This window comes from Salmo salar, chromosome 05 (assembly GCF_965601325.2).
Source record: "Salmo salar chromosome 05, fSalSal1, whole genome shotgun sequence".
In the NCBI taxonomy this organism is placed as follows: domain Eukaryota; kingdom Metazoa; phylum Chordata; class Actinopteri; order Salmoniformes; family Salmonidae; genus Salmo; species Salmo salar.
The window spans coordinates 75999522-76143700 of record NC_138295.1 but is presented as its reverse complement, the minus strand read 5'-3'; the positions used below and the strand labels follow the sequence as shown (position 1 = coordinate 76143700).

At 41.7% G+C, this 144179-nt stretch overlaps 4 protein-coding genes across 9 annotated transcripts; 2 read left to right on the top strand and 2 right to left on the bottom strand.

The window, feature by feature from the left end:
* The first annotated feature begins 24513 nt into the window (after positions 1-24513).
* On the top strand, positions 24514-39169 carry gba1 (glucosylceramidase beta 1). 2 transcript variants are annotated; one of them, XM_045718885.2, is made up of 12 exons: positions 24516-24883; positions 25076-25144; positions 25411-25602; positions 25731-25877; positions 26037-26170; positions 27202-27374; positions 29815-29904; positions 30197-30344; positions 30567-30791; positions 31477-31640; positions 38211-38327; positions 38411-39169. In XM_045718885.2, the coding sequence occupies exons 2-12, from the start codon at positions 25081-25083 to the stop codon at positions 38514-38516; spliced, it is 1560 nt and encodes a 519-aa protein (XP_045574841.1). In that variant the 5' UTR covers positions 24516-24883; positions 25076-25080; the 3' UTR covers positions 38517-39169. The 2 variants fall into 2 exon arrangements, with proteins under 2 accessions (XP_045574842.1, XP_045574841.1); XM_045718886.2 differs by lacking the exon at positions 38211-38327 and having other exon boundaries at positions 24514-24883.
* A 40-nt stretch (positions 39170-39209) lies between these two features.
* On the bottom strand, positions 39210-47156 carry LOC106605795 (E3 ubiquitin-protein ligase RNF115). 2 transcript variants are annotated; one of them, XM_014201739.3, is made up of 9 exons: positions 47023-47156; positions 44949-45007; positions 44742-44796; positions 44247-44545; positions 44064-44132; positions 43702-43774; positions 43312-43405; positions 40331-40446; positions 39210-40244 (listed from the first exon to the last, which is right to left on the bottom strand). In XM_014201739.3, the coding sequence occupies exons 1-9, from the start codon at positions 47098-47100 to the stop codon at positions 40125-40127; spliced, it is 963 nt and encodes a 320-aa protein (XP_014057214.1). In that variant the 5' UTR covers positions 47101-47156; the 3' UTR covers positions 39210-40124. The 2 variants fall into 2 exon arrangements, with proteins under 2 accessions (XP_014057214.1, XP_014057215.1); XM_014201740.3 differs by having other exon boundaries at positions 44247-44542.
* Positions 47157-47175: 19 nt separating this feature from the next.
* Positions 47176-54297, top strand: LOC106605790 (DNA-directed RNA polymerase III subunit RPC3). Of its 4 annotated transcripts, none has more exons than XM_014201732.3 (14): positions 47176-47330; positions 47507-47653; positions 47760-47994; positions 48076-48294; positions 48421-48497; positions 48649-48753; positions 49118-49291; positions 49428-49479; positions 49603-49663; positions 49779-49929; positions 50004-50105; positions 51738-51787; positions 51983-52132; positions 53858-54297. In XM_014201732.3, the coding sequence occupies exons 2-14, from the start codon at positions 47507-47509 to the stop codon at positions 53934-53936; spliced, it is 1602 nt and encodes a 533-aa protein (XP_014057207.2). In that variant the 5' UTR covers positions 47176-47330; the 3' UTR covers positions 53937-54297. The 4 variants fall into 4 exon arrangements, with proteins under 4 accessions (XP_014057207.2, XP_014057205.2, XP_045574840.1 ...); XM_014201730.3 differs by having other exon boundaries at positions 47730-47994; XM_045718884.2 differs by having other exon boundaries at positions 47197-47330; positions 47504-47653.
* On the bottom strand, positions 54278-101639 carry LOC106605814 (integrin alpha-10). Its single transcript, XM_045718883.2, has 30 exons — positions 100627-101639; positions 86952-87063; positions 86476-86585; positions 86279-86367; positions 83612-83726; positions 83225-83352; positions 82030-82178; positions 72448-72598; positions 67155-67320; positions 66026-66099; positions 65768-65912; positions 64539-64687; positions 64159-64302; positions 63693-63899; positions 62426-62556; positions 62121-62287; positions 61786-61928; positions 61266-61376; positions 61034-61119; positions 60393-60534; positions 60091-60183; positions 58659-58735; positions 58380-58469; positions 58215-58299; positions 57887-58000; positions 57691-57798; positions 57467-57580; positions 57252-57347; positions 55835-55948; positions 54278-55700 (listed from the first exon to the last, which is right to left on the bottom strand). The coding sequence occupies exons 1-30, from the start codon at positions 100676-100678 to the stop codon at positions 55650-55652; spliced, it is 3513 nt and encodes a 1170-aa protein (XP_045574839.1). The 5' UTR covers positions 100679-101639; the 3' UTR covers positions 54278-55649.
* Between the last annotated feature and the right edge of the window lie 42540 nt (positions 101640-144179).

Sequence of the window (144179 nt, the reverse complement as noted above, 5' to 3'; positions counted from 1 at the left end):
TCTCTCCACTGGGATTCTTTGCCTCTAACCCTATTACAGGGGCTGAGTCACTGGCTTACTGGTGCTCTTCCATGCCGTCCCTAGGAGGGGTGCGTCACTTGAGTGGGTTGAGTCACTGACGTGGTCTTCCTGTCTGGGTTGGCGACCCCCCTTGGGTTGTGCCATGGCGGAGATCTTTGTGGGCTATACTCGGCCTTGTCTCAGGATGGTAAGTTGGTGGTTGAAGATATATCCCTCTAGTGGTGTGGGGGCTGTGCTTTGGCAAAGTGGGTGGGGTTATATCCTGCCTGTTTGGCCCTGTCCGGGGGTATCATCGGATGGGGCCACAGTGTCTCCTGACCCCTCCTGTCTCAGCCTCCAGTATTTATGCTGCAGTAGTTTATGTGTCGGGGGGCTAGGGTCAGTCTGTTATATCTGCAGTATTTCTCCTGTCTTACCTGGTGTCCTGTATAAATGTAGGTATGCTGTCTCTAATTCTCTTTCTTTCTTTCTCTCTCTCGGAGGACCTGAGCCTTAGGACCATGCCTCAGGACTACCTGGCATGATAACTCCTTGCTGTCCCCAGTCCACCTGGAAGTGCTGCTGCTTCAGTTTCAACTGTTCTGCCTGTCTGGGATAGGTAGCACGTCCGGTGAACAGGTCAGGATTCCTGTCCCAGACCTGCTGTTTTCAACTCTCTAGAGACAGCAGGAGCGGTAGAGGTGGTGACCTGTTGCACCCTCGACAACTACTGTGATTATTATTATTTGACCATGCTGGTCATTTATGAACATTTGAACATCTTGGCCATGTTCTGTTATAATCTCCACCCGGCACAGCCAGAAGAGGACTGGCCACCCCTCATAGCCTGGTTCCTCTCTAGGTTTCTTCCTATGTTTTGGACTTTCTAAGGAGTTTTTCCTAGCCACCGTGCTTCTACACCTGCATTGCTTGCTGTTTGGGGTTTTAGGCTGGGTTTCTGTACAGCACTTTGATATATCAGCTGATGTAAGAAGGGCTATATAAATAAATTTGATTTGATTTGAGATACGTATGAGATCACGTTTCCTCCAACTTATTAAATGGCCAGATAGTTTGCCAAATGAATTGATTAAGTCTTGTAGATTAGGAACAGAGGCTACTGGGTCCGAGAGGTATAGAAGCACATCGTCTGCATATTACAAAATGCAGCTTTCTTTGTTTCCTACTTTAAGACCTTGGAAATTAGGATGATCCCTTATTTGTATCGCTAGTGGTTCAAGGGAAACAGCGAAGAGCAGAGGACTGAGTGGCCAGCCCTGCTGAACAGATCTATGTAGTTCAGAAGGACTGGATTTGTCACTGGAGGTCAGAATAAAGGATGTTGTGTAGGCATAGAGCATTTTGACCCAGGTGATTAATAAGTGACCAAATGCAAGCCTAGTGAGTGTTTTGAACATGTATGACGATGCTATTTGGTCAAATGCTTTTTGAGCATCTAGCGATATAATAGAGCCTTTCCCATGATTTGGAGCCTTTCCCATGATTTGCATATAAAATGTTAAGCAGCCTGCGCACATTATAAAAAGAGAACCTTCCGGAGATGAACACTGTCTGATCCGGATGAATAATGTTTTTTACATGTTGTTCAAGCACATTAGAGCTATCAAGTTTTGGCAGTTACTTTTTGGCGCTATCATCAAGCACGCTGATGGAATATAAGAAGGCTGATACATCAGAACTAGAAGCATCGGATCTGGAAGAATATAAGGTGCATTCAGAAAGTATTCAGACCCCTTGACCTTTTCCACATTCAGTTATGTTATAGCCTTATTCTAAAATAGATTAAATACTTTTTTCCCTCATGAATCTACACACAATACCGCATAATGACAAAGTTAAAACAGGTTTTTCATTTTTTTTAGCAAATTTATCAGATAAAAAAAAACAGATACCGTATTCAGAACCTTTGCATATGACACTCGATATTGAGCTCAGGTGCATCATGTTTCCATTGATCATCCTTGAGATGATTCGACAACTTGATTGGAGTCCATCTGTGGCAAATTCAATTGATTGGACATTATTTGGAAAGGAACACACCTGTCTATATAAGGTCCCACAGTTGACAGTGCATGTCAGAGCAATAACCAAGCCATGAGGTCGAAGGAATTGTCCGTAGAGATCCGAGATAAAATTGTGTCGAGGCACAGATGTAGGGAAGGGTACCAAAACATTCATGCAGTATTGAAGGTCCCCAAGAACACAGTGGCCTCCATCATTCTTAAATTGAAGAAGTTTGGAACCACCAAGACTCTTCCTCTTTGGCCGCCCGGCCAAACTGAGCAATCAGGGGAGAAGGCCCTTGGTCAGGGAGGTGACCAAGAACCTGATGGTCACTCTGACAGAACTCCAGAGTTCCTCTGTGGAGATGGGAGAATCTTCCAGAAGGACAACCATCTCTGCAGCACTACACCAATCAGGCCTTTATGGTAGAGTGGCCAGACGGAAGCCACTCCTCAGTAAAAGGCATATGACAGCCATTTGGAGTTGGCCAAAAGGCACCTAAAGGACTGAAAAGATTGAACTCTTTGGCCTGAATGCCAAGCGTCACGTCTGGCACCATCCCTACGGTGAAGCATGGTGGTGGCAGAATCATGCTGTGGGGATGTTTTTCAGCGGCAGGGACTGGGAGACTAGTCAGGATCGAGGGAAAGATGAACAGAGCAAAGTACAGAGTGATTCTTGATAAAAACCTGCTCCAGAGCGCTCAGGACCACAGACTGGGGAGAAGGTTCACCTTCCAACAGGACAACGACTCTAAGCATATAGCCAAGACAACACAGGAATGGCTTCGGGACAAGTCTCTGAATGTCCTTGAGTGGCCCAGCCATAGCCCGGACTTGATCTTGGCTGTCATGCTGTCAATTAATTAATGGTCTGTGAGCAAGGAGGGGTTAAAACGCCAACTGTAATTCTGTTTTGGTAAAGCAAGATTGAGGGACAAGATAAATGGACTGTGGTCACTTATTAAGATGCTATGTCATTTCAAATTGAGCACATTGGGTATCAATTTGGAATCTATTAGGAAGTAGTCGATTGTAGAATAATACTTGGGAACATGAGAGTAGAATGAGTAGTCTGTCTGTGGGATGTTGCAGTCTCCAGATGTCCACTAGATTGCGATTTGATTAGATTATTTAGAACCTGGACAGAGGTGATATTTGGTGGAGTACTTGTAGACAGTCTGTCAAGATACAGATCAATGTAACAATTAAAATCACCTTCGATTATTAGATTAGTGGTACTAAGATCTGGGAGTAAATCAAAAACATTACGAAAGAAATGTGGGTCATCAATGTTTGGGCCATAAACGTTCAATAGGGTGACAGGTAAATAGTTAATTTTCCCTGATACTATGATATACTTACCGTGTGGGTCTGTAGACAAGGACGAGAGTTGAAAAGGGATGTTTTTACAGAAGTGAATAGCAACACCTCAAGCCTTGGAAGAGAAGGGTGAGAAATCCAGTTGGATCTCAGATGCCGCTGCACCGTGGCTTTTATGTGCATTTCTTGCAGGAAAATGATGTCAGCACCAAGTGATTTCAATTGCTTAAATACCATACCCTTTTTGCGCGTGTGCCCGAGACCATGCACATTCCAGGAGACTAGACCCCAGAGAAACCCGGCCTCCCGACTGCTTCCCCAAATTAAGCACTGTTTTCCCCATCTCACGTAAATTAAGACCGCTGGTCATGATGGCTAGAACAGACAAATACTACGCTAGCAAGCTAACAACAGTTAGACTTAACTAACAGCCCTCTCCGCAGTTGTTGGAAAACAAATGAATATGTTACCGAATAAACATAAAATCCACTGTTTGCTCAGTCAATATCCCAGAATTTTGTGGCGAGTGATTTCACTCTTTCAGGCGGTTTGCTGTAGTTTTGATTTGAAGCTTGCAGCCTCTTTGGGCTTGGTGAAGACTCTTGGCATGCCGTTGTGATGAACATGTAGCTTGGCTGGGAAACGCAAGCTCTATTTCACCTCTGCCTCTCTCATGGTCTGCATCACATCTTGGAATGTGCACTGTTGCTCCATCACCTCCATGGTGTAGTCTGAGAAGATGAGAACCTTTTGGCCTTTGTATTCCATAGCTCGCTGTCATCCAAGTCATAGAATGAGTTCCTTTTCCTGAAAGTGAGGTACCCTTGCGATTATGATGCGCGGCTTGGCACCTGGTGAGGGCTTCACCTGTAGAGAGCGGTATGGATAGTCAATTATGAGGGGCTTTGGGAAGTTGTTGTCGCCCAGCAGCTTGGGAATGAGCTTAGACACAAACTCTGTGGGTTTCCCTTGTTCTTCGTCCTCCAAAATCCCCACGAGTTTGATGTTCAGCCTGCGACTCCTGCCCTCTAAATTGAGAACCTTTGCTCGTTCTTCACTCAGATGTTTTCCAGGCCTCCGATCCGGGTGTCATGATTAGACAGAACCTCATCGGCTGTGTCCATGCAGCCCTTCAGTTTGCCCTGTGCTGTCTTGAGACTTAAACATTGTCTCAAGCCTGTTCAACGATCGTTGATAGTTTATTACAGCCTCTTTCACTTGTTGACACATGGCCGTGGCAGAATTTTGTTGCTGGGTAGCTGGAGAGTTGTAGTCATCAGTACTGAAAATGGTGCTAGCTGCTGCTTGTTGGGCCTGGGCCTTTGTAAACTTTGTATGAGATGTTCTGTTGGTTTTCGTCGCCATATTTCTCTTTTTCACTATTAGTTAGTGCCTGTGGTATATACTAAATAAAATCGTAAGATTTCCAAAGTCTTGGAGTGGAGATCTGAAGATTCTACTCCATACTCATGTGCACCAGCACCCTCAGTGAGAAGGAGGTGAGAGCTGTTACCTCTACTACCTGGACCGCCACTGGCTACAACACCCACACAGTAAGAGATTTTCACTTTCACCACTGGCACTGTTTGTGATGGTTTAGATTATGACATGTTGAACTGATTTCTGAGAGATTTCTCTCCCCATCCATCTCTTTCTCTCCCTCTCTCTCTCCATCAGGCTGGACAGAAGAAGAAAAAACTGACCTTCCTCAGCAACAGAATCCCTTCTGTACTGGAGAGGGTGTGTGTCCATCACACATGGACACACACCCTCCCACTCACACACCCACAATCAATACACACACTGATACAGACACCCACTAACTGACAAACACAGACACAACCTCACACATACAGTGAGGGAATAAAGTATTTGATCCCCTGCTGATTTTGTACGTTTGTGTCATGGTTGTCGTTGGTAAAGGAGGACCAAAACGCAGCAGGAATGTGGATGCTCATCTTGTGTATTTATTTACAAACTAAGTGAACACCAAAACAACAAAATGAAACGAACTCACGAACAACGAAACAGTCTTGAAAGGCTCACTCAGCAAAACAAGAAACAATCTCCCACAAATGACAAACACAAACACACCCTAATATATGGGACTCTCAATCAAAGGCAAATAGACAACACCTGCCTTCAATTGAGAGTCCCAACCCCAATTAACCAAACATAGAAACAGACTCACTAGACTAAACATAGAATTACATGAATATCAAACAGTGCCCAAAAACCCCGGAATACTTAAATCAAATGCCCTTCTAGAAAAACACCACCCCGAACCACATAAAACAAATACCCTCTGCCACGTCCTGACCAAACTAATGACAATTAACCCTTATACTGGCCAGGACGAGACAGTTTGACCACTGACAAAGAAATTATCAGTCTATAATTTTAATGGTAGGTTTATTTGAACAGTGAGAGACAAAATAACAACAACAAAAAATCCAGAAAAACGCATGTCAAAAATTGTATAAATTGATTTGCATTTTAATGAGGGAAATAAGTATTTGACCCCCTCTCAATCAGAAATATTTCTGGCTCCCAGGTGTCTTTTATACAGGTAACGAGCTGAGATTAGGAGCACACTCTTAAAGGGAGTGCTCCTAATCTCAGTTTGTTACCTGTATAAAAGACACCTGTCCACAGAAGCAATCAATCAATCAGATTCCAAACTCTCCACCATGGCCAAGACCAAAGAGCTCTCCAAGGATGTCAGGGACAAGATTGTAGACCTACACAAGGCTGGAATGGGCTACAAGACCATCGCCAAGCAGCTTGGTGAGAAGGTGACAACAGTTGGTGCGATTATTCGCAAATGGAAGAAACACAAAAGAACTGTCAAAATATCCCTCGGCCTGGGGCTCCATGCAAGATCTCACCTCGTGGAGTTGCAATGATCATGAGAACGGTGAGAAATCAGCCCAGAACTACATGGGAGGATCTTGTCAATGATCTCAAGGCAGCTGGGACCATAGTCACCAAGAAAACAATTGGTAACACACTACGCCGTGAAGGACTGAAATCCTGCAGCGCCCGCAAGGTCCCCCTGCTCAAGAATACATATACATGCCCGTCTGAAGTTTGCAATGAACATCTGAATGATTCAGAGGACAACTGGGTGAAAGTGTTGTGGTCAGATGAGACCAAAATGGAGCTCTTTGGCATCAACTCAACTCGCCGTGTTTGGAGGAGGAGGATGCTGCCTATGACCCCAAGAACACCATCCCCACCGTCAAACATGGAGGTGGAAACATTATGCTTTGGGGGTGTTTTTCTGCTAAGGGAACAGGACAACTTCACCGCATCAAAGGGACGATGGACGGGGGCCATGTACCGTCAAATCTTGGGTGAGAACCTCCTTCCCTCAGCCAGGGCATTGAAAATGGGTCGTGGATGGGTATTCCAGCATGACAATGACCCAAAACACACGGCCAAGTCAACAAAGGAGTGGCTCAAGAAGAAGCACATTAAGGTCCTGGAGTGGCCTAGCCAGTCTCCAGACCTTAATACCATAGAAAATCTGTGGAGGGAGCTGAAGGTTCGAGTTGCCAAACGTCAGCCTCGAAACCTTAATGACTTGGAGAAGATCTGCAAAGAGGAGTGGGACAAAATCCCTCCTGAGATGTGTGCAAACCTGGTGGCCAACTACAAAAAACGTGTGACCTCTGTGATTGCCAACAAGGGTTTTGCCAACAAGTACTAAGTCATGTTTTGCAGAGGGGTCAAAAACGTATTTCCCTCATTAAAACGCTAATAATTTTATAACATTTTTGACATGCGTTTTTCTGGATTATTTTGTTGTTATTCTGTCTCTCACTGTTCACATAAACCTACCATTAAAATTATAGACTGATCATTTCTTTGTCAGTGGGCAAATGTACAAAATCAGTAGGGGATCAAATACTTTTCTCCCTCACTCTAGCTGTAACGTTATAATCCATGTATATGTGTGTATCCCCCCATGATTTATTCTGTTGTGATGCACAATACAGTATTTCTGAGGTGTCATATATTATTTTATGTGAGCCAATAAAGCTATAATCTTCATGATGAAAAGTTAGTAGTGATGTTTATTGTCTACAGAAAACATTGAGAATCAGCACAGTCACAATGCACAGAATTACAACACAAACCACCACTTTAAAAGTCAATATATTCTTTATTTTACCAAATCAAAGGGTTACAAACGAAGGTTCTCAATTTAGAGGGCAGGAGTCGTAGGCTGAATATCAAACTCGTGGGGATTTTGGAGGAGGTCCTGCCATCCAGGACCTCTATACCAGGCAATGTCAGAGGAAGGCCCTAGTAATTGTCAAAGACTCCAGCCACCCTAGTCATAGACTGTTCTCTCTGCTACCGCATGGCAATCTAGGTCCAAGAGGCTTCTAAACAGCTTCTACCCCCAAGCCATAAGACTCCTGAACACCTAATCAAATGGCTACCCAGACTATTTGCATTGCCCCCCCTTTTACACCGCTGCTACTCTCTGTTGTTATCATCTATGCATAGTCACTTTAATAACTACCTACATTTACATATTACCTCAACTAACCGGTGCCCCCACACATTGACTCTGTACCGGCACCCCCTTGTATATACACTGCTCAAAAAAATAAAGGGAACACTAAAATAACACATCCTAGATCTGAATGAATGAAATAATCTTATTAAATACTTTTATCTTTACATAGTTGAATGCGCTGACAACAAAATCACACAAAAATAATCAATGGAAATCCAATTTATCAACCCATGGAGGTCTGGATTTGGAGTCACACTCAAAATTAAAGTGGAAAACCACACTACAGGCTGATCCAACTTTGATGTAATGTCCTTAAAACAAGTCAAATGAGGCTTAGTAGTGTGTGTGGCCTCCACGTGCCTGTATGACCTCCCTACAACGCCTGGGCATGCTCCTGATGAGGAGGCGGATGGTCTCCTGAGGGATCTCCTCCCAGACCTGGACTAAAGCATCCGCCAACTCCTGGACAGTCTGTGGCGCAAAGTGGCGTTGGTGGATGGAGCGAGACATGATGTCCCAGATGTGCTCAATTGGATTCAGGTCTGGGGAACGGGCAAGCCAGTCCATAGCATCAATGCCGTCCTCTTGCAGGAACTGCTGACACACTCCAGCCACATGAGGTCTAGCATTGTCTTGCATTAGGAGGAACCCAGGGCCAACCGCACCAGCATATGGTCTCACAAGGGGTCTGAGGATCTCATCTCGGTACCTAATGGCAGTCAGGCTACCTCTGGCGAGCACATGGAGGGCTGTGCGGCCCCCCAAAGAAATGCCACCCCACACCATGACTGACCCACCGCCAAACCGGTCATGCTGGAGGATGTTGCAGGCAGCAGAACGTTCTCCACGGCGTCTCCAGACTGTCACGTCTGTCACATGTGCTCAGTGTGAACCTGCTTTCATCTGTGAAGAGCACAGGGTGCCAGTGGCGAATTTGCCAAACTTGGTGTTCTCTGGCAAATGCCAAATGACCTGCACGGTGTTGGGCTGTAAGCACAACCCCCACCTGTGGACGTCGGGCCCTCATACCACCCTCATGGAGTCTGTTTCTGACCATTTGAGCAGACACATGCACATTTGTGGCCTGCTGGAGGTCATTTTGCAGGGCTCTGGCAGTGCTCCTCCTGCTCCTCCTTGCACAAAGGCGGAGGTAGCGGTCCTGCTGCTGGGTTGTGCCCTCCTACGGACTCCTCCACGTCTCCTGATGTACTGGCCTGTCTCCTGGTAGTGCCTCCATGCTCTGGACACTACGCTGACAGACACAGTAAACCATCTTGCCACAGCTTGATGTGCCATTCTGGATGAGCTGCACTACCTGAGCCACTTGTGTGGGTTGTAGACTCCGTCTCATGCTACCACTAGAGTGAAAGCACCGCCAGCATTCAAAAGTGACCAAAACATCAGCCAGGAAGCATAGGAACTGAGAAGTGGTCTGTGGTTACCACCTGCAGAACCACTCCTTTATTGGGGTGTCTTGCTAATTGCCTATAATTTCCACCTGTTGTCTATTCCATTTGCACAACAGCATGTGAAATGTATTGTCAATCAGTGTTGCTTCCTAAGTGGACAGTTTGATTTCACAGAAGTGTGATTGACTTGGAGTTACATTGTGTTGTTTAAGTGTTCCCTTTATTTTTTTGAGCAGTATAGTTTCGCTATTGTTATTTTACTGCTGCTCTTTAATTACTTGTTACTTTTATTTCTTATTCTTATCCGTATTTTTTTAAACTGTATTGTTGGTTAGGGGCTCGTAACTACACCTGTTGTATTCGGCGCATGTGACTAATAACATTTGATTTGATTTGAAAATCGAAATGTATGATGGGCATCCACAAATGAATACACACATTGGGAAACGTAACATATCAGTGGCGACCCGTCATTGAGAGCAGGTGGGGCAGAGCCTGTTTTGCATGTTATTTTGGCATTAATACGTGTCACATATCAGTTTGCAAACAATGTAAAAAATTTAGTTAATAAATCCGCATAGGAAACATGGTCTCTTTTTTGCTTTCTTGAGTAAGGCAGCTCCAAAATGCAGGTGTTTCAGCCTAGCTCAGTGCTTTCTGTGGTGGTGAGGCAGCCATCGGAAAATACGGAGCTTAGGGGTTGGTAATGTTCTCTAGTTGTGCCGTGATTGGCACAGTGTTCTGTCACTCATGGGGACACTACATCACTGCAAAATCTACAGGGAGACCTCAAATTCAAGCCCCATGGGTGCTGCCATAGAGTAACATTAGAAGTGCCCATCCAAGAAGGCTCAAGGTCATTGGCCAAAGATAAATTGTCAAAACACGTTATATCTACCGTAGCTTTGATTGGACTGATCATGTCAACATCATACTTTAAACATTTTTGCTAGCAAGCTAGACAAACAGTCATCATCATGAATCACAGTGACAATCTGGTAGAAAATCCTTGTTATATGAAGAGAAATTATAGATAAAATGTATTGGTGCTCATTTGCCATTTGACATAAACATTACACAACAAGTTGGAAATTGCAAATTCACCAATGAGTGGTTTGGAAGGAATCAGTGGCTAAATGCAAGCATTGCAAAGCAATCCCTAGCCTGCTATTTAGCGGAGAGGGTGTGTGGTCCAAGTCTCGGTTTAAGGGTCTCTATTCCAAGCTTAAAAGGATAAACATTCAACACCATGGGCCAGAAAAGTTTGGATACATTGGCCATGCTGTCAATCCAACATGACTTCTGCCGCGTTCAAAACAACTGGAAACTTGGAACTTGAAAATCTCAGACTTTAGTGAGTTCAAGACAACTGGGAACTGAAAAAAACAAGCTCAGACTGGGAAAATATGTTTTGAACGGTCGTTCAACTCGGAATTCTAAGTTCTGAACTTGGGCCTCTATCTAGAGCTCCGACCTGAAGATCACTGACGTCATGATTCAACCTTGTTTTTTTCCGAGTTCCCAATTGTCTTGAAAGCACCATAAATCCAGAAAATGCCAGACTTTGATGACAAAGTTTTATGAAAAATTTGCCCACAAGCATCGCCGCGCCACCTTCCTGTTCAAGTGAGCACAGCACAACAAGGGGAGTCCATAAATGTCTTGTTTGCTGCTGCATAAATGATGTAATATGCCAGTGAGATATGTATACTGTAGCTAAGAAAGTACTACTAGGTGTATGTTGTGTAGTAAGCTGTTAGTAGCCCATGTGCCTCACCCTAATCATTTGGTCCCTTTCCCCCCTACTGTTCTGACTTGGTGGTTCACATGTAGCCTATAGCCTGTTTTAGAGAAATGTAATCATTGAATAATGCAAGAGCTTTCATTGTCTGCTTATATGCCCCCTTTATCCTACGGTACTGACTTGGTGTACAGGGAGAATACTGTAAGAACGGCCCATGTTCTGAATTCTGTCGCTGTACATTTCAAAAGTGCTGAACAAATAGCTATATTGACTGTGTCAGTCCTAGATCACTCATTAATGTTGTAATCGAAATTACGGATTGCCTCTTATCCGCTCGTTGTCCCCTTATGCCATAGTTTGTACATCTCATTTGTCAGTAGAAACCACATTTGTTTAAGCAAGTCAGCCATATCAGCTATGTTTTTTTAAAGGGCAGTAAATGAGGATGAATTAACTGTTTCGCTGCCAGACAAGGCTCCACTGATAGCCAGGTGTAGCAGTGGTAATGATTTAGTACATTGTGCTGAAAAGAAATCTCTGCTGCTGGGATAGCTTTATGTAGGCCCTAACAGTTTGTGGGCATCGTTTGTCACCGTTATAATGCAATTCGTGTATTGCTTAGTGTTGTGTAGTGGCTTTGCTGTCATGCATCTAAAACATTTTTTGTTGGTTCACCCACCAAGATTTACATGCTAAAATCGCCTCTGCATATCCATACTAAATGCAGTGTCTCGGATTTACTTACAGAATAATAGGAAATGCTCGGAGACCACATTGAGTGGGGTGGTAGATGCCTAGTCTCCATTATTGCTAAACGAATTGCTCAGCTCAGGTGCCAATATAGACATACATCATTTACACGCACACACGCAGACACACAGATCCAGCTCAGAGAGGCCTAGCCCATGAGCTCCATCAGCAGCAGGTATTCATTTAGAATGGGAAATCAATGTGTTATGCAACAAATGTTAGAGCATCGAATCATATCGCATCAAACTGAATCTCATCAATTGGTTCTCTAATCAAACCATATCGTTTAAAACTAAAACATATAATTTATGTGTCATATTGTAAGTCCATTCAGCAGGTAATTCTATGAGAAAGCTGTCCATTCCTGGTGCTTTTCTCCACGCTAATGTTTTAAAGCATCTAATATTTATTTTTGGTGGTCTCTGCTTTTAGTGATTTATTTTTCATCTGCTGATAATTGCTTCAGGGTTGTTGAGTCTAAGAAGGCTACAGGATTCATCCAACTGTTTAATTCTGATTCATATCAATTTCCATTGAAGCTTTTAAAATTGTCATTATCTGCGTTGTTGTTTCTAATTAACATGAATTTGAATCTTTATCTTTTACAATTATAACTGGTTTAGCGTGTATTCCTTTTGTGAGATATTTACCAGGGTTATTTTCCATTAAGTAGTATTCTTTATTTGAGTTGTTGGCTCTCTTCAAAAGTAAAAGAATGTATTCCTGCTTAAAATCAGAAATGTTATTTTCTTCCTTATCTTCTAAAGATTTTTTATGGGATTTTTCTAAGATTGAGATAATAAGTATGAGATAATCATTCCCCTTCAGTTTTTTTTACATTTTATTTAACTAGGCAAGTCAGTTAAGAACACATTCTTATTTACAATGATGGCCTAGTTGGTTAACCGCCTTGTTCAGGGGCAGAACAACAGATTTTTACCTTGTCAGCTCAGGGATTTGATCTAGCAACCTTTCGGTTACTTGCCCAACGCTCTAACCACTAGACTACCTTCCAACCCAATGTACACCTTAGGGCTAGGCCCCTATTTTCTCCACTTCCTGTCAGACTGACGTGGCCAAAGTAAACTGCCAGTTACTCAGACCCAGAAGCCAGGATATGCATATAATTGGTAGCATTGGATAGAAAACACTTTTAAGTTTGTAGAAATTTTAAAATAATGCATGAGACTATAGCACAATATGGTAGGAGAAAAACTAACCGGAATAAAAACATTTTTTGATCCCATGCTCTTCAATTACAATGTATAGGGACAATGTTAAATCCGGCTCCCAGATTGCAATTCCTATGGCTTCCACTAGATGTCAACAGTCTTTGTTCAAAGTTTCAGGCTTGTTTCTTCCCAAACAGGAAGAATTTGGAGTTTTGGCACCGGGAGTCACAGTTAAAAATCAGTCTGTGGGCGCGTGACGAAGAGGACGCGCTAATTTTACTTTTCTATTGAACATACTTCTTTTCGTATTAAATATTATAGTTGAATTACATTTTAGGGTACCTGAGGATTGAATAGAAACATAGTTTGACTTGTTTTAACAAGGTTTAGCAGTAGCTTTTTTGATTCCTTTGTCTGCATGTTGAACGAGTGGATTACTCAAAATCAATGGCGCCATCTACACAGACCTTTTGGGATATAAAGAAGGATTTTATCTCACAAAACAACCATGCATGTTGTAGCTGGGACCGTTTGGATTGCAAACAGAGGAAGATTTTCAAAAAGTAAGTGATTATTTAATCGCTATTCGTGATGTTATGAAGCCTGTGCTGGTTGAAAAAATATGTTGATGTGGGGTGCCGTCCTCAAACAATCGCATGGTATGCTTTCGCTGTAAAGCCTATTGTAAATCGGACAATGCAGTTAGATTAACAAGAATTTAAGCTTTTAACCGATATAAGATACTTGTATGTACCAAAATGTTTAATATCCATCATTTTTATGATTATTTATTTGAATTGCGCGCCCTCCAATTTCACCGGAAGTTGTCGACTGGTGTCCCGCTAGCAGGATGCCGATCCCAGAGAAGGCATACCAAATTATATCGGCGGTTGGCTTTTCTCTGTCCTCAATGTCTACATTTGTAATGGTAAGGTTTTAATTTACGTATTTAATACATTTCGGATCCAGAAGATGCCCGCTGATGATTCTCCAACTACTGTTCCTAAGTGTATTTTTCTGTTGGTGTAATTAAGCAGAATGATCAATATCACTACAGTTGAAGTCGGAAGTTTACATACACCTTAGCCAAATACATTTAAACTCAGTTTCACAATTCCTGACATTTAATCCTAGTAAACATTCCCTGTCTTAGGTAAGTTAGGATCACCACTTTATTTTAAGAATGTGAAATGTCAGAATAATAGTAGAGCGTGATTTATTTCAGATTTTATTTCTTCCATCACATTCCCAGTGGGTCAGAAGTTTACATACACTCAATTACTATTTGGTAGCATTGCCTTTAAATTGTTTAACTTGAGTCAAACGTTTCGGGTAGCCTTCCACAAGCTTCCCACAATAAGTTGGGTGAAATTTGGTCCATTCCTCCTGACAGAGCTGGTGTAACTGAGTCAGGTTTGTAGGCCTCCTTGCTCGCACACACTTTTTCAGTTCTGCCCACAAATCTTCTATGGGATTGAGGTCAGGGCTTTGTGGCCACTCCAATATCTTGACTTTGTTGTCCTTAAGCCATTTTGCCACAACTTTGGAAGAATGCTTGGGGTCATTGTCCATTTGGAAGACCCATTTGCGACCAAGCTTTAACTTCCTGACTGATGTCTTGAGATTTTGCTTCAATATATTCACATACATTTCCCTCCTCATGATGCCATCTATTTTGTGAAGTGCACCAGTCCCTCCTGCAGCAAAGCACACCCACAACATGATGCTGCCACCCCCGTGCTTCACGGGTGGGATGGTGTTCTTCGGCTTGCAAGCCTCCCCCTTTTTCCTCCAAACATAACGATGGTCATTATGGCCAAATAGTTATATTTTTGTTTCATCAGACCAGATGATTTCTCCAAAAAGTACGATCTTTGTCCCCATGTGCAGTTGCAAACCGTAGTCTGGCTTATTTATGGCGGTTTTGGAGCAGTGGCTTCTTCCTTGCTGAGCGGCCTTTCAGATTATGTCGATATAGGACTCGTTTTACTGTGGATATAGATACTTTTATACCTGTTTCCTCCAGCATCTTCACAAGGTCCTTTACTGTTGTTCTGGGATTGATTTGCACTTTTCGCACCAAAATACATTTATCTCTAGGAGACAGAACGTGTCGCCTTCCTGAGCAGTATGACAGCTGCGTGGTCCCATGGTGTTTATACTTGCGTACTATTGTTTCTACAGATGTACGTGGTACCTTCAGGCGTTTGGAAATTGCTCCCAAGGATGAAACAGACTTGTGGAGGTCTACCATTTTTTTCTGAGGTCTTGGCTGATTTCTTTTGATTTTCCCATGATGTCAAGCAAAGAGGCACTGAGTTTGAAGGTAGGCCTTGAAATACATCCACAGTTACACCTCCAATTGACTCAAAGGACGTCAATTAGCTTATCAGAAGCTTCTAAAGCCATGACATAATTTTCTGGAATTTTCCAAGCTGTTTAAAGGCACTGTCAACAAAGTGTATGTAAACTTCTGACCCACTGGAATTGTGATAAAGTGAATTATAAGGGAAATAATCTGTCTGTAAAGAATTGTTGGAAAAGTTACTTTTATCATGCACAAAGTAGATGTCCTCACTGACTTGCCAAAATTATAGTTTGTTAACAAGAAATTTGTGGAGTGGTTGAAAAATGAATTTTAATGACTCCAACCTAAGTGGATGTAAACTTCCGACTTCAACTGTACATCACCATTTTTTTTATCCAGTAAATTGTTGAATGCATTTTTGGAGAGAAAGAAATGTAGTAAATTCTTGAGTAGTTTTTCTTACTTAGAGAAAAAAAGGAATAATCATTTGTAGTTGGGAATAGTAATCTCCAGGTGTCCTGTACATTATTTGTAGAGATTACATTTTTTAGCCTCTTTAGAGGCTCCCTAAATGTGACTTTTTTATTACTAAGTCAATCTTAGTAAAATCTTATCGAATGTAGGATTTAGGTCACCTGCTAAAATAATAGTTCCTATCTGGATTTGATCTAATATAGCTTGAATTCAATCTAAAAACACCAGATTTGCCTCTGGCGTGATATACAATTAAATCAATGTGTATTTTTCACCATGTAGGGTACAATTCAACATTAGAAAAAAGGCCTTCTTGGTCCATGTGCTAGGATATAAGGGAAAATTGTGTATTCTTATTTATCAGTATGCCTACACCTCTGCTGTTACTACAGTAGGTGGCAGCATAGGCCTCTCCATCCCAGCTCCTCTTTAAATATGACAATTCTCCTTTTCTTAAATGGAACACTTGCAACCACATTTGCTGACAATCTCTTTAAGTGTTCGAGAACCATATGCCCCCCCCCCCCCCATCATGTTGCCAGTGCACATTCCATGTGACCAGTTGGATTTTGTTGGTATTTACTTGTATTGAATAAAAGTGAACCTAATCTATCACTGAAGAACCAAATAAAACATTTTAGCAGACATTACATAATGGGGCGGTGGGCATTCACACACACAACTGGCCGTGATTGGGAGTACCATAGGGCAGCGCACAATTGGCCCAGAGCTGGCCCAGGGTTTGGCCGGTGTAGGCCGTCAAAGTAAATAAGAATTTGTTCTTAACTGACTTGTCTAGTTAAAAAAAAGGTTACTTTTTTTTTTTTTAAATACTTTAAAATTAGCTACTTTTTCCACATTGGAAATCTGTAAGTCTCTTTGCTATAAACAATGAGGGACAGTGCAGGAACTGACCAATGGCAGGTATCAATGGACTGACCAATGACAGGCACCAATGGGTATTTCCTAATATGATGGGCTGATCAATGGCAGATACCGACAGGGGTTTCCTGATAACAAGGAACGCCCGAATTGTGGTCTGCAATTACACCATATTGCACAGAAGTGCAAGATCAAATGACTCGATCACACCAACAGTGTTATTCCATTTTGGTACACCAGAAGTACATTCATTTACAATGGAATGCTGCCTTTGCCTTGCAGCATGGAGTTACAGAGGCTGTCGCAGTGCGTTCTGTGTGGTGTATATGTGTATGCGTCAAACTGTTTGCGAAGATGGCTTGACAGAAATGGTACCAGAAGATGTATGTTGAACTTTTGTTGCAAACATCTAAATGATGCTGCGTACCATTTTGCGCAAAACACTGTCCGTGTGATCAAGGCTTTTAAGAACAGGCCACCTACCTTGCTTTGGCAGCGTGCGAACCTGTTCACAGTGCGAAGCTGGGAAGTTTTCAAAGCTGGGCACATTGCGCAGTTTGAGTAGGTTACTGATATTCCCTGGGGGATTTTCAGCATGCAAATGGATTTGTAGATCGATGACTACTAAATTACATGCTGGGTACCTCACTGAGGAGTGGACGCACCAGTTGTTGCATAAGATGAGGTGCTTTCGGAAGGTAGAAAGAAAGTAATATGAGCAGAAATTGTCGGTGAAGCAGCTATTCGTAAAGGTTTGAATCGATTTTCTGACCAATGCATGCTACATTTGGATCGGTTTTGTGTCCGCGGACCGCTGCAGTTATATCTTAATAAATATTTCAATTGGGACCAATGCATAGGCCTATCGGTCACGTCTTGATCAGACAAACAGGAGTACACCTCTTTCACACCTACAGCACTATTGCGCAAAATGGTACGCAGCGTCATCTAGATATGTGTGCTACAAAAGTTCAACATTCACCTTCTGCTACCATTAATGTCAAGCCGTCTATGCATCATTTCGATAAATCCAACATATGCACCACACAGAACGCACTGCAACTGCCTCTGCAACGCAACGCAATGCTGCAAGGCAAACGCAGCATTCCATTGGAAATGAATGTACTTCTGGTGTATAAAAATGTAATGAAGCTGTCGGTATGATCGAGGCATTATTGCATTTAGGTACACCAAAAGTACGTTCATTTCCAATGGAACGCTGTGTTTTCCTTTTCAGCATTGCGTTCTGTGTGGTGCATATGTTGGATTTATCGAACCCACCAACCCCACTTTTACGCTACTACTACTCACTGTTTATCATATATGCATAGTCACTTTAACCATATATAGCCTCGCTACTGGTCCCGTGGGGCTCAGTTGGTAGAGCATGGTATTTGCAACGCCAGGGTTGTGGGTTCGATTCCTACTGGGGGAAAAAAATAAAATATGTATGAAAATGTATGCATTCACTACTGTAAGTCGCTCTGGATAAGAGCGTCTGCAAATAACAAAAATGTACTGTTATTTTACACTGTCTTTTTATTGTTGTTTTTATTTCTTTACTTATTGTTCACCTAATACCTATTTTTTACTTAAAAATTGCACTGTTGGTTAGGGCCTATAAGTAAACATTTCACTGTAAGGTCTACCTACACCTGTTGTATTCGGCGCACGTGATAAATAAACTTTGATTTGATTTGACTGGGACCTTACTCATACTGTAACTATCCATGGGCTGGAGAATTATATATTTTTTGTGAAACTGATTTGCAGTATATATTCAGGAACAAATTAACCAAATCAGGGCCAGGTTTTTTGATCCACAAGGAAACAGGTGCAGTTAAACCTAAACTTATCAAAGAGAAACGACACCCCTGAACCATATGTCCACCTGGACCTAACAAAAAGCCAAAGGTCAGTTTGTGCACCACTCAGATCCAGAACCCTCCCTCTGGCTATAGAGACAGGTAGGTTTAACAGAGTGCCTGAAGAGGAGAGAATGTAAATAAAACGAGTTGGTCCCATGTTTCATGAGCTGAAATAAAAGATCCCAGAAATGTTCCATATGCACAAAAAGCTTATTTTTCTCAAATTTTGTGCAGAAATATGTTTACATCCCTGTTAGTGAGCATTTCTCCTTTGCCAAGATAATCCATCTAACTAACAGGTGTGTGATATCAAGAAGCTGATTAAACAGCATTACCACTACGCCTTGTGCTGGGGACAATAAATGGCCACTCTAAAATGTGCAATTTTGTCAAACAACACAATATCAAATATGTCTAAAGTTTTGAGGGAGTGTGCAATTGCCAAGCTGACTGCAGGAATGTCCACCAGAGCTGTTGCCAGAGAATGTAATGTTAACGTTGTTTTAGAGAATTTGGTAATACGTCCAACCGGCCTTACATCCACAGAACACGTGTAACAACGCCAGCCCAGGACCTCCACATCTGGATTCTTCACCTGCGGTATCGTCTGAGACCAGCCACCCAGACAGCTGATGAAACTGAGGAGTATTTCTGTCTGTAATAAAGCCCTTTTGTGGGGAAAAACTCAAATCTTATTGTCTGGGCTTGGCTCCCCAGTGGGCAGGCATGTATTGTTGTCTCTACCTTCTTGCCCTTTGTGCTGTTGTTTGTGCCAAATAATGTTTGTACCATGTTTTGTGCTGCTACCATGCCGTGTTGTCATGTGTTGCTGCCTTGCTATGCTGTTGTCTTAGGTCTCTCTTGTCGTGATGTGTGTTTTGTCCTATATTTATATTTTATTTTTAAATGTTTCATCCCAGCCCCCATCCCCGATGGAGGATTTTTGCCTTTTGGTAGGCCGTCATTGTAAAATAAGAATTTGTTCTTAAATGACTTGCCTAGTTAAATAAAGGTTAAATAAAATAAAACATAAATAAAATGGCAACCAATGGGGTGAGTCTATGCCCTCCCAGGCCAACCCATGGCTGCGCCCCTGCCCAGTCATGTGAAATCCATAGATTTCAGGACAGGAAGGAAGCCATTTAATGGTTGAAAAAGTAACTTGTAAAATAAGAGCAATATTTTATTGGCCAGGCTAGCGGAAAGCCATAAAGCAGTGGTGTAAGGGCTGCGTGGCATGCGATGCACACAAGTTATAGGGACCAGCGCCCAGAGCATCCATGACAAAATCTATCACAGGTTGCCATTTTGAAAGAATAGCTGTAGAATTAATGGGTCCTTTACAGAGACTGGATGAGGACACAAACATTATAGTTACTGTACTAGGTGGTGCACTCTCAGAAAAAAAAGAGTGCTACATAAAACCCTTTATCCTGTAGGAGAACCCTCTGAAAAAAGGTTCCAGATAGAAACCTTTCAGGTAAGATGAACCCCTTTTTGTCTACAAATAGCACCGTTTCCGATCAATATGATGTCATTTTTTGTTGTTGACAATGAAAAAAAGTTTGGATGAGATTCGCCATAAAATATGATGGCATACAGGAGTACTACTCAATTTTCCACTGGGTTCACACCATACAATTTGTTATTTTATTGAACCTTTATTTAACCAGGTTAGTCTTGTTTTAAGGGGAGACCTGGACTCAAGAGAGTGTGGTGAAATATTCTAATCAAGTGAGAGAGACTGTCATTTCTTCAAACAATAATCTTTATTCAATATCGATTAATTATTGCAATAATGAAACTACTCAACCCAACAGCCTAACTGAAAATGATCAAACAGATTATATAGGACCTAAAAATGCTTAGTCAGGCTGGTTCCAGTCAGGCTTGTCCGTCTCCTGGTTGTCTGCATGGGATGTTGTTTTACCCCAACCCGGCTTAGTTTCCCAGATGCCAGGAAGATGAGACAATGAGGCAGTGTTCTAAACTCTTCCAGGCTATCTCTATCTCAGGTCACACACACCACAGCTTGTCTATGGAATGATAGCTTTAGGTTTTAAATCACCAAGTCATTGTCAGCTCAATCTATCTCTAGCTAAATCTAATTTCCTTGAACATACGCCCAGACAAACTGCAGGAAGCTAGAGTGGAAACCATCTCTTTTCAGAAACACATAATTAAACAGAACATAAATGTCCTACTTTTTGTTAAGTATATAACCGTTAACTATTAATACCAAACAAATCAGGTAAATATGTAATTTTTCTATCACAAGAGACATGGACTCAAGTAAGACCTAGACACAAGGCTCAACAGAGACCTGGACACAAGGCTCAAGAGAGACCTGGACACAAGGCTCAAGAGAGACCTGGACACAAGGCTCAAGAGAGACCTGGACACAAGGCCCAAGAGAGACCTGGATACAAGACTCAAGAGAGACCTGAACACAAGACTCAAGAGAGACCTGGACACAAGGCTCAAGAGAGACCTGGACACAAGGCCCAAGAGAGACCTGGACACAAGGCTCAAGAGAGACCTGGACACAAGGCTCAAGAGAGACCTGGACACAAGGCTCAAGAGAGACCTGGACACAAGGCTCAAGAGACCTAGACACAAGGCTCAAGAGAGACCAGGACACAAGACTCAAGAGAGACCTGGACACAAGACTCAAGAGAGGCCTGGACACAAGTCATCTTAAATGTATGTACCCACAACACTTCCTGTTGTTGGTCCAATCCCAGATCCCCCTGCTGCAGCGAAGCCAGGCCCTGTCGCCCCACCCATTGTCTCTGCTGGCAAATTCCTGGAGTGCCCCCGCATGGTTGCAGACCAACAGTGCTCTCACTGGCAAGGGCTCTCTGAAGGGCCAGCCTGGGGGCAAGGAGCACAAGACCTGGGCTAAATACTATGTCAGGTATCATACAGTATACACACCTAAACCTGGGCTAAATACTATGTCAGGTATCATACAGTATACACACCTAAACCTGGGTTAAATGCTATGTCAGATAACATACAGTATATACACATCTAAACCTAGACTAAATACTATGTCAGGTACAGTTGAAGTCGGAAGTTTACATACACTTAGGTTGGAGTCATTAAAATTCGTTTTTCAACCACTCCACAAATTTCTTGTTAACAAACTATAGTTTTGGCATGTCGGTTAGGACATCTGCTTTGTGCATGACACAAGTAATTTTTCCAATAATTGTTTACAGACAGATTATTTCACTTATATTTCACTGTATCACAATTCCAGTGGGTCAGAAGTTTACATACACTAAGTTGACTGTGCCTTTAAACAACTTGGAAAATTCCAGAAAATGTCATGGCTTTAGAAGCTTCTGATAGGCTAATTGACATAATTTAGGCCAATTGGAGGTGTACCTGTGGATGTATTTCAAGGCCTACCTTCAAACTCAGTGCCTCTTTGCTTGACATCATGGAAAAATCAAAAGAAATCAGCCAAGACCTCAGAAAAAAATGGTAGACCTCTGTTTCATCCTTGGGAGCAATTTCCAAACGCCTGAAGGTACCACGTTCATCTGTACAAACAATAGTATGCAAGTATAAAAACCATGGGACCACGCAGCCATCATACCACCCAGAAAGGAGACGCGTTCTATCTCCTAGAGATGAACATACTTTGGTGCGAAAAGTGCAAATCAGTCCCAGAACAACAGCAAAGGACCTTGTGAAGATGCTGGAGGAAACAGGTACAAAAGTATCTATATCCACAGTAAAACGAGTCCTATACTGAAATAACCTGAACGGCCGCTCAGCAAGGAAGAAGCCACTGCTCCAAAACCGACATAAATAAGCCAGACCAGAGGCTTGCAAGTCGAAGAACACCATCCCAACCGTGAAGCACGTGGGTGGCATCATCATGTTGTGGGGGTGCTTTGCTGCAGGATGGACTGGTGCACTTCACAAAATAGATGGCATCATGAGGGAAGAAAATGATGTGGATATATTGAAACAACATCTCAAGACATCAGTCAGGAAGTTAAAGCTTGGTCACAAATAGGTCTTCCAAATGGACAATGACCCCAAGCATACCTCCAAAGTTGTGGCAAAATGGCTTAAGGACAACAAAGTCAAGATATTGCAATTTGTAAGTCGCTCTGGATAAGAGCGTCTGCTAAATGACGTAAATGTAAATGTACAAATATTGGAGTGACCATCACAAATCCCTGACCTCAATCCTATAGAACATTTGTGGGCAGAACTGAAAAAAGTGCGTGTGAGCAAGGAGGCCTACAAACCTGACTCAATTACACCAGCTCTGTCAGGAGGAATGGGCCAAAATTCACCGAACTTATTGTGGGAAGCTTGTGGAAGGCTATCCAAAACGTTTGACCTAAGTTAAACAATTTAAAGGCAATGCTAACAATTACTAATTGAGTGTATGTAAACTTCTGACCTGCTGGGAATGTGATGGAAGAAATAAAAGCTGAATTAAATCATTCTCTCAACTATTATTCTGACATTTCACATTCTTATAATAAAGTGGTGATCCTAAATGACCTAAGACAGGGAAGTTTGTCAGCTTACTTTTAAAGAGGTTGTCAGCTTACTTTTAAATTGCAGAAACAACGGTCAGATGTGCTGTATGAAGTTCTGTAGTACAGTGGAATGGACCTTATTCCATCGTACACTATAACCTTACTTATACTCAAAACTTACTTTGGGGTTGTTTCAGAGCACAATAAACCAGTGTTGCCTAGGTTACCCTTCAGGAGAAGGGTGGAGGAAAATGGTAAACTGTGGGCTCCAAGGGATGTTGATGTGTCAGCTGAAAGGGAACTGGACACTGTCAGGACTGAAAGCTAGTCAAAGACACAGAGACATATACAACACAAACGGGCGTAAACACTGAGATGCCCTGTGCACCTACAAGAGAAAGTGTCAAGCACCTGAGTCAATTGCAGCAGGTCAGGGGGTGGACCCCAAAGAACTGTTAGGAGCACTGAACTATATATTAACGGTTTGGAAGCCCGCTTGGCAAGAGGGTTTGGTTTTTAACACTGGTAACCATATACATTCAGAAAGCATTGACAAAGATTTTCATAATGCAGTCTATCACAGTGCCATCCATTTTGTTACCAAAGCCCCTTATACCACCCACCACTGTGACCTGTATGCTCTTGTTGGCTGGCCCTCGCTACATATTCGTTGCCAGACCCACTGGCTCCAGGTCATCTATAAATCTATGCTAGGTAAAGCTCCGCCTTATCTCAGCTCACTGGTCACGATAACAACACCCACCCGTAGCACGTGCTCCAGCAGGTATATCTCACTGGTCATCCCCAAAGCCAACACCCCCTTTGGCCGCCTTTCCTTCCAGTTCTCTGCTGCCAGTGACTGGAACAAATTGCAAAACTTGCTGAAGCTGGAGACTTACATTTCCCTCACTAACTTTAAACATCAGCTATCTGAGCAGCTAACCGATAGCTGCAGCTGTACATAGTCAATCTGTAAATAGCCCACCCAATCTACCTACCTAACCACCATATTGTTTTTATTTACTTTTCTGCTCTTTTGCACACCAGTATCACTACTTGCACATCATCATCTGCTCATCTATCACTCCAGTGTGTTATTGACTGTACGCTTGTTTATTCCATGTGTAACTCTGCGTTTATTCCATGTGTAACTCTGCGTTGTTTTTGTCGCACTGCTTTGCTTTATCTTGGCCAGGTCGCAGTTGTAAATGAGAACTTGTTCTCAACTAACCCACACTAGGTTATTGTTCTATCTGTGTGGTCACTGTACAATGTCTCAGTGGATTACATATATATTGTTTTATGTTTAGTCAGTTAAATTATGTGTTTCAGTCTAAGGTAATGTCATAGAAATAGAATCCATGGATTCTATTTACTTGGGTAACGTAAACTAACGTGTGTATACGTTTGAATATCTCTCAGCCTATCACACAGTGTTATGCAAATGAGTTTCTGTATGTAACGACGCTTTCTGGGTCGCGCTGGGCCAGTCACTTTGAGTAGCGCCTGTGTGCGTTGGGTACGGGTTGGTGGCTACTATATTCATCCAAATAAACCACAACTTGATTATTTCATGGACAATGATCGTCCCGAACTGTTTATGCTAGTTAACTAGCTACGTGAGTTTCAGGCATTGCAGGCTTGTTACACATTGGTTACAATACTATGGTGGGCAATGTTCCCAACCTTGTATTTGTCACTGGTGACCTCTAGCGGTAAACTACAATTTACATCGAAGTGACGTACCACAGTGTGCTTGTCATATGACTATCGAGGTCCATACAATTTTGGACAATCCGGATATAGCAGAGAAAATCGATCAGTTGGACATACGACTCAATACTTGACGTGCACTTATGACATGTCAAAGATCCTGATAAAAACTAGGTAAGAACGAACCTCTGATGCGCACTGGTGACAGTGAATGTTACAGTTGCGGATTAAAATGACACTAGCTAGTGGACTAAAGGAGCCTAACGTTACTCCGGATGTATGTAATGGAACTGAGAGTCATGACCAGGGGCTAGTAGGCTACAGCACCTGTCAGCATGCTGCTGTTATTCTCTGCTCTCTCTACAGATATAATGCCATTGTCAACAGCACTCATCCATCTCGCTTTGTTCATTGGAGTAGCAACACGATCCAGAGGTACAGTATGTTATGTATGGCCACTTTCACATGGGAACTAACTAATCGAATTATATGTAGAACTATCCCTGACCATGTTTATAACTACTTAACACATACATAAAGCTTTATGACACATGTTTCTGAACTGCATTGTTTAAATCAGCATATTTACCACTGTCAGTCGTTATTTATTGACGCTGATGACCCAAGACCCATAGCTTCCCTTCTCCTCATTTCCCTTATAAACGACCCTCTATAACCCTGTGTGTGTGTTTTCTCCCCAGGCAGTGATGAGTGTGTGGCCCGTAACTTTGGCCATGGCTCGGTGGTGTGTGAGTGTAACTCCACCCACTGTGACAGTATTGGGTCAGACACACTACCTGCACTGGGGCAGTTCCTGTCCTTCACCAGCAGTAAGGCTGGCAGCAGGCTGCAGAGAGGACAGGGACAGGTACAGAACAGCAGCACTGGAGCAGGTGAGAATAGCCTGGGCTGAAGACAACAACCCCCACTAGCCCAAGGGTGAGAAACCAAAAAGACAAAAGCCTGCACACACTGTTACCCTTCAGGACCGGTACTGACCACCCCCTTCTCTCCCTCCCAGTTCTCAGGCTGACTGTGGTTCCCTACCAGAAGTACCAGAGGATCAGAGGGTTTGGAGGAGCCATGACAGACTCAGCTGCCATCAACATCCTGTCTCTGTCCCCCAGAACACAGGACCAGCTACTACGACAGTACTTCTCTGCTCAGGGTGAGAGGTCAGGGTGTCAGTAAGGGCCATAGCTATAATCATAATTACTAGAATAGTCCTGCCTATTTTATTTCAGTAAGACATTTTATGTCAATGGGACAAACCTGGTCAAATAAAGGCTAGGTTAAGTGTGTATACTGCTGTTGCTTTGTGTTCCAGGTATTGGGTACAGTGTGGTGCGGGTGCCCATTGCCAGCTGTGACTTCTCAACCCATCTGTACACCTACGCCGACTCACCTGGAGATTACAACCTGGACAACTTTACCTTAACACCAGAAGACACTAACATGAAGGTGGTTTAGATAGTCTCTCTGTTTCCAGCTCTTTCTGTTCTTTGACTTGTTAGATCGTAAACATATCAAATTAAAGTTTATTGGTCGCGTAAACAGTTTAGCAGGCGTTACAGCGGTGCAGCGAAATGCTTATGTTACTGGCTCCAAACACTGCAGTCAGATGTCAAACAATTCAAAGAAAAAGAAAAAAGCAAGAAATGAAGAACGTCCGAATCCAATGAACACCCTAAACAGCACTGTAGCAGTATCCAAATGAAATCCATACAGTATGTACACCACAAGCTAAACTAAGAATGGGATTTACAGCAGTGGTACACTACATGGCCAGAAGTATGTGGACACCACTTGAAATGAGTGGATTTGGCTATTTCAGCCACACCCATTGTTGACAGGTGTATAAAATCGAGCACACAGCCATGCCGTCTCCATAGACAAACATTGGCAAAGAATGGCCCATACTGAAGAGCTCAGTAACTTTAACGTGGCACAGTCATAGGATACCACCTTTCCAACAAGTCAGTTTGTCACATTTCTGCCCTGCTAGAGCTGTTCTGGTCAACTGTAAGTGCTGTTATTGTGAAGTGGAGTTTGGCCGGGCGGCCAGCTCTAGGAAGAGTCTTGGTGGTTCCAAACGTCTTTCATTTAAGAATGATGGAGGCCACTGTGTTCTTGGGGACCTACAATACTGCAGAATAATTTATCTATGTCGGGGATACAGTATTTAAATACACAGTGTGAAACAGGAAGTGACTAGTGGTTCAATGTCTCTATAACATGGGACAGTATGCGGTGTCAGTGAGTGTGCATCACCTTGTAGACAGCTAGTGATGGCTGTTCAACAGTCTGATGGCCTGGTATTAGAAGCAGTTTTCTTGTCTCTCTGTCTTGGCATGTCAGACGGTAGCCGGGTAACAGGCCTACCACTGTCGTCAGCAAACTTGATGGAGTTGGAGTCGTGCATGGCCATGCAGTCATGGATGAATAGGGATGTATGTACTCACAACACCACTTCCCTGTTGTTCCAATCCCAGATCCCCCTGCTGCAGCGAGCCCAGGCCCTGTCGCCCCGCCCCCTGTCTCTGCTGGCCAGTGCCTGGAGTGCCCCCGCATGGTTGAAGACCAACGGTGCTCTCACTGGCAAGGGCTCTCTGAAGGGCCAGCCTGGGGGCAAGGAGCACAAGACCTGGGCTAAATACTATGTCAGGTATCATACAGTATACACACAAAGACCTGGGCTAAATACTATGTCAGGTATCATGCAGTATACACACCTTAACCTGGGCTAAATACTATGTCAGGTATCATACAGTATACACACAAAGACCTGGGCTAAATACTATGTCAGGTATCATACAGTATACACACAAAGACCTGGGCTAAATACTACGTCAGGTATCATGCAGTATACACACCTTAACCTGGGCTAAATACTATGTCAGGTATCATACAGTATACACACCTTAACCTGGGCTAAATACTATGTCAGGTATCATACAGTATACACACCTAAACCTGGACTAAATACTATGTCAGGTATCATACAGTATACACACAAAGACCTGGGCTAAATACTATGTCAGGTATCATGCAGTATACACACCTTAACCTGGGCTAAATACTATGTCAGGTATCATACAGTATACACACCTTAACCTGGGCTAAATACTATGTCAGGTATCATACAGTAAACACACAAAGACCTGGGCTAAATACTATGTCAGGTATCATACAGTATACACACAAAGACCTGGGCTAAATACTATGTCAGGTATCATGCAGTATACACACCTTAACCTGGGCTAAATACTATGTCAGGTATCATACAGTATACACACCTTAACCTGGGCTAAATACTATGTCAGGTATCATACAGTAAACACACAAAGACCTGGGCTAAATACTATGTCAGGTATCATACAGTATACACACAAAGACCTGGGCTAAATACTATGTCAGGTATCATACAGTATACACACCTAAACCTGGACTAAATACTTTGTCAGGTATCATACAGTATACACACAAAGACCTGGGCTAAATACTATGTCAGTTATCATACAGTATACACACAAAGACCTGGGCTAAATACTATGTCAGTTATCATACAGTATACACACAAAGACCTGGGCTAAATACTATGTCAGTTATCATACAGTATACACACAAAGACCTGGGCTAAATACTATGTCAGTTATCATACAGTATACACACCTAAACCTGGACTAAATACTATGTCAGTTATCATACAGTATACACACAAAGACCTGGGCTAAATACTATGTCAGGTATCATACAGTATACACACCTAAACCTGGACTAAATACTATGTCAGGTATCATACAGTATACACACAAAGACCTGGGCTAAATACTATGTCAGGTATCATACAGTATACACACAAAGACCTGGGCTAAATACTATGTCAGGTATCATACAGTATACACACAAAGACCTGGGCTAAATACTATGTCAGTTATCATACAGTATACACACCTAAACCTGGACTAAATACTATGTCAGTTATCATACAGTATACACACCTAAACCTGGACTAAATACTATGTCAGTTATCATACAGTATACACACAAAGACCTGGGCTAAATACTATGTCAGGTATCATACAGTATACACACCTAAACCTGGACTAAATACTATGTCAGGTATCATACAGTATACACACAAAGACCTGGGCTAAATACTATGTCAGGTATCATACAGTATACACACAAAGACCTGGGCTAAATACTATGTCAGTTATCATACAGTATACACACAAAGACCTGGGCTAAATACTATGTCAGTTATCATACAGTATACACACAAAGACCTGGGCTAAATACTATGTCAGTTATCATACAGTATACACACCTAAACCTGGACTAATACTATGTCAGGTATCATACAGTATACACACAAAGACCTGGGCTAAATACTATGTCAGGTATCATACAGTATACACACAAAGACCTGGGCTAAATACTATGTCAGTTATCATACAGTATACACACCTAAACCTGGACTAAATACTATGTCAGTTATCATACAGTATACACACAAAGACCTGGGCTAAATACTATGTCAGGTATCATACAGTATACACACCTAAACCTGGACTAAATACTTTGTCAGGTATCATACAGTATACACACAAAGACCTGGGCTAAATACTATGTCAGTTATCATACAGTATACACACAAAGACCTGGGCTAAATACTATGTCAGTTATCATACAGTATACACACAAAGACCTGGGCTAAATACTATGTCAGTTATCATACAGTATACACACCTAAACCTGGACTAATACTATGTCAGGTATCATACAGTATACACACAAAGACCTGGGCTAAATACTATGTCAGGTATCATACAGTATACAGACAAAGACCTGGGCTAATACTATGTCAGGTATCATACAGTATACACACCTTAACCTGGGCTAAATACTATGTCAGGTATCATACAGTATACACACCTTAACCTGGGCTAATACTATGTCAGGTATCATACAGTATACACACAAAGACCTGGGCTAAATACTATGTCAGGTATCATACAGTATACACACAAAGAACTGGGGACATGGAGCCTTACAGAGGAGTTGGACTTTTCCCCCTCTGAGTATTCATTCTACTTCCTCAGGTTCCTGGAGGAGTATGCCAAATACAACCTGTCATTCTGGGCCATGACCACAGGCAACGAGCCCTCTGCTGGACAGATGACCAACTACAGGTCACATCTCACTTTATATTACATGTGTATCTAAGGCAGGTACATAATTGACAACAGGAAAAAGTGATATTTAGTTAGTAATTACATTCTGGTAATGAAGTTAGTTATAGAGGAAGTACATGTTACAGGTTCTTTTAGCTCAGTTGGTAGAGTATGGAGCTTGTAAAGCCAGGGTAGTGGGTGCGATTCCCGGAACCACCAAAATACGTCAAATCTATGCACGCTTTGGATAAAAGCGTCTGCTAAATGGCATATATTATATTATAACAGTAATCTGTTTTCTCTGCTCCAGTTTCCAGGCTCTGGGCTTCACAGCAGAGGAGCAGAGGGATTGGGTGGGCCTGGACCTTGGCCCCGCCCTGCACACCTCCACACACCCCCACACACACCTCCTCATCCTGGACGACAACAGACTGCTACTGCCACACTGGGCTAAAGTGGTGAGAGAGAGGGACTCTGAAAGAAGAAAAGAACAGGGGTAGGCTTTGAGAGGGAGGAAAGGAATGAGAGATGAAGGGATGGGGTAAGGTAGGGTCAAGGACAGAGAGTAGAGAGAGTCAACAAAAGAAGGAGGAATGGGAAAAGGGGAGAAGTCCATAAAGAAATAGTGAGATGTTGAAAGTGTACATTTGGACAATATTGAAGTATGCTCCTCCCCCCAGGTCCTCAGTGATGTGCGTGCTGGCAGGTATATCCATGGTGTTGGAGTCCACTGGTACCTGGACACCCTGGTGCCGGCAGAGCTCTCCCTGGGCACTACCCACCACCTGTACCCAGAATACTACCTGTTTGGAACGGAGGCCTGTGCTGGCTGGAGCCCCACAGACAGAGGAGTACGGCTGGGCAGCTGGGAGAGGGCTGAGCAGTACGCACACAGCATCATACAGGTTAGATAGCCATATGACCTAGAATGAGGATCGTCAATGCGTACTCTTTCTTAGTCGTATGGCTCACGGGTGAGAATGACATCGTACAGGTGTGCATGTGCAAGTGAAGGTGTTACTGTAGCAGGTAATTGAACAGGTCAGCATGACGTCAGACAAAAACAAGTTGAGTGTGACCTCAATGTTTTGTCAGATTCCTGTGTATGATCTAGTTAGTAGCTTAGGTGCTGGTTGTGAAATGTTACAGGGGCTAACTGATGAATTGAAGGTGTGTCTGTGAGTTCTGTCTGATTTTGTCTCCTTGTTCTTTGTTCGTCCCTCGAAGTCAGTTCTGTGTCATATCCTGCAGCGCGAGTTAAACACATTCATACTGTACTGAACTCTACAGCTCAAAGTGCTGGTCTGTTATGTTGCCCTAGGGAACAAGCTAGAATGGTGCTCTCGGTTTATCCATGCCTCCCGCTCTTTCTCCCTCTTGTTTTTCACCCTCGCTTTCTCTGAATACTCTGCAGGACTGAAACAGGACTCTTACCTGTTCCCTCTCCATTCATTTTGCATTGGAACAGTCACTCTCCTGAGAACCACAGGATTGTTTATGCTGATGCAATGCCAGGTAACACAACAACACAAACTAGACAGTGACTTTCTTCCTCTCTCTACTCTCCCTCTCTTCTCTTGTCTGCTGTAGGACCTGAACCACTATGTGGTGGGCTGGACAGACTGGAACCTGGCTCTGGACCAAGGAGGAGGGCCCAACTGGGTGAAGAACTTCGTGGACAGCCCCATCATTGTGGACCACAGTCGAGACATCTTTTACAAACAGCCCACCTTCTATAGCATGGCCCACTTCAGGTACTGTCCCACCTTCTATAGCATGGCCCACTTCAGGTACTGTCCCACCTTCTATAGCATGGCCCACTTCAGGTACTGTACTACCTTCTATAGCATGGCCCACTTCAGGTACTGTCCCACCTTCTATAGCATGGCCCACTTCAGGTACTGTCCCACCTATTGCATGGCCCACTTCAGGTACTGTACTGTCCCACCTTCTATAGCATGGCCCACTTCAGGTACTGTCCCACCTTCTATAGCATGGCCCACTTCAGGTACTGTCCCACCTTCTATAGCATGGCCCACTTCAGGTACTGTACTGTCCCACCTTCTATAGCATGGCCCACTTCAGGTACTGTACTGTCCCACCTTCTATAGCATGGCCCACTTCAGGTAGTGTCCCACCTTCTATAGCATGGCCCACTTCAGGTACTGTCCCACCTTCTATTGCATGGCCCACTTCAGGTACTGTCCCACCTTCTATAGCATGGCCCACTTCAGGTACTGTACCACCTTCTATAGCTTGGCCCACTTCAGGTACTGTCCCACCTTCTATAGCATGGCCCACTTCAGGTACTGTACTGTCTCACCTTCTATAGCATGGCCCACTTCAGGTACTGTACTGTCCCACCTTCTATAGCATGGCCCACTTCAGGTACTGTCCCACCTTCTATTGCATGGCCCACTTCAGGTACTGTCCCACCTTCTATAGCATGGCCCACTTCAGGTACTGTACCACCTTCTATAGCATGGCCCACTTCAGGTACTGTCCCACCTTCTATTGCATGGCCCACTTCAGGTACTGTCCCACCTTCTATAGCATGGCCCACTTCAGGTACTGTACCACCTTCTATAGCATGGCCCACTTCAGTTACTGTACCACCTTCTATAGCATGGCCCACTTCAGGTACTGTCCCACCTTCTATAGCATGGCCCACTTCAGGTACTGTCCCACCTTCTATAGCATGGCCCACTTCAGGTACTGTCCCACCTTCTATAGCATGGCCCACTTCAGGTACTGTACCACCTTCTATAGCATGGCCCACTTCAGGTACTGTCCCACCTTCTATAGCATGGCCCACTTCAGGTACTGTCCCACCTTCTATAGCATGGCCCACTTCAGGTACTGTACTGTCCCACCTTCTATAGCATGGCCCACTTCAGGTACTGTCCCACCTTCTATAGCATGGCCCACTTCAGGTACTGTACTACCTTCTATAGCATGGCCCACTTCAGGTACTGTACTGTCCCACCTTCTATAGCATGGCCCACTTCAGGTAGTGTCCCACCTTCTATAGCATGGCCCACTTCAGGTACTGTACCACCTTCTATAGCATGGCCCACTTCAGGTACTGTACCACCTTCTATAGCTTGGCCCACTTCAGGTACTGTCCCACCTTCTATAGCATGGCCCACTTCAGGTACTGTCCCACCTTCTATAGCATGGCCCACTTCAGGTACTGTACTGTCTCACCTTCTATAGCATGGCCCACTTCAGGTACTGTCCCACCTTCTATTGCATGGCCCACTTCAGGTACTGTCCCACCTTCTATAGCATGGCCCACTTCAGGTACTGTACCACCTTCTATAGCATGGCCCACTTCAGTTACTGTACCACCTTCTATAGCATGGCCCACTTCAGGTACTGTCCCACCTTCTATAGCATGGCCCACTTCAGGTACTGTACCACCTTCTATAGCATGGCCCACTTCAGGTACTGTACCACCTTCTATAGCATGGCCCACTTCAGGTACTGTACCACCTTTTATAGCATGGCCCACTTCAGGTACTGTCCCACCTTCTATAGCATGGCCCACTTCAGGTACTGTCCCACCTTCTATAGCATGGCCCACTTCAGGTACTGTCCCACCTTCTATAGCATGGCCCACTTCAGGTACTGTACCACCTTCTATAGCATGGCCCACTTCAGGTACTGTACCACCTTCTATAGCATGGCCCACTCCAGGTACTGTCCCACCTTCTATAGCATGGCCCACTTCAGGTACTGTCCCACCTTATATAGCATGGCCCACTTCAGGTACTGTCCCACCTTCTATAGCATGGCCCACTTCAGGTACTGTCCCACCTTCTATAGCATGGCCCACTTCAGGTACTGTACTGTACCACCTTCTATAGCATAGCCCACTTCAGGTACTGTACTGTCCCACCTTCTATAGCATGGCCCACTTCAGGTACTGTACCACCTTCTATAGCATAGCCCACTTCAGGTACTGTACCACCTTCTATAGCATAGCCCACTTCAGGTACTGTACTGTCCCACCTTCTATAGCATGGCCCACTTCAGGTACTGTCCCACCTTCTATAGCATGGCCCACTTCAGGTACTGTCCCACCTTCTATAGCATGGCCCACTTCAGGTACTGTCCCACCTTCTATAGCATGGCCCACTTCAGGTACTGTCCCACCTTCTATAGCATGGCCCACTTCAGGTACTGTCCCACCTTCTATAGCATGGCCCACTTCAGGTACTGTCCCACCTTCTATAGCATGGCCCACTTCAGGTACTGTCCCACCTTCTATAGCATGGCCCACTTCAGGTACTGTCCCACCTTCTATAGCATGGCCCACTTCAGGTACTGTCCCACCTTCTATAGCATGGCCCACTTCAGGTACTGTACTGTACCACCTTCTATAGCATAGCCCACTTCAGGTACTGTACTGTCCCACCTTCTATAGCATGGCCCACTTCAGGTACTGTACCACCTTCTATAGCATAGCCCACTTCAGGTACTGTACCACCTTCTATAGCATAGCCCACTTCAGGTACTGTACTGTCCCACCTTCTATAGCATGGCCCACTTCAGGTACTGTCCCACCTTCTATAGCATGGCCCATTTCAGGTACTGTCCCACCTTCTATAGCATGGCCCACTTCAGGTACTGTCCCACCTTCTATAGCATGGCCCACTTCAGGTACTGTCCCACCTTCTATAGCATGGCCCACTTCAGGTACTGTCCCACCTTCTATAGCATGGCCCACTTCAGGTACTGTCCCACCTTCTATAGCATGGCCCACTTCAGGTACTGTCCCACCTTCTATAGCATGGCCCACTTCAGGTACTGTCCCACCTTCTATAGCATGGCCCACTTCAGGTACTGTCCCACCTTCTATAGCATGGCCCACTTCAGGTACTGTACTGTCCCACCTTCTATAGCATGGCCCACTTCAGGTACTGTACTGTCCCACCTTCTATAGCATGGCCCACTTCAGGTACTGTCCCACCTTCTATAGCATGGCCCACTTCAGGTACTGTCCCACCTTCTATAGCATGGCCCACTTCAGGTACTGTCCCACCTTCTATAGCATGGCCCACTTCAGGTACTGTACTGTCCCACCTTCTATAGCATGGCCCACTTCAGGTACTGTCCCACCTTCTATAGCATGGCCCACTTCAGGTACTGTACTGTCTCACCTTCTATAGCATGGCCCACTTCAGGTACTGTCCCACCTTCTATAGCATGGCCCACTTCAGGTACTGTACTGTCCCACCTTCTATAGCATGGCCCACTTCAGGTACTGTACCACCTTCTATAGCATAGCCCACTTCAGGTACTGTACTGTCCCACCTTCTATAGCATGGCCCACTTCAGGTACTGTCCCACCTTCTGAAGCATAGCCCACTTCAGGTACTGTCCCACCTTCTATAGCATGGCCCACTTCAGGTACTGTCCCACCTTCTATAGCATGGCCCACTTCAGGTACTGTCCCACCTTCTATAGCATGGCCCACTTCAGGTACTGTACTGTCCCACCTTCTATAGCATGGCCCACTTCAGGTACTGTCCCACCTTCTATTGCATGGCCCACTTCAGGTACTGTCCCACCTTCTATAGCATGGCCCACTTCAGGTACTGTACCACCTTCTATAGCATGGCCCACTTCAGTTACTGTACCACCTTCTATAGCATGGCCCACTTCAGGTACTGTCCCACCTTCTATAGCATGGCCCACTTCAGGTACTGTCCCACCTTCTATAGCATGGCCCACTTCAGGTACTGTACCACCTTCTATAGCATGGCCCACTTCAGGTACTGTCCCACCTTCTATAGCATGGCCCACTTCAGGTACTGTCCCACCTTCTATAGCATGGCCCACTTCAGGTACTGTCCCACCTTCTATAGCATGGCCCACTTCAGGTACTGTCCCACCTTCTATAGCATGGCCCACTTCAGGTACTGTACCACCTTCTATAGCATGGCCCACTTCAGGTACTGTACCACCTTCTATAGCATGGCCCACTCCAGGTACTGTCCCACCTTCTATAGCATGGCCCACTTCAGGTACTGTACCACCTTCTATAGCATGGCCCACTCCAGGTACTGTCCCACCTTCTATAGCATGGCCCACTTCAGGTACTGTCCCACCTTCTATAGCATGGCCCACTTCAGGTACTGTCCCACCTTCTATAGCATGGCCCACTTCAGGTACTGTACTGTACCACCTTCTATAGCATAGCCCACTTCAGGTACTGTACTGTCCCACCTTCTATAGCATGGCCCACTTCAGGTACTGTACCACCTTCTATAGCATAGCCCACTTCAGGTACTGTACCACCTTCTATAGCATAGCCCACTTCAGGTACTGTACTGTCCCACCTTCTATAGCATGGCCCACTTCAGGTACTGTCCCACCTTCTATAGCATGGCCCACTTCAGGTACTGTCCCACCTTCTATAGCATGGCCCACTTCAGGTACTGTCCCACCTTCTATAGCATGGCCCACTTCAGGTACTGTCCCACCTTCTATAGCATGGCCCACTTCAGGTACTGTCCCACCTTCTATAGCATGGCCCACTTCAGGTACTGTCCCACCTTCTATAGCATGGCCCACTTCAGGTACTGTCCCACCTTCTATAGCATGGCCCACTTCAGGTACTGTCCCACCTTCTATAGCATGGCCCACTTCAGGTACTGTCCCACCTTCTATAGCATGGCCCACTTCAGGTACTGTCCCACCTTCTATAGCATGGCCCACTTCAGGTACGGTACTGTCCCACCTTCTATAGCATGGCCCACTTCAGGTACTGTACTGTCCCACCTTCTATAGCATGGCCCACTTCAGGTACTGTCCCACCTTCTATAGCATGGCCCACTTCAGGTACTGTCCCACCTTCTATAGCATGGCCCACTTCAGGTACTGTCCCACCTTCTATAGCATGGCCCACTTCAGGTACTGTCCCACCTATAGCATGGCCCACTTCAGGTACTGTACTGTCCCACCTTCTATAGCATGGCCCACTTCAGGTACTGTACTGTCCCACCTTCTATAGCATGGCCCACTTCAGGTACTGTACCACCTTCTATAGTATGGCCCACTTCAGGTACTGTACCACCTTCTATAGCATAGCCCACTTCAGGTACTGTCCCACCTTCTATAGCATGGCCCACTTCAGGTACTGTCCCACCTTCTATAGCATGGCCCACTTCAGGTACTGTCCCACCTTCTATAGCATGGCCCACTTCAGTTACTGTCCCACCTTCTATAGCATGGCCCACTTCAGGTACTGTCCCACCTTCTATAGCATGGCCCACTTCAGGTACTGTCCCACCTTCTATAGCATGGCCCACTTCAGGTACTGTCCCACCTTCTATAGCATGGCCCACTTCAGGTACTGTCCCACCTTCTATAGCATGGCCCACTTCAGGTACTGTCCCACCTTCTATAGCATGGCCCACTTCAGGTACTGTCCCACCTTCTATAGCATGGCCCACTTCAGGTACTGTACCACCTTCTATAGCCTGGCCCACTTCAGGTACTGTCCCACCTTCTATAGCATGGCCCACTTCAGGTACTGTCCCACCTTCTATAGCATGGCCCACTTCAGGTACTGTACCACCTTCTATAGCATGGCCCACTTCAGGTACTGTCCCACCTTCTATAGCATGGCCCACTTCAGGTACTGTACTGTCCCACCTTCTATAGCATGGCCCACTTCAGGTACTGTACTGTCCCACCTTCTATAGCATGGCCCACTTCAGGTACTGTACTGTCCCACCTTCTATAGCATGGCCCACTTCAGGTACTGTCCCACCTTCTATAGCATGGCCCACTTCAGGTACTGTACTGTCCCACCTTCTATAGCATAGCCCACTTCAGGTACTGTCCCACCTTCTATTGCATGGCCCACTTCAGGTACTGTCCCACCTTCTATAGCATGGCCCACTTCAGGTACTGTCCCACCTTCTATAGCATGGCCCACTTCAGGTACTGTACCACCTTCTATAGCATGGCCCACTTCAGGTACTGTACCACCTTCTATAGCATGGCCCACTTCAGGTACTGTCTCACCTTCTATAGCATGGCCCACTTCAGGTACTGTCCCACCTTCTATAGCATGGCCCACTTCAGGTACGGTACTGTCCCACCTTCTAGAGCATGGCCCACTTCAGGTACTGTACCACCTTCTATAGCATGGCCCACTTCAGGTACTGTACTGTCCCACCTGGGAAGGTCTGACACCCTGCACCAATACTTTATCAAATGAACCCCTCTTTCCTAACTTACTTGGTGATCACTGATCTGTATGTGTTTTGAAGTACATATAACACAAGTACATTAACTCTGCTACACAGTAAGTTCCTGTGGGAGGGGTCTCAGAGAGTGGGTGTGTCCTTCAGTCAGGAAACAAAACTGGAAAGCTCTGCCTTCATCAGGCCAGACGGGTCAGTGGTTCTTACCATCCTCAACAGGTGGGTGAAAGTGTGTGTGTTAACACTTGATATGTGTGTGTTTGCATGTGTTACCTTGATGTGAGAGTGTGTGTGTGTTGCAGGTCGTCGTCAGAGGTCCAGTTTGAGGTGTATGATCCTGCTGTGGGTTTCATCTCCTCCAGTGCTCCAGCCCACGCCCTGCTCACACTTGCTTGGAACACACTCTGACCTCACTGGGATGGAACACACGGATCACTCACCTTTACTGCCAGGGCCAAAGCATTGTCACAGTCGGCATTACCCCTGTGCTACACTTCCAAAAAACGACCAAACGTTTGTCATCTGTCAGCAACATTATTCCTCACCACCAGGTCCGCTACATTTCCACCACTACACTCAACTTCCATCACCACCTAAAGCCCAATGTGCTCCCTCCTCATAGCAGGCTGACTGTTCACAGCATATCTAATAGATAACCCTGCAGCATCGTGGGCATCCGGCATTTCTTTGATCAGAGCTTGAAGTGTGTGTGGTTTAGCCAATAGAGCCAAGTATGTTGTGTTCCTATGTATGATGTGACTATCTGCACTGATCTTTATCACGCTGGGAAAAGCTCTGGAATGTGTGAATATAGCATGTGATCAAACCAGGGCCAGGTACACTACTATGATCAGACACTGCTGCTGCTTGAGACGGTATGACCATCACACCACTCTGCTAACAACCGTTTCCTAACTGAAATCTGGTTAATAACATGATCTCTTTTATAAACCATGTTAATGCGATAATGTAAATTAATCATGTACAGAATGTATTAATGCCGTTTAAACATTTGCCTTTTGAATTTGAATAAATGATTTCTCTATTACGTCTTCACACAAGTATCGGGAGGTTTTAATGGACAGACAGACCCGATAAAAATCAATGTTACTGGTTTTTAATATTTTTTTGAATTATTAATACATCATACATGTTATCATATATATAATATACAGACTAATACCCGGGGATTCACATTTGTCTCCATTCTCAATATGCTTTGTTGTTCTCTTTTCAAACCAGAAGTTGTTGGACTAAAAGTATTTACATTAAAAAAATAGAGTGATAGAAATGTGAAACAAAAGACATCAATGGAGGAGTAAAATGACAGAGCGATGCAATCTGTTTGTAATATATACACCAGAATGACAGCGAAAGACTGTAGATTGTGGAGGGGCCCGTCTCAATAGTCAAAATGATGTCTCCTTTCTGCACTGATGTGACAGAGCTAGAAAGGAAAAACCAAATACCTGGTGAGCATCCACCATGTTCAGTGCAGATGATGAGGAGAGGAAGCCACTCTAGACTATTGAGATGCATCCCAGGAGTAGAGAGGTAGGGAGAGACAACATTGTTTTACAGCAGTGCTTTTCAGAAGGATGGAAAAAGAGGAATATGGAGAAAAGAGTAGAAAAAAGGAGATGGGGTTGATGTTTGAAGCGAGGTAAAGGCAAGTGCTTGGTCATGATGAGGCAGAGGACAGCTAATGGATCATGGTGTGTGTGAACATGGTTCCAGGGGCATTGAGACAGGAACAGCCATGCTGAGATGACCATCCTATGACTGTAGATGAAGAGATGATTCAGAAAGGAGGAGTGAGATGAAGGGATGACACGGAGGAATGAGGCAGAGATGGAGGTAGATCCTTCAGAAAGTCCTCATCTCCTGTGTGCAGTAGTTCGTAGAGAGAAGGGGTGAGGGTCAAAAAAGTGGAATGAAGGACGGATGAGATGGAGAGATTAAAAGGTCAGAGGAGAGGTGCGATAAGGGGATGGAGGGATGAGGGGGAGGTGTATTTCAGAAGGACCATCTCTCCTGTGTGCGGGGGTCCGTGTTTAGAGAGGGGGATTCTGGGGGGTTCTGGGTGTTGCTGTCTTCTCCATTCAACCCCTTCCTACACACAGGACACGTATCATGCTGCAGAAAGAGAGAGAGGAGAAAATCAGTTCCAAATGTCTTCAAAACATTCCTCCTACTAAATATTACCCCACCGTCCTCCTCACCATTTCCAGCCAGGGTACTATACAGTCTGAGTGGAAGAAGTGGTTGCAGGGCAGCTGTCTGACGGGCTCTCCCACTGCAAAGTCCTCCTTGCACACCGGACACTCCATACTGCAGTCTGGAGAGACACACACCCCTTTTTCTTATCTAGTATTACATTCCTGTTATAAATGATCATACATAACTATCTTACACGCAGGAAAAATACTCCATATTACAGTATACAGAGAACAGGAGAGAGAAAGAGCTAGAAAGAAGAAGAGATGGGAAGACTGAAGGGATGATGAAGCAGGGGTTACATTAGATGTTTTTATTTAACTAGGCAAGTCAGTTAAGAACAAATTCTTATTTACAATGACGGACTAACAGACATTAAAATAACTGAAGCCTAGCATCTGATGCCTAATTACTGAGTGGCTGGTTGAGATGATTTAAGAGGAATAAGTACCACTCTTAATGACAAGAGACAGTGAGACAACAGCTATGTGGGCCCTGAGCCAGGGGGGGACAGAGAGCGACAGAGAGGGAGAGAGAGACAACAGCTATGTGGGCCATGAGCCAGGGGGGACAGAGAGAGACAGAGAGGGAGAGAGAGACAACAGCTATGTGGGCCCTGAGCCAGGGGGGACAGAGAGAGAGACAGAGAGGGAGAGTAAGACAACAGCTATGTGGGCCCTGGGCCAGAGAGAGAGAGAGACAACAGCTATGTGGGCCTTGGGCCGGGGGAGACAGACAAAGAGAGAGACAGAGTGAGACCGAGAGAGAGGAAGAGAGAGTGAGACAGAGGACAGATGTGTGTATGTGTGAGAAAGACAAGAACAGAGAGGACAGGAGACAAGAACAGAGAGGACAGGAGACGAGAGAGAGAGAGAGAGAGAGGGGAGTCCTCATTTACCCCAATGAGTCAGCTGTCAGCAGCACAGCTATACTAGCTTATTTACAGTACCAGTCAAAAGTTTGGACACACCTACTCATTCAAGGGTTTTTCTTTATCTTTACAATTGTCTACATTGTAGAATAACAGTGAAGAAATCAAAACTATGAAATAACACATATGGAATCATGTAGTAACCAAAAAAAGTGTTAAACAAATCAAAATGTATTTTATATGAGATTCTTCAAAGTAGCTTTGCACACTCTTGGCATTCTCTCAACCAGCTTCATTAGGTAGTCACCTGGAATGCATTTCAATTAACCGTTGTGCCTTGTTAAAAGTTAATTTGTGGAATTTATTTCCTTCTTAATGCTTTGAGCCAATTGGTTGTGCTGTGACAAGGTAGCGGTGGTATACAGAAGATAGCCCTATTTGGTAAAAGAACAAGTCCATATTATGGCAAGAACAGCTCAAATAAGCAAAGAGAAATGACAGTCCATTACTTTAAGACATGAAGTTCAGTCAATCCGGAACATTAAGAACTTTGAAAGTTTCTTCAAGTGCAGTCGCAAAAACCATCAAGCGCTGTGATGAAACTGGCTCTGAGGACTGCCATAATGCCACTTTAATAATGTTTACATATCTTGCCTCACTCATCTCATATGTATATACTGTATTTTATATCATCTATTGCATCTTGCCTATGCCGCTCTGTCGTTGCTCTTCCATATATTGATATGTATATATTCTTATTCCATTCCTTTACTTAGATTTGTGTGTATTAGGTAGTAGTTGTGGAATTGTTAGATTACGTGTTAGATATTACTGCACTGTCAGAACTAGAAGCACAAGCATTTCGCTACACTCATAATAACATCTGCTAACCATGTGTATGTGACCAATAAAATGTAATTTGATAGGAAAGGAAGACCCAGAGTTACCTCTGCTGCAGAGGATAAGTTCATTAGAGTTAACTGCACCTCAGATTGCAGCCCAAATAAATGCTTCAGAGTTCAAGTAACAGACATCTCAACATCAACTGTTCAGAGGAGACTGTGTGAATCAGGCCTTCATGGTCACATTGCTGAAAATAAACTACTACTAAAGGACACCTATAAGAAGAAGAGACTTGCTTGGGCCAAGAAACATGAGCAATGGACAAATTAGATTTTTTGTATCCAACTGCCGTGTCTTTGTGAGACGTAGGTGAACGGATAATCTCAGCATGTGTGGTTCCCGCCATGAAGCATGGAGGAGGAGGTGTTTTGGTGCTTTGCTGGTGACAGTCTGTGATTTATTTAGAATTCAAGGCACACTTAACCAGCATGGCTACCACCGTATTCTGCAGCAATATACCATCCCATCTGGTTTGGGCTTAGTGGGTCTATCATTTGTTTTTTAACAGGACAATGACCCAACACACCTCCAGGCTGTGTAAGGGCTATTTGACCAAGAAGGAGTGATGGAGGGCTGCATCAGATGACCTGGCCTCCACAATTATTTTATTTATTTAACTAGGCAAGTCAGTTAAGAACAAATTCTTATTTTACAATGACGACCTACCCCGGGTGACGCAGGGCCAATTGTGCACCGCCCTATGGGAATCCCGATCACGGCCGGATGTGATTCAGCCTGGATTCGAACCAGGGACTGTAGTGACGCCTCTTGCACTGAGATGCAGTGCCTTAGACCGTTGCGCCACAATCACCCGACCTCAACCCAATTGAGATGGTTTGGGATGAGTTGGACCGCAGAGCGAAGGAAAATCAGCCAACAAGTGCTCAGCATATGTGGGAACTCAAGATTGTTGGAAAAGCTTTCCAGGTAAAGCTGGTTGAGAGAATGCCAAGAGTGTGCAAAGCTGTCAAGGCAAAGGGCGGCTACTTTGAAGAATCTAAAACTTAAAATATGTTTTGATTTGTTTAACACTTTTTTGGTTGTAACCAAAAAAGTGTTATTTCATAGTTTTGATGTTTTCACTATTTTTCTACAATGTATAAAATAGTAAAAATAAAGAAAAACCCTTGAATGAATAAGCATGTCCACTTCTGACTGGTGTGTATTGGCCACGGCACTATGGAGAGACTGGAGAGGAGGTAAAGGACTGACCTGCTTGATCCTGAGACACGTTGACTGTAGGGATGGAGGAGATCTTCTCTTTCTCTGCAGGAGGAGGGCCCGTGTTCTCAAACTGACCTAACAACTACACACAGGTAGACAGAGAAGATACATCACAATGGTTGCTGCAGGAACTATAAGAACAGCTTTACAATTCACCTTTGTGCTGTAAACTGTGTGCTAACCTAGCCTGATACAATAAGAGTAAAACCATCAGAAACACCATGGAAAAGATAGAGAGAAAATAACAAGAGAACTGCTAAACCTTCATTAGCATTCTGGGTCTACCAACATCCACAGAGCATACTACATAGTATGAAGTAATAGTTGGTTAGTGGCCATACATACCAAATGATGTGAATGGGGTTTGTGCGTGCGTACCTGTGTGATGACTGCGTCCAGTCCCCCCTGTCCCCAAGCATAGTCCCCTGGGTTAGAGTGTAGCATCCCCGTCCTAACACACAGAGGTCAATTACAGTTAAAGATGAAACATTCAGGAAATATCCTATGTTTCACACATGAGGAACAGCAACAATGTGTGTTGTGATTTAGGCTAGGTTTAAATGACAGGGTTCCCAGGGGTGCTGGCTGAGGCACACCCATAACAAGTCAGGGAACATTCAAATATGCATGTTGATCCACCTCACTATTTGTAAGGAATCCACAAGAGAAAGTGTGTAAGTCAAACTGTGGACTAACATAATGTATAACCACTGCTTACATGGCAGTAAGAAGGTTCTTACCAAGAGAGGGGAGTTGAGCCAGGAACTCCAGAGTTGGCAAATAGACCAGCCAGAAACTGTTGTACTATCCTACAGAGAGAGAAGGCACACACATCAGTCAGGAATGAGATCAGCAAAACATTGAAAACTGACCAAAACAGCCATATGAATATCAACATGGCATCGTAAGGAGAGGAGTCTCACCCCTCTACGGCAGGCGAGCGGTCAGGTCTGCTGCTCCCTCTGGAGCGGTACCTCCGCTGACTGTGCAGGCGAGGGGGGCGACCGGGCCCCCAGTGTTCCCCCCCTCCCAGAGGACCCCCCAGGGGTCCTCCTAGCCCAGCAGGGACTGACCCTCCGATAGGACCTCCTCCCAGGCCTGCTAGCCCTCCCAGCCCCCCCAGACCTAACCCAACCCTTCCACCAGAGACCCGGGGCTCTGAGTCTGGACTGTCACCATCCACTGTGAAAGGCCTCTCTACAAACAACAGGTGCCACAGCTGCTGAGAGAGAAATGAGGGGTGATGGTGAAAACAGGGAGGGTGGGAGAAGGGGGAATGGAGAGAGAGAGACAGTGGAAGGGAGAGCGAGATAGAGAAAGCATGTGAAAGAAAGATGGGATCACAAAGGTACATTTAGTACAGATGAGATCACAGTAGACATTTGCATCCCCCCACCAGGTCACAGTGCATATCATACCTCTGCAAACTGTGTGGCTGTGTCATCTGTCCCATTAGCGCCACCCTCTAGCAGACTGAGGGAAACAGCACACAGGAGGCAGAACAAAGCATTAGTAACATCCAACATCTATACACAGTCATTCTCCACCACCTTCCATTCACTCTGCCTAGCCTATATCTGGTAGATTCATTAAAGCTACAGACATAAGAAACAAGATATTCTCACCTGGAATCTTCTGTTACCTCCTCTATAAAGCCAGACTCACACCTGGGACAGATGTACTCCTGCAAAAACACACAACACCACACACTCAGTGAGTACACGAGTTACACCGTGTTCTATACACCATGTTCTATACAGGCTGCTGAGGTCTGTAGAATGAGGAAGTGTCTAGTAGAGATCTGTGGCAGAGTCAGGATATAGCCTATTTGAACATAGCATTAAGCAGGAACATACAACATGTCAAGTGGAAGTTGTCATCGAGAAGTATTCTTCCCTGGCACCAGTGTCGAGTTCACTCACAATGGGATTAGGCCTATGACACAGACATGTTCTTTATTCGACAAAACAAAAGGACACTTGAAGTGAACCTCATTCCAAAATTGTTCAAAACCTGTATTGCTGTATGCAATATTGTGTGTAGGCTTAGGCTATGCCTCAGCCATTGTCATCTGGTGAAAACATACAGATACTATGCCTGAAATAAGGCTTCAGACGGACAAGCACAGGGTTCTGCCATGTATGTTTGAGGCATGCTCCCTGTCTCTTTCAGTGGATGCCTTGGGGAGGTGAGACAGATGAACTGCTGATATGCAGTCAGTGAGTGGGCATGGCTGAAACATGCCTCAGCAGCACAGACAGAGTGTGACAGTGAGACCAGCAGGTTAGCCTGTGGGTAGGCTAGATCAGGGTTTCCAAAATTCACCCCCAACCTCAGTACAAGTTTAGTTTCTTGCCCAAGCGCTTCACAGCTGATTCAAATAATCAAAGCTTTTATTTAACTAGGCAAGTCAGTTAACAACAAATTCTTATTTACAATGATGGCCTACCCCGGCCAAACCTTAACCCGTACTACACTGGCCCAATGGGCCTCCCAATCATGGCCGCTTGTAATACAGCCTGGAATCGAACCAGGGTCTGTGGTGACGCCTCTAGCACTAAGATGCAGTGCCTTAGACCGCTGCGCCACTCTGGAGCCCAAGCTTGATGATGGGGGGGGCAGGACCGAGTTTGGGAAACCCTGGGCTAGATGAATCAGAACCATAGGCACAGATCTAGTTCCCAATAAGAGGGAAATCACAAAACTGTCCTTAGGTCCGTGTCTAGGCCTACTTCAGCCTCCTCCCAGATTTAGCTTCAATGGCAGGAAGGGAATAAACAGGGGATTACCAGCCTGCCTCTCACTGACCAGCCTAACATACACAAATGTATCCTTGCTAACGTTGGTTTAGACAAGCAGACTGACTATCTGACACATTGACTGACTGCCAGAGACTGCGAGTCAATAACACGACTAGTTAGCTAAATGCAAAACGTTAACGTTAAGTGTCATAACGTCTCTTCTAGAATGAACGCAGTCGATACGGAATAATGTAGTTAAATAATTAGGGTCAAGCAGTCAATATTGTGCAATGTCTTTCTACATTTTACTTTCAGTTTGATTGTGAAACTGAACTGTGCCACATTCAGTTGCCAAAAGTTGACGAACGTTGCAGATAGAATGCGTAAATAGACCCTACATGATATATTGATCTACATAATATGTTCTATCTGAACGTGCCAAACCGTCGTGTCCTGCTGAACGCGCCCCAGGCCAAGGAAACCCCCTTATTCCCTCTGCTTTAGTAGGCCAAGGAGTAGCCAGACTGACCGAGTTACGTTGAAATATCCATCACATTTCCATATAGTTACCTCCTCGAGGAACTCAGGAAAAGCACACAAAACCACCTCGAATAAGGTTAACATTACATCAAATAACACCAGTTACTCAGTAACTACAGGTACGGTTATTCAACCATGCCAGTATAATCTTTAACAATTACTGCACATAATGTCTTTGTTAAAGAAATGAGTTGACAAATCCTATTGTTAAAGCGAGCAACAACAAACATCAACATTGTTTGTTTGCTAGCTAGAGCCAGTGCCGAGGGCCCTACTGGCTAGCCGTCTACAGTTAGCAGCTAGTTAGTTAAACAACTACTGCTATTTGCTGGACTCAGATTCGGTTGTCAACCGACGGAAAAGAACAAGACCTGCATTGAACAGCCATGATCGGGACACGGTGAAACGACTGACTTACCGGGAGCTTGGGGCTTACTTCTCCCTTACAACAATGACAGAAGAACCGATGCGGGGGAATCGCCGCAGCTTCCGCCATCTTCCCCAGAATAGCACAAACAGTGACGTCGGTCCTCCTGCATACCAAAGAGGGTGGTCCGCCAACATCCCTTCATGCAATGCGCAACTCTCTGGGAAAATAAACTTACTTGTGAGGGCGGAAATTCGTTGTGTTGAAGCGCTGGCAATCACGTGTTTGGGATTCTGAAGTTGTTTTGCGAGGATTCTCCCGAAACTCATTCCATGATCTGAAAAGGGTGTTTTGCAAAGGTTTGTGAGCATGGCAGTTAAGTTATAAAAATTAAAGTTGTTAGTAAACGTTGTTGAAAAGCCGTGATTTGGTTACCGGTTGTTAGTGTCATCATACTTCTCAGCATAAGTATATTTCGATGAACAGTCCAAAAACGTGTTGTTGACCTGTTCCCCGGTTCCTCCTGTCTCAGCAGATGACTGCCCAGGAGGTGCGGCTGTGTGGCTTGCTGCTACAGGAGCACTTTGGAGAGGTGGTGGAGAGGATAGGCACTCACCTGCTCAGAGGAGGGGCACAGAACCTCAGGACCATCGCCAATGAGACCAACACACCACTGGACCTGGTACTACACAAACAAACAAACACACACACATAAAACATATTGTTCAACCTAGGTGGTGACCCTGTCTCTTCTGCAGGTGAAGAAGTCTCTGTGTGTGTTGGTACAGCACGGTGCTTGTGAGTTCGGGTCGGGCCGGCGAGGCCCCGGGAGCCCAGTGGAGTACCGGGCCAGCTGTGAGCGGGTTCTAAGGGTTCTGCGGTACCCGCGGTACATCTACACAGCTAAGACCCTGTATGGAGACACAGGAGAACTCATTGTGGAGGAGGTCCTACAACGAGGCCATATGACCATGAGCAACACGGTCAAGACTGTAGCTGACCGACTCACTCATAACATGGAGGGTGTGTGAGAGAGCGATTACAAGATGTATGATTATTCTATATCTTCTTCTCCTTCTGTCCTCATGATTTTTCTCTCTGTAGAGGGTCGTAGTATGGAGTACAGTGAGGTGGTCTCAGCCTTCTCTAAGCTGGTGGAGACTCACTTCCTGCAGCGCTGTCCTCCGGTGGCCGAGATGGGAACTGCAGCCACCTCCTCTACCCCGGCGACCCCCGGCACCCCTGCCGCCCCCGCCTCCACTGCCCCCCCAACAGCAGAGAGCAACCCTGACTGCTACAAGCTGCCCCATGTCACACTCACAGGTACCGCAAACACTCCTATAACACGTAGTATCATTTCACCTGTGTGCATACCCACATGTAAACCTCCTACTATATGTAATTCAGTAAATATTTGCTATACACTTGCTTGTTGTGTTTATGGGACAGGTTGTGGGAAGCGCAGACGCTCCAGTGACGACAGTGAGGAGCAGAGAGGAGGGAAGAAAGCCAAGATGGACTCAGAGGTCAGACCCTCTGCTCTTGACACTCAGAGATAATGGGCTGCTATAGAGAATCAGAGAACCTTGTTCTGTTTTTCTTTTACTGTCAATAAGGAATGGAACTGTTTTGAATGACTTGTGCCTCTTTCTATCCCCTCCCTCCCTCTCTTTCCAGTCGTGTGGTGATGAGGGGATCTACTGGCAGGTGAACTTTGAGAGGTTCCATCAGCACTTCAGAGACCAGGCCATCGTTAGTGCTGTGGCCAGCAAACTGGACCAGGTCAGTGACACAGACCCCTACAGACTACCTCCGTATGCTTGTAGACCAGGAGAGATTTAATGGGGTGGTCTAAGTCAGTGATTCCCAAACTGAGGGGTAAGCAGGGAGGGTGTGGCATGGCCTAGTTAAATAAAAAATAAATGGCCAAATTTTCTCTGCATTTCAAGACAAAATGTGTAGAATTGCAGGAAAGCTTTAAACCTACAATATGTTTTCTCCACCAACAAGATGGGTGTGAACAGTTTGTATCATGAACAGTGCTTGTACCCATATAAATAGATGTCATATGAGATGTTCCCCAATGCTGGAAGGGGGGCCTGAGTGAAAAAGACCTCTCTCTCTCTCTCTCTCTCTCCCCCCACAGACCAGTAGTGAGATTGTGAGGACTATGTTGAGGATGAGTGAGGTCACCACCACACAGACCGCCGCCTACACTCAGCCCCTCTCAGCCAATGAGATCTTCCGCTCCCTCCCGCCCAACTACAGCATCAGCAGACCAATCCTGGACCAGTACCTTTCCCTTCTGGTGGATGACCCGGTAAGAGCAGATCTAGGATCAGATTCCCCTCCCCATATCCCAACCTTAACCATTGGAAGATCAATTGCAGAACTGACCTTGGATCAGTGCCTAGGAGGCTGGTAAACTGATGTTTCTCCCTCCCTCTGTTCCTCAGATGGAGTTTGTGGGGAAATCAGGTGACAGTGGAGGAGGAATGTACGTGGTCAGTATCCTTTTACAACCCTGATGAAACCTGTTTGAGTTTCTCATCCACACACTATTGTATAATAGGTAATTTCCAGTATTTCATGATACAGTTGTAAGTGGTCGTTTCTTGACTGACCACTCAGATCTCCAAAGAGCCCTGGCCAACCTGGCGAGAGCTACACTGGAGTCTGTGGTACAGGAGAGGTCGGTGTGTCTGTGTTTGTCAGTTGGTCTGTGTCCATTTACTCTGTTTGTGTGTCTGCCCACGGTGGCTACATAGCTTGTAGGGTGTCATTCATTCAACCTTTCCCATTGTCAGGTTTGGCTCGCGGTCGGCTAGGATCTTCCGTCTGTTGCTAAGGAAACGTCACCTGGAGCAGAAGCAGGTGGAGGACTTTGCTATGATCCCTGCCAAGGAGGCCAAAGACATGCTGTACACACTGCTGTCAGAGAACCTGGTACAGCTACAGGTAACACACAAATACACACACACACACTATACAAACCATACATTATCATGCTCAACTGTGTTTTTCCACCCTAGGAAATCCCTAAGACTCCTGACCACGCCCCTTCACGTACCTTCTACCTGTACACTGTCAACCAGCTGCCTACTGCCCGCCTACTGCTACAGCACTGCTACAAGGTACATATTCAAACTAAGCTGTACTATGAGCAGCAGGATGAAACGATGATATTGCAGATGAGCGTGATGCCTCTTTCTGACTTTCTCTCTTCTACAACTGTACCTTTACATCTACATTTTAAACTGTCTAAATAAAGAGGAAATACGGAAGGAGAACGAGTCAAAAATATACTTTCAGTTTATTAGGTACACCTATCTAGTACCAGGTCGGACCCCCCCCTTTGCATCCAGAACAGCCTGAATTCTTTGCGGCATGGACTCTAAAAGTCGGAAACGTTCCACAGGGATGTTAGTTCATGCTGATGCGATGGCATCACACGGTTGCTGCAGATTGGACAGCGGTACACCACCGCCACCAGCCTGTACCGTTGACACCAGGCAGGATGGGTCCACGGACTCATGCTGCTTACGGCAAATCCTGACTCTTCCATCAGCATGACGCAACAGAAACCGGGTTCGTTGGATGTTTTTCCACTCATCAATTGTCCAGTGTTGGTGATCTCGTGCCCACTGGAGCCACTTCTTGTTGTGTTTAGCTGATAGGAGTGGAACCCGGTGTGGTCGCCTGCTGCTATAGCCCATCCGTGACAAGGACCGACGAGTTGTGCGTTCTGAGATGCCGTTCTGCACACCATTGTTGTACTGTGCCGTTATTTGCCTGTTTGTGGCCCGTCTGTTAGCTTGCACGATTCTTGCCAATCTCCTTTGACCTCTCATCAACAAGCTGTTTTGGCCCACAGGACTGCCGCTGACTGGATGTTTTTTGTTTGTCCGTTCTCGGGAAACCGTAGACACTGCTGTGCGTGAAAAGGACAGTGGCCGTTTCTGAGATGCGGCACGCCTGACACCGACGATCATATCACTCTCAAAGTCGCTTAGGTCACTGGCTTTTCTCATTCTAACATTCAATCAAACAGTAACTGAATGTCTCAATGCCTGTCTGCCTGCTTTATATAGCAAGCCACAGTCATGTGACTCAGTCTGTAGGAGCGATATATTTCCGTGAATGTGGTGGTGTACCTAAACCTGGCCGATGAGTGTATATATCTGCATGTGTACTTTACGGTGCTGCAACTTGATAGCTTCAGGACCACAACAGCAGAGACATTTAGTGTCGCAATTCACACTCCATTGTTGCGGAAGCCTGTCTGATATTGCTTCTACATCTGCATTGCTTGCTGTTTGGGGTTTTAGGCTGCGTTTCTGTAGAAGCGCTCTTGTGACATCTGCTGATGTAAAAAGGGCTTTATAAATACATTTGATTTGATTGCTATTTACTTCGTGCATCGCTGACTTGACAATTAATGGTGGACGTCTGACTTGCAGATAGGGCTGGGAATTGCCAAGCACCTCATGATATTATCACAATACTTAGAAGCTGATACGATATGTATTGCGATTCTCACGTTTTTATATGCAATGTGATATTGCGATTTGATGTTCCAAACATATTGCTCGCGTTATGTCTGCTGCAGAGAGACGAGAGCGCATGAGAACGTTTGTTTTGATCAGTCATGGAAATAAAAGTGCAGAAAATCTGTTGGCTTACTATTATAAAAAGAAGATGGAGAACAGGTCCAAAACAATATTGCGATGTGTAACTGTATACATTTCCCCCATCACTACTTGCAGACAGTGGCTAATCTGATTGAGAGGCGCCTCTTTGAGACCAAGGAGAACAAGTGAGTTTATTGATTGATTCCTAAGTGGATGGATGGATGGATAGATTTGTTTTTTCACTAAGTTTCCTGCTACGGTCTCTTTAGGTCTGCATATTGATTTTTAGAGGACAACAATGGAAACAAGTCTGACTTTTTGTGTATATAATCCTCAGCAATTTTGGTACATGTACAAGACTTCCTATGTTTGATTGACAGGCGTCTGCTGGAGAAGTCCCAGCGAATCGAGGCGATCCTGGCGTCGCTGCAGGCCAGTGGGGCGGAGCCTGAACAGTTGACAGAGGTGGAGGAGATGATCACTGCCCCCGAGAGACAGCAGCTAGAGGCGCTGCGACATCACATCAACAAGTACTGCATTACTACTGCACCTTAATTACCACTACATCCATACTATAGATCTATAGCGACAGCAGCTAGAGGCCCTGCGACATCACATCAACAAGTACTGCATTACTACTGCACCTTAATTACCACTACATCCATACTATAGATCTATAGAGACAGCAGCTAGAGGCCCTGCGACATCACATCAACAAGTACTGCATTACTACTACACCTTAATTACCACTACATCCATACTATAGATCTATAGAGACAGCAGCTAGAGGCCCTGCGACATCACATCAACAAGTACTGCATTACTACTACTACACACGTACTATAGATCAGGGATGGGCAACTTTGATGGGGATGGGGGCCACAAAAAATATGAACATCGCGGGTCTGCGCAACCACATCCATACCTACTCATGCAGTCAGAGCCGACCCTAGCCTTTTAGGGGCCCTAAGCTAGGAGAGAATAAATGTACTTTTTAGAGTACATTTCCTGCAATTCTACAATTCTAGTGACATTTTGCCATAAGGTGGAGAGAAATGTTTTCCATTTTTAATATGCTATCTGAGTGAGAGTGATTTAATTCGACCATGATTAATGCTAGTTTAGATAAGACTAACAATCTAGAAAATGTTAGCTGACATGGGTGAGTGACTGTCAGTGACTGACATAACAAGAGAAACTGCTGATTCACAACAAATGTCAAAATTGCAACTTGTGTATTCTACTATTCTAACTCTCAACAGTAAGTTGATTCCTCCAACTAGAAGACCTACGACGTCACATCAACAAGTACTGCTACAATACTACTACTAAATCAAATCAAAGTTTATTTATCACGTGTGCCGAATACAACAGGTGTAGACCTTAGAGTGAAATGCTTACTTACCAATGGTGCGATTTTTAGGTAAACAATAGATAAGTAAAAAAATTGTGAAAAATAGCAGTAGTGAGGCTATTAAAGTAGCGAGGCTATATACAGACACCGGTTAGTCGGGCAAATCGAGGTAGTATGTATATGTGGGTATGGTTAAAGTGACTATGCATATATGATAAGCAGAGAGTAGCAGTAGCGTAAAAGAGGGGTTGGCGGGTGGCGGGACACAATGCAGATTGGCTACCCAGACTATGTTCGGGGGCACCGGTTAGTCGGGCTAATTGAGGTAGTATGTACATGAATGTATAGTTTAAAGTGACTATGCATAGATAATAAAAAGAGTAGCAGCAGTGTAAAAGAGGGGTTGGGGGGTGGGACAATGCAAATATTCCGGGTAGCCATTTGATTAGCTGTTCAGGAGTCTTATGGCTTGGGGGTAAAAGCTGTTGAGAAGCCTTTTTGTCCTAGACTTGGCGCTCCGGTACCACTTGCCATGTGGTAGTAGAGAGAACAGTCTATGACTGGGGTGGCTGGGGTCTTTGACAATTTTTAGGGCCTTCCTCTGACACCGCCTGGTATAGAGGTCCTGGATGGCAGGCAGCTTGGCCCCAGTGATGTACTGGGCCGTATGCACTACCCTCTGTAGTGCCTTGCGGTCGGAGGCCGAGCAGTTGCCGTACCAGGCAGTGATGCAACCAGTCAGGATGCTACTGCTACGACACCCATACTATATATCTATAGACAACAGCTAGAGGCCTACGACCTCACATCAACAAGTACTACTACATACTTGTTACTAATACTGCTACATTACTGTAGCTTTATTACCTCTTTCTTTTACTTGTTTCTTTTCTCCCTGAAGGTTGGACTCTACAGAGAACCAGGTGGATGAGACTGTCTTTCTACTGGAGTCCTACATCTTCTCTACCAAGACCAAGTGAGAGGGAGGGAGGGAGGGAGGGAGGGAGGGAGGGGAGAAACACAATGGACATAAAGTTGCATCAATAAAATATGTTTAGGTTTTGATATACTTGACTCACTTGGTGCTTTTTTTGCCTGACGTACAGACGTCATTATTTCAGTTATATGTTCAACAATGTCTGCTAGTGTGAAAGGGTTTTTTTCTTTTATAGAATGAAGTAGTCTTAAATGCCTGATTTAAAAAAATATATATATATATATTTTTTAAAATGTTATGTAATGAAATATTTGGTTTAAGTGTATTTAGTTAATGTGTATGAATGATCCTATGTATGTATAAATGAACATGAAAGAAATTAAAAACATTTACAAAAACTTTAATTATCAACAGTTTTAATTTGACTCAAAAAATAAACTGTACTGTAGAGAAAATGGGTGAAAAATCTAAAGTCATGATGACTTCTGAATATTAAATAGACCGTTTGGTTTGTAACAGTGTTTCATAGAAATACAAATATATTCACATGATTATAAGTGGCCCCCATTATCAGATAGTGCATTTTCATTCAAGCTTCCTTGAAGGATGGAACTGCTTTCCATATAGCACAACATGGTACTAATTACAGGTTGATACCTGTACGATATCTACTTATACAACATGGTACTAATTACAGGTTGATACCTGTACGGTATCTACTTATACAACATGGTACTAATTACAGGTTGATACCTGTACGATATCTACTTATACAACATGGTACTAATTACAGGTTGATACCTGTACGGTATCTACTTATACAACATGGTACTAATTACAGGTTGATACCTGTACGATATCTACTTATACAACATGGTACTAATTACAGGTTGATACCTGTACGTTATCTACTTATACAACATGGTACTAATTACAGGTTGATACCTGTACGATATCTACTTATACAACATGGTACTAATTACAGGTTGATACCTGTACGGTATCTACTTATACAACATGGTACTAATTACAGGTTGATACCTGTACGATATCTACTTATACAACATGGTACTAATTACAGGTTGATACCTGTACGGTATCTACTCTGTTTGAAGTCTGCAGTCATTGAACATCATACCAAGTCACATTGCACCGGGAGTATCAAACTCATTCCACGGAGGGCTGTGTGTCTGTAGGTTTTTGTTTTGTTCATTCAATTAAGACCTAGATAACCAGTTGAGAGGAGTCCCTCACTAATTCATGACCTTAATTCATCCATCAAGTACAAGGGTGGAGTGAAAACCTGCAGACACTTGGCCCTCTGTGGAATGAGTTTGACACGTGGTGAACAGCATTATTTCCTGTCTGGGACATCTCTGAAGAAAACTCCTGTACACGTCCTTCCTGCTGTACGTTTCTAAACAGGTGTGTAACTAGAGCCCTACAGCCATGGGTTCACCGGTAGAAACAGACAAGATGTTGGGGAGTCTGATGATAGATGCAGTCTGTGCCATTAGGTGTTTTGACAGTTCACACATTCACTGGGCGACACTCATCTGTACTGGCTGTGCGTTCTTTATGGGGGGGGGGCCATGATTTAGAAGAGAGGGAAAGCATCTGTTTTTATTGCTGGGTGGGAAGAACAGTCTCTGTACAGGTCGTTGCCATGGGGATGGGCACGAAGTGGACTCTGTGGTTCTCTGGTTGTCACACATACTGTATCCATTGACTGACATCATGGCGACGAGGGGCGGGGTCAGTCCTCGAGTTCCTCGTCCTTTATCTGTTTACGAGTGAAGAACCCCAGCTGGAGAAAGGAGGGATGAGAAGGAAGGAGTGAAACCCAAAGTGTTGATCTTTACCACAAAGGCAGAGGAGAAAGAAGTTATTGCAGAGTGTGAGGTACAGAGGGTACTGTATGGTGAGGTGTGATTGGTGTACCTTCCACATTGCAAAGATGATGAGGGCCAATAGCAGAAGCCCTCCAATGATGCTACCTATCAGAATCCAGAGAGAAATAGGGATGGCCCGCCCCTTTAGAACCTCCAACACCGTCTGACGGAAAGAGACAAAAAGGCTGATAGTAGAGACAGTCAGACAGATATTCATCACCCTGTACCAGCTTCCTACTCTATCTGGATGTAAACAACAGACAGTCTGACAGATATTCATCACCCTATACCAGCTTCCTACTCTATCTGGATGTAAACAACAGACAGTCTGACAGATATTCATCACCCTGTACCAGCTTCCTACTCTATCTGGATGTAAACAACAGACAGTCTGACAGATATTCATCACCCTGTACCAGCTTCCTACTCTATCTGGATGTAAACAACAATCTGACAGATATTCATCACCCTATACCTGCTTCCTACTCTATCTGGATGTAAACAACAGACAGACAGATATTCATCACCCTATACCAGCTTCCTACTCTATCTGGATGTAAACAACAGACAGTCTGACAGATATTCATCACCCTGTACCAGCTTCCTACTCTATCTGATGTAAACAACAATCTGACAGATATTCATCACCCTATACCAGCTTCCTACTCTATCTGGATGTAAACAACAGACAGTCTGACAGATATTCATCACCCTGTACCAGCTTCCTACTCTATCTGGATGTAAACAGCAGACAGTCTGACAGATATTCATCACCCTGTACCAGCTTCCTACTCTATCTGGATGTAAACAACAGACAGTCTGACAGATATTCATCACCCTGTACCAGCTTTCTACTCTATCTGGCTGTAAACAACAGTCAGACAGATATTCATCACCCTATACCAGCTTTCTACTCTATCTGGCTGTAAACAACAGTCAGACAGATATTCATCACCCTGTACCAGCTTCCTACTCTATCTGGATGTAAACAACAGTCAGACAGATATTCATCATCCAATACCAGCTTCCTACTCTATCTGGATGTAAACAACAGTCAGACAGATATTTATCACCCTGTACCAGCTTCCTACTCTATCTGGATGTAAACAACAGACAGTCTGACAGATATTCATCACCCTATACCAGCTTCCTCTATCTGGATGTAAACAACAATCTGACAGATATTTATCACCCTATACCAGCTTCCTACTCTATCTGGATGTAAACAACAATCTGACAGATATTTATCACCCTATACCAGCTTCCTACTCTATCTGGATGTAAACAACAATCTGACAGATATTTATCACCCTATACCAGCTTCCTACTCTATCTGGATGTAAACAACAATCTGACAGATATTTATCACCCTATACCAGCTTCCTCTATCTGGGTGTAAACGAGTCAGGCACAGACGATGCTAAACCAGTCCTCCACTATTAGTGTTAATCCTGCTATTCTCTCACCTCCCTCCAGATGGCGCCACTCCCCAGAGTGACCAGGTTAGATTCCTGAGCAGCCAGACGATAGGCACTCACTATCCTCACCACCTTAAACTTAGCCTGGTGACAGAGACACAAAGTCAGAGTGAGTGTTTTTATAGTTAGAGGTGTGTGTGTGTCTGTGTGTGTGTGTGTGTGTGTGTGTGTGTGTGTGTGTGTGTGTGTGAGAAACTTCGTACCTGTCTGAAGAAGTTGTCGTGGACCCTACGGCTGACTCGTATGAGAGCGGTTTGTCCTCGATGCAGCTGCTGTACCTCACACACCACCTCCACACACCACGACCTGCTGCAGTTCTACACACCACACACACAAACATGTTACATCTGAAAATATACTATATAGCTAGTTAGGATTGTGAATGTGATCATCTTGTGTGTGGGTATTTGTGTGTGTCTGTTCTCACCAGTAGGTCAGTCTGTTGCATGTCTTCAGGATGTAGTGGTCGTACATCTCTCTGTCTGTCCTTCAGCTGGGACACATCACTGTCTACACTGCAGTTCACCCCTGTCACCTGACAACACAAAGGTCACAGTTCAGAACCAGAGAGAAATGACAATAACTGTTTATTCCAACAGTAGTGAAAGAGGGTTAGTACTCACGTTGTAAGAGAAGACCTCAGTAACAGCCATGAAGACTCTGTCTCCAGCTGCTACAGAGGGCAGGCTCAGCCTCAACTCCAGGTTACTGACACTGTAACAGCCCAGGTTCTGCAGCTACACACAGAACACATTAGTCTGACGTGTGTGTGTGTGTGTGTGTGTGTGTGTGTGTGTGTGTGTGTGTGTGTGTGTGTGTGTGTGTGTGTGTGTGTGTGTGTGTGTGTGTGTGTGTGTGTGTGTGTGTGTGAAAGACAGTATGTATGGTTATGTGTGTGATTATGCAGTAAGGATATTAGGGAAACGGATATATTGTGTGTGCACTGCTTACCCTGAAGTGTGTGTAGAACTCTGGTCCTATTGCCTCTGATATGGTTCTGGTTGGGTGGACCTCATAACGGTTCAGATTGGAGTCACTACAAATAAAGGTAGAGATACAGGGAATGAGAGAGAGACAGAGAGTTACAGAGAGACAGAGAGACAGAAAGAGACTAACCTGGTGATGAAGAGGTCAGGTTCGTACTGAACCACAGTCTGGAGCTGAACACTGTTGTCTCCCAACGTAGCCTCTCTCTCCACACTGTCACTATGGGAACCAGGAACACAGAGATGTATGTGACAGACACATGACAAGACAAACACACAATACTTCTGTCTCTACTGTAGGATTATGACTAGGGTTAGATGGAATCAGTGGAGGCTGAATTTCAGGTTCATTTCTAGAAGCTCCCAATAGGATCCCTTTACATTCCTCCATAGGATTATAGTGAGTTACCTGGCAACTGTGAGTTTCATCTGGACTTTACTGAGCAGAGACGTACAGCTGAACTCAAACTCTAACATGAAGTTAACCTAACAGAGAGAAGATAAGAGATGGGGGGGGGGGGGGGGGGGATTGAGTTTGTGGTATCAGAACAACACTGAACAAAAATATAAACGCATCATGAAACAATTTCTAAGATTTTCCATTTGCTTCATGTAGTGTGACACATCTCCTTCGCATAGAGATGATCAGGCTGTTGATTAGAGATTAGAGATGATCAGGCTATGGAATGTTGTCCTACTCCTCTTCAATGGCTGTGCAAAGTTGCTGGATATTATTGGGAACTGGAACACGCTGTCATACACGTCGATCCAGAGCATCCCAAACATACTCAATGGGTAACATGTCTGGTGAGTATGCGGGCCATGGAAAAACTGGGACATGTTCAGCTTCCAAGAATTGTGTACAGATCCTTGCGACATGGGGCCGTGCATTATCATGCTGAAACATGAGGTGATGGCAGCAGATGAATGGCACGACAGTGGGCCTCAGGACCTCGTCACAGTATCTCTGTGCATTCAAATTATCATCCATAAAATCAATTATGTTTGTTGTCCGTAGCTTATGCCTGCCCATACCATAACCCCACCACCACCATGGGGCACTCTGTTCACAACGTTGACATTAGCAAACCTCTCGCCCACACAACGCCATATGTCTGCAATCTGCCCGTAAGAGCACACTTCTCCAGCGTGCCAGTGGGCATCGAAGGTGTGCATTTTCCCACTGAAGTCGATTACAACGCCGAACTGCAGTCAAGTCAAGACCCTGGTGAGGACGGCGAGCACACAGCTTCCCTGAGATGGTTTCTGACAGTTTGTGCAAACACACAGTTTCATCAGCTGTCTGAGTAGCTGGTCTCAGACGAACCCGCAGGTGAAGAGGCCGGATGTGGAGGTCCTGAGCTGGTGTGGTTACACGTGGTCTGCGGTTGTGAGGCCGGTTGGACGTATTACCAAATTCTCTAAAACGACGTTGGAGGCAGCTTATGGCAGAGAAATGATCTGGTAACAGCACTGGTGGACATTCCTGCAGTCAGCATGTCAATTGCACACTCCCTCAAAACTTGAGACATCTGTGGCATCGTGTTGTTTGACAAAACTGCACATTTTAGTGGCCTTTTATTGTCCCCAGCATCGTCCCCAGTCCCCAGCATCTTTTTGATATGTCACACCTGTCAGGTGGATGGATTATCTTGGCAAAGGAGAAATGCTCACTAACAGGGATGTAAACAAATTTGTGCACAACATTTGAGAAAAATACGCTTTTTGTGTGTGTGGAACATTTCTGGGATCTTTTATTTCAGCTCATGAAACATGAGACCAACACATTACATGTTGTGTTTATATTTGTGTTCAGTGTATTTGATGCCAGACAGACAGACCTTGGAGTGGGAGCGGAACACAGGATAGCTGACATTACAGGAATGACTGTTGGAACTGAGAGATGTACACTCAATTTTCAACTGGGTATCCTCCTAGAGAGAGAGAGGGAGAGAGAGAGAAAGATAGGGATGGAGACATCGAAAGGGATGGAGGAAGAGAGAGAAGGGGGAGGAGACAGAATACAACTGTCAGGTTCATTTTGTTTGTTTGTGTGTGTGTGTGTGTGTGTGTGTGTGTGTGTGTGTGTGTGTGTGTGTGTGTGTGTGTGTGCTGTGTGTGTGTCTGTGTGTGTGTTTCGTACCCGTATGCTGAGACTAGAGAAGTGGAGGTTGTGTGAGTAGTACAGTGTTAGGCTGGTGTTATAGGCGTTCTCCAGTCTGTTCTGCAGCTGGACTTCTACAGCCAGACGTCTGCGAGGGCTACGGATCACATAGGGCTGCTGTCTGTAGAGAGGAGTTACATTCAGACATTCATACAACTACTACACAACATGAATACAACAACTACACAACATGAATACAACAAGTACACAACATGAATACAACAACTACACAACATTAATACAACAACTACACAACATGAATACAACAACTACACAACATGAATACAACAACTACACAACATGTATACAACAACTACACAACATGAATACAACAACTACACAACATGAATACAACAACTACACAACATGAATACAACAACTACACAACATTAATACAACAACTACACAACATTAATACAACAACTACACAACATTAATACAACAACTACACAACATTAATACATGAATACAACAGGAACGCTTGACTTAGTAATTGTTTGGCTGATTGTGTGTTGACTGGACACAAAAAAGAGATTAACATTTTTGATCAGGTGTGTGTGTGTCTATACGTGTGTGTCCATGTGTGTGTGCACATGTGTTCATGTGTGTGTGAGATGTACCTTGTCCCAGAGATGTCCATGTGAGCCTGCAGCACCAGATCAGTGACACACACATCATCCTCACCACAGTCTTTGAAGAACGCAATCTGGAGACATCAATGTACAGTATTTGAAATGGAGGTGCCAGAGTAATACTGTAAATAACGTACAGTAACAGTACATTACATCATACAATTTGGCCAGGATGCTATGAGCACCCCACCCACACCCCACACACACCCCACACACTGACCGATCTCTTGTAGGTGGTGGGCCAGCCTTCGTCCAGCACTGGGCCACTCTCTGTGTCGTTGATCTTAAAGCGCAGGGAGAAGCTGATTGGACGGATGTAGTCAGCTGTGTCCTATCACAGACAGAGACAAAGGGTTAGAGGTCAATATCAACAGAATGTAGTGTTTCAGCATGTAGATTGTGTGTGTCGGTCGGGGTGAAGGATGTGTGCAAATGTGTGTTTTGGCATTGTGTGTGACATATGGAAGGGCAGGTTGTGGCAGTAGCGTGTACATGTTGGTTGTGTGTTTGTGTCAGGGCGTGTGTGTGTGTGTGTGTGTGTGTGTGTGTGTGTGTGTGTGTGTGTGTGTGTGTGTGTGTATATATGCCATTTAGCAGAGGTTTTTATCCAAAGCGGCTTACAAATCGTGCATACAAAAAAGTATGTATGGTCACTGTTTGGTCCTGGGAATTGAACCCACTATCCTGGCGTTGCAAGCACCATGCTCTACCAGCTGAGCTCTGGTGTGTGTCATACTCACAAACACATGGAAGGGCAGGTTGTGGCAGACGTTCTCTCCTGTGTGAACTCTGACCCCCAGCTGTGTCTGTCTCTGGTTGCTGTCGTCAAACAACGCCCTCGCTGTCAACTTTCTCTCATCCAACATGGCCACCACCGACAGCTCTGAGGAGGAGGGAGAAGAGGATGTTAGTGTTGATAACAAATCTATCAAATCTAACAGGCAGATTCCCTCCCTCCTATCTCCTTCCCCCTCTCTCCCCCTCGTCTCTCCCTCCCCATTACTCTCTCCAGTTCCCTCCCCTCCCTGCCCCTCCCTCTCTCCCCTCCTTCACCCACTCCCTCCCCCTCCCTTACCGAAGCTGTTGCTGTGAGTTCCAGGGGAGCGGGACAGAGCCAGGAAGCAGGCTGTAGCGTTGAGACAGGCAGACTCCCTCCCTCCTCTCTGACACGTCTTCTGGATGACGTTGATGGAGTGGGGCTGGAAGGACAGACTCATGTTGATCTGGACTATACTACGAGAACTGGAGAGAGGGGAGGGAGAATTGATCATTCAATGATGACGATCATCATCACATTTAAAAGAAATACTCCACAGCCAAGTCAATTTATCCCTCCCCTCCTCTTCATTCCTCCACCTCCCCTCATCCCTCCTTTCTTACCTGAGTAGTACAGCACTGCCCTGGGCCCCCACAGCCAGGTCTAACAGACCATCTCCATCCAGGTCCAATCTGGCACTCACACTGCGCCCAAAATACTGCAGAGAGGGGGACAGGGACGACCCTGCGATACGCTACAGGGAGAAGGAGAGGTGAGCAAGAAGGTGGAGAGAAGAGGGTGGAGAAGTGGTGGAGAGAGACGTAGAATGAGGTCAATGGAAAAACTATAGCTAAGAATGATATCACTTTAAAAACAAATCTTCACTTTTCTTTTCACAGGGATGGACTCCACCTATACTTCTGGTGACACTTATTTCTCTACCTGTTTGTAGTTGTGGATGATGTGTATGTCTACCTGTTTGTAGTTGTGGATGATGTGTATGTCTACCTGTTTGTAGTTGTGGATGATGTGTATGTCTACCTGTTTGTAGTTGTGGATGATGTGTATGTCTACCTGTTTGTAGTTGTGGATGATGTGTATGTCTACCTGTTTGTAGTTGTGGATGATGTGTATGTCTACCTGTTTGTAGTTGTGGATGATGTGTATGTCTACCTGTTTGTAGTTGTGGATGATGTGTATGTCTACCTGTTTGTAGTTGTGGATGATGTGTATGTCTACCTGTTTGTAGTTGTGGATGATGTGTATGTCTACCTGTTTGTAGTTGTGGATGATGTGTATGTCTACCTGTTTGTAGTTGTGGATGATGTGTATGTCTACCTGTTTGTAGTTGTGGATGATGTGTATGTCTACCTGTTTGTAGTTGTGGATGATGTGTATGTCTACCTGTTTGTAGTTGTGTATGTCTACCTGTTTGTAGTTGTGGATAATGTGCATGTCTACCTGTTTGTAGTTGTGGATAATGTGTATGTCTACCTGTTTGTAGTTGTGGATGATGTGTATGTCTACCTGTTTGTAGTTGTGGATAATGTGTATGTCTACCTGTTTGTAGTTGTGGATAATGTGTATGTCTACCTGTTTGTAGTTGTGGATAATGTGTATGTCTACCTGTTTGTAGTTGTGGATAATGTGTATGTCTACCTGTTTGTAGTTGTGGATAATGTGTATGTCTACCTGTTTGTAGTTGTGGATAATGTGTATGTCTACCTGTTTGTAGTTGTGGATAATGTGTATGTCTACCTGTTTGTAGTTGTGGATAATGTGTATGTCTACCTGTTTGTAGTTGTGGATAATGTGTATGTCTACCTGTTTGTAGTTGTGGATAATGTGTATGTCTACCTGTTTGTAGTTGTGGATAATGTGTATGTCTACCTGTTTGTAGTTGTGGATAATGTGTATGCCCTGGCCGTGGTAGACGTATATGGCCCCATTGTGTCCGTCCTCTAGGGGTGCCCCCACCAGCAGGTCAGTGTACCCGTCATGGTTGAGGTCTGGGGCGGAGGCCAGGGCGTAGCCAAACCTAGCATCCTGGGACCTATCCTCTGCCTTCAGAGTACCGTTAGACACAAACACCTCCTCCTGAGAGAGAGAGAGAGAGAGAGAGAGAGAGAGAAAAAGAGAGAGAGAGAGAAAGAAATGGAGAGAGAGAAAGACAGGCAGAGTAGAGAGAGAGAGAGACAGAGTCAGCAGCTCCCAGACATTCCTCTTCTTATACGTTAATATCCTCAACCCCTTTCCCCTCCCTTAACTCTATCTCCCCCCTTCACCCATCTCTCACCCAACTCCCCCTCTTCCTGACACCAGCCCAGTCCTCCCCCACTACTCCCCCCTGTCTCACCCCACTGAGGGAGTAGATGTAGACTCTGCCTGCCTCCTTGTTGCCAGGGCCCAGGTACATGGGTGCTGCCACCAGCAGAACATCAGTAATGCCATCCTGGTCCACGTCCAACCCACACACCTCACTGCCATAGTACGACCCAATCTACAGAGAGTGAGAGAGAGAAAGAGAGAGAGAGAAAGAGAGAGAGAGAGAGAGAGAGAGGGGTATGGTGGCGGTGAGGAGAAGGGGAGAGGGGGGTGAGTGAGAGTTTGATTGATAGATACATCCAATGAGGCACACACACACACACACACACACACACCACACACACACACACACACACACACACACACACACACACACACACACACACACACACACACACACACACACATTACCTGTTCTCCATTGAGGGCCTGTGCAATGTTGACATCTCCATTGTTGCTCAGTTCAAACAGAATGACCTTTCCTTTGTGTTTGAACCTGGGAGCTCCAGCCACATACAGCCTCCTCCAGTCTCCCACGATCACTGACGACACTGTGTAGCCTAAACACACACACACACACAAATACTTTAATTAGATCCACAAATTACATAATATTTGCATAGGATTCAAATATCTCACAGGTCATACAGATTCCTGGAGACACATTAGGTATGGAAACAAAAATGATTGTGTAAATCCGTGATATGTTTAGTAGTATTACGTGTAAAACAGTGATACGTTTAGTACTATTATGTGTAAAACAGTGATACGTTTAGTACTATTATGTGTAAAACAGTGATACGTTTAGTAGTATTATGTGTAAAACAGTGATACGTTTAGTAGTATTATGTGTAAAAAGTGATACGTTTAGTACTATTACGTGTAAAACAGTGATACGTTTAGTAGTATTATGTGTAAAAAGTGATACGTTTAGTACTATTACGTGTAAAACAGTGATACGTTTAGTAGTATTACGTGTAAAACAGTGATACGTTTAGTACTATTATGTGTAAAACAGTGATACGTTTAGTAGTATTATGTGTAAAACAGTGATACGTTTAGTAGTATTATGTGTAAAACAGTGATACGTTTAGTACTATTACGTGTAAAACAATGATATGTTTAGTAGTATTATGTGTAAAAACAGTGATAAGTTTAGTAGTTATTATGTGTAAAAAGTGATACGTTTAGTACTATTACGTGTAAAACAGTGATACGTTTAGTACTATTACGTGTAAAACAGTGATACGTTTAGTAGTATTACGTGTAAAACAGTGATACGTTTAGTACTATTACGTGTAAAACAGTGATATGTTTAGTAGTATTATGTGTAAAACAGTGATAAGTTTAGTAGTATTATGTGTAAAACAGTGATAAGTTTAGTAGTATTACGTGTAAAACAGTGATATGTTTAGTAGTATTATGTGTAAAACAGTGATAAGTTTAGTAGTATTATGTGTAAAACAGTGATACGTTTAGTACTATTACGTGTAAAACAGTGATATGTTTAGTAGTATTATGTGTAAAACAGTGATAAGTTTAGTAGTATTATGTGTAAAACAGTGATAAGTTTAGTAGTATTATGTGTAAAACGGTGTAATGTAAAGTGTACATAGCGTAACGTAAGTAAGTTAAGTCACCCAGATAGGCAGCGTGGTTCTTGAGCTCCTGGGGGAACTCAGACTCAAAGGCCTCTCTGGTGGGCATGATGCGGCCCTCAGCGCCCTCCTTCAGCACCCCTCCATCCCAGTCATACGCCCCCACCATCCCAAACAGGATCCCATCCTGGAACACACGCATGGGAGAGGGGGGAGGGGGGATAAACATACAGTACAATGAAAGATCAGAAATTCAAGTCAATGACATGACACGCACACACACACACATGGTGGACTCACATCGAGAACGTGTGTGGAGAAGCCGATCTGGGACATCTCAAACTTGAAGGAGCTCTCGTTGTACCCCAGCGTCCCTGTGATGAAACAGAAACATCAAAACAACGTTTAACAAACCTTTCTAGCACATTTTCAGTAGTATCCAACACAAAAATCTAGTTGAGCAGATCTCTTTGTCTCCAAGCTATTATTTCATGTTATTTCATTTTATTAAAGCCATGAGTCTCACCCTCTCATGTTTCTGTGCCCAACCACATATCTGTGTGGTGTGGGTGTTCAGTGACTGAGTGAGGGGCTAATGGGACCTCTGCTGAGGTGAAAGCGGAACAGGGTTACCCTAACCCTAACTCTCAAAGGAAGTTTAGTTGAATGTTTGATTAATGTTTGTTCTGCCAGTGCCAGGTGGCTGACACATGAATACCGTGATGGGACTAGATGTGGCATCCTGTGCTGCCCACTATGACATATGAACACTCACTCTCAATTCAAATACTGTTCTTTTTTATTTTTATCCCCCTTTCACATTTTCTCCATAAATTCCCTCTCTTCCTTCCCCTCCCCTATCTGCCACTATCTAGATGCCACAGGTTAGTGCCCTCTTTCTCCCTCCTCACTCAAGAACCCAGGTGGTATACAGAATCTACATCCCTCATCCTCCTCTCATTTCCTCCTCTCCCTTCCTCCCTTGCTCCCTACAGACTTCAGGGTGGCATCATTTCTCAGTCTTCCTCCCTTGTTCCTGTAAGTGTTGTGATAGCTGCTCCCGCCCTTCTTTCCTTTTCAAGGTAGTGGCATCTATCCATCCCTTCCTCTTTCATTCCATCTAGGATTAAATGTGGCACTGTTCCCACTTTTTTGCCTCTTTCTCAATTGAAAGAGAGTAACATCCCTCTCTCTACTAACTTTCTCCCTGGCTAAATAAGAAAGCAGTCCCTCCCTGTCTCCAGAACACAGACACCCTTTCCCCTCCTTTCTCTTTCCCGCACTTTCACCTCCCTCCCTCCCTCCCTCCCTCCCTCCCTCCCTCCCTCCCTCCCTCCCTCCCTCCCTCCCTCCCTCCCTCCCTCCCTCCCTCCCTCCCTCCCTCCCACCTCTCCTCTCCTCCCCCTTACTCTCCCTCTCTCCGTCTCACCCTCTAGAGTGAAGATGCGGTCTCCTAGTGCATCTACGATGTCGTTGAGCGCCGCCTCATCAGTCACGTTGAAGAAGTATTTGTCGTCAGGGTCGCTGGCGATGTACTTGATCTCACTGATAAATGTCTCTGGGTCCTGCTGCCTGCGGATGTAGTGACCCAATACCTGGAGGGAGAGAGAAAGGGATGAGAAAAGAGAAAGGGATGAGAAAAGAGAGGGGGGAGAGATAAAGGGGGAGGGAGAGAGAAATGGATGAGGAAAGAGAGGGGGAGAGATAAAGGGGAGGGAGAGAGAAAGGGATGAGGAAAGAGGGGGGAGAGAAAGGGGGAGGGAGAGAAAGGGATGAGGAAAGAGAGGGGAGAGAGATAAAGGGGGAGGGAGAGAGAAAGGGATGAGAAAAGAGAAAGGGATGAGGAAAGAGAGGGGAGAGAGATAAAGGGGGAGGGAGAGAGAAAGGGATGAGAAAAGAGAGGGGGGAGAGATAAAGGGGAGGAAGAGAGAAAGGGATGAGGAAAGAGAGGGGGGAGAGATAAAGGGGAGGGAGAGAGAAAGGGATGAGGAAAGAGGGGGAGAGATAAAGGGGAGGAAGAGAGAAATGGATGAGGAAAGAGAGGGGGGAGATAAAGGGGAGGGAGAGAGAAAGGGATGAGGAAAGAGAGGGGGGAGAGATAAGGGGGAGGGAGAAAGGGAAAGAGAGAGGAAGAGAGAGGGGGAAGAGAGAAAGAAGAGGGGTAAAGGGAAGGGTAGAAATACAAAAGGGAGAGAAAGAAGGGGTTAAATGTAAGGAACAGAAAAAGTGAAAGGTAGAGCGAGAGATAACATTAACAGACATTTCTCTACGTCTTCCGCCAATAACTCCTCCATGTTTCACAGGGACAGAGAACATTTATATAGAGGGAGAGCTATTACTGAGTCAGGACAATCTGAGAGGACAGAGAGAGAGCTGCCAACACCAACCCCATACAGTACAGTAGAGGACATAACCTGAATCAAGGACAACCACAGAGAGACAGCCAGATGTGCAGAGTGTAAGCCCTTAAAAGAGAAAAACAACAGATAATGTACGTAGGATTCTAACTAAGGGGGTGTCTTAAAACAGATACTGTCCGTAGGGTTCTAACTAAGGGGGTGTCTTAAAACAGATACTGTCCGTAGGGTTCTAACTAAGGGGGTATCTTAAAACAGATACTGTCCGTAGGGTTCTAACTAAGGGGGTGTCTTAAAACAGATACTGTCCGTAGGGTTCTAACTAAGGGGGTGTCTTAAAACAGATACTGTCCGTAGGGTTCTAACTAAGGGGGTGTCTTAAAACAGATACTGTCCGTAGGGTTCTAACTAAGGGGGTGTCTTAAAACAGATACTGTCCATAGGGTTCTAACTAAGGGGGTGTCTTAAAACAGATACTGTCCATAGGGTTCTAACTAAGGGGGTGTCTTAAAACAGATACTGTCCGTAGGGTTCTAACTAAGGGGGTGTCTTAAAACAGATACTGTCCATAGGGTTCTAACTAAGGAAGTTTCTAAAAATGGAGTCAGCTAAAATGTTTGGGAAATACTGCTCTAGCAAACCGTGAAATGAAAGAATTGGTCCAGACAGGGGGGAGAGAGATGACTGGTGTGGTAGGGCTCTCTAGTGTGAGGAGGCTATAGTAACAGCTACAGTTAGTAATCTGTAATACAGAATAACCTAAACACTGCAGTAAGGAGCACATTCCTCCCCAGAAACCCAATCCCAACAATCCTTCCCTGTCACTGGCTGCCAACTTAACTAAGGAAATTCTCTGTTTTCAAAGGGGACAGAGGGAGGGAGGGAAGGAGGGAGGGAGGGAGGGAGGGACGGATGGAGGGATGGAAGAAGGGAGGGAGGGATGGAGGGAAGGAGAGAGGGAAGGAGGAAGGGAGAGACGGAGGAAGGGAGGGAGGGTTTAATGTGAAGGAATCCTATACTATAAATGAATACATGAAGCAGAGAAATTCCGTTGGTCTTGCCAGCTGCTGCTGGTTTGTCCTCAGAGTCACGAACGGAGCGAGAGGACAGAAATACAGACAGCGGGAGGTAGCTTGTTAAGTATTCAAAATATACAGTATAGCTACTGCACATATATACACACACATGCACAGGCACATGCACACAAACAAACTCGCAAACAGACAAACACACACCCTTTAACCCCTCCCCTTGTTGACTGTAAATTCTGTGTCGGCAGGCAGGCTGATGTATAAAACACGACAGGCTGTTATTTTAGAGAGCTTGTTGCTCTGCTCTCCCCAAAGGGCTGTTTTCTGTCCTACACACACTGGCAGCAGGACAGAGAGCAACAACATCAAAACATTGCAGCCGTCACAGTGAAACCACGTTTCAGCACCAAGACTCCCTGGAGATTCTCTCTCTCTCTCTCTCACTTCAATTCAATTTAAGGGGTTTTATTGGCGGGAAACATGTTTACAGGGAAAATAAACATAAATATTGGTTGTATTTACAATGGTGTTTGTTCTTCACTGGTTGCCCTTTTTTTGTGGCAACAGGTCAAAAATCTTGCTGCTGTGATTGCACACTGTGCTATTTCACCAAACATATATGGGAGTTTGTCTAAATGCTATGCTCACTGAGTCTGGACATAGTCAAAGCTTTCCTTAGGTCTAGGTCAGTCACTGTGGTCAGGTATTCTGCCACTGTGTACTCTCTGTTTAGGACCAAATAGCATTCTAGTTTGCTCTGTTTTTTTGTTAATTCTTTCCAATGTGGCAAGTAATAATTGTTTTGTTTTCTCATGATTTGGTTCGGTCTAATTGTGTTGCTGTCCTGGGGCTCTGTGGGGTCTGTTTGTATTTGTGAACAGAGCCCCAGGACCAGCTTGCTTAGTGGACTCTTCTCCAGGTTCATTTCTCTGTAGGTGATGGCTTTGTTAACGAAGGTTTGGGAATCGCTTCCTTTTAGGTGGTTGTAGAATTTAACGGCTCTTTTCTGGATTTTGATAATTATCGGTTACCGGCCTAATTCTGCTCTGCATGCATTATTTGGTGTTTTATGTTGTACACAAAATATATTTTTGCAGAATTCTGCATGCAGAGTCTCAATTTGGTGTTTGTCCCATTTTGTGAATTCTTGGTTGGTGAGCGGACCCCAGACCTCACAACCATAAAGGGCAATGGGTCCTATAACTGATTTAAGTATTTTTTGCCAGATCCTAATTAGTATGTTACATTTTATGTTCCTTTTGATGACATAGAAGGCCCTTCTTGCCTTGTCTCTCAGATCGTTCACAGCTTTGTGGAAGTTACCTGTGGCGCTGGTGTTTAGGCTGAGGTATGTATAGTTTTTTGTGTGCTCTAGGGCAACGGTGTCTAGATGGAATTTGCATTCGTGGTCCTGGCAACTGGACCTTTTTTAGAACACCATTATTTTTTGTCTTACTAAGATGTACTGTCAGGGCCCAGGTCTGACAGAATCTGTGCAGAAGATCTAGGTGCTGCTGTAGGCCCATCTCTCTCTCTCTCTCTCTCTCTCTCTCTCTCTCTCAGTCCCCCCGTCTCTCTCTCTCTCTCCCTCTCTCAGTCCCCCCGTTTCTCTCTCTCTCTCAGTCCCCCCGTTTCTCTCTCTCTCTCAGTCCCCCCGTTTCTCTCTCTCTCTCAGTCCCCCCGTCTCTCTCTCAGTCCCCCCGTCTCTCTCTCAGTCCCCCCGTTTCTCTCTCTCTCAGTCCCCCCGTCTCTCTCTCTCTCTCTCAGTCCCCCCATTTCTCTCTCTCTCTCAGTCCCCCTGTTTCTCTCTCTCTCAGTCCCCCCGTTTCTCTCTCTCTCAGTCCCCCCGTCTCTCTCTCTGTCCCCCGTCTCTCTCTCTCTTTCGCAGTACCCCGTCTTTCCCTCTCTCAGTCCCCCCGTTTCTCTCTCTCTCAGTCACCCCATTTCTCTCTCTCTCAGTCTCCCGTCTTTCCCTCTCTCAGTCCCCCCTCTTTCCCTCTCTCAGTCCCCCCGTCTCTCTCCTTCACATGTTGTCTGTATAGGCTACAGTATAAGGTGATCTGACCACTTCATAAATATCTGTGTCTGGCTACCTACAACGCAAAACACTACTTAACCCCACAAGGATCTAGACTCTTCAGTCTTGTTAGAAAATGAGTCATTATCATTAATGGAACAGGCTTTAATGGGTGAAAATGAAAACGCAAGAACCCTTGCTTTCCCCTGTCCAGTTATGCCAGATCAAACAAACCACTCAAGTGTCCCAGTGTTTATATTGTGGATCCTCTGGTCCCAGTGTTTATATTGTGGTTCCTCTGGTGACAGTGGCTCTGCAGGTCCCAGTGTTTAAATTGTGGTTCCTCTGGTGACAGTGGCTCTGCAGGTCCCAGTGTTTATATTGTGGTTCCTCTGGTGACAGTGGTTCTGCAGGTCCCAGTGTTTATATTGTGGTTCCTCTGGTGACAGTGGTTCTGCAGGTCCCCGTGTTTATATTGTGGTTCCTCTGGTGACAGTGGCTCTGCAGGTCCCCGTGTTTAAATTGTGGTTCCTCTGGTGACAGTGGCACTGCAGGTCCCAGTGTTTAAATTGTGGTTCCTCTGGTGACAGTGGCTCTGCAGGTCCCAGTGTTTATATTGTGGTTCCTCTGGTGACAGTGGCACTGCAGGTCCCAGTGTTTATATTGTGGATCCTCTGGTGACAGTGGCACTGCAGGTCCCAGTGTTTAAATTGTGGTTCCTCTGGTGACAGTGGCTCTGCAGGTCCCAGTGTTTATATTGTGGTTCCTCTGGTGACAGTGGCACTGCAGGTCCCAGTGTTTATATTGTGGATCCTATGGTCCCAGTGTTTATATTGTGGGCTGGGGAGGAGTCTCAGACTACCCAGCCACTGGAGTCTGTTCTACCACACCACCAAAACCACATCACTCGAGACATTGATGGTGTGTGTACGTGTGTGTGTTAGGGGGGTTGGGGTGGGGCAGGAAGACATAGCTGTTGTTACCCACTGGGTTATTTTAAGGAGCCAGAGGGGTTCAGTTAGTGACCACAGGCATTATTTCAGGCCAGTTTGAGGCTGAATGGGCAGGATGGCTAGCTCTCACGTTATGCAGGGTATGTGAGGTGGTATGGTGGAAAAGCTGTTTCAATACAGCTATTTCAGGAGTGGGGTTGGTTGGTGAGACTGTTGGTTAGCGGGTTTGTGGGGTAGCAGGCATGCTGCATTCATGTGCTCTATGAAACAGTGTGCGTGTGCGTGCATGCGTCTCTGTGTGTGTGTGTGTGTGTGTGCGTCTCTGTGTGTGTGTGTGCGCGTCTGTGTGTGTGTGTGTACTCACAGCGATGGCATATCTGGTGATGTTTCTCTTCTCACACTCCTCCAGAGCGTCCGGTAGCTCCTCCCCATCATGTGACTCTCCGTCCGTCACCACGATCATGACCTTGGTGGCCCCCTCCCTCGCCCCCCGCTCAGGGCTGAATGCCTCCGTACTGGAGAAAGACAGATATAAAGAACTTTATTAGGTAAATATCATAGTGCTGTTGTCAGCATGTTAAAACAGCACATACTGGTTCAAGACCCAAACTGCTTACATGTACATTCTCTTTCCGTTGCCCTGAACCAAACCACAATAAAACACAAATATTGTTCTAGAGTTGGATCTGAAACACTATTGCCTGATGTAGAGTATCTCATGACAAGCTGTAGACCACACTATTTGCCAAGAGAGTTTTCATCTATTTTTTTCATGGCTGTTTATCTACCACCACAGACGGATGCTGGCACTAAGACCTCATTCAGTCAGATGTATAAGGAAATAAGCAAACAGGGAACCGCTCACCCAGAGGCGGCGTTCCTAGTGGCCGGGGACTTTAATGCAGAGAAACTTAAATCTGTTTTACCTAATTTCTATCAGCATGTTAAATGCGCCAACAGAGGGAAATAAATTCTAGATCACCTTTACTCCACACACAGAGACACGTACAAAGCCCTTCATTTGGCAAATCTGACCATAATTCTATCCTCCTGATTCCTGCTTACAGGCAAAAATGAAAGCTGGAAGCATCAGTGACTCTGTCTATAAAAAAGTGGTCAGATGAAGCAGATGCTAAACTACAGGACTGTTTTGCTAGCACAGACTGGAATATGTTCTGGGATTCTTCCGATGGCCTTGAGGAGCACACAACATCAGTCACTGGCTTTATCAATAAGTACATCGAGGACGTCGTCCCCACAGTGACTGTACGTACATACCCCAACCAGAAGCCATGGATTACAGGCAACATTCACACTGAGCTAAAAGTTAGAGCTGCCGCCACCAAGGTGCGGGACTCTAACCCGGAAGCTTATAAGAAATCCTGCTATACCCTCAGACGAACCATCAAAAAAGCAAAGTGAGAATACAGGACTAAGATTGAATCGATTGAATCGACGCTCGTCGGATGTGGCAGGGCCTGCAAACTATTACAGACTACAAACGGAAGCACAGCCGCGAGCTGCCCAGTGACACGAGCCTACCAGACGAGCTAAATCACTAAAATGCTCGCCTCGAGGCAAGCAACACTGAGGCATGCATGAGAGCATCAGCTGTTCCGGATGACTGTGTGATCACTCTCTCGGTAGCCGACGTGAGTAAGACCTTTAAACAGGTCAACATTCACAAGGCCGCTGGGCCAGACGGATTACCAGGAAGTGTGCTCCGGGAATGTGCTAACCAACTGGCAGGTGTCTCACTGACATTTTCAACATGTCCCTGATTGAGTCTGTAATACCAACATGCTTCAAGCAGATCACCATAGTCTCTGTGCCCAAGAGCACTAAGGTAACCTGCCTAAATGACTAGAGACCCGTAGCACTCACGTCTGTAGCCATGAAGTGCTTTGAAAGGCTGGTAATGTCTTACATTAACACCATTATCCCAGAAACCCTAGACCCACTTCAATTTGCATACCGCTCAAACAGATCTACAGATGATGCAATCTCTATTGCACTCCACACTGCCCTATCCCACCTGGACAAAAGGAACACATACGTGAGAATGCTATTCATCGACTACAGCTCAGCGTTCAACACCATAGTGCCCTCAAAGCTCATCACTAAGCTAAGGACCCTGGGACTAAACACCTCCCTCTGCAACTGGATCCTGGACTTCCTGACGGGCCGCCCCCAGGTGGTGAGGGTAGGTAGCAACACATCTGCCACGCTGATCCTCAACACAGGGGAGCCTCAGTGGTGCGTGCTCAGTCCCCTCCTGTACTCCCTGTTCACCCACGACTGCATGGCTAGGCACAACTCCAACACCATCATTCAGTTTGCAGACGACACAACAGTGGTAGGCCTGATCACCGACAATGACGAGACAGCCGATAGGGAGGAGGTCAGAGACCTGGCCGGGTGGTGCCAGAATAACAACCTATCTCTCAACGTAATCAAGACAAAGGAGATGATTGTGGACTACAGGAAAAGGAGGATAGAGCACGCCCCCATTCTCATCGACGGGGCTGTAAATCAAAATCAAATCACATTTTATTAGTCACATGCGCCAAATACAACAGGTGTAGACCTTACAGTAAAATGCTTACTTACGAGCCCCAAACCAACAATGCAGTTTCAAAAAGATACGGATAAGAAAGTGGACCAGGTGGAGAGCTTCAAGTGGGTAGTGTACAGAGGGTAGTACGTATGGTCCAGTACATCATTGGGGCCAAGCTTCCTGCCATCCAGGACCTATATACCAGGCGGTGTCAAAGGAAGGCCCTAAAAATTGTCAAAGACCCCAGCCACCCCAGTCATAGATTGTTCTCTCTACTACCACTTGGCAAGCGGTACCGGAGCACCAAGTATAGGACCAAAAGGCTTCTCAACAGCTTTTACCCCCAAGCCATAAGACTCCTGAACAGGTAATCAAATGGCTACCCGGAATATTTGCATTGTCCCCCCCATGCTGTTACTACTCTCTGTTTATTATCTATGCATAGTCACTTTAACTATACATTCACGTACATATTACCTCAATTAGCCCAACTAACCGGTGCCCCCACACATTGATTCTGTACCGGTACCACCTGTAAATAGCCTCGCTACTGTTATTTTCACTAACATTTTACTGTTTTATTTTTATTTTGTATTTCTTTACTTATCTATTGTTTACCTAATACCTATTTTGTACTTAAAAATTGCACTGTTGGTTAGGGCTTGTAATTAAGCATTTCACTGTAAGGTCTACACCTGTTGTATTCGGCGCACATGACAAAGAGACGTTGATTTGATTTGACTCATCGTCCACCCTACGTAAAGCGCTTCACAGACCTCGACTACTACAGAGAGAGCGGGAGAGAGGAGGAAGAAAGAGAGAGGGGAGAGAAATGTGGGAGAAGGAGAGGAGAGGGAAGAGAAAGAGAAAAAGAGGTATGTGTCACGCCCTGATCTGTTTCACCTGTCTTTGTGCTTGTCTCCACCCCCTCCAGATGTCGCCCATCTTTCCCATTATCCCCTGGGTACTTATACCTGTGTTTTCTGTCTGTCTGTGCCAGTTCGTTTTGTTTGTTTAAACCTACCAGCGTTTTCCCTTGCTCCTGTCTTTGCTATAGCCCCTGTTTTCTAGTTTCCCGGTTTCGACCTTTCCTGCCTGACCTGACCATGAGCCCGCCCTTACACCCTCTCTGGATTATTGACCCCTGCCTGCCTTGACCTGTCGTTTGCCTGCCCCTGTTGAAAGAATAAACTTTTGTTTCTTCAACACTGTCTGCACCTGGGTAATACCTTGAAACGTGATAAGATGAGAGAACAAGTGAGTGAGCAGGAAAGACAGAACAGAGAAAGAGAGGAGCAAAGGAATGTGGGTACAAAAGGAAGACAGAAAGGTAGAGAAGAAAAAGAGAGAGGGAGAGGGAGGATAGAGGAGAGAAAGAGAGAGAGGTAAGATTAGGGTAGAGTTGTTAGTATACACAGAGTTTCCCTACAACTAAAATGAACAGCTGCTAGAAGAAGATAATATATCATGTAGTGCTCCTCAGAGTTAAATAACACAGTTGGGAAAAACAGAAATTGGGTGTGAGAGGAAGAGTGACAAAGACGTGTGTGTGTGTGATCGCTTCCAAGAACTGTTTATGAAACAGATTGGGTGCGATACGGATAGTGACACAGACCCTGAAAATTCCCCTAAAATGACAAATAACCATAGGCGTAATCAGGCCAGACTTGACCATATATGAGTCAGACAGACAGTCAGTCAGTCAGACAGAAAGTCCGACAGGCAGTCAAACAGTCAGACAGTCAGTCAGATAGGCAGTCCGATAATCAGTCAGACAGGTAGTCCGACAGTCAGTCAGACAGTCAGTCCGACAGGCAGTCAGTCAGTCAGTCAGTCAATCAGACAGTCAGACAGTCAGTCAGAGTCAGTCAGCCAGTTTAGTCATTAAATACAGTTGGTAATTTCCTTTTAAAGTACAGCTCTACCACATCACTGGTGTTACCATGACACACAATCTAACCTAAACACGAATGGATGTGCAGCGACAACACATATACACACACACACACATATAACCACACCCTGTTTGTCTGGTGGTGACCTGTTTTGACCACTGGACACTTAGTGGGTAGAGTCTGCTAGCACACACACACACACACACACACACACACACACACACACACACACACACACACACACACACACACACACACACACACACACACACACACACACACACACACACACACACACACACACACACACACACACACACACACACACACACACACACACACAATGCTAGTGCAGCCAGTGTTAGTGAACTCAGTCATTTTCAGGCGTAACTCTGGCCCAAGCTAAATATAAAGTATGTGGTGAACCCGCAAGAAACGGTCTGGTTAAAAAAAACGTTTCCCCTGCACAGCCTGCTAATTATACAGCCAGCCAGAGACGAGAGGAGAGAGGGAGGAGAGAGAGAGGAGAGGAGAGGGAGAGAGAAAAAGGGTGGAGATGAGAGAGGAGAAGAGAGGGAGGAGAGGGATAAGAGAGGGAGGAGAGAGATGAGAAGAGAGGGAGGAGAGAGAGATGAGAGGGGAGAGGAGAAGAGAGGGAGGAGAGAGAGATGAGAAGAGAGGGAGGAGAGAGAGATGAGAGGGGAGAGGAGAAGAGAGGGAGGAGAGAGAGATGAGAAAAGAGGGAGGAGAGAGAGAGGAGAGGGGAGAGAGGAGAAGAGAGGGAGGAGATAGAGAAGAACGCACAAGAGGATAGATGGAGGAAAGGAGGATGTAGTAGAAGAAAGGAAAAAGAGAAGGAAGGAAAAGTAACATAAGGAGAGGTTGTGAAGAGGAGAGATGACTGAAGATAAACGTTCTAGAACACTAGTGGAGCAAGAGAGAAAAACACTTTTAAAAACAGTTTATTACAAACACGAATAAACCAGGAATAAACCAGCAATTACTGTGCAGCAGAGTCACTTGACCAATTAAAGAGAGCAGAGAGACCAGGGCCTATGGAACATACTGCGAGAAAGAGACACAGAGAAAGTAATAAATAAAAGAATAGTGTGAAATCCACTAGTAAAAAGAGGTGGGTAAGAGCCCAGCTCTGATGTGGCTGAGAGACTGTGTGAAATACAGGGGGAAAAGAGAAAGTGAAGGAGGGGGAGAAATGAGAGAAAGAGAGGGACATATGTGAAGAACAGAATGTGGAAGGGGAGAAGAGAGAATGAGAGAAAGAGATGAAGGGAAGAGAAAGGAGGGGGAGGAGCTAGATGAGAGAGTGGTGTTAATTGGGAGGTCTGGTTGTACTTACACTTTTATAGTCTGGAGTGTGGTCATGACACAACGTGTGTGTGTGTGTGGTCATGACACAGCATGTGTGTGTGTGTGTGTGTGTGTGTGTGGCCATGACAGGGTAAAACAGGGTATGACAGGGTAAAATGTGTATGACACAGTGAGAGGCAGTAGCTGATACCCTTTAAAAAGACTGCTTTACTCTATATCACTCATTTAGCCTCTGTGTCTTATACTGCTTCCTGTGTGTGTGTGTGTGTGTGTGTGTGTGTGTGTGTGTGTGTGTGTGTGTGTGTGTGTGTGTGTGTGTGTGTGTCACGCCTCTTTAGCGCTCGAGGGCGCCAGGCGGCCCATCATTACGCACACCTGTCACCATCGTTACGCGCCTCATGGGACTCACCTGGACCCTCCCCTATATCTGTCACTTCCTCAGTTTCTTCCCCGTGTCTGCATTAATGTTGTTTTGCTCCCCTTGTCCAGACGCTGTCCTTGTTTTGTTTCATGTCCGTTTGTCCATGAAATCTTCACTCCCTGTACTTTCTTCTTGTCTCCCAGCGTCTGTCCTCAGAGTGTGTGTGTGTGTGTGTGTGTGTGTGTGTGTGTGTGTGTGTGTGTGTGTGTGTGTGTGTGTGTGTGTGTGTGTGTGTGTGTGTGTGTGTGTGTGTGTGTGTGTGTGCGTCTGTATGTGTACTCTGCGATGGCGTATCCGGTGATGTTTCTCTTCTCACACTCCTCCAGAGTGTGTGTGCGTGTGTGTGTTTGTACAGCTGCAGTGGCTGTAGGAGTTAACCAGGCTGTACTACAGTGGCCACACCTGCAGCTCTGCTGACCAAGCAACAACCAACCCCGTCAGTCTTCCTACCAATGCCAGCTCTGGTATCTTTTCATCTGTGTGTGTTTGATTCGTACTAGAAGTCCAAGAAACAAAACAGCACAGACAGACAGACAGACAGACAGACAGACAGACAGACAGACAGACAGACAGACAGACAGACAGACAGACAGACAGACAGACAGACAGACAGACAGACAGACAGACAGACAGACAGACAGACAGACAGACAGACAGACAGACATGTTCTATGACCGTTTCGACCCAACACTCATAAACAAGGGTTAATACCAATGTCCCCTCTAAACTGCGTGCAGCGCGGGTGCGCAGCTCCCCCTGGACTGCCGTGCAGAATAAATATCAGCGCACGCAGAGAAGCACGAGATTGGACTTCAATCAACTTTCTAGAGTTTTCGTTAGTTAACACTATCAACGTTTCCCTTTACTGTGGAAATTGTGTTCGAATCAACGCAATATTAGCCACTTTCAATGCAACATACCAAAACAAAACGAACTATGCAAGAGATGTTGTTGTATTCAGAATGCATCGGAGTAGGATTCTATTGCATTGACAGGCACGACTCAGGCCCATACTCTACACAGACCGGTGCACTATAACCAATCAGAGCTGCAGTAGGCCTATATGCAAATAGACCATTGCCATATTGTCACGAGAATTTTCAATCCCAATGATAATAACTAACAATTATTAAAGCTTTGACTAATTCCCGAGGTTTGTAAGACCCTGGGTTTAATAATAATTAGGCAAAGACTCAGCTTATGCAAAAGTTCGTACAGTTTATTCACGAGAACGTTCTAAAGTCCACAATACAAAGACATGCCATTTTAAAACTCACTCCCTACTTACGCACATACATACACACAAACAGTAGGTAGAATGTATCCTTCCCCATGGTTCTCACCACTGTTCATCATTACCAAACTGGCAGTTCCATCCCCCCGAGATTAGAGGAACCTTGAAAGGACTCCCTGTCCTATCGTAAGTTTCTCAGAGTTCTAGCCAGGTCAAGTCATACACAGTTTAATTGTTCTCGGTATCTTTTTAGTCACACACACACACACACACACACACACACACACACACACACACACACACACACACACACACACACACACACACACACACACACACACACACACACACACACACACACACACACACACACATTTCTCTCCCTCACATATCTCTACCGAACCTTATTGGACTTACATTTAGTACTTTACGTTCATTATACATGCTACATAAACTAATAATCTGTCACGTCTTGACCATCGAGAGCACTTATTTTCTATGGTAGAGTAGGTCAGGGCGTGACTGGGGGGGTTTAATTCTAGTTTTATTTTTCTATGTTGTTTGGTTCTAGTTTCTGTTTTTCTATGTTGGTTTTTTTGGATGATCCCCAATTAGAGACAGCTGGTCATCGTTGTCTCTAATTGGGGATCATATTTAAGTAGATGTTTTTCCCACCTTTGTTTGTGGGAGATTATTTTGAGTTAGTGCATGTTGCACCTCTGTCGTCACGGTGTGTTGTTTTGTTTATTGTTTATTGTATGTCTTGCATAGTTTCACATTATAATAAAATATGTGGAACGATATTCACGCTGCGCCTTGGTCCGTTCCTACACACAATCGTGACATCACTAATAGTTACGTTTCAGGGTGGAATTCTTTAATCATTACCTTTAAGCATATAAATTGCCTTATCACATATATGGGTCTGTGCCATTTACTTTGATCTGGACTGTTTGTACAGCGTGAGCAGTCGTCAATAGATGTTCTTGTTTTGAGATCAAAGTGAGAGCTACATGTAGCAACGTGTGCACATTTCTACATTTGTTCATATCCTTCGCTAGTTAGTGAGTTATTAGCCCAGTTATATAGAATCTGTAGTCAGCAATAGGGGAGTGGTTGCTTCCTACAAGAGCACAAAACGTGTGCATTTCTAGACATCTTTGAAAATCTGTGTATTTTTAAATAGGCTTGAATAAGCAAAGTAGCCAATAGGCAGAGGGTAGCATAATTTGTCTGATTCTCTGTAATAATGGTGTGGGAATAATAATGCATTTTATTTTGTAAAGTGGTTTCTTGCATAAAACAACACAACAACATTTTCAGTCACCTCCTCGTCTGAAGGACAAGTGGATAAACAGGTTAATGTCAAGCCCTGCATGTTTTTTCAAAAGTCTCATGGAATGTAGGCCTACATTGAACACCACACATCGGCTGCTACTGTAGGCTGACCGTTAGAACAGCTATTTCCATGTACAAATATTATGGGATGCATTTTCTCCATGGTTTTTGATGGTAGCCCACTCTGGTAGGCCTACATTAAGATCAAATAGCCACTTGACCACTGTTAAAATGAACTTAAAACGGGTACAGCCTCAGTGTTCACAGTAAACGCATGCCGGAAGTTGCACAGAATTTTCACATTCAAGTTTGCGCTCAGCTGACCTGAAATTTGCTCAGTGATGAAAAACATTGGAGGGAACATTGGTTAATATTATTAGTAAAAGAAAGCTGTCTGTTTTCAGTAGCGGTGGTGTGGATGAAAGGTAATGACAGTCTACTGCCTTTAAACTGCTTTTAAACTTTCCATTGACTTCTCTTTAAACTGCCCTTCTCACATCCTGACCATTTACCTTTAAATGTGCTGGAAAACAGGAACTCTCCAAATACCTGCCTTGCTTGTGTGTGTGTGTGTGTGTGTGTGTGTGTGTGTGTGTGTGTGTGTGTGTGTGTGTGTGTGTGTGTGTGTGTGTGTGTGTGTGTGTGTGTGTGTGTGTGTGTGTGTGTGTGTGGGGGGAGAATGAAAGCCGTGGCGTGTAGAGTATGGGTGTGGTACACTATATGTGTATGAGTTTAATAAAGGAGGAATGTAATTTTCAAAGGATAACTTTTATGGTGTGAGATATCAAGTGTCCATATTAGACAGCTGTTTGTTATGTTTTGACCTCTGACCACTTCCATGTACAAATATTATGGGATGCATTTTCTCCATGGTTTTTGATGGTAGCCCACTCTGGTAGGCCTACATTAAGATCAAATAGCCACAGTAGCCTACTTGACCACCGTTAAAACAAACTTAAAACGGGTACATCCTCAGTGTTCACAGTAAACGCATGCCGGAAGTTGCACAGAATTTTCACATTCAAGTTTGCGCCGCAGCCTCAGCTGGATTCCATGTTCCACAGAGAAGAAAATAATAAGGAAATATTTGACATTGTTAAAGGGCAGAGTGAGTTATGATTGAGACATTGACCAGCCAAAGAGAATGGCTTATGAATGATTGACAGACGTACCAGCCCATGTGGATGGCGTATGCTGTGCGTGTCTCCCGCCCCTCCTGTCGGCTGATGTTCTTAGCTGCTTCAACCACCTCCTTTGTTGTCTGGTAGTCTCTCAGTGACCACTCATGGACCGCAACCTCACCGTACTGCAAAACCCCCACCTGAACACAATCATACACGGTCATGCTAGAAACAAAACCACACACACAATGGTGTCTGGCTGTCTTTCCAATGTAGTTGAGCAAACAGTGGGATATACACAGATAGAACATGACCCCATGTTCCCCCTGTCCTCTACTCGTCCCCATCTCCCTCTCCAATCCTCAACCCAAACCTCTTCCCTTCTGCTACTGACCCCCTCCAAACCCCTTATTCCTCCTCTCCTCTAATCTTCCCCCTCTCCTCTTCTCCCTTTCTGCTCCACTGCTACTTCTTCTCCCCTCATGTTTCCTCTCCCCTCATGTTTCCTCTCCCCTCATGTTTCCTCCCCCCTCATGTTTCCTCTCCACCTCATTTTTCCTCTCCCCTCATGTTTCCTCTCCCCTCATGTTTCCTCTCCCCTCATGTTTCCTCTCCCCTCATGTTTCCTCTCCCCTCATGTTTCCTCTCCCCTCATGTTTCCTCTCCACCTCATTTTTCCTCTCCCCTCATGTTTCCTCTCCCCTCATGTTTCCTCTCCCCTCATGTTTCCTCTCCCCTCATGTTTCCTCTCCCCTCATGTTTCCTCTCCCCTCATGTTTCCTCTCCCCTCATGTTTCCTCTCCCCTCATGTTTCCTCTCCCCTCATGTTTCCTCCCCACTCATGTTTCCTCCCCCCTCATGTTTCCTCTCCCCTCATGTTTCCTCTCCCCTCATGTTTCCTCTCCCCTCATGTTTCCTCTCCCCTCATGTTTCCTCTCCCCTCATGTTTAGGCCAGCTCTTGTGCCAAGTCCATCCATTCATTCTCATCAGATTACCACACTGTGTTGTGTTTCAGTGTAAAGGACTGGCTTGTCTAGTTGACTGAGACTCAACCAACAGAATCCCTAGGATTTCATCACAGAAATGTACAGACACAAACACAAGCACACACACACACACACACACACACACACACACACACACACACACACACACACACACACACACACACACACACACACGCACACACACACACACACACACACACACACACACACACGCACACACACGCACACACAACCTTACCTGCATCTGTTCTGGGCTGATATGGAACTTGCTGAGGATGTTACTGAGGAAGTTCTGGACTTCATACCAGGGATAGATACTATTGGAGCCATCCAGAACGATCACTATGTCCATGTATGTTGCACATCCTGGACAGAAAACACACATTATTGGATGCATAAAGGAACACAGAGAGTACTAAGGACCCACATAACCCCCAAAACCCCATAACCCCCAAAACCCCATAATATGAACTCTACCGTAACAGAGTCACCATTCAGCTGTGATGTGTGTGTGTGTGTGTGTGTGTGTGTGTGTGTGTGTGTGTGTGTGTGTGTGTGTGTGTGTGTGTGTGTGTGTGTGTGTGTGTGTGTGTGTGTGTGTGTGTGTGTGTGTGTGTGCAGTTACTCTGTGCTGTAGGGGCGATGGTCTCTCTGGGTTCCAGGTCGTCGCTGACAGAAGCACAGATCCCCGTACTGAAGACTGACGTACCACACTCCTGAGACCACAGGGGCGCACACGCCTGGACACACACACACACACACACACCCACACACACACACACACCACACACACACACACACACACACACACACACACACACACACACACACACACACACACACACACACACACGTGATTATTATTACTGCTTTAAGTGTAACATAACGTACACAAGTGTCATATGGTCCTAGCTAGCACTGGTTTATTGGTGAGAGAGCACAAGACAAGGACAGAGTTGACTTCCCCACTGGGCTGTTGGTCAGGTCTGCTACTGAACACACCAATAAACACCAGCAGACTGAGTGGAGGAGAGTCAGACCGAGATAAAGAGGGTGCGAGACTGAGAGAGAGAGAGAGAGAGAGAGAAGGGGGGGTTACCGTATGACAGACCACGTATTCACCCTGCACACCCTAATTGTCAAACAAACAAAGACAAAGTCTTCTCATGCTTTGTTGATTTCAAAAAAGCTTTTGACTCAATTCGGCATGAAGGTCTGCTGTACAAATTGATGAAATGCTGTTTTGGGGGAAAAACATACAGTGGGGGAAAAAAGTATTTGATCGCCTGCTGATTTTGTACGTTTGCCCACTGACAAAGAAATGATCAGTCTATAATTTTAATGGTAGGTTTATTTGAACAGTGAGAGACAGAATAACAACAAATAAGTATTTGACCCCTCTGCAAAACATGACTTAGTACTTGGTGGCAAAACCCTTGTTGGCAATCACAGAGGAAAACAAAAAGAGAATTACTTGATACATTGGAAAGAATCAACAAAAAAACAGAGCAAACTAGAATGCTATTTGGTCCTAAACAGTGGCAGAATACCTGACCACTGTGACTGAACCAGACTTAAGGAAAGCTTTGACTCTGTACAGACTCAGTGAACAAGTTTATTTATTTACCCTTTTGTACTTTAACTATTTGCACATCGCTACAACACGGTATATAGACATTGGAACTTTTGCGAGTGTAATTTTGTTATTGTTTATTTCACTTTTGTTTATTATATATTTCACTTGCTTTGGCAATGTAAACATATGTTTCCCATACCAATAAAGCTCTTTGAAATGAAATTTAATTGAGAGGGGGGGGGGCTGAGACAAAAATGGAGGGGGGACAGAGAGAGAGAGGGGGGGACTGAGAAAGAGAGAGAGAGAAGGGGGAGAACTGAAAGCGAGAGAGATAGAGAGAGAAAGAGAAAGGGGGAACTGAGAGAGAGTGATAGAGAGTCAGAGAGAGAGAGAGAAGGGGGACTGAGGGAGAGAAATAGAGAGAGAGATGTGGGGAGAGGGAGAGCGAGAGAGTGAAAGAGAGATGAGGAGAAGAATTGGGTATAAGCGAGAGGGGGATATGTCATGGAAAAGCATATAATTGTGGTTTGAGAACAGATCAAATGAAAGAGAGGGAGAAGAGAGAGAGAGCGCGAGGGATGGGGTGAAGAAGTTGTTGACATGTTGGCAGTTTTCATGAGTATTGTAGCAGAGCTGGAACGCAGCAGACCAATAAAGCCATTTAATCCCAATTGTAGTGAATGAGGTGAGGCAGAACAGTCACATAACAATATTGATGTCTTCAAAGCATACTATTTATTTGGCTTTAAAACCAAAGAGAGAGGAAGGGAAAGGAGGAGTGTGGGGAGAGAGGAGAGCTAGGATAAAAGGAACAACATTCATACACACTAGGAGACAAAATAAAAAATGAAAGGAGTGAAGGAGGGAGGGAGGAAAGAGAAAACATGAGTCTGTCATTACAAAGGCCCCAGCACAGCTACAGTACAGACACAGAGACAGAGAGAGACAGGGAGGGATGGGAGAGAGGGATGAGAGAAAGGAAAGAAGGAGAAGAGGGCGAGAGCTGCTATGGCTTTTGGTAGGCCTGTCATTACAAAGGGCTGGAGCTGCATTCTGATCCTGTTTTAGACCCTACCACAGGGGTTAAAATACACACACGCGCAAAAACAGGGTAGGCTGGCCCTGGCATTAGTGAACTGTGTTTGACTCTGCACCTAGAGTAGCTGCAAACTGCTGGCAGACACACACACACACACACACACACACACACACCCACACACACACACACACACACACACACACACACACACACACACACACACACACACACACACACACACACACACCACACACACACACACACACACACACACACACACACACACACACACACGAGTGGCTGCTTGCTGGCACAGCCACCCAGTAATTCCTCTGTAACCATAGAGATCTGGAAATACCTGGATCAGAAGACTCTGCTAGGACAACGTGGCCCAGAGTGTGTGTGTGTGTGTGTGCTTGAATGTATGGTAAGAAAAGCTGCCCTATAATGAGGGGGGATTCTGAACACACACAGACATGGCATCTAATGACTCATTGAAAAGTCCATACCAAACAAACACACCACCTCCTCCTCTCACCCCCACCACATCCCTCCAGGACTGACTCAGTTCCTACAGCCAAATGTAACCCAGGATCAAACACAAGACCATGTTAGCCCACTGACTCAATCAATTCATCAATCAGTCAACCAGTCAGCCAATGGGACAGAGAACATACCAGGAATCCATCAGGTGAGTCTGGACTGAGGGTCATTCCTAGATGAGAGTTCTTCAGGTTTCTAGATACATTCTGTAACGTGCTCTCACCTGAGACAGAGAGGGAGGAGAGAGATGGTTAATGACATTACCTAGATGCTGAGCTATGGTCAGTTTAGCGGAGGGTGAGCCGATCCTAGATCTGTGGTTGTCTCTCACCTAGGTTAGTTTTGGTGCAGTTGGAGCTCCTCTCCTCTCCCACGATGCATTTGTACACGTCTCCTCTCCTGGTATTGGAAGGTCCATCCCATGGAGCACCAACCAGCATCCTGCATCACAATCACACACACAGCCAATCAGGTAAGAGGATTTTATCAATGCATCCTACTACAGATACACTAATTGATAGCCTGGAGGACGGCAGGTAGCCTGGAGGACGGCAGGTAGCCTGGAGGACGGCAGGTAGCCTGGAGGACGGCAGGTAGCCTGGTGGACAGCAGGTAGCCTGGAGGGCGGCAGGTAGCCTGCCATTGAGCAAGGCAGTGAACCCTAATTACTCCAGGGTCGCCATCAATAAGTGGGTAATCTGTACATATACAGGTTACCCACTTGTGCATGCAGTGAAACAGGACAAATATAAGCACCCCCTTTTTGACCTTTGACAAACACACACACATACAGATGTTGGTACTCACGATTTGTCCCCCGCATTGTCATGCTGTAGCACAGAGAAACCAAACAGGGCCTCCTCTGGACCAGTGTAGATACGAGGCCGCTTAACATCGATGTTGAAACACTCACACAACCCTGAGGGAACATTACAACAGAGAAAAGGTTATAAAAAGGGGTTGTGGGGTGGGAGGGGCTGGGGTTGTGGGGTGAGAGGGGCTGGGGTTGTGGGGTGAGAGGGGCGGGGGTTGTAAGGAGGGAGGGGGTTATGGGAGAGAGGGGGTTGTGGGGTGAGAGGGGCTGGGGTTGAGAGGAGAAAGGTGGGTTGTAAGGAGGGAGGGGGTTGTGGGGAGAGAGGGGCTGGGGTTTTGAGGAGAAAGGTGGGTTGTAAGGAGGGAGGGGGTTGTGGGGAGGGAGGGTCTGGGGTTGAGAGGAGAGGGGGGGTTGTAAGGAGGGAGGGGGTTGTAAGGAGGGAGGGGCTGGGGTTGAGAGGAGAGAGGGGCTGGGGTTGTGAGGAGAGAGGGGCTGGGGTTGAGAGGAGAGAGGGGCTGAGGTTGAGAGGAGAGAGGGGCTGGGGTTGAGAGGAGAGAGGGGCTGGGGTTGAGAGGAGAGAGGGGCTGGGGATGAGAGGAGGAGAGGGGCTGGGGATGAGAGGAGAGAGGGGCTGGGGTTGTGAGGAGAGAGGGGCTGGGGTTGTGAGAAGAGAGGGGCTGGGGTTGTGAGGAGAGGGGGGTTGTGGGGAGAGAGGGGCTGGGGTTGAGAGGAGAGAGGGGCTGGTGTTGTGAGGAGAGGGAGGGTTGTGAGGAGAGAGGGGGTTGTGATGAGAGAGGGGGTTGTGAGAAGAGAGGGGCTGGTGTTGTGAGGAGAGGGGGGGTTGTGAGGAGAGAGGGGGTTGTGATGAGAGAGGGGGTTGTGATGAGAGAGGGGGTTGTGATGAGAGAGGGGGATGTGAGGAAAGGGGGGCTGGGTTTGTGAGGAGAGAGGAGAGAGGGGGTTGTGGGGAGAGAAGGGGTTAGAGAGAGGGGGTTGGGGGTGAGGGAAATGAAGAGAGTGAAAGAGAGATGGAGCGAGAGAGTTTACATTGCTTTGGCAATGTAAACATATGTTTCCCATTCGAATGAAGCCCTTAAATTGAATTGAATTGAGATGGGGGGAGGGGACAAGGGTAAACAGAGTGACCAAAGATGACCTTTGAAGAAAAAGGGAGTTCAGTCTAGGTGGGAAAAGGAGAGGGAGAGAAGGGGAGAGCAGGAGGGAGGGAGAGAGAGAGAGGGGGTTTGTGGGTTATAAAAACTATGTAGTATAGTAGCTCCCTGTTATACCATACAAACCTGCCCTTTATACACACACACACAGAGAGAGAGAGAGAGAGAGAGAAGAGAGAGAGAGAGAGAGAGAGAGAGAGAGAAGAGAGAGAGAGAGAGAGAGAGAGAGAGAGAGAGAGAGTAGAGGGAAAGCAAGAGAGATACAGAAGAACGAGAGAAAGAGGTAGAGCGACGGAGCAAGCAAAGGAATGGAAGAAGGATAGTTCATTGACTCGCCCAGGGGAGGTGTGTGACTGAGAAAACAGACATGGAAACACACAGGCCAACTGTCAAAATAAAAGCCACACTACACTCTTTATGATGATGTAATTTAAAGAGAGGAGACCTGTGGAGTGCCTTCACACTAAAATAGACTCGAAGAAACACCAGAACATTTTAGCAAACACCCCCAACTGTAATGCATATAAACACAATGGAGATACAGACCTAACAGTTACCCGGGCTAAAACCCCAAACATAGGGTACATACAGGCCTAACCCAGGCTAGAACCCCAAACATAGGGTACATACAGGCCTACCCCAGGCTAGAACCCCAAACATAGGGTACATGCAGGCCTAACCAACACACTGTAAAAAAAAATGCTTATAGCTGCAATATGTTACTTGTTGGGTGACCCGACGTGACCCGAAGTAACAGTTATAGATGTGAGTTATAGATCTGTCATTCTTATTGTAAGCAAGTCTAAAAAGCAGTAGATATGTTCTATGTGCGCTAATTCTATGATTCCCGTTCTTAAGTTTCGTTTTTACATATTTTATTTTGTTTTGTACACCAGCTTCAAACAGCTGAAAATACAATATTTTTGGTTATGGATGGTAGAATGATTTTCTACGCTATACTTGCTTGTTTTGTCACAAAGTGAAATTAGGCAAACTATTAGAATTTTATCAACCAGGAAATGGCGGAGCGATTTCTGCACAGTGCGTCTTTAAGTAACTGGTTTTACAGCCCTTTTAAGTTTACTCAACTTTTCGATCAAGGTGTTACCTGATCTTAACATTTTTTGTTGGCCAAAACATAGCTCCAACTTCTGAAAATGTATACAAAAATGTAGTCAACTTAAAATGATGTGTTTGCTCAACTTACCTCACATGTTCATTCAACTAGAAAGTATTATTTGGACATCTTAACTAAAAAAGGCTTTGAAACCAGTTACACATACATAAACAATGCTTTTGACATACAATATTTTCAACTGACATTTTTGACACGCATGACTACATTGTGCATACTCATTTATACAGTAATTATTATTCAACACATCCTCACCTGGGCTTTGAACTCACAACCTCTTGGGACACAGGACACAAATCTTCCTGCTATATCACTGTGTCTATGTCAATTACTGAGTTCATCTGTATTGCTACACTTCGCACTTCAAAGTAAATCTCAGCTCTGTTAAAAGTACTGAAGTAAAATGATTTTATTTATCATAGCGATTAAGGAGAAACATAAAAATGAGTACTATGCCCACCAACATTAGACTACTATACAGAAAATCCTCAAATTACTGAAATAAGTAACTCAAATCAATGATGAGAGAATAGTCAGATGAATTGATCACTGACACAGACATGGTGGAGTAGCAGGACAATTGGAATGCTGTGAACCAGAAGGTTGTGAGTTCAGCCCCCAGTTGAGGACATGTTGAATATGAATTACTGTAAAAATGAACATGCACAAAGTAATCAAGGAAGTTTAAAACATTGTATGTTAAATGTAACCAGTTGCACAGACCTTCTTAATTAAGATGCCCAAATAATCATTTCTAGTTGAATGAACAAACACATCTTTTTAAGTTGACTGAATTTTTGCGCAAGTTTTTGCGTAAATTGGAGCTAAGTTTGGGCCAACTAAAAATGTTAATTTCAGGCTTTGATCGAAAAGTGTATTAAACTTAAAAAGGCTGTGGAACCAGTTACTTCATAATAATTAGATGAAACAACTAGACTTTTTTATAGTGCAGAAATCACCAGCAGACTGGTGAACAAAACACGCTACCAAAAACCACCAACACACAAACACACAGACACAGTCTTGCATACACACACACACACACACACACACACACACACACACACACACACACACACACACACACACACACACACACACACACACACACACACACACACACACACACACACACACACACACACACACACACACACACACACACACCACCAACAGAAGGGGATTCCGCAGGGTTGTGAGAAGTAACTAGATATGTTTACTCTCTTTTTCTCTCTGTTTCCCCCTATTCTTCCTCCTTCTCGCTGCTTGCTCCCTCCATCTTATTCTTCATCCGCCTCCTCTTTCTCCCTCCAGATGAATTTCCTTGATTATAGGAGCCATGCCTCTCCCATACAGTAACCATGATCCTGTGCCTCTCTTTCATTGATGTGACATCATAACATCTCTACTGTTTAATCACTTCAACTCTCTTTCATTGTGGCCGGGCATCTCTTTCTCTCTCTCTCTCTCTCACACACACACACACACACACACACACACACACACACACACACACACACACACACACACACACACACACACACACACACGTCTCTCATATGTTTCAAAGACTGTCCGTCGCATCACCAAGACCCCATCACCCCTCTCTCCTACCCCCCCCCCCCCCCCCCGCCACCTTAACCCCCACTCTCCACTCAAATCATCCCATTTTCATCCTCCTCTTCCTCCTGTACCCCCTCCTCGGCTCTTCACCCTCACCACCAAACCACTCTCCTCTCCTCTCCTGCTCCTCTCTCATTTTCAGCTGGGTTATATGCGTCTGTACCACAGCGTGTCTGACCATGGATCGTCATGACAACTGACTGTAAACATTTATGCAGCCAAACCCCGTCCAGATTCAGATTCCTCTCTCTGTTCAACCACACGATCGGCTCGCGATGCTCTTGCTGCTATGTGTGTGTGTGTGTGTGCGTTTGTGTGTACTGCTACTGAATGATGTATGTATTCGGGGATGACAGGTCAGTGGAGTTGACAGTACAGTGTTACGTGTGTTACAGATGAATGGCAGCCTGACCACAGACGTGTGTTAAGTATGGAGACTACATGTGGCTCTGATTTATGGCATTTCAAATGGACCACCGTCTCTCTATCACAGCTTCTCTCTCTCTCTCACACACACGTTTTCTACTTTAAACTATCTACCAATCTTTCTACCACTCACTCCCATCATTTTATTTTGTCCACTTCTTTATCTGCTCCTCTCCTCTTCATCTCTTGCTATCTTCACATGTCTGCAGTGGCCTCGTGGCTTATACTTTGGTCGTCTCTGGTAGGCCATGCAATGATGACCACAGTATGTGTCTGCCTCTCTGTTTCTCTAGTATTCATTGAATTACAAGGCTTCTCACTCTACCCCCCCCCCCCCCCCCACCTCCATTTCTCTTGCTCTCTGACTCACCTCCATCATGTTCTGTTCCCATCTCTATCAGACCCTAGTGGGGTATGGGGGTGGAAGAGAGTGGGAGTGAGAAAGAAAGACAGAGAAGGAAAGAGATATAATGGACAGCAAGAGGGAGGGAAAGAGAGAGAAACAATGAGAGAAACAGAAAGAGACATTGGGAGAAGAGAAAGTGTGTAGGAGGAGGACTGGGAAGAAATTGGTAGAGGAGAGAGAAGAGAGAGAGAGAGATTGTGTAGGAGAAGGACTGGGAAGAAGAGAACGACTGGGGAGAGGATAGGAGAGGAGAGAGAGAGAGATTGTGTTGGAGAACGACTGGGGAGAGGATAGGAGAGGAGAGAGAGAGAGATTGGGAGAAGAGAGATTGTGTTGGAGAACGACTGGGGAGAGGATAGGAGAGGAGAGAGAGAGAGATTGGGAGAAGAGAGATTGTGTAGGAGAACGACTGGGGAGAGGATAGAAGAGGAGAGAGAGAGAGTAGAGAAAGAATTCCCCAGCTATCCCCCCATACACACACCTGTGTTCTACATCTCAGTAAAGCATAACAGAGCAGATAACAGTCCTGGTATGCCTGGTTAACACACTGGGGAGGCCTGCTCAAACCATCAACATCACACACATCACACACACACACATGCATGTCTCAAACAGGTAATGAAGTGTAGTACAGGCTAACCACAAACAGCGTCCGACTACGGTGACTTCAATACATTCCTTCCTCATTCATTCCTCGGGATCAGCAGGAGGAGACAGAGACGTGGCCTGAACAGACAGCAGTGTTGTGTTGTGCTGGACTGGTACGTGGCCTGAACAGACAGCAGTGTTGTGTTGTGCTGGACTGGTACGTGGCCTGAACAGACAGCAGTGTTGTGTTGTGTTGGACTGGTACGTGGCCTGAACAGACAGCAGTGTTGTGTTGTGTTGGACTGGTACGTGGCCTGAACAGACAGCAGTGTTGTGTTGTGCTGGACTGGTACGTGGCCTGAACAGACAGCAGTGTTGTGTTGTGTTGGACTGGTACGTGGCCTGAACAGACAGCAGTGTTGTGTTGTGTTGGACTGGTACGTGGCCTGAACAGACAGCAGTGTTGTGTTGTGCTGGACTGGTACGTGGCCTGAACAGACAGCAGTGTTGTGTTGTGCTGGACTGGTACGTGGCCTGAACAGACAGCAGTGTTGTGTTGTGCTGGACTGGTACGTGGCCTGAACAGACAGCAGTGTTGTGTTGTGCTGGACTGGTACGTGGCCTGAACAGACAGCAGTGTTGTGTTGTGCTGGACTGGTACGTGGCCTGAACAGACAGCAGTGTTGTGTTGTGTTGGACTGGTACGTGGCCTGAACAGACAGCAGTGTTGTGTTGTGCTGGACTGGTACGTGGCCTGAACAGACAGCAGTGTTGTGTTGTGTTGGACTGGTACGTGGCCTGAACAGACAGCAGTGTTGTGTTGTGCTGGACTGGTACGTGGCCTGAACAGACAGCAGTGTTGTGTTGTGCTGGACTGGTACGTGGCCTGAACAGACAGCAGTGTTGTGTTGTGCTGGACTGGTACGTGGCCTGAACAGACAGCAGTGTTGTGTTGTGCTGGACTGGTACGTGGCCTGAACAGACAGCAGTGTTGTGTTGTGCTGGACTGGTACGTGGCCTGAACAGACAGCAGTGTTGTGTTGTGTTGGACTGGTACGTGGCCTGAACAGACAGCAGTGTTGTGTTGTGCTGGACTGGTACGTGGCCTGAACAGACAGCAGTGTTGTGTTGTGCTGGACTGGTACGTGGCCTGAACAGACAGCAGTGTTGTGTTGTGCTGGACTGGTACGTGGCCTGAACAGACAGCAGTGTTGTGTTGTGTTGGACTGGTACGTGGCCTGAACAGATAGCAGTGTTGTGTTGTGCTGGACTGGTACGTGGCCTGAACAGACAGCAGTGTTGTGTTGTGTTGGACTGGTACGTGGCCTGAACAGACAGCAGTGTTGTGTTGTGCTGGACTGGTACGTGGCCTGAACAGATAGCAGTGTTGTGTTGTGCTGGACTGGTACGTGGCCTGAACAGACAGCAGTGTTGTGTTGTGTTGGACTGGTACGTGGCCTGAACAGACAGCAGTGTTGTGTTGTGCTGGACTGGTACGTGGCCTGAACAGACAGCAGTGTTGTGTTGTGTTGGACTGGTACGTGGCCTGAACAGACAGCAGTGTTGTGTTGTGTTGGACTGGTACGTGGCCTGAACAGATAGCAGTGTTGTGTTGTGCTGGACTGGTACGTGGCCTGAACAGACAGCAGTGTTGTGTTGTGTTGGACTGGTACGTGGCCTGAACAGACAGCAGTGTTGTGTTGTGCTGGACTGGTACGTGGCCTGAACAGACAGCAGTGTTGTGTTGTGCTGGACTGGTACGTGGCCTGAACAGACAGCAGTGTTGTGTTGTGTTGGACTGGTACGTGGCCTGAACAGACAGCAGTGTTGTGTTGTGCTGGACTGGTACGTGGCCTGAACAGACAGCAGTGTTGTGTTGTGTTGGACTGGTACGTGGCCTGAACAGACAGCAGTGTTGTGTTGTGTTGGACTGGTACGTGGCCTGAACAGACAGCAGTGTTGTGTTGTGTTGGACTGGTACGTGGCCTGAACAGACAGCAGTGTTGTGTTGTGTTGGACTGGTACGTGGCCTGAACAGACAGCAGTGTTGTGTTGTGCTGGACTGGTACGTGGCCTGAACAGACAGCAGTGTTGTGTTGTGCTGGACTGGTACGTGGCCTGAACAGACAGCAGTGTTGTGTTGTGTTGGACTGGTACGTGGCCTGAACAGACAGCAGTGTTGTGTTGTGCTGGACTGGTACGTGGCCTGAACAGACAGCAGTGTTGTGTTGTGTTGGACTGGTACGTGGCCTGAACAGACAGCAGTGTTGTGTTGTGCTGGACTGGTACGTGGCCTGAACAGACAGCAGTGTTGTGTTGTGCTGGACTGGTACGTGGCCTGAACAGACAGCAGTGTTGTGTTGTGCTGGACTGGTACGTGGCCTGAACAGACAGCAGTGTTGTGTTGTGTTGGACTGGTACGTGGCCTGAACAGATAGCAGTGTTGTGTTGTGCTGGACTGGTACGTGGCCTGAACAGACAGCAGTGTTGTGTTGTGTTGGACTGGTACGTGGCCTGAACAGACAGCAGTGTTGTGTTGTGCTGGACTGGTACGTGGCCTGAACAGACAGCAGTGTTGTGTTGTGCTGGACTGGTACGTGGCCTGAACAGACAGCAGTGTTGTGTTGTGTTGGACTGGTACGTGGCCTGAACAGACAGCAGTGTTGTGTTGTGCTGGACTGGTACGTGGCCTGAACAGACAGCAGTGTTGTGTTGTGTTGGACTGGTACGTGGCCTGAACAGACAGCAGTGTTGTGTTGTGTTGGACTGGTACGTGGCCTGAACAGATAGCAGTGTTGTGTTGTGCTGGACTGGTACGTGGCCTGAACAGACAGCAGTGTTGTGTTGTGTTGGACTGGTACGTGGCCTGAACAGACAGCAGTGTTGTGTTGTGCTGGACTGGTACGTGGCCTGAACAGACAGCAGTGTTGTGTTGTGCTGGACTGGTACGTGGCCTGAACAGACAGCAGTGTTGTGTTGTGTTGGACTGGTACGTGGCCTGAACAGACAGCAGTGTTGTGTTGTGCTGGACTGGTACGTGGCCTGAACAGACAGCAGTGTTGTGTTGTGTTGGACTGGTACGTGGCCTGAACAGACAGCAGTGTTGTGTTGTGTTGGACTGGTACGTGGCCTGAACAGACAGCAGTGTTGTGTTGTGTTGGACTGGTACGTGGCCTGAACAGACAGCAGTGTTGTGTTGTGTTGGACTGGTACGTGGCCTGAACAGACAGCAGTGTTGTGTTGTGCTGGACTGGTACGTGGCCTGAACAGACAGCAGTGTTGTGTTGTGCTGGACTGGTACGTGGCCTGAACAGACAGCAGTGTTGTGTTGTGTTGGACTGGTACGTGGCCTGAACAGACAGCAGTGTTGTGTTGTGCTGGACTGGTACGTGGCCTGAACAGACAGCAGTGTTGTGTTGTGCTGGACTGGTACGTGGCCTGAACAGACAGCAGTGTTGTGTTGTGTTGGACTGGTACGTGGCCTGAACAGACAGCAGTGTTGTGTTGTGTTGGACTGGTACGTGGCCTGAACAGACAGCAGTGTTGTGTTGTGTTGGACTGGTACGTGGCCTGAACAGACAGCAGTGTTGTGTTGTGCTGGACTGGTACGTGGCCTGAACAGACAGCAGTGTTGTGTTGTGCTGGACTGGTACGTGGCCTGAACAGACAGCAGTGTTGTGTTGTGCTGGACTGGTACGTGGCCTGAACAGACAGCAGTGTTGTGTTGTGCTGGACTGGTACGTGGCCTGAACAGACAGCAGTGTTGTGTTGTGTTGGACTGGTACGTGGCCTGAACAGACAGCAGTGTTGTGTTGTGCTGGACTGGTACGTGGCCTGAACAGACAGCAGTGTTGTGTTGTGTTGGACTGGTACGTGGCCTGAACAGACAGCAGTGTTGTGTTGTGTTGGACTGGTACGTGGCCTGAACAGACAGCAGTGTTGTGTTGTGCTGGACTGGTACGTGGCCTGAACAGACAGCAGTGTTGTGTTGTGCTGGACTGGTACGTGGCCTGAACAGACAGCAGTGTTGTGTTGTGTTGGACTGGTACGTGGCCTGAACAGACAGCAGTGTTGTGTTGTGCTGGACTGGTACGTGGCCTGAACAGACAGCAGTGTTGTGTTGTGTTGGACTGGTACGTGGCCTGAACAGACAGCAGTGTTGTGTTGTGCTGGACTGGTACGTGGCCTGAACAGACAGCAGTGTTGTGTTGTGTTGGACTGGTACGTGGCCTGAACAGACAGCAGTGTTGTGTTGTGTTGGACTGGTACGTGGCCTGAACAGACAGCAGTGTTGTGTTGTGCTGGACTGGTACGTGGCCTGAACAGACAGCAGTGTTGTGTTGTGTTGGACTGGTACGTGGCCTGAACAGACAGCAGTGTTGTGTTGTGCTGGACTGGTACGTGGCCTGAACAGACAGCAGTGTTGTGTTGTGTTGGACTGGTACGTGGCCTGAACAGACAGCAGTGTTGTGTTGTGTTGGACTGGTACGTGGCCTGAACAGACAGCAGTGTTGTGTTGTGCTGGACTGGTACGTGGCCTGAACAGACAGCAGTGTTGTGTTGTGTTGGACTGGTACGTGGCCTGAACAGACAGCAGTGTTGTGTTGTGTTGGACTGGTACGTGGCCTGAACAGACAGCAGTGTTGTGTTGTGCTGGACTGGTACGTGGCCTGAACAGACAGCAGTGTTGTGTTGTGTTGGACTGGTACGTGGCCTGAACAGACAGCAGTGTTGTGTTGTGCTGGACTGGTACGTGGCCTGAACAGACAGCAGTGTTGTGTTGTGTTGGACTGGTACGTGGCCTGAACAGACAGCAGTGTTGTGTTGTGTTGGACTGGTACGTGGCCTGAACAGACAGCAGTGTTGTGTTGTGCTGGACTGGTACGTGGCCTGAACAGACAGCAGTGTTGTGTTGTGTTGGACTGGTACGTGGCCTGAACAGACAGCAGTGTTGTGTTGTGCTGGACTGGTACGTGGCCTGAACAGACAGCAGTGTTGTGTTGTGTTGGACTGGTACGTGGCCTGAACAGACAGCAGTGTTGTGTTGTGCTGGACTGGTACGTGGCCTGAACAGACAGCAGTGTTGTGTTGTGTTGGACTGGTACGTGGCCTGAACAGACAGCAGTGTTGTGTTGTGTTGGACTGGTACGTGGCCTGAACAGACAGCAGTGTTGTGTTGTGCTGGACTGGTACGTGGCCTGAACAGACAGCAGTGTTGTGTTGTGTTGGACTGGTACGTGGCCTGAACAGACAGCAGTGTTGTGTTGTGTTGGACTGGTACGTGGCCTGAACAGACAGCAGTGTTGTGTTGTGCTGGACTGGTACGTGGCCTGAACAGACAGCAGTGTTGTGTTGTGCTGGACTGGTACGTGGCCTGAACAGACAGCAGTGTTGTGTTGTGTTGGACTGGTACGTGGCCTGAACAGACAGCAGTGTTGTGTTGTGTTGGACTGGTACGTGGCCTGAACAGACAGCAGTGTTGTGTTGTGCTGGACTGGTACGTGGCCTGAACAGACAGCAGTGTTGTGTTGTGTTGGACTGGTACGTGGCCTGAACAGACAGCAGTGTTGTGTTGTGCTGGACTGGTACGTGGCCTGAACAGACAGCAGTGTTGTGTTGTGCTGGACTGGTACGTGGCCTGAACAGACAGCAGTGTTGTGTTGTGCTGGACTGGTACGTGGCCTGAACAGACAGCAGTGTTGTGTTGTGTTGGACTGGTACGTGGCCTGAACAGACAGCAGTGTTGTGTTGTGTTGGACTGGTACGTGGCCTGAACAGACAGCAGTGTTGTGTTGTGTTGGACTGGTACGTGGCCTGAACAGACAGCAGTGTTGTGTTGTGTTGGACTGGTACGTGGCCTGAACAGACAGCAGTGTTGTGTTGTGTTGGACTGGTACGTGGCCTGAACAGACAGCAGTGTTGTGTTGTGTTGGACTGGTACGTGGCCTGAACAGACAGCAGTGTTGTGTTGTGTTGGACTGGTACGTGGCCTGAACAGACAGCAGTGTTGTGTTGTGCTGGACTGGTACGTGGCCTGAACAGACAGCAGTGTTGTGTTGTGTTGGACTGGTACGTGGCCTGAACAGACAGCAGTGTTGTGTTGTGTTGGACTGGTACGTGGTCTCACTCAGATCATGTTTGACATCATACAGGGATCCTATACAGAACAGTTAAACCAGGTTTATAAATAACACTGAGTGTACAAAACATTAGGAACACCTTCCTAATATTGAGTTGCACCCCTTTTGCCCTCAGAACCGCCTCAATTCGTCGGGGAAAGGACTCTACAAGGTGTCGTAAGCATTCCACTGAGATGCTGGCCCATGTTGACTCCAATGCTTCCCACAGTTGTGTCAAGTTGGCTGGATGTCCTTTGGGTGGTGCAACATTCTTGATACACACAGGAAACTGTTGAGTGTGAAAAACTCAGCATCATTGCAGTTCTTGACACTCAAACCGGTGCGCCTGGCACCTACTACCATACCCTGTTCAAAGGCACTTAAATATTTTGTCTTTCTCATTCAAACTCTGAATGGCACACATACACAATCCATGTCTCAATTGTCTCAAGGCCTAAAAATCCTTATTTAACCTGCCTCCCCTTCATCTACACTAATTGAAGTGGATTTAACAAGTGACATCAATAAGGGATCATAGCTTTCACCTGGATTCACCTGGTCTGTATATGTCATGGAAAGAGCAGGTGTTCTTAATGTTTTGTACACTCAGTGTATGGATACATAGATCCAAAAAGCTACTTCTAAACACCCCACCTTTAAGTAAGATGTCTAGTGCCTACTTATTACAGTGTTATACACTGTGGACATACTTATGAACAGGATCATCATGGCGCTCAACATGCTCTACTAGAGTGGGATGGAGGTTGCTAATAGCAGCAAGAAATCTTACAGGGTCTAGCTTTACTGTATCATGCCTTGCAATAGATTACCGTGATTCTGCCCTGTCTAATAATACCATATCTTCATTCTTTTCATGGCCACTCACTGCACAGTAACGTAGCAATTTACTCCCTGCTTATCGACTGTGTCAACACTCATTCCTGGTGAAACTATAATAGTATTTTCTCTGCTCTCCTGCCGTCTAACAGGAGTCAGTGAGTGAGGTGTGTTATGGTAGAGGTAACATGCAGGGGTTGGGAGGTGGGGTAGTCGACATTAACAAGCGTGAAAATGAGTGTGGTTCGTCTGACGGAAATACCGTATTACTATAACTGGAGCTTCTAGGTGAATTCTGGAGAGATGGATATTACTGATAGAATTTAGGTCTAACCCTCCCACTGGCACCAGTGTAGCAATTCAGGGGGGGGGGGGGGGGGGGGGGTTATCCAGCAACCAGCAGGAGAGAAGATAGCCCTACACATTGAGGAAGCTATGTAAGCTAATTACCATATTGTACAGTTAAACCTTGCAGGAGGGCAAAAAAGGCCAGACTGCAGAATCCCACTTCTGCCACCAATGTAGTGATTTAGGTGGCAGTCAAAATGGGGTTTGAACCAGCAACCCTGTGGTTAGAGGTGAAAGTGGAAAACCTCTTGTACCATAAAGGTGTAGACCCCATGACAGTGGCTGGGCATTACCTCTCACATGATGTAGGCCTACAGGGAGGCTACATGGAGCTTTCTAAATATCCCTGCCTCAGCCTTTGTACCTTAAGAGAATGATGCCTGCAGTTGTTTAGGTGAATCACTTTCAAGTTCTTTGAGCTTTGACACCTGGAGAAAAGCCATATTGTGTATAAATATAATCCATTATTCATTATTCATGGTTGTTTGAAGATAAGGAGTGAGTCCACTGAGGGAGCTCCAGTAGGTAACTTGATGACCATATCATACAGTTGGACAGGGGAGCAGCAGCAGGGGGGAACCAGGGAAACAGCTGTATGCCTACACAGTAAATAGCTGGACCAAGTCTCAGTATAGAGAATGACCCTGCACACTGTCGTGGATATAGAGGTCTTTCAACTGGTTTACAGGATCAGTGTTTATGTTCTAGGACCTATGATGTACTGTAGGTGCATTAGCTGGCTGTGCCATAAAGGTCCAGAGACTTCTCTGCAGAGGTTGTAGGTCCTACAATGCCATTGGGATAACGAATACACTGATGAACCTGGAACTAGAAAATACCTAATATTCATGAACATGTTTGTATAGGCTATTTAAACTGTCAAAATGCTGTCATTGAAATGACTTTGTAAAGGGGTCAAGGTCGGGGTCAAGGGTTAAAGGTATTCGTGAAAAAAACAGCTCTAGAAAGGTTGAGATGATAGACAACGTGAAAACTCACTGGTTACAAACTTACCTTTGAGGAGAACTATGAACTTGAGGAGTAGCAGGTATTTGTGCAGCTCCATGTTGTAAAGGATGGAAGGGCTTCGTGTTATCTCTCTTTCTGTTCCAGACTTGGGATTTAATTTCCCTAGAGTTCGTTTAAATTCAGTGCTCTAGAGTTCGTTTAAATTCAGTGCTCCGGCATAACAGCGCGAACACACGCGTGGTCTTTCAACTCGCTGTATTCCCCCGGGAACCGTGAAAACCGTAAAAACACAGTTCCAGTGGTATTGCTTGGGCGCGTTGTAATGTAACCGTGTTGTGTTGCTTCCGACAACCCTGCTTCACATATTATTGAGGGAAAAACAGACTACTTAGTTATGGTCTGTTGCTGTAACCGCTATTAGGTTTAACGATAAGTTGATAGCTTTTTAATGAATTAAACAGAAGTTGTTCTAGGTTTATTTTATTTTTGACAAACAGTAGCCTAAACTATCTAAATATTTGTGGGCCTGAATATGTGCCATAAATTATTACCTTAACCTGTGCGCAACTAACACCTCAAATGTCTAAACAACTAGTCAAAAACAACTAAACAACTGATTCAAGCTCAAAACCAACACCTGTCCCGAAGAAAAGTCCAATTTAGTGTCGTTAAACCTTCACCAATGCGTAACAGATTAACAAATGCATGTTTATTGCTTCCAATAAATAAAAACCCATAGGCCTAACTATCAGTCAGATAGTCTACTTTTCTATTGCTGAATGTTCCTCCTGGCTCGACGCTCCAAAAAGTATCCGAAGAAAGTGCCCATATTCATCTTTCAACCAAACCATTTGAGGTAAATCAATGTTTGGGTTTCTTGACAACTTTTCTGTTTCAATTTTCACACTTCTGGTTGGTTATATCCATCTTTTTCGTCGTTTTCCCTCATTTATAGCGATTGTATCCCTCTCTGAATAGTGGAGTTTAACTCCTAAAGAACAATCAATAGCGCTTTTATTCCAGCGCGAGGAGCCCTTCCTTCCCTCGCGCGTCCCTCTCTCTCAGCGCGCGCCTGGTTCGCATTTTGAAAACCCCAAACGACTTTCTCTCTCTTTTTATCTCTCTCTCTCTCTCAATTATATCTCTGTCTCTCTCTCTCTCAATTATATCTCTGTCTCTCTCTCTCTCAATTATATCTCTGTCTCTTTCTCTCTCAATTATATCTATGTCTCTCTCTCTCAATTAAATTTCTCTCTCAATTATATCTCTGTCTCTCTCTCTCTCTTTTTATCTGTCTCTCTCAATTATATCTCTGTCTCTCTCTCTCTCAATTAAATTTCTCTCTCAATTATATCTCTGTCTCTCTCTCTCAATTACATTTATCTCTCAATTATATCTCGGTCTCTCTCTCTCTCAATTAAATTTCTCTCTCAATTATATCTCTGTCTCTCGCTCTCTCAATTACATTTCTCTCTCAATTATATCTCTGTCTCTCTCTCTCTCAATTAAATTTCTCTCTCAATTATATCTCTGTCTCTCTCTCTCTCAATTCAATTTATCTCTCAATTATATCTCTGTTTCTTTCTCTCTCTCAATTAAATTTCTCTCTCAATTATATCTCTGTCTCTTTCTTTCTCTCAATTAAATTTCTCTCTCAATTATATCTCTGTCTCTCTCTCTCTCAATTAAATTTCTCTCTCAATTATATCTCTGTCTCTCTCTCTCTCTCTCTCAATTAAATTTCTCTCTCAATTATATCTCTCTCTTTCTCTCAATTAAATTTCTCTCTCAATTATATCTCTGTCTCTCTCTCTCTCTCAATTCAATTTCTCTCTCAATTATATCTCTGTCTCTCTCTCTCAATTACATTTCTCTCTCAATTATATCTCTGTCTCTCTCTCTCTTTTTATCTCTTTCTCTCAATTATATCTCTGTCTCTCTCTCTCTCAATTACATTTCTCTCTCAATTATATCTCTGTCTCTCTCTCTCAATTACATTTCTCTCTCAATTATATCTCTGTCTCTCTCTCTCTCAATTAAATTTCTCTCTCAATTATATCTCTGTCTCTCGCTCTCTCAATTACATTTCTCTCTCAATTATATCTCTGTCTCTCTCTCTCTCAATTATATCTCTGTCTCTCTCTCTCTCTCAATTAAATTTCTCTCTCAATTATATCTCTGTCTCTCTCTCTCTCTCTCTCAATTATATCTCTGTCTCTTTCTCTCTCAATTATATCTATGTCTCTCTCTCTCAATTAAATTTCTCTCTCAATTATATCTCTGTCTCTCTCTCTCTCTTTTTATCTCTCTCTCTCAATTATATCTCTGTCTCTCTCTCTCTCAATTAAATTTCTCTCTCAATTATATCTCTGTCTCTCTCTCTCAATTACATTTATCTCTCAATTATATCTCTGTCTCTCTCTCTCTCTCAATTAAATTTCTCTCTCAATTATATCTCTGTCTCTCGCTCTCTCAATTACATTTCTCTCTCAATTATATCTCTGTCTCTCTCTCTCTCAATTAAATTTCTCTCTCAATTATATCTCTGTCTCTCTCTCTCTCAATTCAATTTATCTCTCAATTATATCTCTGTTTCTTTCTTTCTCTCTCTCAATTAAATTTCTCTCTCAATTATATCTCTGTCTCTTTCTTTCTCTCAATTAAATTTTTCTCTCAATTATATCTCTGTCTCTCTCTCTCTCTCTCAATTAAATTTCTCTCTCAATTATATCTCTGTCTCTCTCTCTCTCTCTCTTAATTAAATGTCTCTCTCAATTATATCTCTGTCTCTCTCTCTCTCTTTTTATCTCTCTCTCAATTATATCTCTGTCTCTCTCTCTCTCTCAATTCAATTTCTCTCTCAATTACATCTCTGTCTCTCTCTCTCAATTATATTTCTCTCTCAATTATATCTCTGTCTCTCTCTCTCTCAATTAAATTCCTCTCTCAATTATATCTCTGTCTCTCTCTCTCAATTACATTTCTCTCTCAATTATATCTCTGTCTCTCTCTCTCTCAATTAAATTTATCTCTCAATTATATCTCTCTCTCTCTCAATTAAATTTCTATCTCAATTATATCTCTGTCTCTCTCTCAATTACATTTCTCTCTCAATTCTGTCTCTCTCTCTCTCTCTCAATTAAATTTCTCTCTCAATTATATCTCTCTCTTTCTCTCAATTAAATTTCTCTCTCAATTATATCTCTGTCTCTCTCTCTCTCTTTATCTCTCTCTCTCAATTATATCTCTGTCTCTCTCTCTCAATTCAAGTTCTCTCTCAATAATATCTCTGTCTCTCTCAATTACATTTCTCTCTCAATTATATCTCTGTCTCTCTCTCTCTCTCTCTCAATTACATTTCTCTCTCAATTATATCTCTCTCTTTCTCTCAATTACATTTCTCTCTCAATTATATCTCTGTCTCTCTCTCTCTCTTTTTATCTCTCTCTCTCAATTATATCTCTTGAGAGAGAAATTTAATTGAGAGAGAGAGAGACAGAGATATAATTGAGAGAGAAATTGTTATTGAGAGAGAATTCAATTTCTCTCTCAATTATATCTCTGTCTCTCTCTCTCTCAATTACATTTCTCTCTCAATTATATCTCTGTCTCTCTCTCTCTCAATTACATTTCTCTCTCAATTATATCTATGTCTCTCTCTCTCTCAATTAAATTTCTCTCTCAATTGTATCTCTGTCTCTCTCTCTCTCAATTAAATGTATCTCTCAATTATCTCTCTCTCTCTCTCTCTCAATTACATTTCTCACTCAATTATATCTCTGTCTCTCTCTCTCAATTACATTTCTCTCTCAATTATATCTCTGTCTCTCTCGCAATTCAATTTCTCTCTCAATTATATCTCTGTCTCTCTCTCTCTCTCAATTAAATTTCTCTCTCAATTATATCTCTGTCTCTCTCTCTCTCAATTAAATTTCTCTCTCAATTATATCTCTGTCTCTCTCTCTCTCAATTCAATTTATCTCTCAATTATATCTCTGTTTCTTTCTCTCTCTCAATTAAATTTCTCTCTCAATTATATCTCTGTCTCTTTCTTTCTCTCAATTAAATTTCTCTCTCAATTATATCTCTGTCTCTCTCTCTCTCAATTAAATTTCTCTCTCAATTATATCTCTGTCTCTCTCTCTCTCTCAATTAAATTTCTCTCTCAATTATATCTCTCTCTTTCTCTCAATTAAATTTCTCTCTCAATTATATCTCTGTCTCTCTCTCTCTCTCTCTCAATTCAATTTCTCTCTCAATTATATCTCTGTCTCTCTCTCTCAATTACATTAATCTCTCTCAATTATATCTCTGTCTCTCTCTCTCTCTCTTTTTATCTCTCTCTCTCAATTATATCTCTGTCTTTCTCTCTCTCAATTAAATTTCTCTCTCAATTATATCTCTGTCTCTCTCTCTCAATTACATTTCTCTCTCAATTATATCTCTGTCTCTCTCTCTCTCAATTAAATTTCTCTCTCAATTATATCTCTGTCTCTCGCTCTCTCAATTACATTTCTCTCTCAATTATATCTCTGTCTCTCTCTCTCTCAATTATATCTCTGTCTCTCTCTCTCTCTCAATTAAATTTCTCTCTCAATTATATCTCTGTCTGTCTCTCTCTCTCTCTCAATTATATCTCTGTCTCTTTCTCTCTCAATTATATCTATGTCTCTCTCTCTCAATTAAATTTCTCTCTCAATTATATCTCTGTCTCTCTCTCTCTCTTTTTATCTCTCTCTCTCAATTATATCTCTGTCTCTCTCTCTCTCAATTAAATTTCTCTCTCAATTATATCTCTGTCTCTCTCTCTCAATTACATTTATCTCTCAATTATATCTCTGTCTCTCTCTCTCTCTCAATTAAATTTCTCTCTCAATTATATCTCTGTCTCTCGCTCTCTCAATTACATTTCTCTCTCAATTATATCTCTGTTTCTTTCTCTCTCTCAATTAAATTTCTCTCTCAATTATATCTCTGTCTCTTTCTTTCTCTCAATTAAATTTCTCTCTCAATTATATCTCTGTCTCTCTCTCTCTCAATTAAATTTCTCTCTCAATTATATCTCTGTCTCTCTCTCTCTCTCAATTAAATTTCTCTCTCAATTATATCTCTCTCTTTCTCTCAATTAAATTTCTCTCTCAATTATATCTCTGTCTCTCTCTCTCTCTCTCTCTCTCAATTCAATTTCTCTCTCAACTATATCTCTGTCTGTCTCTCTCTCTCAATTACATTTCTCTCTCAATTATATCTCTGTCTCTCTCTCTCTCTTTTTATCTCTCTCTCTCAATTATATCTCTGTCTTTCTCTCTCTCAATTAAATTTCTCTCTCAATTATATCTCTGTCTCTCTCTCTCAATTACATTTCTCTCTCAATTATATCTCTGTCTCTCTCTCTCTCAATTAAATTTCTCTCTCAATTATATCTCTGTCTCTCGCTCTCTCAATTACATTTCTCTCTCAATTATATCTCTGTCTCTCTCTCTCTCAATTATATCTCTGTCTCTCTCTCTCTCTCAATTAAATTTCTCTCTCAATTATATCTCTGTCTGTCTCTCTCTCTCTCTCAATTATATCTCTGTCTCTTTCTCTCTCAATTATATCTATGTCTCTCTCTCTCAATTAAATTTCTCTCTCAATTATATCTCTGTCTCTCTCTCTCTCTTTTTATCTCTCTCTCTCAATTATATCTCTGTCTCTCTCTCTCTCAATTAAATTTCTCTCTCAATTATATCTCTGTCTCTCTCTCTCAATTACATTTATCTCTCAATTATATCTCTGTCTCTCTCTCTCTCTCAATTAAATTTCTCTCTCAATTATATCTCTGTCTCTCGCTCTCTCAATTACATTTCTCTCTCAATTATATCTCTGTCTCTCTCTCAATTAAATTTCTCTCTCAATTATATCTCTGTCTCTCTCTCTCTCAATTCAATTTATCTCTCAATTATATCTCTGTTTCTTTCTCTCTCTCAATTAAATTTCTCTCTCAATTATATCTCTGTCTCTTTCTTTCTCTCAATTAAATTTCTCTCTCAATTATATCTCTGTCTCTCTCTCTCTCTCAATTAAATTTCTCTCTCAATTATATCTCTGTCTCTCTCTCTCTTAATTAAATGTCTCTCTCAATTATATCTCTGTCTCTCTCTCTCTCTTTTTATCTCTCTCTCTCAATTATATCTCTGTCTCTCTCTCTCTCTCAATTCAATTTCTCTCTCAATTACATCTCTGTCTCTCTCTCTCAATTATTTTTCTCTCTCAATTATATCTCTGTCTCTCTCTCTCTCAATTAAATTCCTCTCTCAATTATATCTCTGTCTCTCTCTCTCAATTACATTTCTCTCTCAATTATATCTCTGTCTCTCTCTCTCTCTCAATTAAATGTATCTCTCAATTATATCTCTGTCTCTCTCTCTCAATTAAATTTCTCTCTCAATTATATCTCTGTCTCTCTCTCAATTACATTTCTCTCTCAATTCTGTCTCTCTCTCTCTCTCTCAATTAAATTTCTCTCTCAATTATATCTCTCTCTTTCTCTCAATTAAACTTCTCTCTCAATTATATCTCTGTCTCTCTCTCTCTTTTTATCTCTCTCTCTCAATTATATCTCTGTCTCTCTCTCTCAATTCAATTTCTCTCTCAATTATATCTCTGTCTCTCTCTCTCTCTCTCTCTCAATTACATTTCTCTCTCAATTATATCTCTCTCTTTCTCTCAATTACATTTCTCTCTCAATTATATCTCTGTCTCTCTCTCTCTCTCTCTTTTTATCTCTCTCTCTCAATTATATCTCTTGAGAGAGAAATTTAATTGAGAGAGAGAGAGACAGAGATATAATTGAGAGAGAAATTGAATTGAGAGAGAATTCAATTTCTCTCTCAATTATATCTCTGTCTCTCTCTCTCTCAATTACATTTCTCTCTCAATTATATCTCTGTCTCTCTCTCTCTCAATTACATTTCTCTCTCAATTATATCTCTGTCTCTCTCTCTCTCAATTAAATTTCTCTCTCAATTGTATCTCTGTCTCTCTCTCTCAATTAAATGTATCTCTCAATTATCTCTCTCTCTCTCTCTCAATTACATTTCTCACTCAATTATATCTCTGTCTCTCTCTCTCAATTACATTTCTCTCTCAATTATATCTCTGTCTCTCTCTCAATTAAATTTCTCTCTCAATTATATCTCTGTCTCTCTCTCTCTCAATTAAATTTCTCTCTCAATTATATCTCTGTCTCTTTCTCTCAATTAAATTTCTCTCTCAATTATATCTCTGTCTCTCTCTCTCTCTCTCTCTCTCAATTAAATTTCTCTCTCAATTATATCTCTGTCTCTCTCTCTCAATTACATTTCTCTCTCAATTATATCTCTGTCTCTCTCTCTCAATTAAATTTCTCTCTCAATTATATCTCTGTCTCTCTCTCTCTCAATTACATTTCTCTCTCAATTATATCTCTGTCTCTTTCGCTCAATTAAATTTCTCTCTCAATTATATCTCTGTCTCTTTCTCTCAATTAAATGTATCTCTCAATTATATCTCTGTCTCTCTCTCTCTCAATTAAATGTATCTCTCAATTATATCGCTGTTTCTTTCTCTCTCTCAATTACATTTCTCTCTCAATTATATCTCTGTCTCTTTCTTTCTCTCAATTAAATTTCTCTCTCCATTATATCTCTGTCTCTCTCTCTCAATTACATTTCTCTCTCAATTATATCTCTTTCTTTCTCTCTCTCAATTAAATTTCTCTCTCAATTATAACTCTTTCTTTCTCTCTCTCAATTAAATTTCTCTCTCAATTATATCTCTGTCTCTTTCTCTCAATTAAATGTATCTCTCAATTATATCTCTGTCTCTCTCTCTCTCAATTACATTTCTCTCTCAATTAAATTTCTCTCTCAATTGTATCTCTGTCTCTCTCTCTCTCAATTCAATTTCTCTCTCAGTTATATCTCTGTCTCTCTCTCTCAATTAAATGTCTCTCTCAATTATATCTCTGTCTTCTTCTCTCTCTCTCAATTAAATTTCTCTCTCAATTATATCTCTGTCTCTTTCTCTCTCTCAATTAAATTTCTCTCTCAATTATATCTCTGTCTCTCTCTCTCTCTCTCAATTAAATTTCTCTCTCAATGATATCTCTGTCTCTCTCTCTCTCTCAATTCAATTTCTCTCTCAATTATATCTCTGTCTCTCTCTCTCTCAATTAAATGTATCTCTCAATTATAGCTCTGTTTCTTTCTCTCTCTCAATTACATTTCTCTCTCAATTATATCTCTGTCTCTTTCTTTCTCTCAATTAAATTTCTCTCTCAATTATATCTCTGTCTCTCTCTCTCAATTACATTTCTCTCTCAATTATATCTCTGTCTCTCTCTCTCTCTCAATTAATTCTCTCTCTCAATTATATCTCTGTCTCAATTAAATGTCTCTCTCAAATGTATCTCTGTCTCTCTCTCTCTCAATTCAATTTCTCTCTCAATTATATCTCTGTCTCTCTCTCTCTCAATTAAATGTATCTCTCAATTATATCTCTGTTTCTTTCTCTCTCTCAATTACATTTCTCTCTCAATTATATCTCTGTCTCTTTCTTTCACTCAATTAAATTTCTCTCTCAATTATATCTCTGTCTCTCTCTCTCAATTACATTTCTCTCTCAATTATATCTCTGTCTCTCTCTCTCTCTCTCTTATATCTCTCTCTCTCAATTATATCTCTGTCTCTCTCTCTCTCAATTAAATTTCTCTCTCAATTATATCTCTGTCTCTCTCTCTCTCTCAATTAAATTTCTCTCTCAATTATATCTCTGTCTCTCTCTCAATTACATTTCTCTCTCAATTATATCTCTGTCTCAATTAAATTTCTCTCTCAATTATATCTCTGTCTTTCTCTCTCTCAATTAAATTTCTCTCTCAATTATATCTCTGTCTCTTTCTTTCTCTCAATTAAATTTCTCTCTCAATTATATCTCTGTCTCTCTCTCTCTCAATTAAATTTCTCTCTCAATTATATCTCTGTCTCTCTCTCTCTCAATTAAATTTCTCTCTCAATTATATCTCTCTCTTTCTCTCAATTAAATTTCTCTCTCAATTATATCTCTGTCTCTCTCTCTCTCTCTCAATTCAATTTCTCTCTCAACTATATCTCTGTCTCTCTCTCTCAATTACATTTCTCTCTCAATTATATCTCTGTCTCTCTCTCTCTCTCTTTTATCTCTCTCTCTCAATTATATCTCTGTCTTTCTCTCTCTCAATTAAATTTCTCTCTCAATTATATCTCTGTCTCTCTCTCTCAATTACATTTCTCTCTCAATTATATCTCTGTCTCTCTCTCTCTCAATTAAATTTCTCTCTCAATTATATCTCTGTCTCTCGCTCTCTCAATTACATTTCTCTCTCAATTATATCTCTGTCTCTCTCTCTCTCAATTATATCTCTGTCTCTCTCTCTCTCAATTAAATTTCTCTCTCAATTATATCTCTGTCTGTCTCTCTCTCTCTCAATTATATCTCTGTCTCTTTCTCTCAATTATATCTGTCTCTCTCTCTCAATTAAATTTCTCTCTCAATTATATCTCTGTCTCTCTCTCTCTCTTTTATCTCTCTCTCTCAATTATATCTCTGTCTCTCTCTCTCTCAATTAAATTTCTCTCTCAATTATATCTCTGTCTCTCTCTCTCAATTACATTTATCTCTCAATTATATCTCTGTCTCTCTCTCTCTCTCAATTAAATTTCTCTCTCAATTATATCTCTGTCTCTCGCTCTCTCAATTACATTTCTCTCTCAATTATATCTCTGTCTCTCTCTCAATTAAATTTCTCTCTCAATTATATCTCTGTCTCTCTCTCTCTCAATTCAATTTATCTCTCAATTATATCTCTGTTTCTTTCTCTCTCTCAATTAAATTTCTCTCTCAATTATATCTCTGTCTCTTTCTTTCTCTCAATTAAATTTCTCTCTCAATTATATCTCTGTCTCTCTCTCTCTCTCAATTAAATTTCTCTCTCAATTATATCTCTGTCTCTCTCTCTCTTAATTAAATGTCTCTCTCAATTATATCTCTGTCTCTCTCTCTCTCTTTTTATCTCTCTCTCTCAATTATATCTCTGTCTCTCTCTCTCTCTCAATTCAATTTCTCTCTCAATTACATCTCTGTCTCTCTCTCTCAATTATATTTCTCTCTCAATTATATCTCTGTCTCTCTCTCTCTCAATTAAATTTATCTCTCAATTATATCTCTGTCTCTCTCTCTCAATTAAATTTCTCTCTCAATTATATCTCTGTCTCTCTCTCAATTACATTTCTCTCTCAATTATATCTCTGTCTCTCTCTCTCAATTAAATTTCTCTCTCAATTATATCTCTGTCTCTTTCTCTCAATTAAATTTCTCTCTCAATTATATCTCTGTCTCTCTCTCTCTTTATATCTCTGTCTCTCTCTCTCTCAATTACATTTCTCTCTCAATTATATCTCTGTCTCTCTCTCTCTCAATTAAATTTCTCTCTCAATTGTATCTCTGTCTCTCTCTCTCTCAATTAAATGTATCTCTCAATTATCTCTCTCTCTCTCTCTCAATTACATTTCTCACTCAATTATATCTCTGTCTCTCTCTCTCAATTACATTTCTCTCTCAATTATATCTCTGTCTCTCTCTCAATTAAATTTCTCTCTCAATTATATCTCTGTCTCTCTCTCTCTCAATTAAATTTCTCTCTCAATTATATCTCTGTCTCTCTCTCTCAATTAAATTTCTCTCTCAATTATATCTCTGTCTCTCTCTCTCTCTCTCTCTCTCTCAATTAAATTTCTCTCTCAATTATATCTCTGTCTCTCTCTCTCAATTAAATTTCTCTCTCAATTATATCTCTGTCTCTCTCTCTCAATTAAATTTCTCTCTCAATTATATCTCTGTCTCTCTCTCTCTCAATTACATTTCTCTCTCAATTATATCTCTGTCTCTTTCGCTCAATTAAATTTCTCTCTCAATTATATCTCTGTCTCTTTCTCTCAATTAAATGTATCTCTCAATTATATCTCTGTCTCTCTCTCTCTCAATTAAATGTATCTCTCAATTATATCTCTGTTTCTTTCTCTCTCTCAATTACATTTCTCTCTCAATTATATCTCTGTCTCTTTCTTTCTCTCAATTAAATTTCTCTCTCAATTATATCTCTGTCTCTCTCTCTCAATTAAATTTCTCTCTCAATTATATCTCTGTCTTTCTCTCTCTCAATTAAATTTCTCTCTCAATTATATCTCTTTCTTTCTCTCTCTCAATTAAATTTCTCTCTCAATTATATCTCTGTCTCTTTCTCTCAATTAAATGTATCTCTCAATTATATCTCTGTCTCTCTCTCTCTCAATTACATTTCTCTCTCAATTAAATTTCTCTCTCAATTGTATCTCTGTCTCTCTCTCTCTCAATTCAATTTCTCTCTCAGTTATATCTCTGTCTCTCTCTCTCAATTAAATGTATCTCTCAATTATATCTCTGTTTCTTTCTCTCTCTCAATTAAATTTCTCTCTCAATTATATCTCTGTCTCTTCTCTCTCTCAATTAAATTTCTCTCTCAATTATATCTCTGTCTCTCTCTCTCTCAATTAAATTTCTCTCTCAATGTATCTCTGTCTCTCTCTCTCTCTCAATTCAATTTCTCTCTCAATTATATCTCTGTCTCTCTCTCTCTCAATTAAATTTCTCTCTCAATTATATCTCTGTTTCTTCTCTCTCTCAATTAAATTTCTCTCTCAATTATATCTCTGTCTCTTTCTTTCTCTCAATTAAATTTCTCTCTCAATTATATCTCTGTCTCTCTCTCTCAATTAAATTTCTCTCTCAATTATATCTCTGTCTCTTCTCTCTCTCAATTAATTTCTCTCTCAATTATATCTCTGTCTCTTTCTCTCTCTCAATTAAATTTCTCTCTCAATTATATCTCTGTCTCTCTCTCTCTCAATTAATTTCTCTCTCAATTATATCTCTGTTTCTTCTCTCTCTCTTATTTCTCTCTCAATTATATCTCTGTCTCTCTCTCTCTCAATTACATTTCTCTCTCAATTATATCTCTGTCTCTCTCTCTCTCAATTCATTTCTCTCTCAATTATATCTCTGTCTCTCTCCTCAATTACATTCTCTCTCAATTATATCTCTGTCTCTCTCTCTCAATTAAATTTCTCTCTCAATTATATCTCTGTCTCTTCTTTCTCTCAATTAAATTTCTCTCTCAATTATATCTCTGTCTCTCTCTCTCTCAATTAAATTTCTCTCTCAATTATATCTCTGTCTCTCTCTCTCTCAATTAAATTTCTCTCTCAATTATATCTCTGCTCTTTCTCTCAATAAATTTCTCTCTCAATTATATCTCTGTCTCTCTCTCTCAATTCAATTTCTCTCTCAATATATCTCTGTCTCTCTCTCCTCAATTAAATTTCTCTCTCAATTATATCTCTGTCTCTCTCTCTCAATTACATTTCTCTCTCAATTATATCTCTGTCTCTCTCTCTCAATTAAATTTCTCTCTCAATTATATCTCTGTCTCTCTCTCTCTCAATTAAATTTCTCTCTCAATTATATCTCTGTCTCTCTCTCTCTCAATTAAATTTCTCTCTCAATTATATCTCTGTCTCTCTCTCTCTCTCAATTAAATTTCTCTCTCAATTATATCTCTGTCTCTCTCTCTCTCAATTAAATTTCTCTCTCAATTATATCTCTGTCTCTCTCTCTCAATTAATTTCTCTCTCAATTATATCTCTGTCTCTCTCTCTCTCAATTAAATTTCTCTCTCAATTATATCTCTGTCTCTCTCTCTCAATTAAATTTCTCTCTCAATTATATCTCTGTCTCTCTCTCTCTCAATTAAATTTCTCTCTCAATTATATCTCTGTCTCTCTCTCTCTCAATTAAATTTCTCTCTCAATTATATCTCTGTCTCTCTTCTCTCAATTAAATTTCTCTCTCAATTATATCTCTGTCTCTCTCTCTCTCAATTAAATTTCTCTCTCAATTATATCTCTGTCTCTTCTCTCTCTCAATTAAATTTCTCTCTCAATTATATCTCTGTCTCTCTTCTCTCAATTAAATTTCTCTCTCAATTATATCTCTGTCTCTCTCTCTCTCAATTAAATTTCTCTCTCAATTATATCTCTGTCTCTCTCTCTCTCAATTAAATTTCTCTCTCAATTATATCTCTGTCTCTCTCTCTCAATTAAATTTCTCTCTCAATTATATCTCTGTCTCTCTCTCTCTCAATTAAATTTCTCTCTCAATTATATCTCTGTCTCTCTCTCTCAATTAAATTTCTCTCTCAATTATATCTCTGTCTCTCTCTCTCTCAATTAAATTTCTCTCTCAATTATATCTCTGTCTCTCTCTCTCTCAATTAAATTTCTCTCTCAATTATATCTCTGTCTCTCTCTCTCTCAATTAAATTTCTCTCTCAATTATATCTCTGTCTCTCTCTCTCTCTCAATTATATCTCTGTCTTCTCTCTCTCTCTCTCAATTATATCTCTGTCTCTCTCTCTCTCAATTAATCTATGTCTCTCTCTCTCAATTAATTTCTCTCTCAATTATATCTCTGTCTCTCTCTCTCTACATTTCTCTCTCAATTATATCTCTGTCTCTCTCTCTCTTTATTTCTCTCTCAATTTATCTCTGTCTCTCAATTAATTCTCTCTCAATTATATCTCTGTCTCTCTCTCTCTCAATTAAATTTCTCTCTCAATTATATCTCTGTCTCTCTCTCTCTCAATTACATTTCTCTCTCAATTATATCTCTGTCTTCTCTCTCTCAATTAAATTTCTCTCTCAATTATATCTCTGTCTCTCTCTCTCTCAATTAAATTTCTCTCTCAATTATATCTCTGTCTCTCTCTCTCTCAATTAACTTTCTCTCTCAATTAAATTTCTCTCTCAATTATATCTCTGCTCTCTCTCTCTCTCAATTAATTTCTCTCTCAATTATATCTCTCTCTCTCTCTCAATTAAATTTCTCTCTCAATTATATCTCTGTCTCTCTCTCTCTCTCTCTCAATTAAATTTCTCTCTCAATTATATCTCTGTCTCTCTCTCTCAATTACATTTCTCTCTCAATTATATCTCTGTCTCTTCCTCAATTAATTTCTCTCTCAATTATATCTCTGCTCCTCTCTCTCTCTCTTAATTAAATTTCTCTCTCAATTATATCTCTGTCTCTCTCTCTCTCAATTAAATTTCTCTCTCAATTATATCTCTGTCTCTCTCTCTCTCAATTACATTTCTCTCTCAATTATATCTCTGTCTCTCTCTCTCTCAATTAAATTTCTCTCTCAATTATATCTCTGTCTCTCTCTCTCTCAATTAAATTTCTCTCTCAATTATATCTCTGTTCTCTCTCTCTCAATTAAATTTCTCTCTCAATTATACTCTCTCTCTCTCTCAATTAATTCTCTCTCAATTATATCTCTGTCTCTCTCTCTCTCTCTCTCAATTATATCTCTGTCTCTCTCTCTCTCAATTACCTTCTCTCTCAATTACATTTCTCTCTCAATTATATCTCTGTCTCTCTCTCTCTCAATTAATTTCTCTCTCAATTATATCTCTGTCTCTCTCTCTCAATTAAATTTCTCTCTCAATTATATCTCTGTCTCTCTCTCTCAATTAAATTTCTCTCTCAATTATATCTCTGTCTCTCTCTCTCTCAATTAAATTTCTCTCTCAATTATATCTCTGCTCTCTCTCTCTCAATTACATTTCTCTCTCAATTATATCTCTGTCTCTCTCTCTCTCAATTAAATTTCTCTCTCAATTATATCTCTGTCTCTCTCTCTCTCAATTACATTTCTCTCTCAATTATATCTCTGTCTCTCTCTCTCTCAATTCTCTCTCTCTCAATTACATTTCTCTCTCAATTCATATCTCTCTCTTTCTCTCAATTACATTTCTCTCTCAATTATATCTCTGTCTCTCTCTCTCTCTCTCTTTTATCTCTCTCTCTCAATTATATCTCTTGAGAGAGAAATTTAATTGAGAGAGAGAGAGACAGAGATATAATTGAGAGAGAAATTGAATTGAGAGAGAATTCAATTTCTCTCTCAATTATATCTCTGTCTCTCTCTCTCTCAATTACATTTCTCTCTCAATTATATCTCTGTCTCTCTCTCTCTCAATTACATTTCTCTCTCAATTATATCTCTGTCTCTCTCTCTCTCAATTAAATTTCTCTCTCAATTGTATCTCTGTCTCTCTCTCTCAATTAAATGTATCTCTCAATTATCTCTCTCTCTCTCTCTCAATTACATTTCTCACTCAATTATATCTCTGTCTCTCTCTCTCAATTACATTTCTCTCTCAATTATATCTCTGTCTCTCTCTCAATTAAATTTCTCTCTCAATTATATCTCTGTCTCTCTCTCTCTCAATTAAATTTCTCTCTCAATTATATCTCTGTCTCTCTCTCTCAATTAAATTTCTCTCTCAATTATATCTCTGTCTCTCTCTCTCTCTCTCTCTCTTCTAATTAAATTTCTCTCTCAATTATATCTCTGTCTCTCTCTCTCAATTACATTTCTCTCTCAATTATATCTCTGTCTCTCTCTCTCTCTCAATTAAATTTCTCTCTCAATTATATCTCTGTCTCTCTCTCTCTCAATTACATTTCTCTCTCAATTATATCTCTGTCTCTTCTCGCTCAATTAAATTTCTCTCTCAATTATATCTCTGTCTCTTTCTCTCAATTAAATGTATCTCTCAATTATATCTCTGTCTCTCTCTCTCTCAATTAAATGTATCTCTCAATTATATCGCTGTTTCTTTCTCTCTCTCAATTACATTTCTCTCTCAATTATATCTCTGTCTCTTCTTTCTCTCAATTAAATTTCTCTCTCAATTATATCTCTGTCTCTCTCTCTCAATTAAATTTCTCTCTCAATTATATCTCTTTCTTTCTCTCTCTCAATTAAATTTCTCTCTCAATTATATCTCTTTCTTTCTCTCTCTCAATTAAATTTCTCTCTCAATTATATCTCTGTCTCTTCTCTCTCAATTAAATGTATCTCTCAATTATATCTCTGTCTCTTTCTCTCTCTCAATTAAATGTATCTCCTCAATTATATCTCTGTTTCTTTCTCTCTCTCAATTAAATTTCTCTCTCAATTATATCTCTGTCTCTTTCTTCTCTCAATTAAATTTATCTCTCAATTATATCTCTGTCTCTCTCTCTCTCAATTAAATTTCTCTCTCAAATGATATCTCTGTCTCTCTCTCTCTCTCTCAATTCAATTTCTCTCTCAATTATATCTCTGTCTCTCTCTCTCTCAATTAAATTTATCTCTCAATTATATCTCTGTTTCTTTCTCTCTCTCAATTACATTTCTCTCTCAATTATATCTCTGTCTCATCCACCTCTGGCCTGCTCGCCTCCCTACCCTCTGAGGAAGCACAGTTCCCGCTCAGCCCAGTCAAAACTGTTCGCTGCTCTGGCACCCCCAATGGTGGAACAAGCTCCCTCACGACGCCAGGACAGCGGAGTCAATCACCACCTTCCGGAGACACCTGAAACCCCACCTCTTCAAGGAATACCTGGGATAGGATAAAGTAATCCTTCTAACCCCCCCCTTAAAAGATTTAGATGCACTATTGTAAAGTGGTTGTTCCACTGGATATTATAGGTGAATGCACCAATTTGTAAGTCGCTCTGGATAAGAGCGTCTGCTAAATGACTAAAATGTAAATGTAAATGTCTTTCTTCTCTCTCAATTAAATTTCTCTCTCAATTATATCTCTGTCTCTCTCTCTCAATTACATTTCTCTCTCAATTATATCTCTGTCTCTCTCTCTCTCTTTTTATCTCTCTCTCTCAATTATATCTCTGTCTCTCTCTCTCTCAATTAAATTTCTCTCTCAATTATATCTCTGTCTCTCTCTCTCTCTCTCTCAATTATATCTCTGTCTCTTTCTTTCTCTCAATTCAATTTCTCTCTCAATTATATCTCTGTCTCTCTCTCTCAATTACATTTCTCTCAATTATATCTCTGTCTCTGTCTCTCTTTTTATCTCTCTCTCTCAATTATATCTCTGTCTCTCTCTCTCTCAATTAAATGTCTCTCTCAATTATATCTCTGTCTCTCAATTACATTTCTCTCTCAATTATATCTCTGTCTCTCTCTCTCTCAATTAAATTTCTCTCTCACTTATATCTCTGTCTCTCAGCTCTCTCAATTACATTTCTCTCTCAATTATATCTCTGTCTCTCTCTCTCTCAATTATATCTCTGTCTCTCTCTCTCTCAATTAAATTTCTCTCTCAATTATATCTCTGTCTCTCTCTCTCTCTCTATTTCTCTCTCAATTATATCTCTGTTCTCTCTCTCTCTCAATTAAATTTCTCTCTCAATTATATCTCTGTCTCTTCTCTCTCAATTAAATTTCTCTCTCAATTATATCTCTGTCTCTCTCTCTCAATTGTATCTCTCAATTATATCTCTGTCTCTCTCTCTCTCAATTACATTTCTCTCTCAATTAAATTTCTCTCTCAATTATATCTCTGTCTCTCTCTCTCTCAATTCAATTTCTCTCTCAATTATATCTCTGTCTCTCTCTCTCTCAATTAAATTTCTCTCTCAATTATATCTCTGTCTCTTTCTCTCTCAATTAAATTCTCTCTCTCAATTATATCTCTGTCTCTCTCTTTCTCCTCAATTAAATTTCTCTCTCAATTATATCTCTGTCTCTTCTCTCTCAATTAAATTTCTCTCTCAATTATATCTCTGTCTCTCTCTCTCTCAATTATATCTCTCTCTCAATTATATCTCTGTCTCTCTCTCTCTCAATTAAATTTCTCTCTCAATTATATCTCTGTCTCTTCTCTCTCAATTAAATTTCTCTCTCAATTATATCTCTGTTTCTCTCTCTCTCTCAATTAAATTTCTCTCTCTAATTATATCTCTGTCTCTTTCTTTCTCTCAATTAAATTTCTCTCTCAATTATATCTCTGTCTCTCTCTCTCTCAATTAAATTTCTCTCTCAATTATATCTCTGTCTCTCTCTCTCTCTTCAATTATATTTCTCTCTCAATTATATCTCTGTCTCTTTCTCTCTCTCAATTAAATTTCTCTCTCAATTATATCTCTGTCTCTCTCTCTCTTCTTCTCAATTAAATTTCTCTCTCAATTATATCTCTGTCTCATTATCTCTCTCTCTTTCTCTAATTAAATTTCTCTCTCAATTATATCTCTGTTTCTCTCTCTCTCTCAATTAAATTTCTCTCTCAATTATATCTCTGTCTCTTCTCTCTCTCAATTAAATTTCTCTCTCAATTATATCTCTGTCTCTCTCTCTCTCAATTAAATTTCTCTCTCAATTATATCTCTGTCTCTCTCTCTCTCAATTAATATTTCTCTCTCAATTATATCTCTGTCTCTCTCTCTCAATTAAATTTCTCTCTCAATTATATCTCTGTCTCTCTCTCTTTCTCAATTACATTTCTCTCTCAATTATATCTCTGTCTCTCTCTCTCAATTACATTTATCTCTCAATTATATCTCTGTCTCTCTCTCTCTCTCATTATCTCTCTCTCTCAATTATATCTCTGTCTCTCTCTCTCTCAATTAAATTTCTCTCTCAATTATATCTCTGTCTCTCTCTCTCTCAATTACATCTTCTCTCTCAATTATATCTCTGTCTCTCTCTCTCTCAATTACATTTCTCTCTCAATTATATCTCTGTCTCTCTCTCTCTCAATTAAATTTCTCTCTCAATTATATCTCTGTCTCTCTCTCTCTCTATTACATTCTCTCAATTATATCTCTCTCTCTCTCTCTCAATTAAATTTCTCTCTCATTAATCTCTGTCTCTCTCTCTCTCTCTCTCAATTATATCTCTGTCTCTCTCTCAATTATATCTCTGTCTCTCTCTCTCAATTAATTTCTCTCTCAATTATATCTCTGTCTCTCTCTCTCTCAATTACATTTCTCTCTCAATTATATCTCTGTCTCTCTCTCTCTCAATTAAATTTCTCTCTCAATTATATCTCTGTCTCTCTCTCTCTCAATTAAATTTCTCTCTCAATTATATCTCTGTCTCTCTCTCTCTCAATTAAATTTCTCTCTCAATTATATCTCTGTCTCTCTCTCTCTCAATTAAATTTCTCTCTCAATTATATCTCTGTCTCTCTCTCTCTCTCTCTCAATTAAATTTCTCTCTCAATTATATCTCTGTCTCTCTCTCTCTCTCTCAATTACATTTCTCTCTCAATTATATCTCTGTCTCTCTCTCTCTCTCAATTACATTTCTCTCTCAATTATATCTCTCTCTCTCTCTCAATTACATTTCTCTCTCAATTATATCTCTGTCTCTCTCTCTCTTTTTATCTCTCTCTCTCAATTATATCTCTGGAAGAAATTTAATTGAGAGAGAGAGAGAGAGAGATATAATTGAGAGAGAAATTGAATTGAGAGAGAATTCAATTTCTCTCTCAATTATATCTCTGTCTCTCTCTCTCTCAATTACATTTCTCTCTCAATTATATCTCTGTCTCTCTCTCTCTCAATTAAATTTCTCTCTCAATTATATCTCTGTCTCTCTCTCTCTCAATTCAATGTATCTCTCAATTATATCTCTGTTTCTTTCTCTCTCTCAATTAAATTTCTCTCTCAATTATATCTCTGTCTCTTTCTTTCTCTCAATTAAATTTCTCTCTCAATTATATCTCTGTCTCTCTCTCTCTCTCAATTAAATTTCTCTCTCAATTATATCTCTGTCTCTCTCTCTCTCTCTCTTAATTACATTTCTCTCTCAATTATATCTCTGTCTCTCTCTCTCTCTTTTTATCTCTCTCTCTCAATTATATCTCTGTCTCTCTCTCTCTCTCTCAATTCAATTTCTCTCTCAATTACATCTCTGTCTCTCTCTCTCAATTATATTTCTCTCTCAATTATATCTCTGTCTCTCTCTCTCTCAATTAAATTCCTCTCTCAATTATATCTCTGTCTCGCTCTCTCAATTACATTTCTCTCTCAATTATATCTCTGTCTCTCTCTCTCTCAATTAAATTTATCTCTCAATTATATCTCTGTCTCTCTCTCTCTCAATTAAATTTCTCTCTCAATTATATCTCTGTCTCTCTCTCAATTACATTTCTCTCTCAATTCTGTCTCTCTCTCTCTCTCTCAATTAAATTTCTCTCTCAATTATATCTCTCTCTTTCTCTCAATTAAATTTCTCTCTCAATTATATCTCTGTCTCTCTCTCTCTTTTTATCTCTCTCTCTCAATTATATCTCTGTCTCTCTCTCTCAATTCAATTTCTCTCTCAATTATATCTCTGTCTCTCTCAATTACATTTCTCTCTCAATTATATCTCTGTCTCTTCTCTCTCTCAATTAAATTTCTCTCTCAATTATATCTCTGTCTCTTCTTCTCTCAATTAAATTTCTCTCTCAATTATATCTCTGTCTCTCTCTCTCTCAATTAAATTTCTCTCTCAATTATATCTCTGTCTCTCTCTCTCTCTCTCTCAATTAAATTTCTCTCTCAATTATATCTCTGTCTCTCTCTCTCAATTAAATTTCTCTCTCAATTATATCTCTGTCTCTCTCTCTCAATTACATTTCTCTCTCAATTATATCTCTGTCTCTCTCTCTCTCTATTTATCTCTCTCTCTCAATTATATCTCTGTCTCTCTCTCTCTCAATTAAATTTCTCTCTCAATTATATCTCTGTCTCTCTCTCTCTCAATTAAATTTCTCTCTCAATTATATCTCTGTCTCTCTCTCTCTCTTTTATCTCTCTCTCTCAATTATATCTCTGTCTCTCTCTCTCTCAATTAAATTTCTCTCTCAATTATATCTCTGTCTCTCTCTCTCAATTACATTTCTCTCTCAATTATATCTCTCTCTCTCTCTCTCAATTAAATTTCTCTCTCAATTATATCTCTGTCTCTCTCTCTCTCTCTCTCAATTATATCTCTGTCTCTTCTCTCTCAATTATATCTCTGTCTCTCTCTCTCAATTAAATTTCTCTCTCAATTATATCTCTGTCTCTCGCTCTCTCAATTACATTTCTCTCTCAATTATATCTCTGTCTCTCTCTCTCTCAATTAAATTTCTCTCTCAATTATATCTCTGTCTCTCTCTCTCTCAATTCAATGTATCTCTCAATTATATCTCTGTTTCTTTCTCTCTCTCAATTAAATTTCTCTCTCAATTATATCTCTGTCTCTTTCTTTCTCTCAATTAAATTTCTCTCTCAATTATATCTCTGTCTCTCTCTCTCTCTCTCTCAATTAAATTTCTCTCTCAATTATATCTCTGTCTCTCTCTCTCTCTCTCTTAATTACATTTCTCTCTCAATTATATCTCTGTCTCTCTCTCTCTCTTTTTATCTCTCTCTCTCAATTATATCTCTGTCTCTCTCTCTCTCTCAATTCAATTTCTCTCTCAATTACATCTCTGTCTCTCTCTCTCAATTATATTTCTCTCTCAATTATATCTCTGTCTCTCTCTCTCTCAATTAAATTCTCTCTCAATTATATCTCTGTCTCGCTCTCTCAATTACATTTCTCTCTCAATTATATCTCTGTCTCTCTCTCTCTCAATTAAATTTATCTCTCAATTATATCTCTGTCTCTCTCTCTCTCAATTAAATTTCTCTCTCAATTATATCTCTGTCTCTCTCTCAATTACATTTCTCTCTCAATTCTGTCTCTCTCTCTCTCTCTCAATTAAATTTCTCTCTCAATTATATCTCTCTCTTTCTCTCAATTAAATTTCTCTCTCAATTATATCTCTGTCTCTCTCTCTCTTTTTATCTCTCTCTCTCTCAATTATATCTCTGTCTCTCTCTCTCAATTCAATTTCTCTCTCAATTATATCTCTGTCTCTCTCAATTACATTTCTCTCTCAATTATATCTCTGTCTCTCTCTCTCTCTCAATTACATTTCTCTCTCAATTATATCTCTCTCTTTCTCTCAATTACATTTCTCTCTCAATTATATCTCTGTCTCTCTCTCTCTAATTATCTCTCTCTCTCAATTATATCTCTGACTCTCTCTCTCAATTATATCTCTGTCTCTCTCTCTCTCAATTAAATTTCTCTCTCAATTATATCTCTGTCTCTCTCTCTCTCAATTAAATTTCTCTCTCAATTATATCTCTGTCTCTCTCTCTCTCAATTAAATTTCTCTCTCAATTATATCTCTGTCTCTCTCTCTCAATTACATTTCTCTCTCAATTATATCTCTGTCTCTCTCTCTCTCAATTATATCTCTGTCTCTCTCTCTCTCTCAATTAAATTTCTCTCTCAATTATATCTCTGTCTCTCTCTCTCTACATTTCTCTCTCAATTATATCTCTGTCTCTCTCTCTCTCAATTAAATTTCTCTCTCAATTATATCTCTGTCTCTCTCTCTCTCAATTCAATTTCTCTCTCAATTATATCTCTGTTCTTCTCTCTCTCAATTAAATTTCTCTCTCAATTATATCTCTGTCTCTTCTTCTCTCAATTAAATTTCTCTCTCAATTATATCTCTGTCTCTCTCTCTCTCTCTCAATTAAATTTCTCTCTCAATTATATCTCTGTCTCTCTCTCTCTCTCTCTAATTACATTTCTCTCTCAATTATATCTCTGTCTCTCTCTCTCTCTTTTTATCTCTCTCTCTCAATTATATCTCTGTCTCTCTCTCTCTCTCTCAATTCAATTTCTCTCTCAATTACATCTCTGTCTCTCTCTCTCAATTATATTTCTCTCTCAATTATATCTCTGTCTCTCTCTCTCTCAATTAAATTCTCTCTCAATTATATCTCTGTCTCGCTCTCTCAATTACATTTCTCTCTCAATTATATCTCTGTCTCTCTCTCTCTCAATTAAATTTATCTCTCAATTATATCTCTGTCTCTCTCTCTCTCAATTAAATTTCTCTCTCAATTATATCTCTGTCTCTCTCTCAATTACATTTCTCTCTCAATTCTGTCTCTCTCTCTCTCTCTCAATTAAATTTCTCTCTCAATTATATCTCTCTCTTTCTCTCAATTAAATTTCTCTCTCAATTATATCTCTGTCTCTCTCTCTCTTTTTATCTCTCTCTCTCAATTATATCTCTGTCTCTCTCTCTCAATTCAATTTCTCTCTCAATTATATCTCTGTCTCTCTCAATTACATTTCTCTCTCAATTATATCTCTGTCTCTCTCTCTCTCTCAATTACATTTCTCTCTCAATTATATCTCTCTCTTTCTCTCAATTACATTTCTCTCTCAATTATATCTCTGTCTCTCTCTCTCTCAATTATCTCTCTCTCTCAATTATATCTCTTGAGAGAGAAATTTAATTGAGAGAGAGAGAGAGAGAGATATAATTGAGAGAGAAATTGAATTGAGAGAGAATTCAATTTCTCTCTCAATTATATCTCTGTCTCTCTCTCTCTCAATTACATTTCTCTCTCAATTATATCTCTGTCTCTCTCTCTCTCAATTAAATTTCTCTCTCAATTATATCTCTGTCTCTCTCTCTCTCAATTCAATGTCTCTCTCAATTATATCTCTGTCTCTCTCTCTCTCAATTAAATTTCTCTCTCAATTATATCTCTGTCTCTTCTCTCTCTCAATTAAATTTCTCTCTCAATTATATCTCTGTCTCTCTCTCTCTCTCTCTCAATTAAATTTCTCTCTCAATTATATCTCTGTCTCTCTCTCTCTCTCTCTCAATTACATTTCTCTCTCAATTATATCTCTGTCTCTCTCTCTCTCAATTACATTTCTCTCTCAATTATATCTCTCTCTCTCTCTCTCAATTACATTTCTCTCTCAATTATATCTCTGTCTCTCTCTCTCTTATCTTCTCTCTCAATTATATCTCTTCTCTAGAATTAATTTCTCTCTCAATTATATCTCTGTCTCTCTCTCTCTCAATTACATTTCTCTCTCAATTATATCTCTGTCTCTCTCTCTCTCAATTAAATTTCTCTCTCAATTATATCTCTGTCTCTCTCTCTCTCAATTCAATGTATCTCTCAATTATATCTCTGTTCTTTCTCTCTCTCAATTAAATTTCTCTCTCAATTATATCTCTGTCTCTTTCTTTCTCTCAATTAAATTTCTCTCTCAATTATATCTCTGTCTCTCTCTCTCTCTCTCTCAATTAAATTTCTCTCTCAATTATATCTCTGTCTCTCTCTCTCTCTCTCTTAATTACATTTCTCTCTCAATTATATCTCTGTCTCTCTCTCTCTCTTTTTATCTCTCTCTCTCAATTATATCTCTGTCTCTCTCTCTCTCTCTCAATTCAATTTCTCTCTCAATTACATCTCTGTCTCTCTCTCTCAATTATATTTCTCTCTCAATTATATCTCTGTCTCTCTCTCTCTCAATTAAATTCCTCTCTCAATTATATCTCTGTCTCGCTCTCTCAATTACATTTCTCTCTCAATTATATCTCTGTCTCTCTCTCTCTCAATTAAATTTATCTCTCAATTATATCTCTGTCTCTCTCTCTCTCAATTAAATTTCTCTCTCAATTATATCTCTGTCTCTCTCTCAATTACATTTCTCTCTCAATTCTGTCTCTCTCTCTCTCTCTCAATTAAATTTCTCTCTCAATTATATCTCTCTCTTTCTCTCAATTAAATTTCTCTCTCAATTATATCTCTGTCTCTCTCTCTCTTTTTATCTCTCTCTCTCAATTATATCTCTGTCTCTCTCTCTCAATTCAATTTCTCTCTCAATTATATCTCTGTCTCTCTCAATTACATTTCTCTCTCAATTATATCTCTGTCTCTCTCTCTCTCTCAATTACATTTCTCTCTCAATTATATCTCTCTCTTTCTCTCAATTACATTTCTCTCTCAATTATATCTCTGTCTCTCTCTCTCTCAATTAAATTTCTCTCTCAATTGTATCTCTGTCTCTCTCTCTCTCAATTAAATGTATCTCTCAATTATCTCTCTATCTCTCTCTCTCTCTCTCAATTAAATTTCTCACTCAATTATATCTCTGTCTCTCTCTCTCAATTACATTTCTCTCTCAATTATATCTCTGTCTCTCTCTCAATTCAATTTCTCTCTCAATTATATCTCTGTCTCTCTCTCTCTCAATTAAATTTCTCTCTCAATTATATCTCTGTCTCTTTCTCTCAATTAAATTTCTCTCTCAATTATATCTCTGTCTCTCTCTCTCTCTCTCTCTCTCAATTAAATTTCTCTCTCAATTATATCTCTGTCTCTTTCGCTCAATTAAATTTCTCTCTCAATTATATCTCTGTCTCTTTCTCTCAATTAAATGTATCTCTCAATTATATCTCTGTCTCTCTCTCTCTCTCAATTAAATGTATCTCTCAATTATATCGCTGTTTCTTTCTCTCTCCCAATTACATTTCTCTCTCAATTATATCTCTGTCTCTTTCTTTCTCTCAATTAAATTTCTCTCTCAATTATATCTCTGTCTCTCTCTCTCAATTAAATTTCTCTCTCAATTATATCTCTTTCTTTCTCTCTCTCAATTAAATTTCTCTCTCAATTATATCTCTGTCTCTTTCTCTCAATTAAATGTATCTCTCAATTATATCTCTGTCTCTCTCTCTCTCAATTACATTTCTCTCTCAATTAAATTTCTCTCTCAATTGTATCTCTGTCTCTCTCTCTCTCAATTCAATTTCTCTCTCAATTATATCTCTGTCTCTCTCTCTCAATTAAATGTATCTCTCAATTATATCTCTGTTTCTTTCTCTCTCTCAATTAAATTTCTCTCTCAATTATATCTCTGTCTCTTTCTTTCTCTCAATTAAATTTCTCTCTCAATTATATCTCTGTCTCTCTCTCTCTCAATTAAATGTCTCTCTCAAATGTATCTCTGTCTCTCTCTCTCTCTCAATTCAATTTCTCTCTCAATTATATCTCTGTCTCTCTCTCTCTCAATTAAATTTATCTCTCAATTATATCTCTGTTTCTTTCTCTCTCTCAATTACATTTCTCTCTCAATTATATCTCTGTCTCTTTCTTTCTCTCAATTAAATTTCTCTCTCAATTATATCTCTGTCTCTCTCTCTCAATTACATTTCTCTCTCAATTATATCTCTGTCTCTCTCTCTCTCTCTCTCTCTCTTTATCTCTCTCTCTCAATTATATCTCTGTCTCTCTCTCTCTCAATTAAATTTCTCTCTCAATTATATCTCTGTCTCTCTCTCTCTCTCTCAATTCAATTTCTCTCTCAATTATATCTCTGTCTCTCTCTCTCAATGAAATTTCTCTCTCAATTATATCTCTTTCTTTCTCTCTCTCAATTAAATTTCTCTCTCAATTATATCTCTGTCTCTTTCTCTCAATTAAATGTATCTCTCAATTATATCTCTGTCTCTCTCTCTCTCAATTACATTTCTCTCTCAATTAAATTTATCTCTCAATTGTATCTCTGTCTCTCTCTCTCTCAATTCAATTTCTCTCTCAATTATATCTCTGTCTCTCTCTCAATTAAATGTATCTCTCAATTATATCTCTGTTTCTTTCTCTCTCTCAATTAAATTTCTCTCTCAATTATATCTCTGTCTCTTTCTTTCTCTCAATTAAATTTCTCTCTCAATTATATCTCTGTCTCTCTCTATCTCAATTAAATTTCTCTCTCAAATGTATCTCTGTCTCTCTCTCTCTCTCAATTCAATTTCTCTCTCAATTATATCTCTGTCTCTCTCTCTCTCAATTAAATTTATCTCTCAATTATATCTCTGTTTCTTTCTCTCTCTCAATTACATTTCTCTCTCAATAATATCTCTGTCTCTCTCTCTCTCTTTTATCTCTCTCTCTCAATTATATCTCTGTCTCTCTCTCTCTCAATTAAATTTCTCTCTCAATTATATCTCTGTCTCTCTCTCTCTCTCTCAATTCAATTTCTCTCTCAATTATATCTCTGTCTCTCTCTCTCAATTACATTTCTCTCAATTATATCTCTGTCTCTCTCTCTCTTTTTATCTCTCTCTCTCAATTATATCTCTGTCTCTCAATTACATTTCTCTCTCAATTATATCTCTGTCTCTCTCTCTCTCAATTAAATTTCTCTCTCAATTATATCTCTGTCTCTCGCTCTCTCAATTACATTTCTCTCTCAATTATATCTCTGTCTCTCTCTCTCTCAATTAAATTTCTCTCTCAATTATATCTCTGTCTCTCGCTCTCTCAATTACATTTCTCTCTCAATTATATCTCTGTCTCTCTCTCTCTCAATTATATCTCTGTCTCTCTCTCTCTCTCAATTAAATTTCTCTCTCAATTATATCTCTGTCTCTCTCTCTCTCTCTCTCTCTCTCAATTAAATTTCTCTCTCAATTATATCTCTCTCTTTCTCTCAATTAAATTTCTCTCTCAATTATATCTCTGTCTCTCTCTCTCTTTTTATCTCTCTCTCTCAATTATATCTCTGTCTCTCTCTCTCTCAATTCAATTTCTCTCTCAATTATATCTCTGTCTCTCTCTCTCAATTACATTTCTCTCTCAATTTCTCTCTCAATTATATCTCTGTCTCTTTCTCTCAATTAAATGTATCTCTCAATTATATCTCTGTCTCTCTCTCTCTCTCAATTACATTTCTCTCTCAATTAAATTTCTCTCTCAATTGTATCTCTGTCTCTCTCTCTCTCAATTCAATTTCTCTCTCAATTATATCTCTGTCTCTCTCTCTCTCAATTAAATGTATCTCTCAATTATATCTCTGTCTCTTTCGCTCAATTACATTTCTCTCTCAATTATATCTCTGTCTCTTTCTCTCAATTAAATGTATCTCTCAATTATATCTCTGTCTCTCTCTCTATCAATTCAATTTCTCTCTCAATTATATCTCTGTCTCTCTCTCTCAATTAAATTTCTCTCTCAATTATATCTCTGTCTCTCTCTCTCAATTACATTTCTCTCAATTATATCTCTGTCTCTCTCTATCTTTTTATCTCTCTCAATTATATCTCTGTCTCTCTCTCTCTCAATTAAATTTATCTCTCAATTATATCTCTGTTTCTTTCTCTCTCTCAATTACATTTCTCTCTCAATTATATCTCTGTCTCTTTCTTTCTCTCAATTAAATTTCTCTCAATTATATCTCTGTCTCTCTCTCTCAATTAAATTTCTCTCTCAATTATATCTCTGTCTCTCTCTCTCAATTACATTTCTTTCAATTATATCTCTGTCTCTCTCTCTCTTTTTATCTCTCTCTCTCAATTATATCTCTGTCTCTCTCTCTCTCAATTAAATTTATCTCTCAATTATATCTCTGTTTCTTTCTCTCTCTCAATTAAATTTCTCTCTCAATTATATCTCTGTCTCTTTCTCTCAATTAAATGTATCTCTCAATTATATCTCTGTCTCTCTCTCTCTCAATTACATTTATCTCTCAATTAAATGTATCTCTCAATTGTATCTCTGTCTCTCTCTCTCTCAATTCAATTTCTCTCTCAATTATATCTCTGTCTCTCTCTCAATTAAATGTATCTCTCAATTATATCTCTGTTTCTTTCTCTCTCTCAATTAAATTTCTCTCTCAATTATATCTCTGTCTCTTTCTTTCTCTCAATTAAATTTCTCTCTCAATTATATCTCTGTCTCTCTCTATCTCAATTAAATTTCTCTCTCAAATGTATCTCTGTCTCTCTCTCTCTCTCAATTCAATTTCTCTCTCAATTATATCTCTGTCTCTCTCTCTCTCAATTAAATTTATCTCTCAATTATATCTCTGTTTCTTTCTCTCTCTCAATTACATTTCTCTCTCAATAATATCTCTGTCTCTCTCTCTCTCTCTTTATCTCTCTCTCTCAATTATATCTCTGTCTCTCTCTCTCTCAATTAAATTTCTCTCTCAATTATATCTCTGTCTCTCTCTCTCTCTCTCAATTCAATTTCTCTCTCAATTATATCTCTGTCTCTCTCTCTCAATTACATTTCTCTCAATTATATCTCTGTCTCTCTCTCTCTTTTTATCTCTCTCTCTCAATTATATCTCTGTCTCTCTCTCTCTCAATTAAATGTCTCTCTCAATTATATCTCTGTCTCTCAATTACATTTCTCTCTCAATTATATCTCTGTCTCTCTCTCTCTCAATTAAATTTCTCTCTCAATTATATCGCTGTCTCTCGCTCTCTCAATTACATTTCTCTCTCAATTATATCTCTGTCTCTCTCTCTCTCAATTAAATTTCTCTCTCAATTATATCTCTGTCTCTCGCTCTCTCAATTACATTTCTCTCTCAATTATATCTCTGTCTCTCTCTCTCTCAATTATATCTCTGTCTCTCTCTCTCTCTCAATTAAATTTCTCTCTCAATTATATCTCTGTCTCTCTCTCTCTCTCTCTCTCTCTCAATTAAATTTCTCTCTCAATTATATCTCTCTCTTTCTCTCAATTAAATTTCTCTCTCAATTATATCTCTGTCTCTCTCTCTCTTTTTATCTCTCTCTCTCAATTATATCTCTGTCTCTCTCTCTCTCAATTCAATTTCTCTCTCAATTATATCTCTGTCTCTCTCTCTCAATTACATTTCTCTCTCAATTTCTCTCTCAATTATATCTCTGTCTCTTTCTCTCAATTAAATGTATCTCTCAATTATATCTCTGTCTCTCTCTCTCTCTCAATTACATTTCTCTCTCAATTAAATTTCTCTCTCAATTGTATCTCTGTCTCTCTCTCTCTCAATTCAATTTCTCTCTCAATTATATCTCTGTCTCTCTCTCTCTCAATTAAATGTATCTCTCAATTATATCTCTGTCTCTTTCGCTCAATTACATTTCTCTCTCAATTATATCTCTGTCTCTTTCTCTCAATTAAATGTATCTCTCAATTATATCTCTGTCTCTCTCTCTATCAATTCAATTTCTCTCTCAATTATATCTCTGTCTCTCTCTCTCAATTAAATTTCTCTCTCAATTATATCTCTGTCTCTCTCTCTCAATTACATTTCTCTCAATTATATCTCTGTCTCTCTCTATCTTTTTATCTCTCTCAATTATATCTCTGTCTCTCTCTCTCTCAATTAAATTTATCTCTCAATTATATCTCTGTTTCTTTCTCTCTCTCAATTACATTTCTCTCTCAATTATATCTCTGTCTCTTTCTTTCTCTCAATTAAATTTCTCTCAATTATATCTCTGTCTCTCTCTCTCAATTAAATTTCTCTCTCAATTATATCTCTGTCTCTCTCTCTCAATTACATTTCTTTCAATTATATCTCTGTCTCTCTCTCTCTTTTTATCTCTCTCTCTCAATTATATCTCTGTCTCTCTCTCTCTCAATTAAATTTATCTCTCAATTATATCTCTGTTTCTTTCTCTCTCTCAATTACATTTCTCTCTCAATTATATCTCTGTCTCTTTCTTTCTCTCAATTAAATTTGTCTCTCAATTATATCTCTGTCTCTCTCTCTCAATTAAATTTCTCTCTCAATTATATCTCTGTCTCTCTCTCTCTCAATTAAATTTCTCTCTCAATTATATCTCTGTCTCTCTCTCTCAATTAAATTTCTCTCTCAATTATATCTCTGTCTCTCTCTCTCAATTAAATTTCTCTCTCAATTATATCTCTGTCTCTCTCTCTCTCAATTAAATTTCTCTCTCAATTATATCTCTGTCTCTTTCGCTCAATTAAATTTCTCTCTCAATTATATCTCTGTCTCTTTCTCTCAATTAAATGTATCTCTCAATTATATCTCTGTCTCTCTCTCTATCAATTCAATTTCTCTCTCAATTATATCTCTGTCTCTCTCTCTCTCAATTAAATGTATCTCTCAATTATATCTCTGTTTCTTTCTCTCTCTCAATTACATTTCTCTCTCAATTATATCTCTGTCTCTTTCTTTCTCTCAATTAAATTTCTCTCTCAATTATATCTCTGTCTCTCTCTCTCAATTAAATTTCTCTCTCAATTATATCTCTTTCTTTCTCTCTCTCAATTAAATTTCTCTCTCAATTATATCTCTGTCTCTTTCTCTCAATGAAATGTATCTCTCAATTATATCTCTGTCTCTCTCTCTCTCAATTACATTTCTCTCTCAATTACATTTCTCTCTCAATTGTATCTCTGTCTCTCTCTCTCTCAATTCAATTTCTCTCTCAATTATATCTCTGTCTCTCTCTCTCTCAATTAAATGTATCTCTCAATTATATCTCTGTTTCTTTCTCTCTCTCAATTAAATTTCTTTCTCAATTATATCTCTGTCTCTTTCTTTCTCTCAATTAAATTTCTCTCTCAATTATATCTCTGTCTCTCTCTCTCAATTAAATTTCTCTCTCAATTATATCTCTGTCTCTCTCTCTCAATTAAATTTCTCTCTCAAATGTATCTCTGTCTCTCTCTCTCTCTCAATTCAATTTCTCTCTCAATTATATCTCTGTCTCTCTCTCTCTCAATTAAATGTATCTCTCAATTATATCTCTGTTTCTTTCTCTCTCTCAATTACATTTCTCTCTCAATTATATCTCTGTCTCTTTCTTTCTCTCAATTAAATTTCTCTCTCAATTATATCTCTCTCTCTCTCTCTCTCTCTTAATTACATTTCTCTCTCAATTATATCTCTGTCTCTCTCTCTCTCTTTTTATCTCTCTCTCTCAATTATATCTCTGTCTCTCTCTCTCTCTCTCAATTCAATTTCTCTCTCAATTACATCTCTGTCTCTCTCTCTCAATTATATTTCTCTCTCAATTATATCTCTGTCTCTCTCTCTCTCAATTAAATTCCTCTCTCAATTATATCTCTGTCTCGCTCTCTCAATTACATTTCTCTCTCAATTATATCTCTGTCTCTCTCTCTCTCAATTAAATTTCTCTCTCAATTATATCTCTGTCTCTATCTCTCTCAATTAAATTTCTCTCTCAATTATATCTCTGTCTCTCTCTCAATTACATTTCTCTCTCAATTCTGTCTCTCTCTCTCTCTCTCAATTAAATTTCTCTCTCAATTATATCTCTCTCTTTCTCTCAATTAAATTTCTCTCTCAATTATATCTCTGTCTCTCTCTCTCTTTTTATCTCTCTCTCTCAATTATATCTCTGTCTCTCTCTCTCAATTCAATTTCTCTCTCAATTATATCTCTGTCTCTCTCAATTACATTTCTCTCTCAATTATATCTCTGTCTCTCTCTCTCTCTCAATTACATTTCTCTCTCAATTATATCTCTCTCTTTCTCTCAATTACATTTCTCTCTCAATTATATCTCTGTCTCTCTCTCTCTTTTTATCTCTCTCTCTCAATTATATCTCTTGAGAGAGAAATTTAATTGAGAGAGAGAGAGAGAGAGATATAATTGAGAGAGAAATTGAATTGAGAGAGAATTCAATTTCTCTCTCAATTATATCTCTGTCTCTCTCTCTCTCAATTACATTTCTCTCTCAATTATATCTCTGTCTCTCTCTCTCTCAATTACATTTCTCTCTCAATTATATCTCTGTCTCTCTCTCTCTCAATTAAATTTCTCTCTCAATTGTATCTCTGTCTCTCTCTCTCTCAATTAAATGTATCTCTCAATTATCTCTCTATCTCTCTCTCTCTCTCAATTAAATTTCTCACTCAATTATATCTCTGTCTCTCTCTCTCAATTACATTTCTCTCTCAATTATATCTCTGTCTCTCTCTCAATTCAATTTCTCTCTCAATTATATCTCTGTCTCTCTCTCTCTCAATTAAATTTCTCTCTCAATTATATCTCTGTCTCTTTCTCTCAATTAAATTTCTCTCTCAATTATATCTCTGTCTCTCTCTCTCTCTCTCTCTCTCAATTAAATTTCTCTCTCAATTATATCTCTGTCTCTTTCGCTCAATTAAATTTCTCTCTCAATTATATCTCTGTCTCTTTCTCTCAATTAAATGTATCTCTCAATTATATCTCTGTCTCTCTCTCTCTCAATTAAATGTATCTCTCAATTATATCGCTGTTTCTTTCTCTCTCCCAATTACATTTCTCTCTCAATTATATCTCTGTCTCTTTCTTTCTCTCAATTAAATTTCTCTCTCAATTATATCTCTGTCTCTCTCTCTCAATTAAATTTCTCTCTCAATTATATCTCTTTCTTTCTCTCTCTCAATTAAATTTCTCTCTCAATTATATCTCTGTCTCTTTCTCTCAATTAAATGTATCTCTCAATTATATCTCTGTCTCTCTCTCTCTCAATTACATTTCTCTCTCAATTAAATTTCTCTCTCAATTGTATCTCTGTCTCTCTCTCTCTCAATTCAATTTCTCTCTCAATTATATCTCTGTCTCTCTCTCTCAATTAAATGTATCTCTCAATTATATCTCTGTTTCTTTCTCTCTCTCAATTAAATTTCTCTCTCAATTATATCTCTGTCTCTTTCTTTCTCTCAATTAAATTTCTCTCTCAATTATATCTCTGTCTCTCTCTCTCTCAATTAAATGTCTCTCTCAAATGTATCTCTGTCTCTCTCTCTCTCTCAATTCAATTTCTCTCTCAATTATATCTCTGTCTCTCTCTCTCTCAATTAAATTTATCTCTCAATTATATCTCTGTTTCTTTCTCTCTCTCAATTACATTTCTCTCTCAATTATATCTCTGTCTCTTTCTTTCTCTCAATTAAATTTCTCTCTCAATTATATCTCTGTCTCTCTCTCTCAATTACATTTCTCTCTCAATTATATCTCTGTCTCTCTCTCTCTCTCTCTCTCTTTATCTCTCTCTCTCAATTATATCTCTGTCTCTCTCTCTCTCAATTAAATTTCTCTCTCAATTATATCTCTGTCTCTCTCTCTCTCTCTCAATTCAATTTCTCTCTCAATTATATCTCTGTCTCTCTCTCTCAATGAAATTTCTCTCTCAATTATATCTCTTTCTTTCTCTCTCTCAATTAAATTTCTCTCTCAATTATATCTCTGTCTCTTTCTCTCAATTAAATGTATCTCTCAATTATATCTCTGTCTCTCTCTCTCTCAATTACATTTCTCTCTCAATTAAATTTATCTCTCAATTGTATCTCTGTTTCTTTCTCTCTCTCAATTAAATTTCTCTCTCAATTATATCTCTGTCTCTTTCTTTCTCTCAATTAAATTTCTCTCTCAATTATATCTCTGTCTCTCTCTATCTCAATTAAATTTCTCTCTCAAATGTATCTCTGTCTCTCTCTCTCTCTCAATTCAATTTCTCTCTCAATTATATCTCTGTCTCTCTCTCTCTCAATTAAATTTATCTCTCAATTATATCTCTGTTTCTTTCTCTCTCTCAATTACATTTCTCTCTCAATAATATCTCTGTCTCTCTCTCTCTCTTTTTATCTCTCTCTCTCAATTATATCTCTGTCTCTCTCTCTCTCAATTAAATTTCTCTCTCAATTATATCTCTGTCTCTCTCTCTCTCTCTCAATTCAATTTCTCTCTCAATTATATCTCTGTCTCTCTCTCTCAATTACATTTCTCTCAATTATATCTCTGTCTCTCTCTCTCTTTTTATCTCTCTCTCTCAATTATATCTCTGTCTCTCTCTCTCTCAATTAAATGTCTCTCTCAATTATATCTCTGTCTCTCAATTACATTTCTCTCTCAATTATATCTCTGTCTCTCTCTCTCTCAATTACATTTCTCTCTCAATTATATCTCTGTCTCTCGCTCTCTCAATTACATTTCTCTCTCAATTATATCTCTGTCTCTCTCTCTCTCAATTAAATTTCTCTCTCAATTATATCTCTGTCTCTCGCTCTCTCAATTACATTTCTCTCTCAATTATATCTCTGTCTCTCTCTCTCTCAATTATATCTCTGTCTCTCTCTCTCTCTCAATTAAATTTCTCTCTCAATTATATCTCTGTCTCTCTCTCTCTCTCTCTCTCTCAATTAAATTTCTCTCTCAATTATATCTCTCTCTTTCTCTCAATTAAATTTCTCTCTCAATTATATCTCTGTCTCTCTCTCTCTTTTTATCTCTCTCTCTCAATTATATCTCTGTCTCTCTCTCTCTCAATTCAATTTCTCTCTCAATTATATCTCTGTCTCTCTCTCTCAATTACATTTCTCTCTCAATTTCTCTCTCAATTATATCTCTGTCTCTTTCTCTCAATTAAATGTATCTCTCAATTATATCTCTGTCTCTCTCTCTCTCTCAATTACATTTCTCTCTCAATTAAATTTCTCTCTCAATTGTATCTCTGTCTCTCTCTCTCTCAATTCAATTTCTCTCTCAATTATATCTCTGTCTCTCTCTCTCTCAATTAAATGTATCTCTCAATTATATCTCTGTCTCTCTCTCTCTCTCAATTACATTTCTCTCTCAATTAAATTTCTCTCTCAATTGTATCTCTGTCTCTCTCTCTCTCAATTCAATTTCTCTCTCAATTATATCTCTGTCTCTCTCTCTCTCAATTAAATTTCTCTCTCAATTATATCTCTGTCTCTTTCTCTCAATTAAATGTATCTCTCAATTATATCTCTGTCTCTCTCTCTCTCAATTACATTTCTCTCTCAATTAAATTTCTCTCTCAATTGTATCTCTGTCTCTCTCTCTCTCAATTCAATTTCTCTCTCAATTATATCTCTGTCTCTCTCTCTCAATTAAATGTATCTCTCAATTATATCTCTGTTTCTTTCTCTCTCTCAATTAAATTTCTCTCTCAATTATATCTCTGTCTCTTTCTTTCTCTCAATTAAATTTCTCTCTCAATTATATCTCTGTCTCTCTCTCTCTCAATTAAATGTCTCTCTCAAATGTATCTCTGTCTCTCTCTCTCTCAATTCAATTTCTCTCTCAATTATATCTCTGTCTCTCTCTCTCTCAATTAAATTTATCTCTCAATTATATCTCTGTTTCTTTCTCTCTCTCAATTACATTTCTCTCTCAATTATATCTCTGTCTCTTTCTTTCTCTCAATTAAATTTCTCTCTCAATTATATCTCTGTCTCTCTCTCTCAATTACATTTCTCTCTCAATTATATCTCTGTCTCTCTCTCTCTCTCTTTATCTCTCTCTCTCAATTATATCTCTGTCTCTCTCTCTCTCAATTAAATTTCTCTCTCAATTATATCTCTGTCTCTCTCTCTCTCTCTCAATTCAATTTCTCTCTCAATTATATCTCTGTCTCTCTCTCTCAATGAAATTTCTCTCTCAATTATATCTCTTTCTTTCTCTCTCTCAATTAAATTTCTCTCTCAATTATATCTCTGTCTCTTTCTCTCAATTAAATGTATCTCTCAATTATATCTCTGTCTCTCTCTCTCTCAATTACATTTCTCTCTCAATTAAATTTATCTCTCAATTGTATCTCTGTTTCTTTCTCTCTCTCAATTAAATTTCTCTCTCAATTATATCTCTGTCTCTTTCTTTCTCTCAATTAAATTTCTCTCTCAATTATATCTCTGTCTCTCTCTATCTCAATTAAATTTCTCTCTCAAATGTATCTCTGTCTCTCTCTCTCTCTCAATTCAATTTCTCTCTCAATTATATCTCTGTCTCTCTCTCTCTCAATTAAATTTATCTCTCAATTATATCTCTGTTTCTTTCTCTCTCTCAATTACATTTCTCTCTCAATAATATCTCTGTCTCTCTCTCTCTCTTTTTATCTCTCTCTCTCAATTATATCTCTGTCTCTCTCTCTCTCAATTAAATTTCTCTCTCAATTATATCTCTCTCTCTCTCTCTCTCTCTCAATTCAATTTCTCTCTCAATTATATCTCTGTCTCTCTCTCTCAATTACATTTCTCTCAATTATATCTCTGTCTCTCTCTCTCTTTTTATCTCTCTCTCTCAATTATATCTCTGTCTCTCTCTCTCTCAATTAAATGTCTCTCTCAATTATATCTCTGTCTCTCAATTACATTTCTCTCTCAATTATATCTCTGTCTCTCTCTCTCTCAATTAAATTTCTCTCTCAATTATATCTCTGTCTCTCGCTCTCTCAATTACATTTCTCTCTCAATTATATCTCTGTCTCTCTCTCTCTCAATTAAATTTCTCTCTCAATTATATCTCTGTCTCTCGCTCTCTCAATTACATTTCTCTCTCAATTATATCTCTGTCTCTCTCTCTCTCAATTATATCTCTGTCTCTCTCTCTCTCTCAATTAAATTTCTCTCTCAATTATATCTCTGTCTCTCTCTCTCTCTCTCTCTCTCAATTAAATTTCTCTCTCAATTATATCTCTCTCTTTCTCTCAATTAAATTTCTCTCTCAATTATATCTCTGTCTCTCTCTCTCTTTTTATCTCTCTCTCTCAATTATATCTCTGTCTCTCTCTCTCTCAATTCAATTTCTCTCTCAATTATATCTCTGTCTCTCTCTCTCAATTACATTTCTCTCTCAATTTCTCTCTCAATTATATCTCTGTCTCTTTCTCTCAATTAAATGTATCTCTCAATTATATCTCTGTCTCTCTCTCTCTCTCAATTACATTTCTCTCTCAATTAAATTTCTCTCTCAATTGTATCTCTGTCTCTCTCTCTCTCAATTCAATTTCTCTCTCAATTATATCTCTGTCTCTCTCTCTCTCAATTAAATGTATCTCTCAATTATATCTCTGTCTCTTTCGCTCAATTACATTTCTCTCTCAATTATATCTCTGTCTCTTTCTCTCAATTAAATGTATCTCTCAATTATATCTCTGTCTCTCTCTCTATCAATTCAATTTCTCTCTCAATTATATCTCTGTCTCTCTCTCTCAATTAAATTTCTCTCTCAATTATATCTCTGTCTCTCTCTCTCAATTACATTTCTCTCAATTATATCTCTGTCTCTCTCTATCTTTTTATCTCTCTCAATTATATCTCTGTCTCTCTCTCTCTCAATTAAATTTATCTCTCAATTATATCTCTGTTTCTTTCTCTCTCTCAATTACATTTCTCTCTCAATTATATCTCTGTCTCTTTCTTTCTCTCAATTAAATTTCTCTCAATTATATCTCTGTCTCTCTCTCTCAATTAAATTTCTCTCTCAATTATATCTCTGTCTCTCTCTCTCAATTAAATGTATCTCTCAATTATATCTCTGTCTCTCTCTCTCTCAATTACATTTCTCTCTCAATTAAATTTATCTCTCAATTGTATCTCTGTTTCTTTCTCTCTCTCAATTAAATTTCTCTCTCAATTATATCTCTGTCTCTTTCTTTCTCTCAATTAAATTTCTCTCTCAATTATATCTCTGTCTCTCTCTATCTCAATTAAATTTCTCTCTCAAATGTATCTCTGTCTCTCTCTCTCTCTCAATTCAATTTCTCTCTCAATTATATCTCTGTCTCTCTCTCTCTCAATTAAATTTATCTCTCAATTATATCTCTGTTTCTTTCTCTCTCTCAATTACATTTCTCTCTCAATAATATCTCTGTCTCTCTCTCTCTCTTTTTATCTCTCTCTCTCAATTATATCTCTGTCTCTCTCTCTCTCAATTAAATTTCTCTCTCAATTATATCTCTGTCTCTCTCTCTCTCTCTCAATTCAATTTCTCTCTCAATTATATCTCTGTCTCTCTCTCTCAATTACATTTCTCTCAATTATATCTCTGTCTCTCTCTCTCTTTTTATCTCTCTCTCTCAATTATATCTCTGTCTCTCTCTCTCTCAATTAAATGTCTCTCTCAATTATATCTCTGTCTCTCAATTACATTTCTCTCTCAATTATATCTCTGTCTCTCTCTCTCTCAATTAAATTTCTCTCTCAATTATATCTCTGTCTCTCGCTCTCTCAATTACATTTCTCTCTCAATTATATCTCTGTCTCTCTCTCTCTCAATTAAATTTCTCTCTCAATTATATCTCTGTCTCTCGCTCTCTCAATTACATTTCTCTCTCAATTATATCTCTGTCTCTCTCTCTCTCAATTATATCTCTGTCTCTCTCTCTCTCTCAATTAAATTTCTCTCTCAATTATATCTCTGTCTCTCTCTCTCTCTCTCTCTCTCAATTAAATTTCTCTCTCAATTATATCTCTCTCTTTCTCTCAATTAAATTTCTCTCTCAATTATATCTCTGTCTCTCTCTCTCTTTTTATCTCTCTCTCTCAATTATATCTCTGTCTCTCTCTCTCTCAATTCAATTTCTCTCTCAATTATATCTCTGTCTCTCTCTCTCAATTACATTTCTCTCTCAATTTCTCTCTCAATTATATCTCTGTCTCTTTCTCTCAATTAAATGTATCTCTCAATTATATCTCTGTCTCTCTCTCTCTCTCAATTACATTTCTCTCTCAATTAAATTTCTCTCTCAATTGTATCTCTGTCTCTCTCTCTCTCAATTCAATTTCTCTCTCAATTATATCTCTGTCTCTCTCTCTCTCAATTAAATGTATCTCTCAATTATATCTCTGTCTCTTTCGCTCAATTACATTTCTCTCTCAATTATATCTCTGTCTCTTTCTCTCAATTAAATGTATCTCTCAATTATATCTCTGTCTCTCTCTCTATCAATTCAATTTCTCTCTCAATTATATCTCTGTCTCTCTCTCTCAATTAAATTTCTCTCTCAATTATATCTCTGTCTCTCTCTCTCAATTACATTTCTCTCAATTATATCTCTGTCTCTCTCTATCTTTTTATCTCTCTCAATTATATCTCTGTCTCTCTCTCTCTCAATTAAATTTATCTCTCAATTATATCTCTGTTTCTTTCTCTCTCTCAATTACATTTCTCTCTCAATTATATCTCTGTCTCTTTCTTTCTCTCAATTAAATTTCTCTCAATTATATCTCTGTCTCTCTCTCTCAATTAAATTTCTCTCTCAATTATATCTCTGTCTCTCTCTCTCAATTACATTTCTTTCAATTATATCTCTGTCTCTCTCTCTCTTTTTATCTCTCTCTCTCAATTATATCTCTGTCTCTCTCTCTCTCAATTAAATTTATCTCTCAATTATATCTCTGTTTCTTTCTCTCTCTCAATTACATTTCTCTCTCAATTATATCTCTGTCTCTTTCTTTCTCTCAATTAAATTTGTCTCTCAATTATATCTCTGTCTCTCTCTCTCAATTAAATTTCTCTCTCAATTATATCTCTGTCTCTCTCTCTCTCAATTAAATTTCTCTCTCAATTATATCTCTGTCTCTCTCTCTCAATTAAATTTCTCTCTCAATTATATCTCTGTCTCTCTCTCTCAATTAAATTTCTCTCTCAATTATATCTCTGTCTCTCTCTCTCTCAATTAAATTTCTCTCTCAATTATATCTCTGTCTCTTTCGCTCAATTAAATTTCTCTCTCAATTATATCTCTGTCTCTTTCTCTCAATTAAATGTATCTCTCAATTATATCTCTGTCTCTCTCTCTATCAATTCAATTTCTCTCTCAATTATATCTCTGTCTCTCTCTCTCTCAATTAAATGTATCTCTCAATTATATCTCTGTTTCTTTCTCTCTCTCAATTACATTTCTCTCTCAATTATATCTCTGTCTCTTTCTTTCTCTCAATTAAATTTCTCTCTCAATTATATCTCTGTCTCTCTCTCTCAATTAAATTTCTCTCTCAATTATATCTCTTTCTTTCTCTCTCTCAATTAAATTTCTCTCTCAATTATATCTCTGTCTCTTTCTCTCAATGAAATGTATCTCTCAATTATATCTCTGTCTCTCTCTCTCTCAATTACATTTCTCTCTCAATTACATTTCTCTCTCAATTGTATCTCTGTCTCTCTCTCTCTCAATTCAATTTCTCTCTCAATTATATCTCTGTCTCTCTCTCTCTCAATTAAATGTATCTCTCAATTATATCTCTGTTTCTTTCTCTCTCTCAATTAAATTTCTTTCTCAATTATATCTCTGTCTCTTTCTTTCTCTCAATTAAATTTCTCTCTCAATTATATCTCTGTCTCTCTCTCTCAATTAAATTTCTCTCTCAATTATATCTCTGTCTCTCTCTCTCTCAATTAAATTTCTCTCTCAAATGTATCTCTGTCTCTCTCTCTCTCTCAATTCAATTTCTCTCTCAATTATATCTCTGTCTCTCTCTCTCTCAATTAAATGTATCTCTCAATTATATCTCTGTTTCTTTCTCTCTCTCAATTACATTTCTCTCTCAATTATATCTCTGTCTCTTTCTTTCTCTCAATTAAATTTCTCTCTCAATTATATCTCTGTCTCTCTCTCTCTCTCAATTAAATTTCTCTCTCAATTATATCTCTGTCTCTTTCTCTCAATTAAATTTATCTCTCAATTATATCTCTCTCTCTCTCTCTCTCAATTAAATGTATCTCTCAATTATATCTCTGTGTCTTTCTTTCTCTCAATTCAATTTAAGGGCTTTATTGGCATGGGAAACAAGTGAAATAGATAATAAACAAAAGTGAAATAAACAATAAAATGTCAACAGTAAACATTACACTCCAAAAGAAGAAGTTCCAAAAGAAAAAATACGTTTCAAATGTCATATTATGTCAATATACAGTGTTGTAACAATAGTTATTTGTGGGTCTCAGTAATCTGAGGGAAATATGTGTCTCTAATTTGGTCATATATTTGGCAGGAGGTTAGGAAGTGCAGCTCAGTTTCCACATCATTTTGTGGGCAGTGTGCACATAGCCTGTCTTCTCTTGAGAGCCAGGTCTGCCTACGGCGGCCTTTCTCAATAGCAAGGCTATGCTCACTCCTTAAGGTCAGGTATTCTGCCACTGTGTACTCTCTGTTTAGGGCCACATAGCAATCTAGTCGCTCTCTCTCTCTCTCTCTCTCTCTCTCTCTCTCTCTCTCTCTCTCTCTTTATCTCTTTATCTCTCTCTCTCTCTCTCACACACACACACACACACTGTGTCTCTGTCAGTCTGTCTGTCTTCATCATAAATACATTCAACTTCGGGATGATAATGAATCAGTACAAGAGACCACTTTAAAGCTCTCTGTGGCCACCTAGTGGTCTCTGGTCTCCTGGCTGAGAGTTGGGGATGTAGTTCATTCAACGTCCACAGGATTGCGCCAGTGCATCACTAATTCAGTCTCCCAAATGCTGTGGGTCAGCTAGCCACTTCGTTAGACTATTGAGAATAGGTTTGACCCACCTGATCACACTTAAAAGTGCTTTACTCAAGTATTTATCAAATTCCTTGATCCTCATGGTTTGTGAAATTCAATTTTTCCTTTATGGAATTGTATTCCTTTACAGCTACGGACAAAGACATGAAGGCCTCTGCAGGTGGAACTGTTGCATACATAGGCAGAGCCCCTTTAATAGGACAGTACAACTGTTGCACTAGTGGATGTCGCTGTTCTCTAATAGCGTTCCTAATTCTGGGACTAGAGTGAATGTTGAGCCCTCACACTGGTCTAAGGCCAGTTTTGTATTTTTCCCCTTATGGCTAAAGATAAGACTTGGTGAGGGTAAGCTGATCCTACATCTGTGCCTAAGGGCAACTTCTACTGTTGTTTGTGTCTTCTGTGGCGTGGTTGGTGGTAACGAAGCATCTTTGTTTTTTCTCGTAAATCAACTCTGTCAACCAAGTGGTTCCTACAGTAGTAGAAGCTGCCCAGGTCTAGGATCAGCTTATCCTCCCCAAATCCTAACTCTACCATAATGGCAGATCACAAATCTGTGTTTAGTGCAATTTCATCCTACTGTAGTTGTTAGGTAGATCAACTTCATCCTACTGTAGTTGTTAGGTAGATCAACTTCATCCTACTGTAGTTGTTAGGTAGATCAACTTCATCCTACTGTAGTTGTTAGGTAGATCAACTTCATCCTACTGTAGTTGTTAGGTAGATCAACTTCATCCTACTGTAGTTGTTAGGTAGATCAACTCCATCCTACTGTAGTTGTTAGGTAGATCAACTTCATCCTACTGTAGTTGTTAGGTAGATCAACTTCATCCTACTGTAGTTGTTAGGTAGATCAACTCCATCCTACTGTAGTTGTTAGGTAGATCAACTTAATCCTACTCTAGTTGTTAGGTAGATCAACTTCATCCTACTTTAGTTGTTAGGTTGATCAACTTCATCCTACTCTAGTTGTTAGGTTGATCAACTTCATCCTACTCTAGTTGTTAGGTAGATCAACTTCATCCTACTCTAGTTGTTAGGTAGATCAACTTCATCCTACTGTAGTTGTTAGGTAGATCAACTTCATCCTACTCTAGTTGTTAGGTAGATCAACTTCATCCTACTCTAGTTGTTAGCTAGATCAACTTCATCCTACTTTAGTTGTTAGGTTGATCAACTTCATCCTACTCTAGTTGTTAGGTAGATCAACTTCATCCTACTCTAGTTGTTAGGTAGACCAGCTTCATTCCACTCTAGTTGTTAGGTAGATCAACTTCATCCTACTCTAGTTATTAGGTAGACCAACTTCATCCTACTCTAGTTGTTAGGTAGATCAACTTCATCCTACTCTAGTTGTTAGGTAGATCAACTTCATCCTTCTCTAGTTGTTAGGTAGATCAACTTCATCCTACTCTAGTTGTTAGGTAGATCAACTTCATCCAACTGTAGTTGTTAGGTAGATCAACTTCATCCTACTCTAGTTGTTAGGTAGATCAACTTCATCCTACTCTAGTTGTTAGGTAGATCAACTTCATCCTTCTCTAGTTGTTAGGTAGATCAACTTCATCCTACTCTAGTTGTTAGGTAGATCAACTTCATCCTACTGTAGTTGTTAGGTAGATCAACTTCATCCTACTCTAGTTGTTCGGTAGATCAACTTCATCCTACTCTAGTTGTTAGGTAAATCAACTTCATCCTACTGTAGTTGTTAGGTAGATCAACTTCATCCTACTGTAGTTGTTAGGT

What these genes read in the sequence shown, in the direction of transcription:
- gba1 (XM_045718885.2), top strand. Translation starts at nt 25,081, where the DNA reads ATGCCATTGTCAACAGCACTCATCCATCTCGCTTTGTTCATTGGAGTA. An exon ending in AGTAGCAACACGATCCAGAG is followed by an intron (nt 25,145 to 25,410) that starts GTACAGTATGTT and finishes TTTTCTCCCCAG; the next exon opens with GCAGTGATGAGTGTGTGGCC. An exon ending in TGCCACACTGGGCTAAAGTG is followed by an intron (nt 30,345 to 30,566) that starts GTGAGAGAGAGG and finishes TCCTCCCCCCAG; the next exon opens with GTCCTCAGTGATGTGCGTGC.
- LOC106605790 (XM_014201730.3), top strand. Translation starts at nt 47,507, where the DNA reads ATGACTGCCCAGGAGGTGCGGCTGTGTGGCTTGCTGCTACAGGAGCAC. An exon ending in CCCTTCTGGTGGATGACCCG is followed by an intron (nt 49,292 to 49,427) that starts GTAAGAGCAGAT and finishes TCTGTTCCTCAG; the next exon opens with ATGGAGTTTGTGGGGAAATC. An exon ending in TGCTACAGCACTGCTACAAG is followed by an intron (nt 50,106 to 51,737) that starts GTACATATTCAA and finishes CACTACTTGCAG; the next exon opens with ACAGTGGCTAATCTGATTGA.
- LOC106605814 (XM_045718883.2), bottom strand. Translation starts at nt 100,678, where the DNA reads ATGGAGCTGCACAAATACCTGCTACTCCTCAAGTTCATAGTTCTCCTC. An exon ending in TCAGCCCAGAACAGATGCAG is followed by an intron (nt 82,179 to 83,224) that starts GTAAGGTTGTGT and finishes GATTGTGTTCAG; the next exon opens with GTGGGGGTTTTGCAGTACGG. An exon ending in GGCAGTGCTGTACTACTCAG is followed by an intron (nt 62,288 to 62,425) that starts GTAAGAAAGGAG and finishes CCCTCTCTCCAG; the next exon opens with TTCTCGTAGTATAGTCCAGA.
- LOC106605795 (XM_014201739.3), bottom strand. Translation starts at nt 47,100, where the DNA reads ATGGCGGAAGCTGCGGCGATTCCCCCGCATCGGTTCTTCTGTCATTGT. An exon ending in GGCTCAACTCCCCTCTCTTG is followed by an intron (nt 43,775 to 44,063) that starts GTAAGAACCTTC and finishes TCTGTGTGTTAG; the next exon opens with GACGGGGATGCTACACTCTA. An exon ending in CGTGTCTCAGGATCAAGCAG is followed by an intron (nt 40,447 to 43,311) that starts GTCAGTCCTTTA and finishes GTGTCTCTCCAG; the next exon opens with ACTGCAGTATGGAGTGTCCG.